At 44.4% G+C, this 144,179-nt stretch overlaps 2 protein-coding genes across 3 annotated transcripts; both read right to left on the bottom strand.

Annotated features, from left to right (window-relative positions):
• Positions 1 to 24,696: 24,696 nt before the first annotated feature.
• Positions 24,697 to 41,084, bottom strand: TMEM168 (transmembrane protein 168). Of its 2 annotated transcripts, none has more exons than XM_075600018.1 (5): positions 40,854 to 41,084; positions 34,453 to 35,701; positions 31,187 to 31,329; positions 30,126 to 30,400; positions 24,697 to 28,229 (listed from the first exon to the last, which is right to left on the bottom strand). In XM_075600018.1, exons 2-5 carry the CDS (start codon positions 35,584 to 35,586, stop codon positions 27,682 to 27,684), a joined length of 2,100 nt encoding a protein of 699 aa, XP_075456133.1. In that variant the 5' UTR covers positions 35,587 to 35,701; positions 40,854 to 41,084; the 3' UTR covers positions 24,697 to 27,681. The 2 variants fall into 2 exon arrangements, with proteins under 2 accessions (XP_075456133.1, XP_075456134.1); XM_075600019.1 differs by having other exon boundaries at positions 40,921 to 41,084.
• A 38,004-nt stretch (positions 41,085 to 79,088) lies between these two features.
• On the bottom strand, positions 79,089 to 126,423 carry SAMTOR (S-adenosylmethionine sensor upstream of mTORC1). Its single transcript, XM_075600017.1, is given in 6 exon segments — positions 79,089 to 81,006; positions 84,431 to 84,545; positions 97,364 to 97,531; positions 99,418 to 99,559; positions 126,137 to 126,300; positions 126,302 to 126,423. Coding segments are annotated over 6 exon segments (1,323 nt in total). The 5' UTR covers positions 126,409 to 126,423; the 3' UTR covers positions 79,089 to 80,379.
• Positions 126,424 to 144,179: the final 17,756 nt, after the last annotated feature.

Raw genomic sequence — 144,179 nt, 5'->3', positions numbered from 1 at the left:
CAACGCCAATATGTTCAGTGGAGAGGATCTGTGCTTTCTCCCCTTCTAATCCGCTCCTCACACGAACCCCACGTGGAGACAGCTTACAGGAGACAGCTTACAGGATACACCCTCTATCTTCAATGGCGTCGGGGATGCGTCCGTTAACAACACCTCCACCAATGTGAGACAGGAATACGTACAAGATAGTGTAGTATGAACAGACCTTTAATGCTTAAAACACTATAAAACGTGTAGGGAGGAGGAGCTTAGTCATTGAACCATCCCAGCCACTGTAGTCCTGCCGCAGGGAGAGCCTCCTAAAGCACTGACGTCACACGCCAAGTCGACAGCGTGTCTGTGTGCAGTGAACTCTCCGGTGTGGTGTTAGGAAATGCAAGCTGCGGACGGCATATTGAGCAATACGATCTGTTATTGCACCATGTGAGTGTATTTTATTACGTTTTATAGTGTTTTAAGCATTAAAGGTCTGTTCATACTACACTATCTTGTACGTATTCCTGTCTCACATTGGTGGAGGTGTTGTTAACGGACGCATCCCCGACGCCATTGAAGATAGAGGGTGTATCCTGTAAGCTGTCTCCTGTAAGCTGTCTCCACGTGGGGTTCGTGTGAGGAGCGGATTAGAAGGGGAGAAAGCACAGATCCTCTCCACTGAACATATTGGCGTTGATTATGTGAGTAGGATTCTTTCACATCTCAGATAGGGCTCTGATTGCTGTAACACACTGCGCAATCAGGTGTGTCTGCTTATCTGTTATTTCAGACGGTGTATCCATCTACATCAAGGACATCTATCCCATCTGGAGCATCTAAACCAGAGCCCAACTACCATCTTAAAGACTAGAGACTGCCTTAAAGATCACGGTATCTTGGACTTTAGCGCTGGGGACTTTATATTTGTTTGTTCATCAAGGTTTCTCTGTTCAAACTTATAATAGGAAACTAACGGTTTATTTTCTTAAAAATACACTGCTCGTCTGATTTTTGAACAGCAGTCATTTAAAAGAGGGAAGGTTAAAAGCAGCCAAGTGGTCTGGACCCCCTCCTCCAGCTTAAGGAATGTACAAAGACCACATTCCAGACATGAAAAGTTAACTAGAAGCTGAAAAGGGAAAAAAAAATGTTTAAAAGCAGCTTAGTTATAGTATGGGGAAAGAGAATGATTCTGTAATGTATTTATTTTTGGACTAAGTTTGCAGGATCAAACAGGTCTGTTTTGTTTTTTTTAATCTTTTTTTTGTAAAGTTTATTTTGCTCTGTATCAGAGAAGTATGAAATTATGCTTATTTATTGTGCTTTCTGTTTTTTGTATCTATTTTAGGATAAATACCTCATAGTTTATTGGCGTCTCCCAACAACAGTACTGGGTACGTCTGGTCTGCTGCACCAGTATGGGTTAAATTATGTCCCAAGCTGCCCTCCCCAGAATTGGCCAATACCCACTAAGCAGAAATGCTTAGATGGCATAGCCCTTATTATGGAGGAATTATTACAAGAAGGGGTTATAATCCCCACAGGCAGTAACCAAATTACCTCTACGCAGAAACCAGTAAACACATTTAAATTCTATTTGTTCTAATTAGGAGATGTTTTTTTAATTCTATTTGTTATAATTGTTTTATTAATAATACAATAATATTTAATATGTTTTTCCATATTTGAATAGTGTCAAAAGTATACTCAGTACTTCAAAGCGTACAATATAAACGAGTAAGCATAAAGTCACATATGAAATCATTTTTTCTTTAAAGTTAACTGCATATGTGAGGTATTTTTTTTATAACTTTTAACCATTACCTCTCCTTTCCCTCCAAAAGGTGTCTCAATTTGAACCCTGATCTATAGCCTCTCATTTTAAAGAATGCAACTGTAGGCAATCCAGATTTTATTTTTTAAAGCAGTAGCTATTGTCAAATTCATGATATATATATTTAAATCTCAAGCTGCGGATGTTTTAAATAGGACTGATAGAAAGAGCCCGTGATATAGTCACGAGTGCCTTCAAAAGGGTACATTTTTGGTGCACATCACACTAACAATTTTTATTTATTTTGTGAAATATATACAGTGAAAAATCAAGGTGAACCTAAATCTAAAGTGATAATAAAACATTGATAAAATAGACACGCGGTGCTATCAGCTGTTAACCACTTGTATGTACCTCTGGTAATAGTGACTTTGCAACAGTGTGAGATGTGCTAAATATCAAATAACACCACTAATATTGTCCTCCTGCTGTATACAATATAGTTGCTTGCACCACTCACAAATACTAGTTGTTGTCACTCATACAATAACGTCATAAAGCCAGTACTGAGCATGTACCAATGGAAAAAGGAATTAACGCAATCAAATAATGTTAACCAAAGGCAGCAATCCACAGATAGTGGGGTCATACACAGAATAGCCAGCATGCAGCATGAATTGAAATGGGAGGATGCACTTGAACGCAGTGGGAGTCCCTCAGCTGTTAGGCTATCATATGAACACTGTTTGCTAACAAACAGCACAGCTCCAACATCGCTGTCAACTTGTACTGGGGGTCCCTATAACTAATGATATAGCGTGTGCATAATAAACAATCAGTTGTCATCCTCCTTGCCCATGCAGAGAGTAAATCCAATAACATGTACTAAGCCTAGTAGCCAATGCTGTTGGTGCGCATACCACATACACTCGACCGGCTATCACTAGATAATGAAGTTAGGCACAATCAGATAATCATACCAAAAGGCTATTATCCACGGAGTTTAGGATCACACAACAAATAACCAGCATACAGCATGGATTGATATAGGAGGATGCATACAATGCCTTGGGAGTCCCTAAGCTGTTAGGCTATCATATAAACGCTGTTTGCTAACAAACAACACAGCTCCAACATCGCTGTCAACTTGTACTGGGGGTCCCTATCACTAGTGAAGTGAGGTTAGTATAATAAGTATCCAATTGGCATCCTCCTCGCCCATAAGAGCCAAAATCAATATCATATACTTAACTTAGTGACCGAGACTTCTTAGCCGCATACAGACATCTCTGCTCAGACCCGCAATCGCTCAACCGGCTGTGGCACCACGTCACCACGTGGTGACGTCACTAACACGTGGTGCAGCTGATTTTGCCACAGCCGGTCGAGCGATCTGTGGATTACTGCCTTTGGTTAATATTATTTGATTGCGTTAATTCCTTTTTCCATTGGTACATGCTCAGTACTGGCTTTATGACGTTATTGTATGAGTGACAACAACTAGTATTTGTGAGTGGTGCAAGCAACTATATTGTATACAGCAGGAGGACAATATTAGTGGTGTTATTTGATATTTAGCACATCTCACACTGTTGCAAAGTCACTATTACCAGAGGTACATACAAGTGGTTAACAGCTGATAGCACCGCGTGTCTATTTTATCAATGTTTTATTATCACTTTAGATTCAGGTTCACCTTGATTTTTCACTGTATATATTTCACAAAATAAATAAAAATTGTTAGTGTGATGTGCACCAAAAATGTACCCTTTTGAAGGCACTCGTGACTATATCACGGGCTCTTTCTATCAGTCCTAATTATGAGATTTTGTACATTGGTTGCACTCATTTGTGTCAATCTTTAGACATTAGTCGAAGCATTAAAAATTATAAAAAGTGAGCGGTGTGCTACGTTGTGTGTTTGGATGTTTTAAATACCATCATTCTTTATGTCGTATATTGTTCACATGTCATAGGATTTGCATATGAACAAAAGAGAGGATAATTTATATGATTTTCCATAACACACCTGTCTATATGCGGACTCTGCCTATTTTGTTCATTGCAACATTACCTTATGTGTGTTGTTTTGTTATTTATCCTTGAACATTTCTTGCCGATATGACTCCATTCATACTGTGTTGTGTTTTGGTGCTGTCTACTCATTGCTACACATAGCAACATGTTATTTCATGAATATTCATGTAGAGAGGGATATACCCCTCCTCTTTACATTTTCCAGCATAACTATTGGATAGCTTTATTTTGAGCCTGTTTGGGAACTAAGTATTAATGTGATACGCTGCTACTACGCAGTGTTGTGGTGAAGCTAATTAGCATTGTTAGTATATTATGGACACTGGCCCCTCATGTTCTGATAGGGCTTTACACTCGTGTTCATATTAGCATTTTTGTTTACCGTATACTGTCCGTTTCGTTCACATGGGGACTCTTATTTATGGTTTATTAGTTGTCATTTTATGCATTTCGTCAGTTTTTAGCTTGTAAAAAAGTTGTATACGTTTTAGTTGTGTTATAGTTAAGTTTATGTGGATATTTCCCATTTGGTCTGTAATAAATTTGATATTAGTGGTATTAGTTATTTAACTGGTACTTTATGTATATTTTACAGTTTACAATGAGTGCAAGCTTTAGGGACTTTTAGTGACAACCTCTTGTCACTTATCAGTGTTCTCTTACGATATTTCCCTATGCACCGTTGATTTCTTTCTTTTGTAGTTAGTGAACAAAGTGTTTTTGTGTTTATTTTATATGCGGATGCCAAGATAGTGGTGAAAAACAAAAAAAATTTGTGCCGATACTAAATTATAGTGGTTAAAAGCGCTCTCCTTGTGCTTTTATTAATGAAATGTTTAAGTCTCTCCAAACTTAGGTGCAGCTTATACAGTCTACCAAGGAGAATACAAAGCAGCATCATCGCAAGAAAAAAGTGCCGGCACCACCGTAAACAGCTAACAAAGACAAAGAATCATCAAGCCAGTGTTTTGACGGGGTTTTCCCTGACCACTGACCAACAGTTCATGTATCTAGGCACAATAATCCTAGAACATTTAACCACTGAGGAATTAAGACTTCAGGCAAGGCCCGGTCTTAAACTAACAATTTGTTTTTTCAGGACTCAATATAAAAAAATGTTATGCTTTAGAGTGTGTTTTTAAGATGTATGCCCAGCTAGGCAAGATCAGCCTACACCATCCAGATAAGGGATGATCAGTTTTGAAATATTTGTAATGTTTATTGTTTTGTGGTCACATAATTTTGCAGACAACCATACAATCTTGCACAATACTACACAGGTTAATGGGTCACAAGGGAATATATACAATGATTCCCTGCCATACTCTAGTGGCCCCCAATGATGTAAGAGAGAAATACATTTAATCCCTTGAGTAGGGATACCTTACACTAATGCCGAATTAAAAAAAATGAAATGTTAATTTGAATTTGTTTACAGGGAACTTTTTCTAAACTTTTAAACCGAATTCCACTGGTAAATGAGGTTCCTGTAGGTGGATTTTACACTGGGAACAACAAATCAATTTATGGGTCAGGTGTCTCCACCAACCAATGAAACTTGTATGAAAATGTATTTACAGCCCTGAACTAAAAATTTACAGGGAGGATGTGGCCTTAATTTTTCAGTTTTAATTAAGATAGTAAAAGGTGCTTGCACAAATTCTAGTTTACCAAGGGGAGTGTATTGGTTTTGTGGAAAATGGGCCTACAGAGTATTACCATGTGGTTGGACGGGGTCTTGCTATCTAGGTACAATTGTACCTGCCTTTACAATGACCCACTGGCAGGATCAGGAATAGCAGAGCAACTTCCAACGCACAGGGGTTGAAAAGTAGTCTATGGAAAGAACAATTTTGTGCTAGCTTATTTCCTAATGTAGGAGTTGGGTTGCTATATGACAGGCTCAATGTACTTACGGATGTACTGGATGATGTTCTCAATCATACAACTGCATTCATTAATTTACTTAATCAAGAACAGGTACAGATTAGATTAATGGCCCTACAGAATAGAATGGCTCTGGACTATATTTAAGCGTATGTGCACTAGTTAAAGAGCAATGTTATGTTATTTAGAGATCAAGGTGGTAAGATTAAGCATGAGGTAGAGAAGATCGCAGAGATACAGGAGAGATTAAGGAAAGGTGGAGATGAGAGGTGGGTCTCGTTAGGAATTACCAAGTTGGTTGTTTTTCTAGAAGCGAAACTGATGAATGAATTTGTCTGTGTGTTTGCAGTTCTGATTGTTTTGTATGATTGTGTCATGTGCAGTGAATCTATACTGCAAAGGTGTGTAACACCCTCTACCCAGGCCATGCCACTGATCACAGACGACACTACGGAAGATGCAATCTCAGAAGGAAAAGTCAGTCCTCCTCAATGGAATACAGATGAAGATGATGGCAGAAAGACCAACCTGGCTGATATGATAGTCAGCAGCTCTGTGAGTTTCCAGAACTATCAAAGCCATGCAAATTTGGGCCCTACAGGCCAGCGAAACGTTTCTGGAGTTTTATCTGAAATTATCCTTAAAAGACTATGTTTTAAGAATAAAAAGAGAGGACTGTGAAGATTGAGATAATGTGTGTGGCTATCATCACCTCCATTTGGTCTAACCACCATTTTGAGTGTTTGCTTATATGTATGCTTATTTGTTTCATTCGTGTGATGATCTGTGAATGTTTGATTCTGTAGAGTATCGCTTCTGGATGTAACCCACCCTTGTGTAATTCCTACAAGGCATGCAAGAATTGAAATTACATTCGTAAGAGGTTTTTCCTGCCTTAGATAATTCTGCTGACCTTATGCAAGAATTGAAATTACATTCATAAGAGGTTTTTCCTGCCTTAGATATTTCTGCTGACCTTAGGTTCTGTTATCTGACAGATACAGTAACACACAGGGCTGGACACAGTAACTCCCTTATGTCACAAGGTTAAGGGCGGCCCACATATATGGTATATAGGATAAGAATATAGCGTATGCAGCATATTTAGGTATCAATATGTCTTTTTGTATGTCATCATATATTTTTTATCTCTAAGCCAGCCCCCTTAAGGGGTGTATTACTCATTTTGAAATGTATAAAAATGTGATACTAAGCAATATGTTTTCAGAGGCTTGAGTTCTTTTTGAATTCTTGTCTCCCAATTGTGCCTTGGTACAGATAAACTCATGTTGTTACTTTTTGAACCCTTGACTCATTGATTTTATTTCTACGCTTTGACAGATGGTGCCGAATAGGGACCCCAATACTTCGGGACCAGGAGACCCCAGACGGAGCAGCTGCCTACATTACTCAAACGTGCACACTTGGAATAAGGTATGGCTTTATCCTTTTTAACAGAAAAAGCCGTTAGATTAATTGTTTGAGTAATCTGTAGACAGTTTGTTCTTTATGGGCAACCTACCTGAGTGACGGGACACCCTGTACCACGTGAGTTTATCAATATTATACTGATCAGGTATTGTTATTGTTGTTTTATATTATTGCCATAAACTCAGGTTATACCGTGTGCCGCTAAACGGCAGGGCCAAGTAAGGGCCCGGAAAGTATAATAATTAATAAGGTGTTAAGTCTCCTAGAACTTGGGGAGAGAACTATTGTTAACTCCCTTATGTCACAAGGTTAAGGGCGGCCCACATATATGGTATATAGGATAAGAATATAGCGTATGCAGCATATTTAGGTATCAATATGTCTTTTTGTATGTCATCATATATTTTTTTATCTCTAAGCCAGCCCCCTTAAGGGGTGTATTACTCATTTTGAAATGTATAAAAATGTGATACTAAGCAATATGTTTTCAGAGGCTTGAGTTCTTTTTGAATTCTTGTCTCCCAATTGTGCCTTGGTACAGATAAACTCATGTTGTTACTTTTTGAACCCTTGACTCATTGATTTTATTTCTACGCTTTGACAGAGCGACAATGTGGAGAAAGAGATGTGGCTTTGTTAAAGCACCCTGCGTGTGAAACGCGTAAGAGTATCTGCATCAGTACTTTTTTGTCCATGTTTTATCTCAATAAACCTTTTTGATTATCATATCTCCACTCTGTTTGAGACGCAGTGCACCATTTTTTCCCTATGGGATTTCCTGTATGGGATGTTTGCCTGCTAGCTTTGTTAAAGTGGCCCGAGAAACAAAGAATAATTATATGTAGCATCTTGGCAAACTGACGAGAAATAGTATAGATCAGTAGTTTTCAAACTTTTTTTTGTTAAGTAACTCAATAATTATATTGTGAAATTCTACGGAACCCCAACCATCTCTAATAGTGTGTCTGAGACCAGACGCATTGTAAGTACCCTTAACCCTCTCTAATAGCGCGTTTGGGATCATGTGCAGTGTAAGGAACCCTAACCCTCTCTAATAGCGATTCTCAGATCACATGCATTTTAAGTAATCCTAACCCTCTCTAATAATGTGTCTGAGATCAGATACATTGTAAATTCTTCTATATTGGTACAATTTTCAAATGACCTGAAATTTGCAGGAAACACTTAAGGGATGCCTGCGGAACCTAAGTGTTCTTAGCAACTCCTGTTGGAAAACACTGGTATAGATAGGGGTGCTATGCAATGTGATAACAGAGAGACAATAGGAATTGGCAAAAAAGGAAAAATCAGGTTCTGTGTTGGACATAGAGATGATTAAGGGCAATTTTAGAGGGGAGGTTGTTACGCCGATGCTCGCCACAAACCGGGACCGGACCGCGGGGCTGAGGTGGGGTTATATAATCACCGAACTTAGTCCGCGCAGACTGATCCGAAGTGCACAGTTCGTAGTCGTACATCGCAGGGTCAGGATTGGAGAAGGCAGCATCGTCGTTATTGAAGCCAAGGTCGGGGTAGGAGAAGACAGGACAATCGATGGCCATAGCAGGGTCGGGATAGAAGACATCCGGGTGGTCGTAGTCGTAGCAAGGAATCGGCAACAGGCAGACAGGAGTTCCCCGCTTCAGCTTAGGAGTGTGAGCGCGGGAGTGGCCTCTGCGTGAGGAGCGGGCTCGGCCCATGACGCCGGTCACAGCAGGGGGAGACAGCAGGCTGGCCGAAGTACACCGCAGGGCAACGTCGGGGAAACCAACGCTTCAGCACAGAAGTCCAAGGCAGGCCACTGCATGGAGATAGCAGCAGGTAGCAGGAAACTAAGGGTAACCACTGCAAGGAGTGAATGCAGCAGGTACCAGTGCTGGCTAACACGCTTCAGCACAGGAGACAGGAACAGGCCTCTGGATACTCAAGAACTAGGAAGGTAGAACACTAGGAGAGAGGCCTGGGCGGTTTGTGGCAGAGACGGTAACGTCCAAGGTAGGAGGTTATGCTCGGCACTGGTTCAGTGCCAACAACCAGGATATAAAGGGCGGAGATCCAATCACAGGAGGAGGGTGTGTGAGTATTCCTCCAATGATGGAGCACAGGGCAGAAGCTGCAATGAGAGGCAGCATATGTGCCATTGATTGCCAGAGGAAGCTTTTGCAACTGCAGAAGTCTGCAAAAGCTATAATCAAAGCCAGGAGCGGATTCCTTACAGAGGTATCCAAGAGGACAGATTGAGATTTTAGGTTTTATTTAAAGTCAAAAGAGAATATTATTACAGACAATATGATACAATGGACAAAGAGACACTGAACCTTGGATATGGCTGTCCTGATTGCCAATTGAATGAAAAATAATAAGGAAGGTGAGCAAAAATATTAAAAGTTGCAGAGAGATTGAATGATAATACAGTAAGTGATATTGATTAATGAAATTACTCAAGAAGTTAACTGGCAACGTTAGTAAATTCTATTTTAGTAAACAACTTGGAAACCATATATCTGATGACAGATGTTGGAAGTCAATTTATGTTGTATAGTAGTATTATTATTATTATTATTATTATTATTATTATTATTATCTTCATGGCAAAGCTACCATACACTGTTTAATTTTGTGCAGAAGAAACGTTTTTAAAAAATTACTTTTTTCCTGGCACCCTTAAAATGCTAACATTCTGTGTGGAAATGCAGCTGATTACATTGTGCTCCTCTAGCTCTCAAATTTCATCTCACCAGCAGTATATTTGTCATTTTTCCCCATCACATCAAGTACAGAGAATCAAAAGAGATTTGTGAAGACTTGAAAGGTTGTGTACAACCACATTTATACAGACGTCTTGTGATGGTTGAATAAAAAACAACATCACAACCTACAAATCTACACACAAAATTAAACATATGTGAAATACGAAATGTATAAATATATTTAACGCAGAATACAAAATAATTGACTGGGTTATTTGAAGCTAATGTAAGAAATTTGTTTGAGTGCTCCATGCCTACTCTAAGTCTAAGTAATGCAATCACTGGGACAGCACACAGAACGGAATTGTTGTGACTTGTAATGTGATATCATCTTTAATGTCTGTTCACTGATGTACAATAATTGTAATTAATTCCTACAATCTCATTTTAGTGAAAAACAACATTTAGGGGTCTATTTTTTAAGCTGCGAGATCACCGATAAGTACGATCTGAAGTCAATAGGGCTTCCAGGTTAGATCGCATGGATCGGCGATCTCGCTGTTTAGAGAATAACACCCGTTAATCTCTAGCAAGGACAAAATGAAAACAGCAGTTTGCTCATGTAGATCTCATCATAGTTCTTGCAATTTCTGTTTTGCTCTACTTTTCCACTATGCCACATCTGTATAAAGGTTGTTGCACCCGCTGGGGCGTTATGCTGGGATATTCTTGGATATTTTGGGATATTCTGCATTATCACTATAATTAATTAAATATAGTAACAAATTCAGTGTTATTTACGTGATATTCTGCATTATGAGCACGTGCAATAACCTTGCTACATCTGTAAATATCAAAGTACCTTTCAAACGTGTTTTCATTCTTTCAGTATTGTACACAGTTAGCAGGTATTTGTGGGCTCCAGTCACTCATGTTGTTTCTGCCTCATTTCATTATTTCAATAACATTTAGTGCATTTACAATCCATTATTCCTATGCTGTTTCTGAATGGTTGTGGGTTTGTTGGAGTTTAGTCCTTGTTTAGTAGTCAGAGAAGAACAACACTTGATATTTGATTTGTTCTGATAACATAATTAATAATATTCACGTTCTCCTTCTTATTGTAGACCTTGGAACGGAGATACATTTCCAGTTAATGATGTTGTGAGAGGAAACAACAAAGGCAATTTTGAAAGTATTGCACTTGCTATAAGTAGTATTTTACTGGAGCTTCGCCGAGGCGAAGGGTTCTGACAATATTTCCAGACAAACAAAAGACAGGGGTGCCCAATGCTACATCCAATTGACAAAACGTATAAAGTTTAAATACTTCAATAATAATAATAATAATATTTACTTGGTTATTTAGTTAAACCCTTTGGCAAAAGCGTCATAAGCCTTCATACCACGTCAAGGTATAACCAAATTAATGCAGGTCCTACACTACACTGTGAACCCTTCACTTTACCTCTGTATGAAGGGAAACAACCACAGTGAGTCCTGTCCATTCAACAAAATGCTAGAACCTCCCAAGTTAAAAAGGTGGGGAGGGGTGAGCTTTGGGAGGAGGGGCCACTTAGGCTACTAAGGTGTACTTAGTTTTTCACACATGGCTTCTCCATTTTGGCTTTATTTTTGTTAAATAAATCATGACACGGTGTAATATGTCATGTGTTGTTGTTCATCTGAGGTTGTATTTACCTAATTTTTAAACCTGCTAAGGAACAGATGATTGTTATTATGTCCTGATATGTAAAACCATAGAATTCAAAGAGGGTGTACTTTCTTTTCACACAACTGTACATATGTGTGTGTGTGTGTGTGTGTGTGTGTGTGTGTGTGTGTGTCAAAAAGAGTGCTACTGAGCGTGGCTAATGTATACAAACAAAAGACAAAATATTTCCAGACAATAAAAAAATTATGAATATCACACTTTTCAGAAGCGCATATGTTTTCCCCTAAAATATTTTTCTGCTTTTAATGGAAAGATCTGTGAAGTATTATTGCATTAACAACTTCAATATTGTATTACCACACATTTTGTCATATGTTATATTTTACCATAGAATTAAAATTCCTTTGCACAGTGGTTTTAAAGTGAATGAAAAAGGTGAAAGTTTGTTTTTATTTCTCTTTTTGCTACAGGATAACCTGGAAATGTTGCACTTGTGTCTTTTGCATTTCTCTGGATTAACATACATGTACTGTACATTTATTACGAGTACAGTACCTCACTTAGTTAAAATTTTGCAAAGTATAGAACCTAATAGATGTCATACTTCAACCTAGAGACCTATGCAAACTATATATCACTGTATCAAGGAATAGTATCCTGCCTAGTTACTGACATTCGTTTCAGGACATTAATCTACAAATCAAAGTTCTCTTTTAGACTTTTTCCCCAATCACAGTTAATGTACAATAGTTAACTATCAGGTGCCTACAATCCATAGCTAGATATTTCTTAATCTCCTTGTGGTTGATGATGGGTACTTGAAAGGACAATTACATGTAGACCCAAAATGATCCAATGGCAAAATGTTTAATGGGTTAAATCTTATTGATCAAAGTCATTTTATTATGTTTAATTATACTGTATATCATAGGTTAAAAAAAATCCTAGCGGAGATTAACACTAAAAATGAATGTAATGTATACTGTATTCTGTATCACTTGTTTGGAAAAATGCAATAAAATTTAAGTTACAAAAAAAAAAATCCTAAATAATTCTGCTGGGAATCAGTGTTTGTTAGATCAGTTTTTTTTCCTACACTTCCTCTTTTTTTTTTTTACTGCTAACAAATGATATCCATAGTGTGAATGTTCACATTTCTTCTGATATTTCATTCTTCACGGGTAAGAATTAGAATACATAAATCAGCACATTATTTGCCATAATTTAAAGAGGAAATTTCAATTGCTTTGAAATCTTCCTTGCTTTTCAAGTAAACAAAAGACAGGGGTGCCCAATGCTACATCACATTGACAAAACATATATGGTAATAAGTATAAAGTTTAAATACTTCAATAATAATAGTAATTACTTGTTTTTTTAGTTAAACTCTTTGGTCAAAGCGTCGTAAGCCTGCATACCAAGCGTCAAGGTAAACCACTCAGTAGCACTCATTTTGGCATAAATACATATTCATGATGTGGTGGGTGCAGGAGTTTGAGTTACCTGGGAATGTGTGTGTGTGTTAATCAATTGCTTTTCAAGTAATTATAAATAGATTTGAAGTTGTTTCTAAATTTTACTGAAAAATGGAGTGTGGCAGTAAAAGACAATTTGTCAAACCTGGCAGATGGCAGAACAGAAATGTCAACATATCTAGTTAGCACTGACCTGTGCACCATGAGTTAGCTACTAGGAAAGGGCTCTCAGGACCAAACAGGACCAAGTGTGACCATCACTCCTTGTCAATATGCTGACAAAGATGAATTCACTTAGTTCCTACACTAGACCACATCCAATAAGTTTTGCAGATGATGATGGTTAGATTAGAGCATGGGTTGGTTGATACACTGTATGTATGACAAAAATAGTTAAAGGAAAGTATAAAGTAGTTCCAATAGTAAATTTACAGTTTCAGAAGTATGTGAGCAACAAAGAATGGCCCTACACTGAATATATGTTTTGTTTATTGTAAAATGTATATATATTTTAAAAAAAACCTGTATTGCATCTGCATTTTCAGAAAAACATAATCCATCCCTTATTCCCAGATCTATTTACTCATCATTCTTGGCCATACTAATTCCTCTCCCCTTCATTTGCACACATTCACTTCCCCACTTAGGGACAGACATGCAGAATGTTTGAAAGGTGACTCTGCTTTTAAGATACCTGTAACATCTATGCAAACTTGATATTCTCTGGTTCAAGCTCTAACAGGACTGAGTCAGCCTTTTAAACTTCCATAGTACATACACAGCACACACAAAAAATACTACAGGTTATTAGAACATTCACATTACTTAGACAGGTCCACAAACCTGTCTTTCCCCATTATCTCATAGTATACAATGCTTCCCCAGCAGCTAGGGATTCTGGGTAATGACGTGCAAATGAGCATTTGCAGTGGTATTTTTATTTGCCGTACAGGAGGGGTTTTTGTAACTTTTTACTCACCATAACTTACTTTGTGGCTGGTTGTAAACACTAGTAACTACACATTGTATGGCCAGTAACCATACTCAAATTGATGAGACCTAAAAGGTCAAAAACAGCTGTCTGTGAGTAGGTTTACTGGCCATGCACATCTTTTTAACTCAGGCTGTGCTGAAAAAGCTGTGTCTGATGGTACATAAACCAATTGTACCTGGGGAACAGCAAAGTGTAACCTTGTATTCTTATAGTGTATCAATTAAATGTTATATACAGAAACATAATATTAATTAGAAGTAGTAGAGAATCTGTTGCTCTGCAAGGGAAAATAAGAGATCGCTGTCATTTTCATACTCTTCTCACAATCCTGTACACGGAGCACTAAATGTAATCTGCTTTTTTATGTAATAAAATGCTAAAATAATACGTATTGTGAGTTTTTACATTAAGAGGAGCACAAATTAAAAAGTTAGAGCAATTTTAAATTAACCGTGTCAGATGACATGTGGGTTGTCTGAGGGTAGGCTTTTGTTGAGAGCCTCAAAACATGTGTAACAGGGTATGTCCCATAATACCGCTCTTTCCCCCATAATGCATCTGTTATGTAAGCCCCTAGTACGTTCAGGGCAGTAACAGGTTAATCTATGGGCCAGTTACCCCCTTATGCTCCACTTGTTGTATGATGGAAGTAAGGTAGTGACTAATGGCCTGTGTAAGCCTATCAGGGATAGGTACAGTCTATGAGCCCGCCCCTTCCAGAGACTTCCAAGTGGGAGTATCAAATTTAGTTAGTCTTGCTCTGGGAGGAGGAGAGAGCACAAGGGCTATCAGTCTTCCCCATCAAGGGAAAGCATGCCCATACCAGGCTTAGGCCTGGGGAACACCAAGACTCAAGGCTCCCTACTATCAGGGTATGCACCCTCCAGAAGTCTGGGACTTTGGAGAATCTACTCTGCTGCATGAAGAGCTGCAGTGATGCACAATAAAAACCCTTGTTCGATATACCTCTGCTTGGGTGTCAGTTCCTGGGCAGGAAGGGTGAGTGGTGTTGTGGTGTGAGCTGATGTCCTGAAACCCGGGAGCCCATCACAACTGGAGGCGCTGAAGTACCAACAAGAGAACTCAGATATCACCATAAGACTGTCCTGGTCTCACAACCATCATGCAGACAGCTCAATGTCTCTTGATCCAGCAGGCAACCGCACCACACACGTTGGTAATGCAGGGAATCTCCCAGAAGGGGGGGGGGGGAACATGTGTTACACATGAAACACAAAAGAGCTTACTTTAAGCATACTAGAACAATGAAACCAAAAAGTCCCAAACAGGGCTGTGCCCTTGCCAGAAAGGACCAGTCTTTAGCCCTGTCCAGGGCTCTGCCCTCAGGGAGATATGAGGGGTCTTGCGGCCTGATTGGGAGAGTAACCCTCTATAGGGTATGCAGTCATAAACTGTCAGCAAGCCCTTGCTGGAAAAGGGGAGTTCAAATCCAGCGGTCTCATATAGCGTAAAGACAAACCATCCAAACAAACAGACCTTGTGCGTGTGACAGGGTTTTCTTATTTCCTCCATTTGAGTCCAAGTGTGTGTGTATTCCTGTTGCACATAGAACCCAGACTACTGGGAGATCCAGGCTTTTAAAGCCCTCTAATGAGCCAGATGAAACCTGGTTAATTAAGTGAGCCTGCTTTCAGGCTGAGATAAACCTGATAACTGCCGGGCTCAACAGCTATATAATAGGTTATATAGTCTTATGCATAGTTATTAGGCAGAGCATCTACTCTGTTACAGTATCCTATGCCTTATGTTTATTTTTTATTTCTGGTGTTTCTATAGTTCAATAATCCATTTCATTCTCTTTTTTTTCCCAATTACTTTTATTGAACAGTGAGAAAGATTGTAAAGCATAAATAAATACAGCATGATTACATCAGCCATATTCTGAAGACTAAAGCAATATGTGGATACATTTACTGTTTTTGTTTTAGTTTATTCTGAACACCCATGAAAGTAGAGAGAAGATGTGTGAGCTCAGTGTTGACATCATAATGCATAGAGTTAGTTAGCTTTTAATGCTGGAGCCTGCCAGGAGGAGGTATCAGTCCTTGGGTAGCATGGAGCAGAGGAGGAGGTATCAGTCATTGGGTCGCAGGGAGCAGAGGAGGAGGTATCAGCCATTGGGTAGCATGGAGCAGAGGAGGAGGTATCAGTCATTGGGTAGCATGGAGCAGAGGAGGAGGTATCAGCCATTGGGTAGCATGGAGCAGAGGATGAGGTATCAGTCATTGGGTAGCATGAAGCAGAGGAGGAGATATCAGCCATTGGGTAGCATGGAGCAGAGGAGGAGGTATCAGTCATTGGGTAGCATGGAGCAGAGGAGGATGTATCAGCCATTGGGTAGCATGGATCAGAGGAGGAATCACGCATTGGGTAGCATGGAGCAGAGGAGGAGGTATCAGTGATTGGGTGGCAAGGAGCAGAGGAGGAGGAAATATTCATTGGGTAGCATGGAGCAGAGGAGAAAGTATCAGTGATTAGGTAGCATGGAGCAGAGGAGGAGGAATCAGTCATTGGGTAGCATGGAGCAGAGTAGGAGGTATCGGTGATTAGGTCGCATGGAGAAGAGGAGGAGGTATCAGTCATTCAGTAGCATGGAGCAGAAGAGGAGGTATCAGTGATTGGGTAGCATGGAGCAGAGGAAGAGGTATCAGTGATTGGGTAGCATGGAGCAGAGGAGGTGGTAGAGAGTTTCATTGTTCTAGTATCAGCTTGGTTACCTTAATAATATCCCTGAAAATCAATACAGACCAATGGAGATAGAGAGAAGATACAAGTGCAGCTTGTTCCTAATAAGGGACAGAAAGAAAGATTAAAAGAGAGGGGAAAAGTGCTATATCACTCACAATTATGAATGTAAAATACAATATAATTTTAAAAGCTTAAGTGTTTATGTGTATACATATCAATAGATAGATAGATAGTATACTTGTGAAAAAGTGTGATATCTAGAGATACTCAAGGGAATACACTGTTCCAATATCAGAACATATATTTCCTTGATAAGAGTATATATAGCATGTAAGCAGGGCTGACGAGAGGGGGGGGCAGAAGGTAGAGGTGTTCTGGGCCCCGTGGTGGCAGGGGGTCTGGCCGATCAACTTGGGCCCGACCTCTAGCCAGACGTGGCTGCCGGTTCTCTCCTGGTTGGGCCCCATCTCTCTATCAGATGCAGGCCTCTACCCGTGTCTCACGCCGACGGGCCTCTGGGACATCAACGCGCCAGAAGTAGGCTTGGCCGAGCATCCGGTGCGTGATGGCATGGAGGGAGGCCTGGCTGCTCCTGGCCAGAGGTCGGCCCAACTTGCAGTGCCGGCCAGACAGGCCCCCTGCAGACCATCTACAAGGTAAGTCTTTTTTTTAAATATATATTGGGGGAGTGGGGGTCTTGTTTATATGTATTGGGGGAGTGGGGATCTTGTTTATATGTATTGGGGGAGTGGGGATCTCGTCTATATGTATTTGGGGGAGTAGGGGGCTTTTAAAAATGTATTAGGGCAGTGGGGGGCTTTCTAAAATGTATTTGGGGAGTGGGGAGGGGGTTTAAAATGTATTGGGGAAGTGGGGGCATTTTAAAATGTATTGGGGGAGTGGTTTTAAAAAAATGTATTGGGGGAGTGGAGGGCATTTTAAAATGTATTGGGGGAGTGGGGTTATATGTATTTTGCGGATGGGCATTGAGTGAGAGGGAGTGAGTGAGTGAGTGAGTGAGTGAGTGAGGAAAAGAGTGAGACATAGGGGAGAGAAATACATGCGAGGTGAGAGGGGGTGAGAAATACATGGGAAGAGGGAGAGAAATAGAATGGACCCATGAGGTGTGAAATAGGGGGGGGGGAGCTCGCAATACCGGCGGGGTGGGCCCGGATGTAACTCTAGTCCTTGACCCTGGGAAATCTGTCTGCGGCCCTGCATGTGAGCGCCAAAAAGAGCCATATGCATTCCAATACAATTGTAGCCCTCTTTCCCTCTAGTGTAAAGAGTCTACTGGTGCTGCCATTATCTGTTGGCTCACGAAAGTACCAAGCCTCCGCCACGGGGAGCCGGGGGGATATAACAACAATCTCAGTGCAGCGCCTCCACCTGCGAGGGATCCCAACATAGTGGGAGGAGCCCCTCACAGGAACCAAAATACTAATATACACACACACTGTATAAAATAACGATAACCTTTATAACCTCATACCATGACGGTAATGAGAATAATAATGCTACTAGTTACAGCTACGGTTTTGATTCTAATGCTAATTTATTTGTGCCACACAATGTTTCGACCTAAATAGGTCTTTCTCAAGTGACTAGGCACTTGAGAAAGACCTATTTAGGCCGAAACGTTGTGTGGCACAAATAAATTAGCATTAGAATCAAAACCGTAGAGCGTTGGATCCTTCTTTTCCTGAGTATTGCCCTGGAATTACTCTGACAGGTACTCCTTGAACCAGCAGCACCGGTAGACTGTGTGTATAATTTTTTTCATTGTTGTGTGCAGCATACTCCTTTATTTACTAGTTACAACTACCCATCAAGCCTCGCAGGGCCATAACCCACCACCGTGTAACCCACACCGTATCCCAAAGAGTCCCACATCCAACCCAATGTGTGATTCCCCCAAAGTACTGAGGGTGCCCTGAGCACCTAAACAACCAGTGTCTACAGAAGAATTCCAAAGCCAAATATGAGTTAGCTCTACCCACTAGTCTAGGTGTAAATGGTTGGTGCACTGATGTATAGGTATCGGCCGGTGCTCCAGCACCCGGGCGCGCCGGCTGATAGATATGCAGGATCGGCTGATACAACGAGGGTGGCTGCCTCCGCGATGAGTCCTTCTCCGCATGGGTGGTATCCAGCTGGAGTGTCCAACATGCAGATAGTCTCTATACACTTTCAGTGTGATCTGGTTCCAGACCACAGACAGTTAGAGCTGCGCAGTGTGCAACTGTATCCCTAATGCTTACTCAGCTAATGGGGCAGTGTCCCTGCCTAAGGGCCTGTCCCTATAGCAGCCACAAACTTGCAAGGGAGCCAGGGCCTAACTGGGGTCTATCAGGGGGGGGGGGTCTCTGGCCTAGTGCAGGGGCCACAGACGCCCTGCACATACACCCTCACCTTTCTGTGTCCCAGCTCCAACTAACGTGGTCCCTAGCACGAGCAATGTATCAATCCTGATTCAGGGAGGGTCCTGCTACGCAATTGGCTGCTTGCCTGCACCTGACTCATAGCCCAAGTGTCTTATGGGGCTTGTAGTCCTGCAGCCCTGTTCCTTTATTGGCCGCTGTTCGCGCGCTTGTCACTGCGCATACGCAACATCGTCCATGGCCGCCGCAAATTCCGGCCCTTATTGCGCATGCACGATTATGCGCAAGATAGCAGCGCCCTGCTACTGGAGCCGCCGGCGACGCAATCACCCCGCTTTTACCCCTGAAACCTCCGGCACCCGCCAGACACATCCACCGCAGCGTGGAGGTAAGAAAGAGAAAACAAAGGAACCGGGTGACCAGAGGGGACATGGTTACACAATATATATACTAAAAGGCGAACTATCAGTGCATGGTACATACTTAAATAAAGGGCCAAGTCCATGAAAAGTAGATACAAGTTCAAAGGAGGGGTTTCCCACATGAATAAGCAGCTCCACGGGATCTGTTTGCACTTCCTCTGTCAGGAAACCCCCTGTGATATGCAACTCCTTAGAGAAAATTAAAGAGAAGGCGAGCCCAGGATCCAATAGTGAAGCACATTTTAATTCACAATAAAAGCACAAACAAAGGTTAGTATCACACTCACTGCCATAAGTTGAAAATAAGCATATCAATAAAATCCTCCATTTTTAAGTGTAACCCCTCCTTACCCGGCTCAAAATGAGTTGTTGCACATGAACTTATGTAGAAGTGCAGATATTGTTGCACAGACTCTGTTTATCTGGATCTGAGGGGCTGGTGTCCGGCAGTGTGGTTGATGTAAACTTGAGATAGAATGTAGGTGATGATAAAGGGCACCAGGGACTTTTGTAGGTAGACAAACAACACAGGCTTTATTAGGACAGGACAAGCATTCTTCATCCCAGGGTTACCAACAGCGCCCCCGGGAGGTACACAAGGCTTTGTCACTGTTACAGACATCCATAGTAGTGGGAATCTGCACCCTAGTTACCTGAATGCTGTGAAGTTAGTTCCAGACCCCTACCAGAACATTTAGTTCGGTACACCTCCTTCAGGGCTCCCATGACCATCATCCTGTTCATGATTCCCCCTGGTTACTACCAATGGTGGACTGGTGTACCTTGGCGTGGACATTACGGTACAGGCATGTCCAATGGGCACCCCACCATGAGTCCCTTTTCTAAGGCTCCCAGGCCATGAGTAGACCCGCACGTTCCTTCAGTTGCAAAGGGATAGACGTGTTCCTTCCACACTGTAGTGGCCCTTCTAAGATAAAGGGGCCTATATACAGTTGTGTGAAAAAGAAAGTACACCCTGTTTGAATTCTATGGTTTTACATATCAGGACATAATAACAGTCATCTGTTCCTTAGCAGGTCTTAAAATTAGGTAAATACAACCTGAGATGAACAACAACACATGACATATTACACCGTGTCATGATTTATTTAACAAAAATAAAGCCAAAATGGAGAAGCCATGTGTGAAAAACTAAGTACACCCTTACTGCCTCCATAGGAATTAAGATGCTAAGTAGCAGACAGGTGCTGCTAATCAAATGCCCTTGATTAATTGATCATCAGCAAGTGTGACTACTTCTATAAAAGCCCACGTTTTAGCAGTTTGCTGGTCTGGAGCATTCAGGTGTGTGTTAACACAATGCCAAGGAGGAAAGACATCAGCAATGATCTTAGAGAAGCAATTTTGCTGCCCATCAATCTGGGAAGGGTTATAAGGCCATTTCCAAACAATTTAAAGTCCCTCATTCTACAGTGAGAAAGATTATTCAAAAGTGGAAAACATTCAAGACAGTTGCCAATCTTCCCAAGAGTGGACGTCCCAGCAAATTCACCCCAAGGTCAGACCGTGCAATGCTCAGAGAAATTGCAAAAAAAAAACAAGAGACTCTCAGACTCTACAGGCCTCAGTTAGCATGTTAAATGTTAAAGTTCATGACAGTACAATTAGAAAAAGACTGAACAAGTATGGTTTGTTTGGAAGAGTTGCCAGGAGAAAGCCTCTTCTCTCTAAAAAGAACATGGCAGCATGGCTTAGGTTTGCAAAGTTGCATCTGAACAAACCACAAGACTTCTGGAACAATGTCCTTTGGACAGACAAGACCAAAGTGGAGATGTTTGGCCATAATGCACAACACCACGTTTGGGGAAAACCAAACACAGCATATCAGCACAAACACCTCATATCAACTGTTAAGCATGGTGGTGGAGGTGAGATGATTTGGGCTTGTTTTGCAGCAACAGGACCTGGGAACCTTGCAGTCATTGAGTTGACCATGAACTCCTCTGTATACCAAAGTATTCTAGAGTCAAATGTGAGGCCATCTGTCCGACAGCTAAAGCTTGGCTGAAATTGGGTCATGCAACAGGACAATGATCCCAAGCACACCAGCAAATCTACAACAGAATGGCTGAAAAAGAAAATAATCAAGGTGTTGCAATGGCCCAGTCAAAGTCCAGACCTCAACCCGATTGAAATGCTGTGGTGGGACCTTAAGAGAGCTGTGCATAAACAAATGCCCGCAAACCTCAATGAACTGAAGCAACGTTGTAAAGGAGAGTGGGCCAAAATTCCTCCACAACGATGTGAGAGACTGATATATTCATACAGAAAAGGATTACTTCAAGTTATTGCTGCTAAAGGTGGTTCTACAAGCTATGGAATCATAAGGTGTACTTAGTTTTTCACACACGGCTTCTCCATTTTGGCTTTATTTTTGTTAAATAAATCATGGCACGGTGTAATATGTCATTTGTTGTTGTTCATCAGAGGTTGTATTTACCTAATTTTAGACCTGCTAAGGAACAGATGATTGTTATTATGTCCTGATATGTAAAACCATAGAATTCAAAGAGGCTGTAGCTCTGGAAAAGGATGCTGTGGCCACCACGGGTAATGTGGCAATGTGGTCCTCTTCACAATTCTTGTGATTGCTGCATCTACCTTAGGATGAGTTTCCCAGACCTTGACTTCCTTCTCTATGAAAGGATACATCTTTGTGAACTTCCTAGGGGTGAAAAACTTCTGATCTGGTTGAATCCATTCTATCTCAATCATCTCCTTTATAACAGAACGCTGGGAAAACATCTCATATTTCTCTGTGATCCTCCAAATAACTAATCTGTCCTCAGCTGATCCTCCCTTGGATCTTTAAGATCCAGGGCCTTCATGGCCTTAATTAAAGGGGCAACAAGTTGAAATCCAGATCTTCGGCGAGTGGTTCCTGCTCTGAGGAATTTCAATATTCAGATTCCTAAAAATGTTGGACGACCTTCGACTCCTCTGAGGATGTCCAGGTTATCTGTGACATCTTCTTCTGGGGTTGTTTGTACGCCTGGGCCACTGCAGCTTCAACGCTATGTGATACAGTGTTTTTCACCTACAGTATGATATTTAAAAAAAACTGGCCTGGACTGCTCATTAGGCTCCGTTGCTGCTGACTTAAGGCAGTCTTTACACAACTTCTTTCTTTAAATCACTGTTTTGTCACAGGATGCACAGCCTCTAGATTTCTTCATGACCACCTTATGGTGTAATGCTTCTATAGCCATCATTTCAAGCTGACTCACAGAGGTACTGCAGCCGCAAAAAGATACATATCTACAGGTGCGCCGACGAGTATTCTAACACTTGCCTTAAACTTGCCTTGGAAAATCTGGGGCTATAACCAAAAAGTTCAAGTTACATGCTGCAAATATTTCAGTGACATTTCTGCAGAGACTAATGGCCCATCGGATTAACACAGCAGGGGTTCCTGGCAGTCCCATTCAGTTCGAAAGGGACTGCCAGGGACCCCCGCTGTTAATCCGATGGGCCATTAGTCTGTCTGCAGAAATGTTGCAGCATATACCCAGCATGTTTTCAGCATGTACCCAGTATGTACCTGGGTCTTGTTGGTGATTGCCCCAGATTGGTTTTAGAATACTCGTCGGCACTACAGTAACAACTAGTGAGGGTTAACCCTAGCTAACACTTCTCTTGCTTCAGTTACGCTGCCCCTTGAACTCCTGCATATTCATTTACACTATTGAAGGTATTGCCCCTTTAAATGTGCCCTGGGTCCTTCTGGCGCATTCACGCTAATGACATTGCGTGTTGCCGATTTATGGCATGGTGTGAGCGTGCACGTGCTCCCAGAAGCACATGGGACAGGGAAACATGCCTGCGCATCCTCCCACAGCCAGCACACTGCAGTTCAGCACCAGTCACAGGGGGCCTTCAGCCAGCAGAGCCATGATGCCGGAGCTCAGAGAGGCTGAGAACCCTCTGAAACTAGACTATACTACTTGCAATCCAAGTGAGTCCGAATTTAAAAATAAACTGCTACTACACTGCAGCACGGGAAAATACTGTCCTGCAGGTAGAGGGAGGGCGTTAAATATTAGTACCTGCAGAAGTTTCCTGTCCACCTGCGCAGAAGGGAGGAGCTATACCCATTTGGTATCCACTGTCATGTGGGCTTCAGGAAAATTAGTTTTTTACTTCACTATTTCTGCACAATAGAAGGTAGTGGTGGATTTCTCAAATAATTATGTCAATCAGGATTAAAAAGTAAAGGCAACTATTTGTAATAAAAAAATTAAAAAAATACAAATAAATTGTCCCACATAAATGGAACCCTTCCCAAAACCAATACATATTGATATACATGCAAACATTACCAGTACAGCCAATGTTTTAACTGTTTGAAATTGGGATAGGTTTAGGCCCATAAACAAACTGTGAATTAAAGCCATCCGGTAATGTGTTTAATGATTTACTACTTCTTGCAAATATTTGCAAATAGGAAATGTATTTTAAAAGGCTCTTAGAATGTCAAGATTCCACATGTAGGAATCGGGAAACTACACCACAAAAGTTATTTAATGAATAAAAATTTGAAAATGACCTTCAACAAGGTGCCAGAAACATAGAAACCAGAACATTTGCGGGGAGCCACACCTCCCTTCATCTTATACTGTCATGTTGTCCAGTCAGTGAGGAGCGCAGATATGTGCACATATCTGCGCTCCCCACTGACTGGACAACATATCTTCTGAGGATTGGAGAAGCAATTCTGTGGAGGGTTGAAGCTGCACTTTATATAGTATTGTATATTTATTCCTACTTTTTTTTTGCACCTTTTGCACATTTGTTGCACTTATAATTGAATCAACACTGTTGCACTTAGAAATTGAATAATTATTTTAAAGGATTCACGGTCAGTTTAATGCGCTGAGCTAATAACACTGCTTTCATTTCATCTTATAATGTCAGTCAGGTTGTTTTTTTATTCACCTTGAAACAAAAATCAATAGTAGGGGATAAGTAAATAACGAAAATCACTTGTCTATCAAATACTTGCTATTTCCCATGACTTTCATTGTGTATGTTGAAGTTCTCACTTTGTTGAGTATACACATATATATTATCTAGATATTAAATAAAAAGGGAGAATCAGGAGAAATATATTGTGTGTGTAAGATGAAAAGAAGAATTTTAGGCAGCACAGTTCCATTCCACATTTGGGGAGGAAGTTGAAAACAAAGGGGAACGGGGGGGGGAAAGCAGCTTAGGAATAATTGAATACATGGTACCTATTTATTGTACATACACATACATTCAATAAGCTTTATACATAAAACGGATTGATTTGGAACAATGAATACAGAAAGCAAATTAATAACAGATGAAAAAGTGGCAACAATGTTTAGCAAACCCAACAACACATTAAATTGAAGATTTGCGTTTGAATACATGAATACATGTTATATTTTAACTCATACCTGTAAAATACTGCTTTCTTACAAATACACTGTTTTGTTTGGCAAATTACCTTAAACTCTTTACTTTAAAACCTAACAAGGTCAAATAATGTCACTGTATAGCTATCCATGTCAAACGGAAAAGGTTTGGAAATAGTTACCATCATTTTTTTTAATGTCATGGATTTCACAACCAAAGTTTTATATGGTGGGTATAACTACAGTAAAGTGTATCTTAATTTTTAGCAATGTACAAACAGGCTAAAGCTTTAGGAATATCTTTGCAAAGAAATGTGACACCTACAGACTCATTCATATAGCCACATTACGCATTGCACTTACTGTATACAAAGACCATTGCAGTGAATAGTCTTCCCCTGTTCTAGCACTAGTGAGAATTTGTGTTAAAAAAAAAAACGTAGTATTTTTATTTCCATGTGTATATTTTGCAATCTGAACTATAAAATATGTATTGGTCTTCAGACTGCATTCGTTTTTTATTCATGTATTTACTTATTTTGCCGTTCAAGTAGATGTTAAGCTTTCACTTTTCAAGAAAACAACATCCCAGTGCCATTGAACCTCACTAAAACGTGGCCATACAAATATAATAGCAAGGTACATTTAATATTCAGTCCAATTGATGTAATAAGGATTCAAATATAATAATAATGAGGATCAGGAGAGAGTGGCTATAGTAATCTAATAAATTATAAAAGGCATTTCTAAATACAAATGAAAGAGCATGTTCATTACAGAAGTGCAATAAAGCTTTAGACATACTCAGTTCATTTTCACCTCTCTGCGGCTTCAACTCCTGAGAAATTAGACATTGCAATCATGGTCATGTCACTGAAGAATTGCAAGTATGCAAATTTCTGTAATTGTGATTACAATGGCAACGGACTAGCACAAGATCGACAAATTTAAGAAACCCTATCCAAGTCTGTGTTACAAATATGTAGGAGAATCCATAAACGAGTGTGATTCATAGAAGTACTAATGGTACAAGATGCCTCATTCAAACCCTCCCTTTTCTAAGCAGAATAGTACATTTTCCCCTCAAGCTTGTTTGCAATGGCAAACATCATGGAGACCTAGGTAAGCAGCATAACTACTTTCCTCTACTCTAAAAATCAAACCATTCCATGAAGATTTTTTGTGATCACTTTGTAAGTAGAAAGGTTGATTTTGTATATCCACCACCCACCTTTGAATTTACAGGTTATTCAAATAAAATATTGTTAAATTATTGAAATTGTTGTGAAGCACGTCCATTAAGTTTACTGTTGCGGACTGTGCAATTGTTTTACTATTACTAAACGTCTGTGCATAGTCATTCTTTTTTCAGTTTTTCTCTTGTTCTTTTTTTTCTGTCATATATGGTGCAGAAGATGTTACTAAGATAAAAATTAAAAAGTCAATTCAATTCTGGTTAAATAATCAGAGACACAAAAACAAAAAGGCATCAGTGTTCAGATATAAATATATAAAGTCTTCTAATTCATCATTTCAATTATATATATTAAAAAAAGGGTACAAATGATGGCTGTATCGTCCTTGTTTCCAATAAATTGAAATGGAGTACAAAAGTAATTTCTCAACTTAACCTATGTATTAAAATATCTTTATTTACAGTTACACAAATAAAGCCTTTGTTATTAAATACACAACTTTATTTTAACTGTCAATCTTCTTTATAAAAAAAAATAAGTTGCAAGCAACTCAAGCAGTCACCACTGTGTCCTGAACATTGAGTAAGATGTTTGAAATATATAAATGTACTTATAGAAAAACACCATGGATGTGTATTTATATCTGGACTTTTGTTTTGTACGTTGCATAGATTTGACAATATGTTGTAGCTAAAAGGTTGAGAGACTCAACAAAATCAAAAATAGTGTACATACTCAAATATTGAAATAACATGTTCATCCCTGAGGTTTTTTTTGGTGCATTTCATGCTATTAGTTGACATTTATAAAAGGGAGGAATCCAAATGATAATATGCAGCAATTCACAAATATACAAAAGTTAATGGAGCATGAGCAAATTGTACCATAAAAGGTGGCTTATCAATGGCACAAACGGTGTGCATTCACTAGACACATATGAAGTGAAATACAATATGTCCTCTCTGCTTTGGGCACTAAAAGGTCTCTGAATAGCTTACATTCTGTGCACTTTTGCACCTAAATTAAGAAAACTAAATATATTTTTCTAATGCATGTATACATGGATTATTTTAATGATTCATTGCATGGCCAAGATAATACATCCTAGAAGTGACAATAAGTTTAGAAAGCAAAGAGACCTTCACTGGGAAAGTAAAAATAAAAGCGCAGAGAGATACAACTATACATTGTGTTTGAGTGTTTATTTAAATGATATAAAGTGGTCTCAATTGAGTATTATTTTAGTTGCCCATTGCTTTCTTCTATAAAGCAGTGACTTGGAAGCAAATCTGACTGATAGCTACTCTATGAGGAAGCATCCGAATGTCGCTGTGCGATCGTGGCCTTGTTTTCAGAAGGTAAAGAGCCAAAATGTGTATACCCTTTATAAAAAATGATATAGATAGAGAGATAGACAGTATACACACACACACACACACACACACCTCAGTAACAAAGTTACATTTTTAAAACACCTTTTTGAGAAGTTTTAAAATGTTGCTGTTCAAGCAGTGTGGCTACTGAAGTAGCATGATTTCTTTCAACAGAATGTGAAATCGTATATAAAAAAAATATATATACATTTTAAGAGAGTACTGCCACAATTCACATGTTCTATTCATTCAATCTCAATTAGGATTTAACAAGTTTAAAGCCTTGACCCGTGTTAAGTATTGCGGGAAGAAACCAATTCATTTTTAACCTTTTTAGGCACCTGTAACAAACTTCACACGGCCAGAATAGGTTCAGAGAACCAGACCAATTAGCAAAATGAACAAGTGGGTACGTAATGCGAGGGAAATAAATCATCCAATGCTTCGCAACATCACTTTCTGTTGGTAAATGCAGAGTATAGTCACTCCAGTGCTTTGACACTCCGTAGAGTGCTTTCACAGTTCGTCCCTTTTCAGCCCAGTTTATGTCATTGTCTGGATTACAGTTGAATTCCACCCATTCCTTAGTGAAATCACCCAGCTGGGGAGGATCTGCTTCTTCAATATCTACAACCCTCGCCAGCTCCGCTCCTTGTACAGCGATGTACTGATCTTTAACTTGTCGTACTTCCTTAACCCATGGCTTTGAACTCTCAGTGTCCAATACAATTATAAGTTGCGAGCAAAAGGCACCGTTTTTTTCTCTCCACCATTCAAGTAGAGTTTCAAACCGTAAAGTGTCACCACCTGTGGATAATTTAGACAAAAAGGGCATTACAAACATGGATAGTCACTATTTGAAGGTGCAGTCTCTCTTAACAAAAATGAACCAATAGCAGTGATAATTAATGATGTTAAATATGAGTGATTTTTTTCAATCAGGTCCTCATTAGGATTTTAAGTAATCTTCCAAATTTTGTTTGTAAACAGGGTCAACTTGAGAACTAGACTTTTTAGATACTATTATGTTTAGCAGGACCTACTATTCTCTTACACAGGAAGATTTATACAACTTCCCTCATGAGAAACTCTCCACAAAGCAAGTTATGCTTTATTACATTTGTTTACAAAAATATTTTTTTGCCATAGCACACAACCTTAAAGCTGCAGTTCAAGCTGCCGTTTTTAAAAAATATATTTTTTTTTTTCCCCATTCAATATGTGCATCAATACAATCTGCACACTGACAAGTGATTAGCTAAGCTGCAGATCGATCTGTTCTCCTGTAATCGATCGCTTGCTCGGGCTATTTAATTCAGTTCTTGCACAGCATTTTGGGCAATGTAGTTCCTGGAATATGATTGACTAGGCAGTTACTAGATACAATTGGTTCACTGCTAGAGAGAGGGCGAGTCTCAAGAGCCAGAGCCTATCAGAAGGGGAAGGGGGCCATCACTTTGGAAATGCTTCCTACATTAGAAACATTAAAAATGTCTAAAACATTTTTTTTAACATTTTTTAAATGCTACAAGTATTTTCTCATAGTACAGAATTGATGTATTTAAAAAAACACACATGTAGGATATTGCTTGAACTGCAGCTTTAAACTTGTGTGTAAAACCAAACCACCATGACTACATTTTCAAGTGACCCTTTTCAGATTTGTTTATATACGTCATCAAAACCCATATGTTCATGTATGCATTTAAACTCTTGTGCTGAGAATCCTGCAATTTGATTGATGTGCACAGACACCAAAGCAATACATAAAAGTATGCAGCATACGATAGAGTAGACATCAGAGAATGGATTACAAACGCAAGCATGCCATATATGTACATGGCAATCATTGCTTTCCCCTTTAGATCACACACAATGCAGATTTAGCAATTACAGAATCGAACACTAAGCCAAGGTATGGATATATCTGTCTCTAGAAACAGCATCTGCTTTCTTTGGCAGGCTTAATGAACAATGAATGCTAACATCTAATAACACAAATGAAGCTTTACTTTGTAAACAATCATTCCTTCTGCATTTAGGTCATGAATATAAACTCACAGGCTGTCTTACTCATTCTTTATGCATGACTAGTTAGCGGCGTCTCTCATACACTGGGTGACATTCAAGTACCCAACAATAATGACACATTGTGAAACTTGGTGTCTGCATTACATTTGTATCAATACAAATACTTTTTTCCCCTTAGAAGCACCGCTTTGCTCTACATTAAGTGAAGCCCTCAGTAGGTAGCAGCATTTTAACATGTTAGGAGAGTGTTAATGGTTTATTTTTGCTATTTTAATAGCTCTCTAGAGGTCAGAAGATGGCCCAGAATAAAAAATAAAAAAAATTACAGATAATGACAGTCTGTTCCATCTGTCACAGCATATTACTGAATTATACACTTTGGACAACTACATTAGAAAATACCCTTTAGCTTTACCATCAGTATGTAATGGCTGCTTTCAGAACATCTAAGGAAAAAAATAAAAAATAAAACTCCATGCAAATCATCCATCAACAGAAAATTTATTACGGAAATATATTATCAACATTCTGTCAAACATCTGGATGCGCCTTCATTTCGTACATAGCTGTTTGTGACCATGCATACATGTAGATTTAACACTGTTTTTCCACTCCTTCCACAAATTAGGGCACTTTTAATACATATTAAGAAAATAAATTGTAAAAGCTCACCTGCTAAGGCCCATTCTCCAGTGCTATGGGAATGACCACTGTAGTATATTATATAGGTATCATGTCTAGGTCCATCAGATGTTCTTAACTCCAGGAAAGATTTCAATTTTGTATGCAGAATATCCAAATTAAGCCCACTTGTAGAGTAGTCACATCCATAGTTTTCTATCATATGAGAAGCAAAGAATCTTTGGATAGAATTGAGCATTCCTGTTGACCGCGAATTTAACTCCTGCACGTGTTCCGGTGGAAGAAGCATTGGTTCTCCATTAGGGCTGTTGTAAGGAGAAGAAATGTTCCATTATCAATTACATCAGAAGCAAAGTCAACCTAAAATAGTTTTAATTTTGTGAACATAAACCCCTCCACCCTCCAGACAGCTTGCAACGCATTATTAGATGTGGGCAGTGAATAGTTCAAAGTATACTAGAAATAACCAACCAGTAGCAAAAATAAATGCTATAGATACCAGCAGAATATGTTTAGGAACACTAGCTTGCATGGTTCCGACCAATTTATTTATTTTTTAAACCCATTTATAGGTGGGAAGTAGGGCGCCTCCAAAAGCTGAACCGCATTAATTTCAGCTCCAGCACCCACTTCTCTCCGAGATACTTACTCGGAGGGTGCTGCAGGTAGCATCTCAGGCTGGGTGAACAACATGGGGGTGTAATCTCCCATGGCACAGGAGCCAAAAGGAATCCAAAGTCATCCGTTGTAGCATTCCTATTGGCCAGCGTGACACGGGAGATTTAAATCTCCATGAAGAACCCGCAGCACCCACTGGATGTATTTCAGGAAGCACGGGGTCCCCAGAGCTGAAATTGACATGGTTAAGCACCGAAGACCCACCTATGGGGAAAAAAATAGTTAACATGGAATGTTTAATTACTGCACTAAAAAGATACCTCCAAAAATATACATTAAAATTAAAACATGTAGGCACTCCAAAAAATATATCATCTTATTATCCTGAATAATAACAGCCCACAATTACTCAAAGAAATATGTATGTTTGGTTTGCTGTTGGTTTCGTCTGTGCACAATAAAAGTAAAAATACCTGCAGAAATTAGTGGGAATCACGAATGCATATCCAACACATGTTCCTCCCAAGCAGCTGCCAAGCTCATGGAACAGCCCATGTGTCATGGACTCCAGCGGTAGAACAATCAGGAACACACTCATGAAGATCCCATTAGATGGCTAAAATTGAAACAGATACAACAAAACAAGACAAAACTAAATCTGAATACATGGAAAATATTTCATTCATACTGATTAACAGATATATTTTTTTTTAATGCTTTAGCCGCGTTTTATATTTGTCCAAGAAAAAACAATGAATTCCATTATTGATCTAAACCAAATAATAAAAAGGGCAGTCTCTTAGTCAAATGTGGAATAATGGCAGTAGAATATTAAGTAAACTGTAATCCATACTTTAACTTTAAGTAGGAAAAAAAACAAAAAGGTGTACCCGTACTAATCCCTTATTTAATTTGACTGAAAAGCAGAAACCCTGGCGATTTTGTATTTATTTATTTTTTAAACCTTTGGGTGTCCCAGGACATAGTCAATATGGCATGCGGTCTGGCACGCCAGGGGCGTATAGTGGCTACATCATGCCATCAGTGCAACAAAGGGTAAAAAATGTCAGGAAATTCTAATTACAGTACTCTCTCTTTCCGTGCAACTTCTAATTCTGCTTATTGCCATCTTATATTCCTTGCAACCACATGCCACTTCACATACAATAACCTACCGACAAGCTGTGAAAACACACACCCAGCTTTGCACAAGCGCACACACGGCATTGAAGATTCACGCAAATCCAAATTGTCCTACGTTACAGTGTAAGTACAGCTCCACAAACTTTAGAAACGCAAGATACATACATATGGTAGAGATACAGAGTTTGGCACCTATTGTAAAATATTTGCCATGATTTACCGGCTACCCATTTTGGGACAACTCACTAGTGACATCAAAAATGATGAACAATGACATTCTCCTATTTGTACTGTTTAGAACCACTACCACACAGTCAAGAACACGACCAAATGGCCGCCAGCACTTTGCTGCAATTCACCCTGCCGCAAGCTTCCGCCACCGGCCACTTCGCCACTAAGGTAAGTGCCTTACTCTACAATCTCCTACCCAAGCCCTTATCCTAAAACCCCTTAAATTAACCCCCTACCCTTAAGGCTAAAAACCTTAAATTAACTCCCTACCTTAACTGCTAAGCCCCCCCTTAAATTAACCCCATGCCCTAAGCGCCAAAACCCCTTAAATTACCCCCCTACCCTAAACTGTAATAAAACTTAGAAGTGGCCGGCGGCAGGGATTCCAGCGGCGAATGTGGGGTGAGTCGCGGTAAAGCGCCCGCAGCCATTTGGTCATGGCGAAACGGCCGCGACTAAAATGTCCTATTCCGCCACCACACCCTACATAAATCCTCAAAAAGGCTACGGAAATTTCAGTTACATTACCCAAAAACTCTTTTTTTTTTTATTTATTTTTTAAATATGCTTAACATCAAAAACAAGATGTTCTTAAACAAAAGAACCCCATGTAATGCTGTGCATTGCCCTCCAACAGAATAACCTTCTGTAATTCTACCGCCTTCTCTTCATAATTGAAGGAAAATGCAAGAGGTATCAAGATCACAGAAGAGGGGACATATGTTCCCTGATGTGCAGTGGCCAAAGCTGCAGACGTCTTGCTGTGCTAACCAAACCCACTATTGGTCACTCTGCTCAAACTATGAAGAAATCTATGGAGGTGTTAAGTACACCATTGTTCAAGCATTACACTCGCACCAGATTTCAAGAACCAATTGACAACACACTGTACAATTAGGTAATTGGTTGTATTTATCATATAGGTTTCAATGAATTTTCCTAATTGTGTAGACGGATTCAAATGAACAAAATCTTAGGTCAGAAAAACAACAGGAAGAATCCTGGTAGACAGATGCAAATCTCAAACCTGATGGGCTATGCATTAAGCATCTGAAAGATTTGATTAAAACAGAGAAACAAAATAATAATATTATATATATATGCAGTGGTCGACAAATCACCAAAAAATCTACTCGCCCAACAAAAAAAATCTACTCGCCCAACAAAAAAAATCTACTCGCCACCTAGTACCAAACGTGTGATGCCTGGGCAAATAGGAGCTCGCCACGATGTTAAATCCACTCGCCCGGGGCGTGCAAATGTATAGGTTTGTCGAACACTGATATATATATATATATATAGCAACTGTAAATATTACTGTATGCTCATTTGCATGTCTTAGACAGGTCTGCAACCCTGTCTTTCACCATTATCACCCAGCAAACAGCACTTCCACTTCAGCAAGGGATTCTGGGAAATGGCATGCAAATGAGCACACAGTGCCACTTTTTATCTCATGCTCACATTACATGAGCAACCCTTAGCCAATGCATGCTGCTTTAAACACAGTATATATTATATATATATATATATATATATATATATATATATATATATATATATATATATATATATATATATATATATATATATGTATATATATGCACGTCAGCGTTGTGGCTGACCTAAGCAGCTGCAATACAGCTAAAATACATTCAGGTCAAGTAATACCATAGAGGTGCTTTAAGACAGGATAAATACTACTCGAATCTCTCTTCAAACAAGATTAGGATATCGTACAAATGGGCTCAGAAGATGAAATATACTGAAAACTTTTAGTTTAAAGGGGCAGTCCCACATAAAAGTTCACCAAGAAGTTAATGTAATATGCTTCTTTAAAAATATTTAGGCCACTATTTACTAAGTGCAGCTATTCCATGGAGCACGCAGTTCTGGAAGCCCCCTTACAGCGCCATTCACTGGAATAGGCCAAAAAGTTTCTTCTATGCGCTGGGGTTTTAACGAACAGCACTGTTCAGCAAATATTGGCCTAAAGTACACTTAGGTGATAACTATATTCTTTTTACCAAATGCAGCAAAAATCAATATTGGATACTTCTTGTTCTGGCCAATGGTGGTTTAATAACCACTTTTAAAAAAAGACCAAAAAAGGGCAACTTTTCTGCAGAAATATCATGAAAGAACTTTTAAAGCATATGGTTATCATGGAAATATTGCAAAATACGTGGCCTATTAAACAAGCCACGGCCGCTAGTTCAGTTTGGTCCTAAGCAGAATGGTTTGTAAAGCTGTTCAAATATTGCAGACCGTATTTTATTTATTAATTACCACATACAACAGCTATTTAAAGTTGAGTTTATTTACAATAGACACTGTATGCAATAAATATAATATTCACACTTACCTGCCACGAGACAGCACCAAGAATTGCTGTCGACAAGAGGCTGAAGAAAACCAGTCGCTCTGAAATTAAGCAGAAATGGCGCACTCCCTTTGAAGCCATAACTCTGTCCAGGCTGTTATCTTGTCTGTGGGTGTAGTAGACCTTGTGACATTCATTGAGTTTTGTGTGAAACCCCCAAAGTGTAATTAAAAATATAATATGACAGATCAACCAGAAAATGCCAAAGATGAAAAACCCAGGAATGACAAAATACCAAATACTTAAGTGACTTAGTTTTAAGGCTGCAAGCACAAAAAAGATTAATTCAATTAACCCAACCAAAACTACAGAAAACCTTCTGCAAATCCCTCTACGGTACAGATACGGTTTCCATCGTTCTGTGACAGAGAGTCCACTGAAATAGACATCAAGAAGAGGCTCACTAATAAGACAGCCAAAGAAACAAGATAATGCATATGGGTTCACAGGAATCTTCAATGATGGGAAAAATAACACAGGTGTCAGAATTCCAAATATGATCAGGTTTGGAATAGCAAGAAAGGACTTCATCCTCAAGTCAATTATTAGCATGGCCACAGCTACTACCAGCAAGATGATGCTTATAGACTTTTCTACCAGCATGGTAGTACTGGCAATAGCAAAACCAACTAGCTCCAAAAATTCTACGGAGGTCAGCAAAGAGGGTCTGTGACGGACATATCCACAAATTCTCTCCACCAACGCACACATTGTTCTTATGATTATGGAAAAAACAAGCAAGTATTTAGTAGCTTCTTCCTTCATATCATGCTGGAATGTTGAATTATCAATAAAACAGAGGAGGCCAAGTAAGAATCCAAACCAAAGATTGGAAAGGCTTAAACTGGCTGTTTCCATCGAAAAATAGTAGTACAGGATGCTTGCAATTCCAAGGATGAAGAGGCCCAAAATAAATATCACTAGTATCAATACATCTGCTGTCTGCTCCCATCTAACATACAGTCCTAGACATATGGCCACCATCAAGCTCATTCTGGCTAAGTAGCCCAGATATCTCACTGAAGAATGCATATTGACCTCCCTGTTTGCTTCTTCTACTCTAGTCATTGCTGCATACAGACAGTGACTAACACAGTAACGAAGTGATCTGCACATGTAAACTGGTAAAAAGGGATTCTCCCAAGAACTGGTAAAGAATATCGGTTATTTCATTCAGAAAGGCTCGTGAATGGCCATTCGCTTCCTATTTTTCACCATTTCTTCGACTGCCCTAAAAAAAAAAAAAAAACATTAGAATTATAGTGATTGCCTTAAGTGCATGCGCTATAAAAACAGAGTATGGTAAAAGCAATTTATAATTAAGAATTGCTTAAAACATTAACTCATCTGCCACATGAGTAAGTAAATAGAAAGATATCAATGTTCACTAAAGCAGAATTTTTTTTTTTTTTTAAACACCGAATTTAGAACTTTTTGCAGTGTCAATTTTATTCTCATTTTTTATTTTATTTTACTGCAGATAAAACACATTGCTCCTAATCTCACATTTGCCTCATTAGTTGCTATAAGGTGACTTGTACTTTTCCAATTCCAAAAAAAACAACACAGCTAACCTGCTTTATATCTTGAAACCTATATATCTAAATACAAAGTAATGTACGTGATTATGTACCCTATGACAGAAAGGGTTCAAATGGCCCAGTGTGTAAAAATGTCAATAAGAGAGATAACAGGGTAACGGTCTGATTTTTAAATCAACTTTAAAGTATGGTGTATGTTCAATGCTTGCACATGAAGAATATGAATGTGTTAAAGATATAGATCGAAAACACGTTTAGATTAAACATTGATAATTGATTATAAAAACCTGAAAGATAGACCCAATCTTTAATTACTCTTGGTGAGAGAATTTATCAATCCTCAAACCTAATTATCAGATGAGTCACTGCAGAAAAATCAATGTCTCATCTTGGGGGAAGATGCATCCACTGCTGTCACATTGCTGGCAATAGTTGCGACCACGGTTTGTTGGGGAAGCAAAACTTGTGCAATCCGGGTTTTGAGAAAAAGCTGTCATCTACATTTGCAAGCATGTCATTAGAATTAATTTCACTGATCAGAAGAAAAGCAAAATATTACAAAAGTAAAAATGTTTCTATGAGTAACTGAATCTTCCAAGAAAACCAGTCACAATAAAATGTTCATGTGCCGCTTTTACTCTTGTTTCCATTCCAGTAACAACAAGCCCCTTTCCCATGCCACTCCAGATCTTTCACATCTGTTCCCACTCATCCCCTACATGGTAATGGTGTAGTCCACGATGGAAAATGCAGTGCACAGCATGCAGGGATGAAAAAATGGAGTACAGCACATCCAAATAGATTAAAAACTCAATTCTTTCTTCCCTGCATGCTGTGCAGCACATTTTCCACCGTGGACTACACCATTACCATTTCTGGAGCCAAGAATATCAACAATTAGTGAGTACTATCTACCTTTGGAGTTATGTTTTTATGCTGCATACTGTGATCCCATATTCTTATTACACTCTAAGTAGTACCTCCTATAAGTGTGGTGGTGAACAGGCTAGAACAGTTTTACAGGCTATACCTTCCCCTAGTAACCATAAATCCCATTTGGAGTCCAGCCCCTCGTGTCATCTAATAAATTATGCACGTCTATTCAATGGATTACTGATCAAGTTTGTTTAAGAACTCATCTAACTCCTTTTAACACATCGTATTATTTGGCTTTACTAATAGGACTTGAGATACATATAAATAAATTTTAACTCTGTCTAAATACCCTGTCGCACTGATCCTGGGACTGTTTAGTCCAGCTTTTCCATCCCCGACATGGGCTTTCTTTAAACAGCATGAAGGTTGCTATATGGCAGATGGGCAGTGGGATCAGAGGAAGTTCCAGAATGGAGGATACTCTCCTCATGCCAAAACTCCTCTCCCATCTCAATAATCAGCCACAAGGCAGGGGTAGGTTTGTCTGGTCTACAAAGAACAGTTTACAGTTTGTAGTTTCCAGTACAGGCTTAACTCTGTTGAGGGGAGTTGTGGTGCCAGCCACCTGGGCTAACCCTTTTGGCACTTGGGGTTGCATGTTAAAAGTGCAAGGAAACATACAAAATGTCTAATCGCATGGCGTACAACTAAACAAATAAGGGAGCTAAGAGGCCACGGTACTGGCTTCATGAACCGACCAGACACTGATGGACTTAAGGGGGCAATTCCTTCCAAGACCAATGGAAATGAATTTAAGTGGCATGTTTAAGGGGGTCACATCGGGATCATTAATACTTTTTTTACCCAAATCTGACACTGCATAGTATTTATTCTTTACTTTTTAAAGTTAGACTTGGGAGGGTTTGATTTACTCTGGCTACTCCCTGTTGTGTGCAGCAAGTGCTTGTCCCCCCTCCCCATATCTTTAATGTTTTTTTTTCACAAGGAGAGGGTAGGATAAGATAATCACGTGATTGACAAGCACTTCCCCATTCAGAACTACCAAGTGCCTTTGGTAATAATCACTATCTCTTTGGTCCTGAGAGGGCCAAAAAGTAGATATTGTATTAATAAATTACCATGTGTGTTTATGTCCACGGAGTGCCCGTTTAGACTTTCACTATTATTATAAGTACCATTTTGGAGTTCATGATGAAGCACCCCTAGCAGTCTTCAGAGAGCGCTCTCCAAATTACTCTCTAGGTGACCTTATCACATTTCTAGAGTTCAAATATCATCTCTATGCTGATGAGACACACATTTACCTTTCTACCCCTGACCTCACACCTGCTGTACAGACCCAAATATCTGAATGTCTTTCTACTATATCAAACTGGATGGCCGTCCACTGACTCAAACTTAACATGTCCAAGACGAAGCTCCTCATACTTCCGCTCAAACCAAGCCCTACTGCCCCCTTCTACATTACGGTTGGCAGAAATATCATACACCCAGTATCACAAGCACACTGCCTAGGGGTCACATTTGACTCCTCCCTCAATGTAGCTGAAACCTGTCATTTTTACCTCCATAACATTGCAAAGATATGTCTTTCCCTCTGCCCCTCTACTGCTAAACTCTAATACAGGCCCTCATTCTCTCCCGTTTTTTATACTATTATAACCTTCTACTGTTCGGCCTTCCTGTCTCCCCTACAATTTATCCTTAACACTAGAATCACTTTACTCTCCCAAATCTGTCTCCTGCTGAAATCCCTCTCCTGGCTTCCTATCAAATCCAGTATTACTTGCAAAATTCTCCTCCTCACTTTTAAGGCTTTAGGCCGAGCTCACACTGCCTGCTACGGTCACGCGCTTCCATGTGCGCCTCCGCTGCGCGCTCCTGCGATCTGTTAGCTAGCTGGAGGAGTTGGGTCGTGGTGACTGGGGGTGTGACGAACGCGTATGGAGCTAGTTCGCCTTTATAGGCTGAACCAGCTCACGTGACGTGACTGCAGCCCTAAATTTCAATTTGGGTTCTGGCGGCAAAATGTCGCATCGTCAACGCTTTACTTTGCCGCCACAAGCAGTTTCTAGTGTGACAACTCTTACTCACTAGCCTCAAAGAGTGCAGAACGTACGAGCGCACGTACTTACGTCGCATAGCAGGCAGTGTGAGCTAGCCCTTATACGCTTCTGCCCCTCCTTACATCTCAGCCCTAATTTCTCGCTATGCACCTGCCCGACTTTTGAATTCTGCTCAAGGATGTCTTCTGTCTAGCCCTTTTGTGTCTAAAGCCCTCTCCTGCCTAAAACCTCACTCACTGCCCCACACCTCTGGAATATCCTTTCCCTCAATATCCGACTGGCATCCTCTCTGTCCACCATTAAGACCTATCTAAAAACGCACCTCTTTAATGAAGCATATGGGTAGCTGCGCTGGCGGATACTATACATCTTAGATGTACTGACCATGACCCCTTGCAGACGCACTTACCATAACACCCTCCTACTGTCTAAGTTCTCCCTAATTACAACTTAGATTGTAAGCTCTTCGGGGCAGGGACTCCAGTCTATTGTTACTATCATGTCTGAAGGCCTTATTCCCATTATATGTTATATTATTATGTCATGTTTATTACTGCTGTGAAGCACTATGTACACAAATGGCGCTATATAAATAAAAATATACATACTTACAAACTCCTGAAAATTACAAAAAAACTATTCCAAAAGTCTTCAAATAAACTTCCAAAGGGGCCAGATCAGTAACATTTTAGGAGTTGGAGGGCGATAGGAGTATAGTAAATATATAACATGTGCATCATGTATATGTATATGAACCAAGCTTAAAAGTGAGTTTCAGTGTGAACAAAAAATTGCAACCATTCAAGAAAGTATTACTTCAATCCACTTAATGTTAGCATCCACAAGTATGTACCACAGTCTAGTTGCAAAGAGAAATTATATATATTAGTTAACATAATAGCAGCTGGAGCCGCATACTCTGAGGAATATGGTGAACCTTTAGACTGTAGTGAGGTTATATACAACTAATTATAAGGTCACCATACTGTTTATTAATACACACAATTTAGATGTCTGTACTTTGACTGTGCTACGTATGTGTGAAAGTCAACATAACTTATTTGGATTAAAGTAATACATTAGAGTGTTGATCCTATTTTTTATTTTGTATAGGTGAGAAGGGTGTGTTTGCTGCTTGAGGGTGTACATGTCCAGTAAATGCGTCTGTGTGAATATCTGTGGATGTTTATGAACCGGATGTAGAAAAGTTTGAGTGTATTTGTTTAAAATAAAAAATGTAAAAGAATTTCCAATGTAATTGGGAGGGGGGGGAGGGGGGTTGTGTGTGCGCATCAACATTTTGTGGTTTTGGTGTCTTGTAAGTGTTTATGCCTCTGTAAGTGTTAGGTTACCCGTGTGTGAATATGAGTATATGAGCGGGACAAATATACAAACACTGCAAAGTGAGCAAAGAAGTGCAAAATGTATTAGAGTAAAAGAAATTGCTCAAAATGTATATGAGAGAACGAATGTATGAGCAGATCTGTGGTTATGTGTGCTTATGATTCAGTATGTTGTATATACCTGCAGGTATGAGTGTGCATGAGGGAATATGTGTCTGAATATGACCAAGTGAAAATGCACTCAAGAAGAATAACTGTCACATCTATTAACAAGTATGAACAGGTGTGTGTGTATACAGAAAGTGTGCCGGTGCAATAGTGTGTACATTAATAGTATACACACACCCGTATGTATGCCAAGTACGGATATATATATAGATATATATATATATAGATATAGATATATATATATATATATACACACACACACACACACACACACACACACACACACACACACACACACAGAGATACGTAGTGTATATGTATAACACACAGACAGAGGCACACAGACTATATGTATGAGTATGACACACTTCCTGTCTCCGGTGCTGGCTGTAGGACAGGACCCCTAGCTTGCGGTTGTCTCCCCCTGTCACTTGCCGCTGTCTCTTTGCTCGGTGTGATGGGTTCAGGTCCGGTTCGGCTCCTCTCACTGCTCAACAGAGAAACCCCAGCAAAGTTTCCGTGTTCCCACAGCTGCGGCCATGTCACCTGGTACGGAATGCAGAGCGGGACAAAACAATGAGCGTCGCAGGAGCTTCGCGGAATTGAGTCATCCAGTGGATTAGGGGAAAGGAGACATGAATAGGAGTTTAAAATGAGGAAGACAAGAATATATAACTATCTCTAGCTTCCAAGCAGCCAGGCCAGTGAGATTTGAAGCTTTTGGATCAAGACAATTACATTTTGGATTAAAACAAATACATAGTACTGAATTAATTTGATATTTCTGAGACTGGTTTAAAAGAGTGAGACTGACGTCTCCCTGAAACTGAGTGAGATTTGACAGGCAACTGAATCGCTAGAGATATGTACTCCAGATTTGCCGGTGGGGGGGGGAAGGGGGTGTGGGGTGGGGGGGGGGAAGGGGTGTGGGGTGGGGGGGGGGGAAGGGGGTGTGGGGTGGGGGGGGGGAAGGGGGTGTGGGGGGGGGAAGGGGGTGTGGGGTGGGGGGGGGGAAGGGGGTGTGGGGTGGGGGGGGGAAGGGGTGTGGGGTGGGGGGGGGGAGGGGGTGTGGGGTGGGGGGGGGGGAGGGGGTGTGGAGTGGGGGGGGGGTGGGGGGGGGGAGGGGGTGGGGGTGGGGGGGAGGGGGTGTGGGGGGGGGGGGGAGGGGGTGGGGGGGGGGAGGGGGAGTGGGGGGGGAGGGGGTGTGGGGTGGGGGGGGGAGGGGGTGTGGGGTGGGCGGGGGAAGGGGTGTGGGGGGGGAGGGGGGGAGGGTGTGTGTGAGGGTTGGGGGGTGTGTGTGAGGGTTGGGGGGGTGAGGTGAGGGTTGGGGGGTGAGGTGAGGGAAGGGGGGGGGTGAGGTGAGGGAAGGGGGGGGGGTGAGGTGAGGGAAGGGGGGGGTGAGGTGAGGGAAGGGGGGGGGTGAGGTGAGGGAAGGGGGGGGGGTGAGGTGAGGGAAGGGGGGGGGGTGAGGGAAGGGGGGGGGGGGGGTGAGGGGAGGGAAGGGGGGGGGTGAGGGGAGGGAGGGGGGGGTGAGGGGAGGGAAGGGGGGGTGAGGGGAGGGAAGGGGGGGGTGTGAGGAGAGGGAAGGGGGGGGGGGAAGGGAGGGAAGGGGGGGATGAAGGGAGGGAAGGGGGGGATGAAGGGAGGGAAGGGGGGGATGAAGGGAGGGAAGGGGGGGGTGAAGGGAGGGAAGGGGGGGGTGAAGGGAGGGAAGGGGGGGGTGAAGGGAGGGAAGGGGGGGGTGAAGGGAGGGGGGGGTGAAGGGAGGGAAGGGTGAGTTGAGGGAAGGGGGGGGGAGGTGAGGGAAGGGGGGGGGGGGTGAGGTGAGGGAAGGGGGGGGTGAGGGAAGGGGGGGGGGTGAGGGAAGGGGGGGGGTGAGGGAAGGGGGGGGTGTGAGGGGAGGGAAGGGGGGTGTGAGGGAGGGAAGGGGGGGGGGGTGAGGGGAGGGGGAGGGGGAGGGAAGGGGGGGTGAAGGGAGGGAAGGGGGGGTGTGAGGGGAGGGAAGGGGGGGTGTGAGGGGAGGGAAGGGGGGGGTGTGAGGGGAGGGAAGGGGGGGGTGTGAGGGAGGGGAAGGGGGGTGTGAGGGAAGAGGGGGGGGGTGTGAGGAAGAGGGGGGGTGTGAGGGAAGAGGGGGGTGTGAGGGAAGGGGGGGGTGAGGGAAGGGGGGTGAGGGGAGGGAAGGGGGGGTGAGGGGAGGGAAGGGGGGTGAGGGGAGGGAAGGGGGGGTGAGGGGAGGGGTGGAGAAGTGGGGCAAGTGTGAGGGAAGAGAGGGGCGAGCATGAGGGAAGAGGGGCGAGCGTGAGGGAAGAAGGGGGTGAGCATGAGAGGAGTGTGCTGGAAGGGGAAAGGGGGGAGTGTGAGGGAAGGGGGGTGCGAGGGAAGGGGGGGGGGGCGAGGGAGGCGGGGGCGAGGGAGGGGTGGCGAGGCGAGGGAAGGGGGGGCGAGGCGAGGGAAAGGGGGGGCGAGGCGAGGAAAGGGGGGGCTAGGCGAGGGAAAGGGGGGGCGAGGCGAGGGAAAGGGGGGGCGGAGGAAGGGGGGACGAGGCGAGGGAAGGGGGGACGAGGCGAGGGAAGGGGGGGGCGAGGCGAGGGAAGGGGGGGCGAGGGAAGGGGGGGCGAGGGAAGGGGGGGCGAGGCGATGGAAGGGGGGGGCGAGGCGAGGGAAGGGGGGGCGAGGCGAGGGAAGGGGGGGGGCGAGGCGAGGGAAGGGGGGGTGAGGGGAGGGAAGGGGGGGTGAGGGGAGGGAAGGGGGGGGTGAGGGGAGGGGTGGAGAATTGGGGCAAGTGTGAGGGAAGAGAGGGGCGAGCATGAGGGAAGAGGGGCGAGCGTGAGGGAAGAAGGGGGTGAGCATGAGAGGAGTGTGCTGGAAGGGGAAAGGGGGGAGTGTGAGGGAAGGGGGGTGCGAGGGAAGGGGGGGGGCGAGGGAGGCGGGGGGCGAGGGAGGGGTGGCGAGGCGAGGGAAGGGGGGGCGAGGCGAGGGAAAGGGGGGGCGAGGCGAGGGAAAGGGGGGGCGAGGCGAGGGAAAGGGGGGGCGAGGCGAGGGAAGGGGGGACGAGGCGAGGGAAGGGGGGGCGAGGCGAGGGAAGGGGGGGCGGGGGAAGGGGGGGCAAGGCGATGGAAGGGGGGGGCGAGGCGAGGGAAGGGGGGGCGAGGCGAGGGAAGGGGGGCGAGGCGAGGGAAGGGGGCGAGGCGAGGGAAGGGGGGGGCAAGGGGAGGGGAGGGGAGGTCGAGGGGAGGGGAGGGGGGCGAGGGGAGGGGGGGCGAGGGGAGGGGGAGCAAGGCGAGGGAAGGGGGGGCGAGGGAAGGGGGGGCGAGGGGAGGGGGGGCAAGGCGAGGGAAGGGGGGGCGAGGGAAGGGGGGGCGAGGGAAGGGGGGTCGAGGGAAGGGAGGCGAGTGAAGGGGGGGAGGTGGGTGAGGGGGAGGAAGGGGGGGAGTGTGAGGGAAGAGGTGGGTGTGAGGGAAGGGGGAGGAGTAAGAGGGGTTGAGGGAAGGGGGGATGAGTAAGGGGTTGAGGGAAGGGGTGGGAGAGAAGGGTGGGGAAGAGGGGTGAGGGAAGAGGGGTGAGTGTGAGGGAAGGGGGAAGTGTGAGGGAAGGGTGTGTGTGAGGGAAGGGGGAAGTGTGAGGGAAGAGGCTGTGTGAGGGAAGGGGGTGTGGGAAGGGAGGGGGGTGTAAGGGGAGGGGTTGTGAGGAAAGGGAGGGGGGGGAAAGGAAGGGGGGGAGGAAAGGGAGGGGGGAAAGGGAGGGGGGAAAGGGAGGGGGGGAAGGGGGGGGAAAGGGAGGGGGGGAAGGGGGGGGAAAGGGAGGGGGGGAAGGGGGGGAAGGGAGGAAAGGGAGGGGGGGGTGGAAAGGGAGGGGGGGAGGAGAGGGAGGCGGGGAGGAAAGGGAGGGGAGGGAGGGGGAGGAAAGGAGGGGGAGGAAAGGGAGGGGGAGGGAAGGGGAGTGAGGGAAAGGAGGGGCTGTGAGGGAAGGGTGGGAAGAGGGGGCGAGCATGAGGAAAGAGGGGGTCAAGTGTGGGGAGTGTGAGGGAAGGTGGGGAGGGGAGGGAGGGAAGGTGGGGAGGGAGGGGGTGTGAGGGAAGGTAGGGAGGGGTGTGTGAGGGAAGGAGGGGAGCGAGGGGGTGGGGAGGGAGGGGGGTGTGAGGGAGGGAGGGGGGTGTGAGGGAAGGAGGGTGTGAGAGGGAAGGGAGGGGGGTGTGAGAGGAAGGGAGGGGGTGTGAGAGGGAAGGGAGGAGGGGTGTGTGAGGGAAGGGAGGAGGGGTGTGTGAGGGAAGGGAGGAGGGGTGTGTGAGGGAAGGGAGGAGGGGTGTGTGAGGGAAGGGAGGGGTGTGTGGGGAAGGAGGGGTGTGAGGGAAGAGGGGGGGGTGTGAGGGAAGAGGGGGGGGTGTGAGGGAAGAGGGGGGTGTGAGGAAGGGGGGGTGAGGGAAGGGGGGGTGAGGGAAGGGGGGGTGAGGGAAGGGGGGGGAGGGGAGGGAAAGGGGGGGTGAGGGGAGGGAAGGGGGGGGGCGAGGCGAGGGAAGGGGGGGGGCGAGGCGAGGGAAGGGGGGGCGAGGCGAGGGAAGGGGGGGGGGCGAGGCGAGGGAAGGGGGGGCGAGGCGAGGGAAGGGGGGGCGAGGCGAGGGAAGGGGGGGGCGAGGCGAGGGAAGGGGGGGCTAGGGAAGGGGGGGCAAGGGAAGGGGGGTGCGAGTGAAGGGGGGGAGGTGGGTGAGGGGAGAGGGAAGGGGGGGCGAGGGAAGGGGGGGAGGTGGTTGAGGGGAGGGGGGTGAGGGAAGGGGGGGAGTGTGAGGGAAGAGGTGGGTGTTAGGGAAGAGGGGAGGAGTAAGAGGGGTTGAGGGAAGGGGGGATGAGTAAGGGGTTGAGGGAAGGGGTGGGAGAGAAGGGTGGGGAAGAGGTGTGAGGGAAGAGGGGTGAGTGTGAGGGAAGGGGGAAGGGTGTGTGTGAGGGAAGGGGGGTGTGTGAGGGAAGGGGTGTTAGGGGAGGGGTTGTGAGGAAAGGGAGGGGGGGGAAAGGGAGGGGGGAGGAAAGGGAGGGGCAAGGGAAGGGGGGGCGAGGCGAGGGAAGGGGGGGTGAGGCGATGGAAGGGGGGGCGAGGCGAGGGAAGGGGGGGTGAGGCGATGGAAGGGGGCGAGGCGAGGAAGGGGGGGTCGAGGGGAGGGGAGGGGGGGCGAGGGAAGGGGGGCAAGGGGAGGGGGGCAAGGCGATGGAAGGGAAGGGCAAGGCGAGGGAAGGGGGGGGTCGAGGGAAGGGGGGCGAGTGAAGGGGGGAGGTGGGTGAGGGGAGAGGGAAGGGGGGGGCGAGGGAAGGGGGGGAGGTGGGTGAGGGGAGGGAAGGGGGGAGTGTGAGGGAAGAGGTGGGTGTGAGGGAAGGGGGAGGAGTAAGAGGGGTTGAGGGAAGGGGGGATGAGTAAGGGGTTGAGGGAAGGGGTGGGAGAGAAGGGTGGGGAAGAGGGGTGAGGGAAGAGGGGTGAGTGTGAGGGAAGGGGGAAGTGTGAGGGAAGGGTGTGTGTGAGGGAAGAGGCTGTGTGAGGGAAGGGGGTGTGGGAAGGGAGGGGGTGTTAGGGGAGGGGTTGTGAGGAAAGGGAGGGGGGAAGGAAGGGGGGGAGGAAAGGGAGGGGGGAGGGAGGGGGGAAGGGAGGGGGGAGGGGGGAAAGGGAGGGGGGAAGGGGGGGGAAAGGGAGGGGGGGAGGAAAGGGAGGGGGGAGGAAAGGGAGGGGGGGTGGAAAGGGAGGGGGGTGGAGGGGGGGAGGAAAGGGAGAGGGGGAGGAAAGGGAGAGGGGGAGGAAAGGGAGGCGGGGAGGAAAGGGAGGGGGGGAAAGGGAGGGGAGGGAGGGGGGAGGAAAGGGAGGGGGAGGGAAGAGGAGTGAGGGAAAGGAGGGGCTGTGAGGGAAGGGTGGGAAGAGGGGGCGAGCGTGAGGAAAGAGGGGGTCAAGTGTGGGGAGTGTGAGGAAGGTGGGGAGGGGAGGGAAGGTGGGGAGGGGAGGGGAGGGAGGGAAGGTGGGGAGGGAGGGAGGGGGGTGTGAGGGAAGGTAGGGAGGGGAGGGAGGGGGGTGTGAGGGAAGGAGGGGAGTGAGGGGGGTAGGGAGGGAGGGGGTGTGAGGGAGGGAGGGGGGTGTGAGGGAGGGAGGGGGGTGTGAGGGAAGGAGGGGTGTGAGAGGGAAGGGAGGGGGGTGTGAGAGGAAGGAGAGGGTGTGAGAGGGAAGGGAGGAGGGGTGTGTGAGGGAAGGGAGGAGGGGTGTGTGAGGGAAGGGAGGGGTGTGTGAGGGAAGGGAGGGGGGTGTGAGGGAAGGGAAGGGGTTGTGAGGCAAGGGAGGGGGGGTGAGGCAAGGGAGGGGGGGGTGAGGCAAGGGAGGGGGGTGTGAGGGAAGGGAGGGGGGTGTGAGGGAAGGGAGGGGGGGTGTGAGGGAAGGGAGGGGGGGTGTGAGGGAAGGGGGGGGGTGTGAGGGAAGGGAGGAGGTGAGTGAGGGAGGGGGGTGCGAGGGAAGGGGGAGGGAGGGGGAGGGGGGTGCGAGGGGAGGGAGGGGGAGGGAATGGAGGGGGTGTGAGGCAGAAGGGAGGTGGGTGTGAGGGGGAAGGGAGGGGCTGTGAGGGGGAAGGGAGGGGGGTGTGAGGGGGAAGGGAGGGGGGTGTGAGGGGGAAGGGAGGGGGGTGTGAGGGGAACGGAAGGGAGGGGGATGTGAGGGGAACGGAAGGGAGGGGGGTGTGAGGGGAACGGAAGGGAGGGGGGTGTGAGGGGAACGGAAGGGAGGGGGGTGTGAGGGGAACGGAAGGGAGGGGGGTGTGAGGGGAACGGAAGGGGGTGTGAGGGGAAGAGAGGGGGGTGTGAGGGGAAGGGAGGGGGTGTGAGGGAAAGGGAGGAGGTGTGGGAAGGAGGGGGGTGTGAGAGGGAATGGAGGGGTTGTGAGGGAATGGAGGGGGGTGTGAGGTGAGGGAAGGGGGGTGTGAGGTGAGGGGAGGGGGGTGTGAGGGGAGGTGAGGGAAGGGAGGTGAGAGGGAAGGGAGGGTGGTGAGAGGGAAGTGGGGCTCGGGTGCGAGGGAAGGGAGGGGGGGTGCGAGGGAAGGGAGGGGTGAGAGGAAGGGAGGGGGGTGAGAAGGGAGGGGGGTGCGAGGGAGGGGAGGGGGGGTGCGAGGGAGGGGGGGTGCGAGGGAAGGGAGGGGGGGTGCGAGGGAAGGGAGGTGGGGTGCGAGGGAAGGGAGGTGGGGTGCGAGGGAAGGATGGGGGGTGCGAGGGAAGGGAGGTGGGGTGCGAGGGAAGGGAGGGGGGTGCGAGGGAAGGGAGGGGGGGGTGCGAGGGAAGGGAGGGGGGGTGCGAGGGAAGGGAGGGGTGGTGCGAGGGAAGGGAGGGGGTGCGAGGGAAGAGAGGGGGTGCGAGGAAAGGGAGGGGGTGCGAAGGAAGGGAGGGGGTGCGAGGGAAGGGAGGGGGGGTGTGAGGGAAGGGAGGGGGGTGCGAGGGATGGGAGGGGGGTGCGAGGGAAGGGAGGGGGTGCGAGGGAAGGGAGGGGGTGCGAGGGAAGGGAGGGGGTGCGAGGGAAGGGAGGGGTGCGAGGGAAGGGAGGGGTGCGAGGGAAGGGAGGGGTGCGAGGGAAGGGAGGGGTGTGAGGGGAGGGGTGTGAGGGGAGGGGTGTGAGGGGAGGGGGTGTGAGTGAAGGGGGGAGGAAGAGGGGTGGGAAAGGGAGGAGGAGGAGGGGTGGGAAAGGGAGGGAAGGGGGAGGGAGTGCAAGGGAAGGGGGAGGGAGTGGAAGGTAAGGGGGAGGGAGTGGAAAGGAAGGGGGGAGGAGGGAGTGTAAGGGAAGGGGGGGAGTGTAAGGGAAGGGGGGGTGTAAGGGAAGGGTGGTGTAAGGGAAGGGGGGTGTAAGGGAAGGGGGGGTGTAAGGGAAGGGGGAGTATAATGGAAGGGGAGAGTGTAAGGGAAGGGGGGATTGGGGGGAGGGGAAGGGAGGGATTGGGGGGAGAGAAGGGGGGATTGGGAGGGAGGGGAAGGGGGGATTGGGAGGGAGGGGAAGGGGGGATTGGGAGGGAGGGGAAGGGGGGATTGGGAGGGAGGGGTGGGAAGGGGGGATTGGGAGGGAGGGGAAGGGGGGATTAGGAGGGAGGGAAGGGGGGGTTGGGAGGGAGGGGAAGGGGGATTGGGAGGGAGGGGAAGGGGGGGATTGGGAGGGAGGGGAAAGGGGGGATTGGGAGGGAGGGGAAGGGGGGGATTGGGAGGGGAAGTGGGGGATTGGGAGGGAGGGGAAGTGGGGGATTGGGAGGGAAGGGAGGGGGTGCGAGGGAAGGGAGGGGGTGCGAGGGAAGGGAGGGGTTGTGAGTGAAGGGGGGAGGAGTGAGGAAAGGGGGGAGGAATGTGAGAAAGGGGGGAGGAATGTAAGGGAAGGGGGGAAGGAGTGTGAGGGAAGGGGAAGGCGTGTGAGGGAAGAGGAAGGACTGTGAGGGAAGGGTGGAGGAGTGTGAGGGAAGAAAAGGAGGTACTGTAAGGGAAGGGGAGGATAAGGAGGTTGTGTAAGGGAAGGGGAGAGTGTAAGGGAGGAAAGAGGAGGACGGGTTGGGGGATGAGGGAGTGTAAGAATAGGGGGAGGAGGAAAGGGAGGAGGGAGGGGTGGGAAATGAGGGGAGGAGGAGGGGGTGGGAGAGGAGGGATGGGGGGATTGGGAGGGAGGGGAAGGGGGGATTGGGAGGGAGGGGAGTGGGGGATTGGGGGAGGGAGGGGAGGTGGGGGGATTGGGTGGAGGGGGGTGGGGGATTGGGAGGGAGGGGTGGTGGGGGATTGGGAGGGAGGGGAGGTGGGGGATTGGGAGGGAGAGGAAGTGGGGTTTGGGTGGGAAGGGAGGGGGTGCGAGGGAGGGGAGGGGGGTGCGAGGGAAGGGAGGGGTTGTGAGTGAAGGGGGGAGGAGTGAGGAAGGGGGGAGGAATGTGAGAAAGGGGGGAGGAATGTAGGGAAGGGGGGAAGGAGTGTGAGGGAAGGGGAAGGCATGTGAGGGAAGAGGAAGGACTGTGAGGGAAGGGTGGAGGAGTGTGAGGGAAGAAAAGGAGGTACTGTAGGGAAGGGGAGGAGAAGGAGGTTGTGTAAGGGAAGGGGGGAGTGTAAGGGAGGAAAGAGGAGGATGGGTTGGGGGATGAGGGAGTGTAAGAATAGGGGGAGGAGGAAAGGGGTGGGAAAGGAGGAGGAGGAGGGATGGGAGAGGAGGGTGGAGGAGGGATGGGAGAGGAGGGGTGGGAAAGGAGGAGGAGGGTTGGGAAAGGAGGAGGGATGGGAAAGGAGGGAGGAGGAGGGATGGGAAAGGAGGGGAGGAGGAGGGATGGGAAAGGAGGGAGGAGTAGGGATGAGAAGGAGGGAGGAGGAGGAGGGGTGGGAAAGGAGGGAAGAGGAAGGGTGGGAAAGGTGGGAGGAGGTGGAGGGGTGGGAAAGGAGGGAGGAGGTGGGGTGGGAAGGGAGGGAGGGGGGGTGGAAGGAGGAGGAGAGGGGGTAGGAAAGGGAGGAGGAGAGGGGGGGTGGGAAAGGGAGGAGAGGGGGGGTGGGAAAGGGAGGAGGAGAGTGGGATGGGAAGGGAGGAGTAGGAGGAGGGGTGGGAAAGGGAGGAGGAGGAGGGGTGGGAAAGGGAGGAGGTGGGTGGGGTGGGAAGGGAGGAGGAGGAGGGGTGGGAAAGGGTGGAGGAGGAGGGGTGGGAAAGGAGGAGGAGGAGGGGTGGGAAAGGAAGGGGGGAGGTAGTGGAAGGGAAGGGGGGAGGGAGTGGAAGGGCAGGGGAGGGAGTGGAAGGGCAGGGGGAGGGAGGGAGGCTGGGGAGGAGTGGAAGGGAAGGGGGAGGGAGTTGAAGGGAAGGGGGGGAGGAATGTAAGGAAGGGGGGAAGGAGTGTGAGGAAGGGGAAGGCGTGTGAGGGAAGAGGAAGGACTGTGAGGGAAGGGTGGAGGTGTGTGAGGGAATAAAGGAGGTACTGTAAGGGAAGGGGAGGATAAGGAGGTTGTGTAAGGGAAGGGGAGAGTGTAAGGGAGGAAAGAGGAGGACGGGTTGGGGGATGGAGGGAGTGTAAGAATAGGGGGAGGAGGAAGGGAGGAGGAGGGGTGGGAAATGAGGAGGAGGAGGGATGGGGGGATTGGGAGGGAGGGGAAGGGGGGTGTGGGAGGGAGGGGAAGTGGGGGGATTGGGAGGGAGGGGAGGTGGGGGGATTGGGAGGGAGGGGGGGGTGGGGGGATTGGGAGGGAGGGGTGGTGGGGGATTGGGAGGGAGGGGAGGTGGGGGATTGGGAGGGAGAGGAAGTGGGGTTTGGGTGGGAAGGGAGGGGGTGCGAGGGAGGGAGGGGGGTGCGAGGGAAGGGAGGGGGTGCGAGGGAAGGGAGGGGTTGTGAGTGAAGGGGGGGAGGAGTGAGGAAAGGGGGGAGGAATGTGAGAAAGGGGGGAGGAATGTAAGGGAAGGGGGGAAGGAGTGTGAGGGAAGGGGAAGGCGTGTGAGGGAAGAGGAAGGACTGTGAGGGAAGGGTGGAGGAGTGTGAGGAAGAAAAGGAGGTACTGTAAGGAAGGGGAGGAGAAGGAGGTTGTGTAAGGGAAGGGGGGAGTGTAAGGGAGGAAAGAGGAGGATGGGTTGGGGATGAGGGTGTGTAAGATAGGGGGAGGAGGAAGGGGTGGGAAAGGAGGGAGGAGGAGGGATGGGAGAGGAGGGAGGAGGAGGGATGGGAGAGGAGGGGTGGGAAAGGAGGAGGAGGGTTGGAAGGAGGAGGGATGGGAAAGGGAGGGAGGAGGGATGGAAAGGAGGGAGGAGGAGGATGGGAAAGGAGGGAGGAGTAGGGATGAGAAAGGAGGGAGGAGGAGGAGGGGTGGGAAGGATGGAAGAGGAAGGGTGGGAAAGGAGGAGGAGGAGGAGGGTGGGAAAGGAGGGAGGAGGAGGGGTGGGAAAGGGAGGAGAGGGGGGTGGGAAAGGGAGGAGGAGAGGGGGTAGGAAAGGGAGGAGGAGAGGGGGGGTTGGAAAGGGAGGAGGAGAGGGGGGTGGGAAAGGGAGGAGGAGAGTGGGATGGGAAAGGGAGGAGTAGGAGGAGGGGTGGGAAAGGGGAGGAGGAGGAGGGGTGGGAAAGGGTGGAGGAGGTGGGGTGGAAGGGAGGAGGAGGAGGGGTGGGAAAGGGAGGAGGGGAGGGGTGGGAAAGGGAGGAGGAGGAGGGGTGGGAAAGGAAGGGGGGGAGGTAGTGGAAGGGAAGGGGCAGGGAGTGGAAGGGCAGGGGAGGGAGTGGAAGGGCAGGGGAGGGAGTGGAAGGGCAGGGGGGAGGGAGTGGAAGGGAAGGGGGAGGGAGTGGAAGAGAAGGGGGAGGGAGTTGAAGGGAAGGGGGGGAGGAGGGAAGGGAAGCGGGAGGGAGTGGAAGGAAGGGGGAGGAGGGAAGGGAAGGGGGGAGGGAGTTGAAGGGAAGGGGGAGGGAGTGGAAGGGAAGGGGGGAGGGAGTGGAAGGGAAGGGGGGAGGGAGTGGAAGGGAAGGGGGGAGGGAGTGGAAGGGAAGGGGGGAGGGAGTGAAGGGAAGGGGGGAGGAGGGAAGGGAGAGGGAGTGGAAGGGAAGGGGGAAGGAGTGTAGAGGAAGGAGTGGAAGGGAAAGGGGGGAAGTAGGTAGTGTAGGGGAAGGGTGGAGGGAGTGTATGGGAAGAGGGGAGGGAGTGTAAGGGAAGGGGGGGAGTGTAAGGGAAGGGGGGAGTGTAAGGGAAGGGGGGGTGTAAGGGTTGGGGGGGTGTAAGGGAAGGGTGGTGTAAGGGAAGGGGAGAGTGTAAGGGAAGGGGAGAGTGTAAGGGAAGGGGAGAGTGTAAGGAAAGGGGGGTGGGATTGGGAGGAGGGGAAGGGGGGATTGGGAGGGGAAGGGGGGATTGCGAGGGAGGGGAAGGGGGGGGATTGGAGGGAGGGGAAGGGGGGGGATTGGGAGGGAGGGGAAGGGGGGGGATTGGGTGGGAGGGGAAGGGGGGGATTGGAGGGAGGGGAAGGGGGGGATTGGGAGGGTGGGGAAGGGGGGATTGGGAGGGAGAGGAGGGGGGATTGGGTGGGAGGGGAAGGGGGGGATTGGGAGGGAGGGGGAAGGGGGGATTGGGGAGGGGAGGGGAGGTGGGGGGTTGGGAGGGAGGGAGGTGGGGGATTGGGAGGGAGGGGAGTGGGGGATTGGGAGGGAAGGAGTGGGGGTTTGGGAGGGATGGGGAAGTGGGGGATTGGGAGGGAGGGGAAGTGGGGGATTGGGAGGGAGGGGAAAGTGGGGGATTGGGAGGGAGGGGAAGTGGGGTTTGGGGGGAGGGGAAGTGGGGTTGGGAGGGAGGGGAAGTGGGGGATTGGGAGGGAGGAGAAGTGGGGGATTGGGAGGGAGGGGAGTGGGGGGTTGGTGAGGGAGGGATGGGGGGAGAGTGTAGGTCAATGGACAGGGAGGAGAAGGAAGTGTAAGGGGAGGAGGAGTGTAAGGGAGGGAGGAGAACATGGGAGGGAGGAGGGTTGTGGGTAGGGAAGGAGTGTATGGAAAGGGGAGAGGAAGGGGTGAAGGCAGGTGAAACTCTAGCCCTGGGCTCCAAAAAAGTTGTCTGCGGCCCTGACATCACCACATAGATGTTAGAAACTCTCTGTTTCACTGCCTCCTCTTCCTCAGACATCGATGTTTACAATAATTACATAATATAAATGAATATCAATTAATTCTATACATAGATATGTTATATTATATATATTTATTTCATGAGTACAACTTACTTCAAATGCTCATCACCATGATATGTAATAACAAGTGCTATTATTTATTGTTATCAGCTAATAGTGGTTCCACTTCTGGGCATTAAAGGCCATATCAGAAAGATTGGCTTTTGAATGTTCTAAAGCTTCAGTCTATAATTAGTAATACATTCAACTGGAACAATCACCACACCAGGACTGCCGATTCATCATTAGTTGCTAGGGGCAAAGCTTGATAAGCAGACGAACCAGTCCAAAGAAGTTCCAGAAGGGCCTGTAGGACCTGCTACATGGGTCTGCCCCTTTCCATTTCTTAAACATAATGTGACCTTTCACGCTGACTATGGCTTACTTCAATACTACTAAATAAAAATAACCACATGTTGTAGAAGCTTGTTGAAGAGTCATGTGTAGGAAATATTAGACCTGTTATCAGAATCTATATCCTGTATTATTTGAATACAATTGCTAACTCTTGGTATTAAATAAAAAAATTAGTAAAATAATGGAAAGTTCATTTGGTGTAATTTAGAGTTTATAATTGTTACTATGACAATCGGCCAGAAAACATTAGCAAAAGGTTGATATCTTACCTTTAATTAGAGAAAGTATGACATTTTTCAGATGTACAAGAAAATGATTGCCCTCTCATTACAGTAGCTGCTCTGGTAGAAAAGAAACTTCTGACAGAACAATAACTTGACAGCTTTTTTTGTTCTCCTCATAAACTCTGTCAAACCAACGCCAAATGTATAATGAGATAAAATATATTTTCGGCTCCTTCTTTTACTTTTGTATTAAATGAACTTTAAATTTATTCGCGAACACATACTGTGCCTAAAAAAGGACACGACCCCTGCCTTAAAGCACTCACAGTATATGTTGGAGAAGCAGTAACAATCACTTGTTCTAACTGTTCATTATATTTTATCCTAAAGAACTATACATTCTGCTATTATGGTTACGTTCCCGGCTTCTGTTTTAGTGGCTCATCACAGACATGGCTAATTGTTAAACAAACGGAAAAAAATTTGCAATGAATAAAGGATGCTGCTTGGTGAGTCCATTGTGTAAATTGGATCTTATGGGACATTTCTAGTTGTTTAATTGGGTAAAATTTCAGGAAATATAGCTCAGATGTGTGACCTATTTTAAGGATTTTACAATACAGTCTCCTCGCAATTCCAATGTCAGTTTAACTAATGCAAATAGACATCTCAAACGTTAGAGTGCCCTATGGATATCCACCAGATATCACAATGGCTGGCACGCTGATGGACCTTGTAATGTTTAGTGAATGCCAACACTTTTTTGATTGTTTTCTACAGATGAACGCGATCTGAAAGCTATAGGAAATTCCCCACTCTTCCATTTACATCATCAGGGGGTATGTCATGATCATGTTACTGTATACGCCCATATACCTGTAATGCACAATCCTAGCACTCTTAACATAATACACAGGCAAATCACAGCACAAGGTGGTGTCTGGCATTGCCACGCTTTAATAATTTACCATCCAAATTCACATATACATATTTTATATTAAAGCGAGGCCAATTAAATGTGCTACCCTCATTTGGTGGTTGGGGAGGTTTAAACAAAAATCTACTAACACACACAGGTGGTGTTGGTTTTAAGCATTGATACTATATTAAGAAGGCTGTATGGTTGCTATTTTCTCTCCCAGAATCCTCTGATTTCAAGGCTGGGCGTAAAGCTCGAGTTGACTCTATCTGCCATGTCGATCTATCAGCACATATTTTTGAAGGGATGTTATCTCAAACAACCCATGGAAGGTTATGAGGGACCTGCAGGAATGTGAAGTTATGCCTCATTAAATGGTTCTATAAGATTTAATGAAACGTACACTGTAAAAGACTCACCTTTGTGGAATACAAAAAAAAGAGATTATTAATTTCCAGTGCTATAATCCTGAGCTTCGATGCCTGTGATCATCAGAGGCTGAAGACATTTTTGTTAAAGCCTTGTACAGTTTGGCTTATCTCTGTCATGCCTGCAATTCTTTTAAGCAGCAGCCGCATATAGCAATAAAAAAAGACCTGCGTAATCACTGCAATTAGCTTTCTTAGAAAAATTCAATCACCCTTAATATGAACATTTTCTTCATTTGTTGCCTATAAAAATGAATTGGTTGTTACTTCCGCAGGATCCTGTGTAATTCTAATGTTATCAGATAATTATTGTCCTCCACATGTCCCAGTTCAAGAAATGATTACATCTTACCAAGGGACTAGTCAGGAAAGATATTAGGTAAAGGTTATAAAGTCTCTCAAAAGCATTTGGTCACCATAAAAACATTGAAAGATTTTATATATATATATATATATATATATATATATATATATATATATATATATATATATATATAGAAAAGGACTGCGCTTGGGTATGGTGTGACAACAATAATATAATAATAAATGATCAGAAAATGTATAAATGTATAAAAAACCTAAATGACAATAATAATATTAAACTGTGCAATCAATACGTTCACTAAATGCATATATAGTTATAAAAAGATGTGCTGTGGACCCAATAACAAACTTTTGTCACAAATCCTTTGAAGTCCAAATGAAGTCCAAAAAATGCAAGAAACAGAAAAGCACTGACAGGAAAAAGGCTGCTTCTTTAAAGGGCACAACGACCTCCCTCTCCACCTGCATAGAAAATAGAAGAAAAAAGCACCAAATCCTAGTGCATTACTGTGCAAACAATTGTTTAATTCCCAATAAAAGGCTCATAAAATGAACTCACAAACATAAAGGATAAAAAAGCATTGTATGAGTAATACTCATGCTCCAAAGGATCTGTAAGTGCTGCTGCTCTGCTCCTCTGCTCCGTGACACCACTGCATCCAGTACAGCCCTCGTGTATCTCTGCCAGCAGGAACTCATGTCATCAGGCTCCTCACAGTATTCTTTCCCCGGGAACACACCTCCAGATAGTTTAGGTTCCCACCGGGGACAATGTTTGCGGCGGAACGAACAGATGACGTCACGCCGTGCACGGAGATGGCAAGCAGGAGAATGTCACTTCACATAGTATAAAGTATAGGTCACTTTTCTGATACTTTGTATTCAAAGCATCAGAGCAGGTATATGCAAACACGTGGCGTTTCAGGACAGACACGTCCTCTCCTCAGACCATACACATACATATGCCATTTAATGGTATTTCTTATTATTGGAGCTCCGAAACCCGTTATCTGAGTTTGGTGAATCCCCTCTAAAGAAGGAAAAGTGACATTGGCTTTTAGGGCTCGAGGAAGCCCATAAAGTGGCTCAGAAGGAGTGTCTTAGCTAGTAAAGACACTGACTCTGTAAACAATGACACCGAGTTTGAATCAGGGGAACCTTGGGAAAGTCACTTTATCTCTCTGTGCCTCAGGCATCAAAACATATATTGTAAGATGATCTGGGCAGGGACTGTCTGTAGAGATTCCTATGGGCTGTGTACCGCACACTGTGCTGTAATTGTGAAGTGCTTTGTGTCTCATTGGGAGAAAAGCACTATATGAAATAAAATTATTATTATTATAAACTAGCTGATATACCCGGCGTTGCCCGGGATTTAAATGCGTGAAATGATATGATGTAGTTGTTCAAAAATTGTGAGGTGGGGTGGTGTAGGGGGGAGAAGAGGTGGTGTGGGGGGGAGAAGAGGTGGGGTGGTGTGGGGGGGAGAAGAGGTGGGGTGGTGTGGTGTGGGAAAGAGGTGGTGTGGGAAAGAGGTGGGGTGGTGTGGGGAGGGAAAAGAGGTGGGGTGGTGTGGGGGGGGAAGAGGTGGGGTGGGGGGGGGAAGAGGTGGGGTGGTGTGCGTGAAATGATATGATGTAGTTGTTGTTCAAAAATTGTGAGGTGGGGTGGTGTGGGGGGGAGAAGACGTGGTGTGGTGTGGGGGGGAGAAGAGGTGGGGTGGTGTGGGGGGGAGAAGAGGTGAGGTGGTGTGGGAAAGAGGTGGTGTGGGAAAGAGGTGGGGTGGTGTGGGGAGGGAAAAGAGGTGGGGTGGTGTGTGGGGGAGAAGAGGTGGGGTGGTGTGGTGTGGGAAAGAGGTGGTGTGGGATAGAGGTGGTGTGGGGAGGGAAAAGAGGTGGGGTGGTGTGGGGGGGGGGGGAAAGAGGTGGGGTGGTGTGGGGGGGGGAAGAGGTGGGGTGGTGTGCGTGAAATGATATGATGTAGTTGTTGTTCAAAAATTGTGAGGTGGGGTGGTGTGGGGGGGAGAAGAGGTGGTGTGGTGTGGGGGGGAGAAGAGGTGGGGTGGTGTGGGGGGGAGAAGAGGTGGGTGGTGTGGGAAAGAGGTGGTGTGGGAAAGAGGTGGGGTGGTGTGGGGAGGGAAAAGAGGTGGGGTGGTGTGGGGGGGGGGGGAAAGAGGTGGGGTGGTGTGGGGGGGGGGGAAGAGGTGGGTTGGTGTGGGGAGAAAAAAGGTGATATACTAGCTGATATAGAAAAGAGAAAGAGGTGATATACTAGCTGATATAGAAAAGAGAAAACTAGCTGATATACCCGGCGTTGCCCGGGATGTAAATGCGTGAAATGATATGATGTAGTTGTTCAAAAATTGTGAGGTGGGGTGGTGTAGGGGGGAGAAGAGGTGGGGTGGTGTGGGGGGGAGAAGAGGTGGGGTGGTGTGGTGTGGGAAAGAGGTGGTGTGAAATAGAGGTGGGGTGGTGTGGGGAGGGAAAAGAGGTGGGGTGGTGTGGGGGGGGGGGAAAAGAGGTGGGGTGGTGTGGGGGGGGGGAAAGAGGTGGGGTGGTGTGGGGGGGGAAGAGGTGGGGTGGTGTGCGTGAAATGATATGATGTAGTTGTTGTTCAAAAATTGTGAGGTGGGGTGGTGTGGGGGGGAGAAGAGGTGGTGTGGTGTGGGGGGGAGAAGAGGTGGGGTGGTGTGGGGGGGAGAAGAGGTGGGTGGTGTGGGAAAGAGGTGGTGTGGGAAAGAGGTGGGGTGGTGTGGGGAGGGAAAAGAGGTGGGGTGGTGTGGGGGGGGGGGGAAAGAGGTGGGGTGGTGTGGGGGGGAAAGAGGTGGGGTGGTGTGGGGGGGAAAGAGGTGGGGTGATGTGGGGGGGAAGAGGTGGGGTGGTGTGTGGGGGGGGGAAGAGGTGGGTTGGTGTGGGGGGAAAAGAGGTGGGTTGGTGTGGGGGGAAAAGAGGTGGGTTGGTGTGGGGGGAAAAGAGGTGTGGGGGGAAAAGAGAGGGGGGAGGGGGGGGAAAGGGAGGGGGGAAGAGAGGGGGGGGAAAAGAGAGGGGAGGGGGGGGAAAGAGAGGGGAGGGGGGGAAAGAGAGGGGAGGGGGGGAAAGAGGGGAGGGGGGGGAGAAAGAGAGGGGAGGGGGGAGAAAGAGAGGGGAGGGGGGGAGAAAGAGAGGGGGGGTGAAAGAGAGGGGGGGGAGAAAGAGAGGGGGGGGAGAAAGAGAGGGGGGGGAGAAAGAGAGGGGGGGGAAGAGAGGGGAGGGGGGAGAAAGAGAGGGGAGGGGGGGAGAAAGAGAGGGGAGGGGGGGAGAAAGAGAGGTGAAGGAGAAAGAGAGGGGTGGGAGAAAGAGAGGGGTGGGGGGAGAAAGAGAGGGGAGGGGGGGAGAAAGAGAGGGGAGGGGGGGAGAAAGAGAGGAGAGGGGGGGGAGAAAGAGAGGGGAGGGAGAAAGAGAGGGGAGGGGGGGAGAAAGAGAGGGGAGGGGGGGAGAAAGAGAGGGGAGGGGGGGAGAAAGAGAGGGGAGGGGGGGAGAAAGAGAGGGGGGGAGAAAGAGAGGGGGGGAGAAAGAGAGGGGGGGAGAAAGAGGGGGGGAGAAAGAAGGGGGGGAGAAAGAGAGGGGGGGGAGAAAGAGAGGGGAGGGGGGAGAAAGAGAGGGGAGGGGGGGGGAGAAAGAGAGGGGAGGGGGTGGGAGAAAGAGAGGGGAGGGAGGGGTGAGCGGGCTGTTTGTGAGGTCCCGCAGAGTGCTGGCAGGAGGGGTGGTGATAGTGTTCTGTTTCTGCTGTCTGGCGGCGGCGATGTGGGGTACGTGTGCTGATAGAGGGTGTTGTTGGGGGGGGGGGGTGCCGCATGGCTGGCCACTCCACTTCCCGCCTCGGGACCGGGCGGGCCTAACGCTCGGAGCACACAAGTGCCTGTGGCACACCAGTGGCTGTACCTCCGCCTACCGTGAGCGGCCGCCGTACCCGAAGCGGGGAACCTGACTGCTAGACCCCTTCTGGCCGCCAGACCCCTCTGCTCCCCGAAACCACCCATCCCCGCCGGCAGCGTGCTCGTTTTAGAGGACCCGCGGTGGAAAGTGCCGCGTGGGGTAAGGGCGTAGCAAAGGGGCCGTAATGGTGATAGGGGTTGGCTCTGTTGTTGCAGGCCAGCACCGGGAAGGGAGAAGGGGTGAGAGGGTGGGTGGTCAAGGGCGGCCAGCCGTTGAGGAGGGCCAGAGGGGTGACAGTTGGGGGGGGGGGCAAGTCCACAGGGGTGAGAGGGGGGGGGGGGAGAGTGTGTGTGTGTCCGTCCGTCCGTCCTTTGGCCCGTCACTCCGCCTCAGGCCAATGAGAGGTGTGCGGGGGCGGGCGGGCCAAGGGACCAATGAGATTTCCCCTAGGGACACAGGACATCCAGACAGGCATACAGTGCTTTCACGAATATAGTATAAGATAAACCATATATATGGATCATACCCAATTTAAAACACTAAGGCCCAGCGAGATCAACAAAAGGGTGCTAAACTTTAGCACGCAATTATTACTCCTATTCGTATGGGTGGGAATAAAGGTGTGCTAATGCTTAGCACCCGTCTGTGGATCTGGGCCTAAGAAAGAAAGCTTGTTGTAGATAAATGTATGGGGTAAGCATTTCTCCTTGTTGGAGCTATAAGTGCATTCATATTTTACACAATATTATACATGTGTAGCCCCGGTCTTATTTTGCCTCCAGAGACCCCCTCTGTAGCGTGCCGAGCGATCGCGGACCCGCCGGCACAACGCAAAGGTGTGGGCCGGAGCAGGGAGTGCTCCGAGTCCCCGGAGTCTCTGCGGCGTACCCGGCTAGCGGGGGCCGCCATGACAGGTTGCGTGAGCGTGCGCATTGGTCGCGCAGGCGCAGTAAGGGTAGCGCACGCGGTCCCAATGCTAAAGAGGTCCTGAGTGGACTACAATTCCCAGCAGCCTCTGGGGATTGCCCTTTCACCCACATCACGTGCAGCCAGCCAGCAAATAGGGTTTTGCAGCTTCTCCTGTGGAGAAAGGATACAATGTTGCGGGGACCACATTTGGCAGTTGAAGCTGGGAGCAGGAAGGGGAAGGAAGGGTGTAGGGAGCAAGTGGCTCCTACACCAGGTAAGGTAATTCCCCAGATCCCAGGCATGCCCCAATCTCCACCAGGGTAGTGGGTAGGTACTGAGGGACGGCCCCTAGGTTAGGGACCCTGCCCTTAGGGGTGAGTGTGCAGTCTTGTCAGTGTCACGGCTGGCAGTGCTGTGAGCACTGACAAGTAGGCACAGTGTGTGTGCAGTGCAGTGTAGCTGCAGGTACAGAGTGAGTGCAGTGGGTTGCTGCAGGTACCAGGTTGAGTGCAGTGGGTTGCTGCCGGTACGGAGTGAGTGCAGTGGGTTGCTGCAGGTTCAGTGTGAGTGCAGTGCGTTTAATGCAGAGGTTAGGGAGAAGTTAGTCACAGGGGGCCCGGGTGGTGAAGGGAGAGGTAGAGTGGGTGCAGGGGGTCAGTGACCCACCTGCATAGGCCAGGCTACCCCGTAGGCCCCTAGAAGTGTTCCCTGAAGTCACCGAAGGTTGCTGTGCTGCAGGGACGACCTATAGTAGTAGCGAGCATCACCCTTACTGAGTACCAGCTAGTGACAAAGGGACAAGCGTGCGGAGCAGGTCTGCTGGCGAGTCGTCTGGGACCAGACGGCTGGACATTGAGACCAGGAGACAGACCGCTGATTCATCTGACCCTTTGCGAAGAGGTACCGGTCACCGCCGTGACCGGCAGGTACTATAACAACAAGTGCAACCAACACCGGTCAACAGGCGCTGATCCCGCCTTCGGCTAAACTCTTTAGGAACACTGAGCAAGTGGTTAAAGAACTAAGCCTATACCAATAGTACTACACATGGACACGGTGTGTGGGGCACGCGGTGAGGGGACGGAGACGTTGCTCCTGATGAGAGTGGCCGAGCCACTAAGGTTACACGTTAAGGTTATACCGTTAGAGTATAAGTGTACATGTTGTGTTATTGCTACCGTGCATTATTATTAGTAAAACCAGTTAAAAACATATGGTGTTGTATGTTTCTTGCCCAGGGGAATCTCACATCACGGGGATCCTGGGTAAGTGGAGGCGCTGCGCTAAGTAAGTGTATGAGTGTTACCCCAGGCTACCAGCTAGCGGAGGCTCAGATCTCCTGGAGCCGCAGGTGTTGTATAGTGACCAGTAGTTCCTTTGGGAGGGTTCAGAAAAAGGGCTACACATGTCTAATATTTGCTTGTTAGTGCAATCCTCAGACTATATGTAACAGGTGTTCCCCCACCCTCTGGGAGATTTCACTGTTTCCTGGTGTTGTGCTGCTCACCTGCTAGGCTTATAGGATACTGAGTGTCCGCTGGTGTTGGTTGGGGACGAACAGGACAGGCTTTAGTGATCTTCCCAGTTCTTTATGGGTGCAGTGTCTCCATTTCCAGCAGGACCCAGCAGAGCCGGGTGCAGTTCCTGCAGGAAAACCCACTTGCACTCCCCCTGATAAACTGCAGTCTCAGGAAGGAGTATAAAACAAAGGATGGTTCTTTATTCTTCATACAGCATACCAACATGTGCACTCTTTTCTCTCTCTCTGGTCCCTGGAATCAACCCTCAGGGCTTGAAGCCGCAAAGGTCTATCTATCCCTGTCTCCCACACTCCCTGGTGAAGTAAGGGGTAGGATCCCACTCCCCCGAGGGAGGGGAAGGAAAGTAGCCAGAGCCCTGGCTCCACACTTCCAACAACCACTAAATTTGGATCTGCAGTCCCTTTTGTACCCAGGGGGAGGGTCCGAGGTCTGAGCCCCAGATAGGGCAGTACACAGGTCTTAGGCCCATCCCCCTGTCACTCAAGGGAGTTGTTTACTGCTGCAGCAGCAGCAAGGGCATATATTTAACCCTAACACTGCCTGTGCTGGTACCAGGGCTTATGTGTGAGGTAGGGCAGATTAGTAACCAAGAGGATACATGCTATACATACTGTATATAATGAGTCATGCTACACGTGCAAGTCAGGCTTCTGGGCTTAAGGTTAGTTCATGCAACAGACCACATCATCATCACAAATAAGGTCTCTCTTACCATTTACTGGTAATAATAACTGTATTTATGTTGAAACATGCAACACTCCTTTAACACTAGGCAAAATGAAATATTATTAAAACATACACACAATTTGCAAGTTTAGACGTGACAAAACAGCACATGTTTCCTCACTTTCACATTAAACGAATGAGTAGACCATTTGTGATGCTTCTCTCATATGCACACAAACCTTTTTACAGGTAGTTACAGGTAGTCTTGTAACTTACATTTACAGTGCCTGTTATCTAGGTATAATTGGGCTTGAAAGCATGTCTTAACTGGTCAGGAGATTTAGGATATTTGAATAAAATGTATTGAACAGAATAATTTGCTTAGACATTTTTCTATTAATTTCCCTCTGATTCTCCTCTACCTACATAATACATATTGACCCTTTACAATACACTGGGAAGGTGTTTTCCACATGCTAAAGTTGATGTCTGCATTTATTCATACAGCCAAAACATTGGTTCCTTCATTCATTCATTCATTTGAATGGAGCTGAACTCTTCTCCAGCACGGGGAAGACATCTTTATAGCATATTGAACAGGGGTGGGAAAAGACACATGGCATGCATTCCACAGCAATCACTGGATGCATGAGATATAGTGAACATTTTACATTTAACTAGATTGTGCTGCTGTGTTTATTGTAATCAAAGCTGGTCTGCACTACCCACATTTTTTATTAAAATGCAAAATAGGTGGCTAGTTTATTTTCCGCTCCATTACTATCTAATGTCAACCTTTCCACTTTATTTTTGTATTGTGCTCACATCCAAATAATTTGGTTAACACTAGAGATGGACAAATCTTTCACCGACAATCGCTATGAATGTGGCATTTCTTCGCAGCGGGTATTTGCGGCTCAGTCTCAAAAATGCACGTTTGCGTTTTTTTGTTTTTTTACTATCACCGGGACATTCTCACAGGAATGTGGATGTCTGCACATTCAAATTCAAATTGATTGTTTGTTTTGGCATTCGCTTTGGGAGGAGCGCAGCCTCAGCCATACAGGTGCAGCCTCAGGGCTAAGCTTTCACTTGGTGTACAGTAGGTTACTTAGTGGCTGCTGCTGTAGTGCTTGCTGTTGGTACTTAATAAAACTAGCAGCATTTAATGTGACTGGACTGACCTGTGTCTGTGTCCAATCTCTGGGCTGGGGCCGGGCCTGGGCTCTACTATACTGTCTGTGTCTGTTGTCGACTATATTATATAGCAGTACAGGCGGTCCTCGTTTTACGACGAACGGCTTATCCGACGCTTGTCAATGCATCCCTATGGCCCGTTTTACGACGCCCGAACGGCTTATCCGACGCTATTACGACGCTTTAAAAAATTGCTACAAATGAACAACCAGGCGGCTGCAGGCTAGGGAGATCATTCTGTACAGTCTGTGTGAAGGTTTGGTGGTGTATTTTAGGCCCTAAACCATGGCTGATCAAAGCAAAAAGCAAAGTGCTGTTACTCCAAAAAGGAATAGAAAATCTATAACTTTGGAGACCAAGCACAACATCATAAAGCGCTCTGAGAAAGGAGAGACGAGCACAGAAATTGGACGTTCCTTGGATATACCTCGCACAACTATTGTGACTATAATAAAAGACAAGGCAAGAATCCTGGAACAGATCAAGGGCTCAGCACCTATGCAAGGTACGACAATAAGGCAACGTGCTGGGCATATTGCTGAGGTGGAAAAAAACTCCTCATCATATGGCTGGAAGATCAATCCCAGCGTCATGTGCCCATTAGTTTAGCCTTAATTCAGGCCAAGGCTTTGAGTCTGTATGAGGACATTAAGCAACAGCATGGAGAAGGGGCCACTGAGGAAACGTTCACTGCAAGTAAGGGCTGGTTTATGCGGTTTAAAGAGAGGGCAAACTTGCATAACATTAAAGTGACTGGTGAAGCTGCTAGTGCTGATGAGGAGGCAGCTAAAACCTTCCCTGTTACATTGGCCAAAATTATAGAGGACGGTGGCTATTGCGCACGTCAAGTGTTCAATGTTGATGAGACTGGGCTCTCCTGGAAGAAAATGCCCAGTAGAAGCTACATTGCAAGAGAGGAAAAATCTAAGCCCGGGTTTAAAGTTGCAAAGGACAGGCTGACTCTTCTGCTTGGTTCAAATGCTGCAGGTGATTTCATGCAGAAAACCCTAGGGCATTCAAGGGTTATGCAAAGAACACACTTCCAGTGATTTGGAAGTCCAACCGTAAGGCATGGGTAACAGGGAGCCTTTTTGAGGACTGGTTCCAGCATCAATTTGTTCCGACTCTGCAATTATATTGCATGAACCAGAACCTCGATTTCAAAGCGTTGCTGCTCCTGGACAATGCTCCTGGCCATCCCGTGTACCTGGATGACCATCATCCAAACGTCATGGTGGTGTTCATGCCCCCCAACACCACCTCACTGATACAGCCGATGGACCAGGGGGTTATCGCTTCCTTCAAGGCATACTATCTTAGGCGAACATTTGCCCAGGCCATCAGAGCAACCGATGTGGAAGGTGGTCCAACCTTAAAAGAATTTTGGAAGGGTTACAACATTCTTCATGCAGTGAGAAACATCGGAGAGGCATGGAATGAGGTGAAACAATCCAATCTAAATGGAGTTTGGCGTAATTTGTGCCCGGATTTTGTGTCTGATGTCCAAGGCCTTACAGAGACTGTTGCAGAAGTTACAGAAACTGTTGTGCAAATGGCCAGAGATCTCAACTTGGAGGTGGAAACCGAGGATATTGAGGAGTTGCTCGCCTCACATTCTAACGAGTTGAGCAATGAAGACCTCATGCAATTAGAGGAGCAAAAAATTGCTGAAGAGGAGGCCCACCAATCTGCTGATGTGGCACAGCCACAGCCACGTAAATCTTTGTCTAGCAAAATGTTGGCTGCGGCATTCAAGCACATTGATAGCGCACTGGCCATATTTGAGGACAATGACCCTAACATTGAACGGAGTTCAACAGTCAGTCGTGGGGTGTCTAACCAAATCAGCTGCTATAGAGAGATCTACACGCAGAAAAGGAAAGGATCTGTCCAGACTTCAATGAAGAGGTTCTTCAAGAGGCCGAAACCTTCAACCGCACCTACATCACCTCCAAAAAGTCCGTTGTCTATTGAAGATTCCCGCCCCCATCATCTTCCTCCAATAATTGATGTGTTTTTTTTTTATCATGTACATTTCTGTACAGAATACAGCATAGTTTTATTTTTATAGTTTTATTTTACAGTTCTGGAATCAATAAATATAATGTTTACATCATAATCTATGTGTGTGCTGCATATCTTATTGTTTGAGTAACATTTCTGTGTATTTTAGCATTAAAAATGCCTTCAGGAACGGAACGTTTAATTTAAACTGTGTTCCTATGGGAAAATGGGTTTCGCTTTATGACGCTTCGCTATCCGACGCCATTTTGAGTAACGCATTGTGTCGGATAACCGAGGACCGCCTGTATATGAGTAATAATAATAACAACACATTCAATCCAGTTCAAGGAGTGTTAAACGTATATATACCAAAAAAATTTATACCAAATTCACCAGCAACAATAGCAGCACACCTAGGAAGGTAGGAGGAACATTGTATGAAAGCAGTGAGAGTCACATATATTATTCATATCCCTCTCTCTCCCTCTCCCTCAGGCGGGTGACTGAGTGACTGGGTGGGTGAGTGACTGGGTGGGTGACTGGGTGGGTGGGTGACTTTGGTGACTGGGGGTTCACTGGGTGACTGGGTGGGTGATTGGGTGTGTGACTGGGTGGGTGATTGGGTAGGTGACTGAGTGACTGGGTGGGTGACTGAGTGACTGGGTGGGTCAGTGGGTGATTGAGTGACTGGGTGGGTGAGCAAGTGACTGGGTGGGTGACTGAGTGACTGAGTGGGTGAGTTGGGTGGGTGACTGCCTGGGTGGGTGAGTTGGGTGAATTGGGTGACTGCCTGGGTTGGTGACTGACCTTGACCGGGTCGGTGCTGCTTCCTGCCCCGTCAGATGCTTTCCCTCTGCCCCCGATATCCTCGCGGCTCCTGCCCAGGGTGGGAGGTTGGCTCGGGGGGGCGCGGGGGACAAGGGGGCATGGGAGGTGGACAGCTGGAGGGGCCGAGACTCGCGGATTCCGCGGCTGGAGGCGGGCACGCAGGGTAAGCTGGGTTGGCGCGCGTGGAGGAAGCTGGGTTGGCAGGCCCAGGCCCGCCATGGCGCTTTCCCTCCGTCCCACATTGGGAGAGGGGGGGGAGCGGTCCCACAGGCACAGGCTGGACACCCTGCTTTCCCTCGGCTCTGTGCATGCGCACGGGGGGGGGGGTTGCCGCCATTTTTTTTATATAACGGGCACGGCCATGCATGGGGCCTGGGATGCCAACACCATCAGAACCCCCCTGTTGCCGGCCCTGCTGTTGACCACCCTCTTCCCTGACATTCTTCACTCTTGGAATCCATGGCACAGCCCTCTTAAGGTTTTCCTCCTACCTTTCTCACCGTACCTTCACGGTCTCTAGGTATACCTTAGGACTCAGTTTTAGGCCCCTTACTCTTCCCTCTATATACCCTCTTGCTGTGTGACCTCATTTAATATTTTGGATTCACCTATGTCACTATGCTTATACACAACCATACTGTATTTATCTGCACCTCACACACCTACAGTCCAGTCAAAAATGACAGTGTGTCTATCAGCTATGTCAGCCTGTCGGGCCTTTCATCGCCTCAAGCTTAAAATGGCTAATACAGAACTGCTCATATTCCTTCCCAAACCAGGTCCCATTGCCCTTCTCTATTAGGCCGTGGCCAGGGTGCAACCGAGCGCGGTGGTGCTCGAGTGCCGTGACGTCAGGTGCTCAGGCGATTCCTGGTCTACTAGTTGCGTGCATGAGGGGGCATGTCGGGAGGCGCGACTATGACTTCATGGAGCTGGTTCGCTCTCATTGGGCGAACCGCTCACGTGACGTGCCTGCGAGCGGCAAAATCAAATAGATTTGTCTCGAAAGCAGCTGAGCGCCGTGCGCTCACGAACACATGCACACACTGGTCAAACACATTGTAGCAATGTGTTTGATCGGGCTGAGCGCGCACATGCACGCGCGCTCTCAGCTTGGCGAGCCCAAACAGGCATTAACTACTATACAGCCTATTATACAGTCTCGCAAGCATGCTGCCTGGGGGTTACATTTGACTACCCCTTTCCTTCACCCCATATATAAACGTTGTTACTAAATCTTGCATCTTCCTTTGCAACATTGATAAGATTATGGCCATTCCAATGTTCCACTAACACACTAATGCAGGGGTGCACAAACTTTTTGCCCTGCGCCCCCCTGCCTGCTCTTCCCCACTGATAGCAACCCCCTTAGCTTGTATCAATCATCAAATGACAGTGCGGGGTCATGTGATGTCACGTGAACCCACAGCATAATTTGACACTGTGTTGCCATGGCGACGCAGTGTCAAATTACGCAGTGGGTCATGTGATGTCATTTGACGCCGCGTCGCCCAAAGCCATCTGAGTCAATGTAAGTGAGTTACTGAGGCCTTACACGGTCCCCCGGCATTTAATTTAAATGCTTTGTGGAAGAACACAAGGCCTCTGTGACCACCGCACCCCCCAAAAAAAAATCTTGCGCCCCCTCCAGTTTGCGCACCCCTGCAATAATGCATATCCTTTTTCTCACGTATTGATTACAGTATAATTATTTTATCTAGCCTCTCTGCCTCACACCTCTCTTCTTTGCAGTTAATTCAAAATGCTGCTGCCTGAATAATCTCCTGCTCTTCTAGGCAAGCATCTGCGTCCGACTGCCTGAACTTTCTCTGCTGGCTCCCTATTGATTTCCATAGAAACGAAAAAATTCTCCTTCTTTCTTTTAAGGCACTACACTCCTCTGCACCTCCATATAGCTCAACTCTCATCTCTTGTTACAGCCTACTCATCTCTTATGCTCAACCCAAGGTTATCTCACCTGTGCACCTTTTACGTCTAGAGCCTTCTCCCATCAAACCCTTTTCACTAATCTCTCCCTACCTTCCACTCAATATTCGTCAAGCACCATCACTTTTCACATTTAAAGCCCATATGAAAATTCACCTCTTAAAAGTTCTCATTAAAAGTTCTATGCCTCTACTAAGAACTCCAAATCCACTTGACCTGCCCTGACTGCAATTCTACCAATTCACCTTTACTCCTAACGTGTCCCAACATAACGCAGACATAAAACTGTAAGATCTTTGGGTTAGGATTCCTTTTGCCCTATGTTATCATTTATCTGTTGCACTTATTCTCAGTGTTTGTAATGTATGTACAGGTAAACCCCGTTATAGCGCGGGGTCCTCGGGGTCCACCCCGAGACCACCGCGTTAGTAACGGGGTCGCGCTAATTTTAAAAAAAATGGCCGCCGCACGCCTGTTCGGGAGGGAGTGAGGAGGGAAGGAAGGAAGAGGCCTGCACAACATGCGGCCCGTCTGGCCTCTCTGTGGGGCCCGCGATGACTCTGGCCGGGCGCCAGTTAATTAAATAAATTTTTAAAAAAAAGTTTCAAAAAATGGCGGCGATTCATCCCTTCTCCCTCCCAACCCCCTCCCCTCCCTCCCCTCCCTCCCAACCCCCTCCCTCTCAGCCCCATCCCTCTCCCTGCCCCGTCCCTCTCCCACCCTCCTCCCTTCCAGCCCCCGGCAGCCATGTGTTTTTTTTTCTTCCGGAGAGGTCAGAGCATGAGGGGACGGGGCTTAGGCTTAGTACCGGGGAGAGAGGATGTGCTGAGCTGATCTAAGGTAGTGTGTGTGTGTGTGTGTGTGTGTGTGTGTGTGTGTGTGTGTGTGTGTGTGTGTGTGTGTGTGTGTGTGTGTGTGTGTGTGTGTGTGTGTGTGTGTGTGTGTGTAAAACGGGCTGGTGGGGGGTGGGCTGCTGACATGTGAGGGGGGGGGGGGCTGCTGACATGTGAGGGGGGGTGGGCTGCTGACATGTGAGGGGGGGTGGGCTGCTGACATGTGAGGGGGGGTGGGCTGCTGACATGTGAGGGGGGGGTGGGCTGGCTGCTGACATGTGAGGGGGGGTGGGCTGCTGACGTGAGGGGGGGGGTGGGCTGCTGACATGTGAGGGGGGGGTGGGCTGCTGACATGTGAGGGGGGGGGGTGGGCTGCTGACATGTGAGGGGGGGGTTGGGCTGCTGACATGTGAGGGGGGGGTGGGCTGCTGACATGTGAGGGGGGGGTGGGCTGCTGACATGTGAGGGGGGGGTGGGCTGCTGACATGTGAGGGGGGGGTGGGCTGCTGACATGTGAGGGGGGGGGTGGGCTGCTGACATGTGAGGGGGGGTGGGCTGCTGACATGTGAGGGGGGGGGTGGGCTGCTGACATGTGAGGGGGGGTGGGCTGCTGACATGTGAGGGTGGGGTGGGCTGCTGACATGTGAGGGGGGGTGGGCTGCTGACATGTGAGGGGGGGGTGGGCTGCTGACATGTGAGGGGGGGTGGGCTGCTGACATGTGAGGGGGGGTGGGCTGCTGACATGTGAGGGGGGGGGGGTGGGCTGCTGACATGTGAGGGGGGGGGGGTGGGCTGCTGACATGTGAGGGGGTGGTGGGCTGCTGACATGTGAGGGGGTGGTGGGCTGCTGACATGTGAGGGGGGGTGGGCTGCTGACATGTGAGGGGGGTGGGCTGCTGACATGTGAGGGGGGGTGGGCTGCTGACATGTGAGGGGGGGGCTGCTGACATGTGAGGGGGGGTGGGCTGCTGACATGTGAGGGGGGTGGGCTGCTGACATGTGAGGGGGGGTGGGCTGCTGACATGTGAGGGGGGGTGGGCTGCTGACATGTGAGGGGAGGGGTGGGCTGCTGACATGTGAGTATTGTGAGAGCTGTGTGATGTGAGTGTGCTGTGAGCAGTGTGTGCAGTGAGTGTGTGTGCAGTGAGTGCTGGGAGTGTTTGGTGTGTGCAGTGTGCAGTGGGAGTGTGTGCAGTGGGAGTGGGAGTGTGCAGTGGGAGTGTGCAGTGGGAGTGTGCAGTGGGAGTGTGCAGTGGGAGTGGGAGTGTGCAGTGGGACTGGGAGTGTGCAGTGGGAGTGGGAGTGTGCAGTGGGAGTGTGCAGTGGGAGTGTGCAGTGGGAGTGTGGAGTGGGAGTGTGCAGAGGGAGTGTGTGCGTGCAGTGTAGAGTGTGTGCGTGCAGTGTAGAGTGTGTGCGTGCAGTGTAGAGTGTGTGTGTGCGTGCAGTGTAGAGTGTGTGTGTGCGTGCAGTGTAGAGTGTGTGTGTGTGCGTGCAGTGTAGTGTGTGTGTGCGTGCAGTGTAGAGTGTGTGTGTGCGTGCAGTGTAGAGTGTGTGCGTGCAGTGTAGAGTGTGTGCGTGCAGTGTAGAGTGTGTGCGTGCAGTGTAGAGTGTGTGCGTGCAGTGTAGAGTGTTGCGTGCAGTGTAGAGTGTGCGTGCAGTGTGGAGTGTGCGTGCAGTGTGGAGTGTGCGTGCAGTGTGGTGTGCGTGCAGTGTGTGTGCTGGGAGTGTGTGCAGTGTGCTCTGAGCAGTGTGTGTGCAGTGAGCAGTGTGTGTGCATTGTGCAGTGAGCAGTGTGTGCAGTGAGCAGTGTGTGCAGTGAGCAGTGTGTGCAGTGATTAGTGTGCAGTGTGTGCAGTGAACAGTGTGTGCAGTGAGTGTGTGCAGTGAGAGTGTGTGCAGTGAGAGTGTGTGCAGTGAGAGTGTGTGCAGTGAGAGTGTGTGCTGTGAGAGTGTGTGCTGTGTGAGTTTGTGCAGTGAGAGTGTGTGCTGTGTGAGTTTGTGCAGTGACCAGTGTGTGCAGTGAGTGAGCAGTGTGTGCAGTGAGAGTGTGCAGTGTGTGCAGTGTGTGTTTTTTTTTTTTTTTAAACGGGAGCCACGTGAAAACCGCGTTATAACGGGTCGCGTTATAACGGGGTTTACCTGTACCTTCTTCTTTCATAAAGAAAGAACCCAGCGCAAGTATTTAGTTCCCAAATTTTTTTAAAATGGGGGAAAAAGAGAAAGAATGTAAGGGGATTGCACAATCTCGGACCCTCCCATACCTGTGAGAACTTCCGATTAGCCTCTCAAGTGCCAGCAGACTCCACATCATTTCCAAAGTCTTCCCTATGAAACAAATATGCTGAGAACAAACAAAGAAGGAGATTCACCTGCAGCAATGAAGCAATGTCTATATTCTAGGCACGAAATGTGAGTATAATATTTATATATTTTGTGGATATCATGGATTATTCTAAAGCATACTACACTATGGGGCTTATTCTAGTTGCTTCGAATTCGTCATTGCCAAATCGCACGTTTTGGCATGTTCAGAACTCACGGTACGAAGTGTGTGAAAAAAAAATGCTATTCTCTATTGTAAATGGCATTTTCTAAACCGCATTTATAAAAAGTGACAAACCACCCGATTTTGTACTTGCTTTACAAATGAAATGATCTGAAGTTGCAATTTCCTTCCATAGCCTGAAATGCTGGTGGAGGCGGTCTCCAGATGTATATATGTCCCCTCAAACCTCCCTCCAAATCAATTAGGGAGAGATGCCTTTGCTGAAAAAGGAACATACCTGAGGTACCCTGAGAGATATGCTAATGTCTATACAAAATATATTTAAATGAGTCACACATCCTAAAATATATCCTTAAGGCCAATCAGTTTAAAGACCCTTGTGATGAAGGGAGTACTAGTGTCAGACACCACCGGATGAGAACCCACAACACTGCCATGCGGGGGGGCAGCAGCTTTAGCATTGAACTAACCCAGATGCCAGGAAATTCCACTGTCACATATTTATACAAAGTTTAACCAGGAAGTAATACATTGAGAGTTACCTCTCGTTTTCAAGTATGTCCTGGGCACAGAGTTATAAAAACACATGGTTACATTAAAAGAACAGAGGTTATACAGCCAATTCACAGAAATTTCATGAACAGATAGAATTGGAAAATTGGGTACAAGGGATAAAGGGCTGGTGAGTTTCAGATTGAAATAGAGCAGCTTTAACATCACCAAAAATCAGCGAACGGCAGCAAACGGGTCACGCTCTTTAGCTGCCCTTCGGCTGCGCCAAAGGCTGTCCACCTTTGGGGCAACGCAGATGTACACTGGGGTGGTTCAGATTCAATGCAGCATATCTCTCAGGTGTCTTAGGTGTGCTCATTGTTTTGCACAAGAAACATTGAACTGGTAACTAGAAAGTGGAAATGGTCTGTTTTTAAAGCAACAATACTACTTTCCCCCTATTTTTTCTTTTTTTATATATGTAAAGCATGTGACTGTCCAATTCTACATTCTTACCTAAGATGGCAATCGTTTGGTGCTCCTGTTATAATTCTGTAACAATCCTGATTGAGTTTAACATAATGGCCACCTTTCAGTTTAAATCAATCCTTCAGTCGGTGTAACTCAGCAGCTACAATGTATCCTTATATTACTAAGGTAACTATGTTACAGTTTACAGCTAAAACTGCTAAGAAAATTGGCAACAAATTATCACAAAAAGGAAAGTGTAGCAAAGATCTTGTACTGCTTGGGATAAACCTGCTATAGAAATCAAAAATAGTTTTAAAATTGATTTAAAAATGGCATTAAGAGTTGAATTAAAAAAAAAATAAAAAACACTTATCTAATACTACCAAAATTTTCAGTTAAAAAAAGATATAAGATTTCAGATGTTTTGCTGCTTTAAAGGAAGCTAGGGGAGGGGGCTACATTCGTGAATAGTAGAGCTCAAAAGTATGCTGTGACAAAAGCATTTCCCAGCAGCTGGATTAGTTCAATGCCTGAGCTGCTGCCCTGGATGACAGGGTTGTGGGCTTTAATCTGTTGGGTCCGACACTAGTACCCCCATCATGATGAGGGTCTTAACAATCACTGATTGGTATTCAGGATATATTTTAGGATGTGTGACTCATTTAAATATATTTTCTACAGACAGTAGCCTATATCCCATGGTGCCTCAGGTATATTCATTTTTCAGCACATGCATCTCTCCCTAATTTATTTGGAGGGAGGTTTGAGGGGACATATATACGGTACATCTGGAAATACTATTAAGTTAAGAACTCCTCTCTCTACTCACTCTTCCTCCCCACAAGTGGAGTAAAAAAAAAAAAAAAAAAGTGTGTATTTCAGCTGTGATCTGCATTATGGAGCTATGAGAATAGCAGTTGTGGGCACAAAATGCAAGCTTCACCTTCCTTCGCCCAATCAAGCACTCTCAGAGCAGGAGTGACAACACATCTAAAAAATAAAAGGGTGTGTGCCAAGCATGCAAATTTTAAGTGAAACGTTTTTGTCTTTTGTAACTGTTTTGTCACAGAAATGGTGTTTGTGGTGGTGCTGTTTTTCATTAAAAATCAAAACACAATTTCAGTGACAAAACGCAAAGAACATGCGTGCTCTGCACACACCCCATTTTAGCTATTTGCACTTCTATATTTATACTAACTGTGAATTCCTTGTGTTTGTTTGTGTCTGCATGACAGTGTGGGTGAATGACAGGGTGTGAGTGTGTGGGTGACTGACTGACCTCGATCTGGGTTGGTGGGCGACTGACTGACCTGGGTGTGACTGACCTGGTTGTGTGACTTACTGACCTGGGTGGGTCTGTCAGTCAGTCACCCATGATCAGCACCCCCCCCCCCCTTCTCTCTCTCCCACCTGGTGCAGAGAGAATCCCCCTCTCTCAGTGGCACAGTGAGTGTGAGCCGCCCGGGGCAGGGCAGACCCCTCCTCCTCCTTTCCCCTCACCCCCACAGAACAGCCAATCAACCCCCCTCTTTTGGGGGTGTGGTATGGTGTGTGTGTGTCTCCAGCGCTGCATTCCTCCTCTCCGGTGACTCCCCCTGGTGGAGGCTGGCAACAATGACGACATTTTCTGCCAGCAGTGACGTCACTTCCGTCACCAGTGACTTCCGTCTCCATCTACTACATTTACTGCCAGGCAATTTTGCTCATATGGTAGGTGTGCCCAAAGACGTTTCACTTTAAAAAAAAAAAAAAATGGCACAGGCGATTTGGACATGCGATAACGGCTTACAGTATAGCAAAACATGCAAAATTACTTGTAAAATGTACTTTAGATGTGTCAAGTCACATTTTGAAGCCCCTAAATTTAAAAAAAAAATTTTTTGGCGCTAAATCCTTGTGCTGGGTTTTTATTTTATTTTACAATCCAAATGGACTAAGAAACCGTATTTTTACTCTAGCAGCTTTATCAGAGCAGTTTACCCTGGTCAGCACTTTTATATATTGAGTGTTTTTCCAGCACTATATTTCTTGTTTTTTTGCTTCTACTTTCATGTTGTAAAGTGCTGCATACATAAAATTATACATACTGTAATATGATTTTGAAACCCAATGTGCACTTGAGCCATCTATATTCTTATCTATACCCTTACCTATATCAATATTTATATCCTTAGCTATATCATTACCTATATCTTTCAAACATGGATGCCTCCTGACTTCGATGCCTGAACCAACATGGCTGCCGATACAGAAAGCCAGCCTCTGGTTGAGATGGAAATTGCTCACACTTGTTATCTTCCTTCATAAGGGTCCCATTATCCCCTCTCCTTACCTGTGCAAGGTTATTCTTGCCTTGTTTCATGCTGGTATCCCTATTTGCTGTGTTGCCTGCCTCAGACCTCTTGCTTTTTTCCTTCCCTGACCTCCAAACTGTGACCTGTAGTAAGCCACTGCACCCTGTCCTGACCCCAGAACTGGACCCCAGGATTCTTACTCATTCAGGATCTATATCACGAGTACGGATCAGTCTCCTGGACAGTAACAAGCGATGTACGCAAACGTAACACCCATGATTGCACACTTTCGAGGTAAGCACCTCAAAAACCTTCTGGTTAACACGGACCGATACACAAGTACAGTAATCCTGTTCACCGACCAGGTTGCATTAGATGCCTTGGCGGTATCACATACTGCAGCATGATTCCAGGCCCCAAGTTTAATCATCCTCATACCAGTAAACAATACACCATATGGCGGAGATTGACATCTTCATCCACTTATGTTGTGTACTTTATCCTTTGTTCATGTGGGCTCTATTATGTGGGTACATATGTTTGGCAGATTAACATTTTTTATTCTGTGTGTGCCTGTATCACTCCTTTTCTCTATAATGTGGGTAAAACACAACAGCAATTTAAAGAATGCATTACAGTCCATAGGTCCAGTATCAGGGCTGCTCTCCGGAATGGCAAAACTGACCAACCAGTTGCTAAACATTTTCTGACGTGTAGACACCAATTAACATCAATGCATGCCCTATCCGAGGAGGCAACACGTTTCTGGGTTCACAAGTTGAATACCAGCTCTGCTAAAGGTTTAAATACCCATCATCTATCATGCTTCCTGACAACCAGACTCATAATTGAGTTTTGACTTAATACATGTAGCTATTTGCCCAATACCTTCTGTGCCTCAGTTGGACATATACTGTCTACATGTCATGAGTTACTTTGTGATTATATTTGACCCTAGCAGCTGTATTGACCAGAGACATTTACACTGCCTATGTTGGATTACAAATGTGCCATTACATGATTGTTATTCTACCTGTGGCTTAGTTTGAATCTGTGAGGCAAGATTTGTTCTGTCCTCCCTGCTCACTGTAAATATGGACCTAGTGAGTGATTGACTTTGCGACAGCAGCATAACAGGCCAACTACTTGTTATTTCTGATGGCAATTAGGCTGTGTTCCCCATAGATGTGTGTTAGTAAACCAGTCAATGTCTGTGTACATCCTATGTAGGTACCCCTGTTTCTCTATGCAGTCCCATCACCTGATGAAAGTTCCATATGGGATCTGAAATATTATTTCACTGTTCTTGGCTGTCACATTAGATGGAGAACTTTCTTATGAACTTGTGAGTAGAGCTCTACTTTGTTTCTGTCTTTGGAGATACTGCACTTTGAAGAAATTGTTCATTCCTATACCTGAACTCTACTGTGGGGAAGCTATCATGCAATACTACTCGAGCAGTGGTGCGCCAGGTTTTTCTGGGAGGGGGTGTGCATGCAGTTGCAGAGGTCCCACGCCCCTCCCCAAGGCATTTAAATGAAATGCCGGGGGATCGCGTGAGGCCCCTGCAACTTCACTTAACGGGATTCAGAGGCTTGGTGTTGACGCATCGCCATAGCAACGCCGCATGACCCCGCTGCATCATTTGACAATCGTTGCCAAGGCGACAGCATCAAATGATGCAGCAGGGTCAGATCACATGAGTGAGGCGGGCAAGAGGTAAGGGGGTGCGAGCATGGAGGGTGGCAGGAACAGTACAGCTCAAATAGTTTGCACCGCCCTGTACTTGACGCAGGTGTACTACGAAACCCTCTGAATAGTGGTATTTGCACAAGTGCAGTCCTGATCTGTCCACTGCCAACAATGGCGCACTACCAGGGGACACATTTGTAAGAAGTCTTCCTATCGAGTCCTGATCTGTTCATTGATGTTCATAGAGCACCACCGGGGGGAGGGGGACAATGAGGTGGAGGATAATGATTGTCTCAATGATCATTTTACTTCTCTGGTATTGACTGAGACTGCCAAGCCAGTTTGAACCATGTTTGTATCCCATTATGTTAGATGCGTTTGTGCTTTTATTTTACACTCTGCTGTGTTCAGCTGTAACATTCTGATCTGTGGCCATTTCTTCTTTTGCACTTTGGGCCCCTATAGTTTGTCACATCACAACTAGGACACCACCGTGGTTTCACCTGGTCTGTGTGTGCCAAATCCACTGTGTCAAAGGGTTATGTGATGGTGTGACTGGTTTGTTATATTGTGCTCGAGAAAGGCCCATGTATGGGTCGAAACATTGTGCTATTAAAGCGCAGGGGGAGGAGAAAGGAGGGGGGGAAAAAAAAGGAGAAGAGGGGGGGATGAATAAAGAACAGAAAGATCAGCACACACAGTAGGGTAAAGATCACCCTAGTTGAAAGATGTTATACAAAGTGGTTATATGGGCCAATAGGAGGAATTATATGCTGTGCAGTTATATGGGCCAATAGGAGGAATTATATACAGAGGGGTTATATGTGACAAAAGGTGTTATAAAAGGCTGCACATAATTGACAGCCCCTTCCTATATGTGAAGCACTAGACAATAAAGACAAAAAAAAAAACAACAGCGCAAAACCGCAATGGTGAAGTATATAAAAATAAGTTTAGTGCATAAAAGGTGAATATTCTGCGTACATTAGATAGGTCATAGTCATATAGTGTGTGTGTACACACACACACACACACACACACACACACACACACACACACACACACACACACACACACACACACACACACACACACACACACACACACACACACACACACACACACACACACACACACACACACACACACACACACACACACACACACCAGATCGATCGTGTGGTAACCTGTTGTGTATATACACTACAGGCAGTCCTCGCTTTACAACGAATGGCTTATCCAACGCTAGGCAATGCATACCTATGTTCATTTTACAACGCCAAAACTGCTTATCCAACGTTCTTACGACGCTTTGCAAAGTTGTTTATGTATATATGTATATGTATATATGTATATATGTATATATATATATTATAAATGATGTTATATATATATATGTTATATATAATACAGTATATGCATTATATAATTTATGTGTGTGCTGCATATCTTATTGTCTGCGTAAAATATTTTGTGTATTTTAGCATTAAAAATGCCTTCAGGAACGGAACCTCTCATTTAAACAGTGTTCCTATGGGAAAACGTGTTTCGCTTTACAACGTTTCGCTATCCAACGCCATTTTGAGTAATGCATTGTGTCGGATAACCGAGTACTGCCTGTATATGACCTAACAGGTTACCACACGATCGATCTGCAGTGTGGTCACCTGTTGTATATATATACACTATATGCCTATGACCTATCTAATGTACGCAGAATATTCACCTTTTATGCACTAAAAACGTATTTTGATATACTTCACCATTGCAGTTTTGCACTGTTGTTTTTTGTCTTTATTGTCTAGTGCTGTTGGAATGCTGAGCCACCTTGTTTGATACAGCTGCAACCGTCAAATTATACGTATTTGTAGTTTTATTGTACACAGTATTTGTTCTATTAGGGTTACAAGGGTGCTCCTTATATTTACACTAGTAATTTATAGTATTGGAGGATCATTTAGCTGTGTACAGTATTTTTTCACTATATGTGAAGCACCTGCAAGCCCATGGTGTATATCAAGTTGCCCACCACTGGCCTATTCTGTTTTGTGGCTAAATTGAACTTTCACTTAGGGGGACAATACTTTATGCCACGGAAGCATTATTGTAAATTACCATTACTGTATACCCCTCTTATCTGACAAGTTCTTGCCCATCTCCACAAAGAACATGCTATAAGAGGTCAATTACTCGTAACATTGCTACAATCAGATTCTTAGAGCCAAGCGTCGAACTAAAACAAAAACTAACTAAATTAGCAAAAACCGTGACTGCAGAGATGTTCAGAGTAATGTCGTACATGACGTCCAAGCATAAATCAATAGGGGCAGCAGGAGCTGGGGAGTAGGTTGACAGTCAAAGGAAAGCAGATTTAAGACATAAAAATAAAGCTTACTAGTACATTTTTTTTTTTTTTTAAACTTCAAACAACAATTTTTTCCAATACATTGTATTGTTTTATTTAGGAAGTCAAACAATTGTAGCATGGCCATGGATTTAAGAGAAAATGCTTTTCACATATTTCTTTAATTGCAATACTGAATTGTATATAGCAATAAGTCATAACATTTCCAAACCATGTAATGTGGAACATTTTCCAGAAATGCTCCCTTAGTTTGTATTTCACAACAACGGGTGAAAACAAGAATGGGAATGTCAAATTAAGAGTAAATTACTATAAACCGAAAAAAGGTGGAAACTGTTTGAATTAAATAGCATATTACTTGAAATAAAGTGAGTCAATAATTGTGTTTCAGTGCAAGCCTCAGTATGAGGGACCATCATGAATAAAAAGAAAATCATCTACAAACATTGAGTTTGTGAAAAATTGCTTCTTAGTGATCTAAAAACAAGTGATTTGTTTTAAGCTGTGCAAAGTGCAACATACACTTCCCAAAACCAATATAGCTGCTGATCTGTGCTAGATGCTCATTAAACTAAATACAATGAAGTTTAAATGTAACAACTATTGGAGTCTAATCTAACAAAAAAAAACCAAAAAAAACTTATGTCTAAACATTTTGGATTATATGTGTGAAAATAATGTGACATCAGAAAAAGATAAAAAAAAAAAACCATGATGCAGATTTCTGGTTATCTTCCAAAATGGCAATTATGGGCTTAATCAGGTTCTTTTAGCAACATTACTCAATTATAGGCAAGACATTGCCAGGAGACTGGAAATCCCTCCCCCCCACACACACAGTCAAGTAATACGGAAAATAGTTTGGCAGCAAATGGTACAGTAGTAATAATGGACAAAATTAGTCAAGTATACCATGCTGGACCTAGATTTTTTAACCAAAAACACATACTGCCAAAATATTCTTTGCTCAGTGAAACCAATCATAAGAATGACATCTAAGATTCTCTCCATTGCCATTAACTTGCACACATGCAGCCAAAAAAAAAAAACGAGAAAAAAAAAAGTAGTAACTACTATTCAAAAAACAATTATGCATGTCAAAATCTACTAGTTTCTGCAGAACAGATGACAATTCCAAGAAGTCTTAAACTAGACATTTTAACAATGTTATGACAAAGTATTAGTAGTCCAGTTCTCAATTAGAAAAAAAAAAAAAAAAAAAACCTTTAAAATACAGACAATATAAAATAGCAAACATTGTAAACTTTCATGTATTTTTGATGGAAGCCCAAGTCTACGCATTGAGATTGTTAGTTTGGCAATATTGTTACTTAGGCTTTAAGCAGACCATAGGCTACACTAGCTTAAAAGTAGTATGGAATCTTCAAACTCATAGAAAGGCATTGAGCTGGTTTGACTGTCTCCAGAGTCTGAGTCATAAGGAGTGTCCGGCAGCTCCATGAAAGTGTAAGCTACATGTTCATCTTCAACTTCAGATCGCACGTAGCAGGGGGTGGAATAGCACTCATCCTCCACACTGTTGAAATCTTGAGGAATATGCAGCATCTCTGGATAGTTCCTGCTAACCAAATCACTTGTAGTTTTTAGCGAGGTTTTTCTAAATGACATGAGATGCATGTGAGAAAACTTGGAGTATGTGAAACGTTTGAAGCCAAGGGACTCTATGGCAATTCTCCAGCTCTTTATCATCATTGCGTGACGATTTTGATGGGAAGAATCTGGGGTGATTATGAGCAGCAAACCATTTAGTGCTAGGAGCTCGTGGGCCTTTTTACAACAAATCCAACGTTGGTAAGGGGAAGGAAAATAAGAAAGGAGGAGAGAGAAAACAACTACATGGAAGAGTTCTGCAGGTAAAGAATCAATGGGACTTTTCAGGTGTTTGAGGAAGGCATCAATAGCGTCTGGTGCAAGTTCAAGGGGCTGCTGTAATTGCAGGTTGAGGAAGTCACATTTGTATACACTCTAAGAAAGAAATATATACATATGTTAAGGCTTTAGCATAAACAAACACTCAATGTTAATTTAATGTGCATTTTATATGAAAATGTTTGAAAATCACAGCTAAAATATATAGCCCAGCTACCACAACAATACAATGTCATCGCTAAGCCAACAAAATATTTATGTAGAATGAGCATGCAATCGCTTGAAAATGTCAGCATCTACACATACTGAACTTTTAAAACCAAGATAGTCATTTTTAGTTGACAGTAGTGAACACCATCCTACTAAAGTGGGTTTCAATTTTTTAAAACCGGTGGAACTCATGACATTGTGAATATAAAGAACCCCTTAAAAAAAAATGAGTGTGCATCTGTGGGACCCCTAAACTATATCCTATGGTTAAAAAAAATAAATATATATATATATATATATATATATATATACTATTGCTGTGGAATGACATTGTGACAAATAAATTGTTTTATTTACAAAGTGTATCATGTATGAATAATGAACTTAAGAAAAAAGGCTAAACAGAAAATAGTTGAATAGAAAATTAGCTATTTTCAAATCAGGTCTCAGTGAAAGCCTGTGGAACACCAGAGTTACATGGAACACATGTGGTTGTTTCATCCAAGCATGTTTCCACTCTGAGGAAATCAGGAACTTCTTTCTTTTCCAATGAGTCCTATCTTTAATCTGTAATCTTCTTTAGACAAACTCTGTACAAATTATATAATCTTCACACAATCAAAATTAACAAAAAAAAGGTAGGGAGTCATCCTAAAGTACCTGTCATTTATTAGTCTTTTCTACTTTTATTTAAATGGGAGGATATACAGTAGTTATCAAAGTTTGTACTGCAACAAAAGAATGAATGCACAACTTACAATTATACTAAAAATAAATAAATACAGTTTTCCTTAATAGTTAGTTTTACAATAATCCATCCCTCATTTCCACACAAGTATTTTGGAATATTTTTTGAAGCACTCCATGCTCATGACCCGCCTATTAACGTCACAAAGGGAGGAATTCTTCTTCTGTTCCAATTACTTAATGTTCAGTAATTACTCACCAATTACTTCTGTTCCAATTACTTTAATGCTCATTAAACTAAATACAATGAAGTTTAAATGCAACAACTATTGGAGTCTAATCTAACAAAAAACAAAAAACAAAACTTGTGTCTAAACATTTTGGATTATAGGTGTGAAAATAATGTGAAACTGACAAATAAGATAAACACAACCACTGGATGTCAACAAGGGCTAATAGTGAGCCGATTGAACGTATAATAATATTAAGAACAAATGAATCAGGTAAGACTCGTCTTAGGAAGCCTCCAGTGAATGGGTCTTTTATATACACCTTTAATCTTTAGTTTTCTTTAAGTTTTTTTTTTTTTAAACTATCACTATTAAGTCAACGAATACCCTTTTTACCGCATGGTGGTACAAGTGATTTAGGATCGGGACTTTTTACCAAGATTAACATACAGTACACTTTGGTCGCTAACAAAACAGAGCATGATACAGAGTAAATGCAGAGGCAAATAAGATGTTTAATTTACTCTGGTTTCTCGATAGCCCATAATTTGCTTGCCCATCACTTAATTTACTTATCTCTTTTCTAACCCTTTTAATATTAATGTTTGAAAAAATCTATTGCTTACTTTTGGCTTGGAACTCTTTTCGTATTCTATTTTGTTATTCTGATTTCCCTTTGAAACGTTTGTTAAATTCATTTGTTTTGAAGTCATACCTCCATCCATTCTTGCTTTAATTTAAATCACATGCAATGTTTCAATGTGTTGTTATTTTATATCTTTCTTACATCATGCTTTTACACAGATTACTGTAAATATCCACAATGTACTTACGACCTGCATTTATCTGTTATATTGGACTCCTTAATTGGAGGCTGTTCCTTACGCAATGTTACACATCTCTAAAATTAACGGTTTGTGTTACCAAGTAATGCGATTAGAGAAATTAATTTGAATGACACCATATTAAAACCTCTAGGAACTATTGTGATAGGATTGTATCAGTAGAATCGTGGCTTTGAGAAGATGCAGTGTAGTATAGGTCTAGTCTGTTCCTCAGGTTATTTGTGCCATAGAAATGTATTTTAGTAATTAAAAAGTAACTAGGTTTCTGCAGTTTTACTGCTAATAAACACCACTACCGTCAATGGCCGCGAGTCAAAGCACGATCCTCGCTGTTGCGGCGGTAATAACCGACATTAAAGTATAGTGCCGATTCGGCTAAGATAGTGTTGATCATTTGTTAGCATAACTGAAATCAACCCTAATTACAGTTATTCTGTCCTTTCCATTTGCACAATAAGTTTCACGATTAGTAATGTTTTGATTCCATGGCAACCCATACAGCTATTTCACTAACCCCTCCTCAAATATCTTCTTACAGTAGTATTTACATTTAAACATGACAATAGATTTACACTACCTCTTCCATTTATGCGATCCTTCTAAATTAGTGCACTCCTAGTCATGCCTTTTAGTGAACATGAGAATGCATCATGGATATAAAAGGAGTTTGGTATCTAAAGAGGTCTTGTATGGACTCACATTTGTTTAGATCACAAGCAGATACAGATTTCATACTTTCCATTTAAGTTTATAGCACTTACCTATGCATGCACACACGTGTTCAATTTCCTTAGCCAGCTATAAAATGTGCAGCCAGCTATAAAATGTGCCCAATTTTGTACAACACCAACAATAACATAAGGGTTAATAAGTATGAAAAACACCTACTCAAAAATGTTCACGTAGAACCAATTAAAATAAAGTGTATTCTTTTGCAGCATAACTGTTTTTTTCACTTGTATGAGACATCTGGATGCTTTGTACACTGATGCTACTTTCCAATATATAAATAGCATACAACGAATTACAGTGCTACAATCTACTTTGTAGGTCAGTGTAATTAATTTTAATCACCATTTTATAGGCTGTGACCATTAGCTTTCTTCTTCCTTTATGTATGTGATGATCACAATTACACAGTTAAAGAACAGTGTAGAATACATCATACTTTTGCATAGAATTACTAGTAAACTAAAATGTAAAAAAAAAAAAATCACCAACGATATTCACACCAAGAGTCACAATTGTTGGTTATTGATCTAGGTCAGAGGTAGCAAAGTACAGACTTTAAGGGCTGCTAAAAGGTCAGGTTTTGAAGGATCTCTGCTTCAGCACAGGTAGCTCAGTCGTCAACTTACTGAGCCACCTGTGCTGAAGGAGGGATATCCAGAAATCCTGACCTGTTAGCAGCCCTTGGTGAGCAAAACAATATTTCTACTGGTAATATTAAGCTTCCAGAAATGTACTCCTTGGCCTCAATGGCAGCAAAAATAGAGCATGTATGGTTAGTGAAAATTGATCTAAATCTATGCAAAACAGGACGATTACCTCCACAGCAGGGACAATGTCAATGCCAACCGTCAGGAATTCGTCAAACTTCAAAAATGGGTTAAAGCAGCTTCCAACATCCAGCAATCTAAGTTTCCCAGGAAGATGTAATGATCTTAAAAAAAAAAAAAAACACACAAGACAAACAAGTATATATTAAAAGTGTTACATACAGTTAAAAGCCCTTTCTTCACTCTTACACACAGGTTAATGTTCGTAATTTGCATAGAAAGTTGGGTGGTTGCCTCTCTGGTCTGGCCAAGGTTCGAGGAGAGGTTTGAAAACCACTGATTAAAAGCATGTTCGAGTAAGAATATTGGTTTGCGTTAATTGAAAATCAATTGTAAATCTAAAAATGTGGAGTTTTAAATTATACATGTACTGTACATTGTAAAATGTAAGGGTCAAGCGTAAAATATTATTTTCATTTATTTATATTGGTCAATGGTTTTTCTAATCAATTGCCAATCTTTAACACTACAGCTATTTCCGTCACTGGTCATTTGCAAGGGTTACAAAGTCAAAATGTACTAGCAAATACACCATTTTTTTAAAGAACCTAATTTATTGATCTTCCTTAAACATACATTGTCAAACTCACATTTAGCTTTTTTTTGGGGGGGGGGGGGGGAGGAGGGGGGAGTGAGGAAATTAAGAACACATCTTTATCCTGGCATTCGAAAGCAAGAGTGCTCGACAATCAAATGTTGCAATCAAACTCAAGATTACAATGTCTATTTAAGAGGGCTCCACGTCTTACAACGTTGAAAACCATGCACGAATAAAGTAAGTTAAAACCACGGAATTAAGAAGCTTGTGTAAAGTGTGAAGGTTGTTTCTGGAGACATTTATCTATACACATGAAGTTAATCTTTAGTCATCTCAGGGCACGGACAAATGTAGAACTGATGAATAAAACAGATTAAGAACTATGCACAAGAATGTCAAGCAAAAGTTTTGCCTGAAATGACTTGTTCCCATGGTAACTCCTAAACCAACAAAAATGTATGTAGTTCCTCCGAATATCGTCAATCTGCTGAATCTGTGCGATTGTGTGTACATTTCTAAAATCGCAGAAGAAATGGCAACTTTCCTTTACATTGCAATGAAATCAAACGCATAAGCACATACAGTGCATGAATTCTCCAACATGGTCAAGAAAAAAGGAGGACAAAATGATTACACTGCTTTAACCCCTCGTATATCAAAATGGGTCAGCAACATTGCAACACAATGCGTGGCTGTCCTCGGTGACACTGAAGGGGTTAAGACCGGGTGTATTGCGGAGAGCCTCAAAGCCAGTTAGGCGAAACGCTTAAGGTCGTTTCAAAAACACTGTATTTCTTTGCTAGTTATTATATATCAAATCAGCTTTATTGGCATTACAGAAACATTGCAGTATTGCCAAAGCATGAACAGAGCATCATTTCTACACAGTACAATGGGTAAGTTCGACACAGGGTTGTGGGGGTTAGTGGGCATCTCAGCCTGAGAAGTGCCGATATAGTGTTCAGCCAGTCCTGCTGTTTCACCTCCTTAGAGGACCACTATTTTTTTGGTTCTCTTCTATATTACTAAATTTCTGGATAAGAGCTGTGAGTTTCTCTAAGTGGGCACCAATTCAGAGTATTTTGTGCAGCAGAAAATAAGTTTGATCTTCTACCTCAACGCTATTCCACTATAAATGTATATTCATTGTACACTGCATAAAATCATTTTTACAAAGCAAGAAAAAGCATATGGCACGAAGACTGCTACAATTCATCTGTCCACTAGCTAGAGCAATTAGTCAAGCTAAAATAAGGACTCTAATTAATTTACAACTGTTTGTTAGTATGCTTTGTTCATGCATGAATAAATATGTACTGCTGCTGTAATAACATGCCAAGAGCAGAATTCAGCCATGTGGTAGTAGGTGAGAAGTTTAACTTTCGCTGGCAGAGGGTTCAAATTGAAAAGGCCCTGGAAGCCTGGCCACACTAGATGCTCTCATTTCTGGTTTTATATCTATGCCAACAAATTAACCTCTCCCCCCCCCCCCCCCCTCAAATTTCAAATTTAATTTCAAAAAAGCAAAAATGTGAGGGAGGCGGCTACAGAAAAAAGCCAAAAAGGAAATGTGAGGAATTAGAATACATAATATTATGGAAGTGGTGAGCTAATACTTCAATAATAAATCAAGGGGGCGGGTCATTTTTTTTTTTTTTTTAATTAGGGGAGGAATATTGGAAGAGAATTGGGGAAGGTGGAAGGGATGAACCCAATGGACTAGTACCCCAAACTATGAGAGATTGGGATCATGTTCTAAAGCAGAGGTTCCCAACTCAAGGACCACCAACAGTGCAGGTTTTAAGGCTATTCTCATTTGCACAAGTGACCCAATCATTTTGACTGAACCTCCAGTGCTAAAGCAGGGGTATCCTTAATGGTCCTTGATGACTGGAGTTGGGAACATCTGTTCTAAAGAATCAATGTACATTTCAAAAATCTAAGATCATATTTATTGACTAAACTATATACCCTGGACTGGTGCTATTAAGCAGAGTACAAGCTACAAAAAAGGAGAGCGGCAAACAAGAGTAGAGAATAAGGCTGTGTCCATGTTCGGGCAGACCGTGCGCACGCATGTGGAAGCGGGAGGGGACGCGCGTTTGCGCAAGAAATCAGTCCAAACTGATTACTTGGCGCGACAGGCCTGTCACGTGAGCAGGGAAAGCACCTGCACGGCTCAAATTACTATGGACGCAGCCTTAGGGAATTAAAACTGCAGCCTCATTTGTCACTGTTTATTGCAAATGCAGATTCTCAATTTACAAAACATTTTATAAAGTATATTTACAAAAACACTTTTTTTTAAGCTAAAAAATACAGGAAACCAAGTGCATATACAAAGGAAGTATAACAAGCCTTATTAAAAATAGCACACATTTCTCGCATAAGTAAGATCAACCGCTACCAAAAGGCAGCAATGCAGCTTGGAGATACAGGTAGTGCACGGTACTACGGATTCTTTGGACTGCAGTGGTTCTCCTTCTGACAAACAGACTTAAAATATATTTTATTTCTTTAAACCTATTTATTGTTAGACCTGCCAGCCTGGCACAGATCATGTTTATTTTTTTTTAAAGCCATTAAGGTTGAACGCATTGAATTCATCATTGCCACTAGTTCACACAGACTGTGTAGTTCCATTATGGAACCTATAGAGAAGCTCTGGTAATGTGACAGTGTAAATGCAGGAATTCTACACTACCATGTTAGATTTTTTTTACCAGACAACTAGGGTTATTGGAAGCACAGTTGGAGATCTGGAAGGTATATGTCCTAAAGGCACCTCAAATAAGGTTATTTTTTTACTACTCCTGTATTGGTCATGCTACGGCTCTCTGGCCATGCTAAAAATATATTTTGCCATGCTGTCTTTTTTGCTGTTTGGCACAGTGCCCCCTATACTTAATGACCTAATATGTAGTCCAATAAGAACCCAACCAGGTCAGTAAGACAGAAATTACAATTGTATATGTAAGATGACACAGATATATTTATCTGACGTTTTGATCCGAAGGGGAACCCTTCCTCAAAAGCATTGGGCAATACATCTGGGTGATCTTAAACTAGGGTTGCCACATTTGTTTTTATAATACAGTATGCTGAAATCCAGACATGAAAGTGTGGTGTCATAATGAGTTAATGACCGACCTTCACAATTGCAATGCAAAATATCTGCATAGTTTGCAGTCAGCTTCCCTTTCTTAATAAAATCCCACTGTTTAGAATAGTTGTCGATAAAAGGTACAATTTTCAGCATCAGTATTAATTGGGTAAAGAGTATTTCTGAACAAAAACAAAGCAATAGACACAGTTGAACTTTAACACTAGTCTATTTGCCCTGATAAGTGATGAAAGATTTGCAACCGCTTTAAGCTTAATGGTATCTGCAGCTTGACAGCTATATATTCTCAGGTTTTTATCATCTCGGTTCATGGTCTGGCGGGGAGAGACACTGAACTAACAAGCAGTGATGGGAGAAAAAGTAAAGCCTATAGGGGTGGGTGTCAAGGTATTAGGAATAATTTAGTAAAGTAACATCTATCGGAAAAGGTAACTTTTACACTTGAGTAAATATCCATTACGTTGTTATGACTGATTAATGCAATTTTAAGTTCAGGCATTTCATGTTCACATCATGACACTAAAATACGGGACAAGTAAGCGTCCCGACAGACCTTTCTTGGACAATAGGACCATTCAATGAAATAAAGGGACAATCCCGTATATATGGGACGTCTGGCCCATCTTATACAATACATGTTTCTTTCTCAAAGTGCTGTACATAAGGTAGTCTGTGGCAACCATGGAATCTTAAATGACTTTTGATTGTCAGCAGCATCCATAGGAAGCTTTGCGCTTTTTTTTTTTTTTTTATTTTTTTTTTTTTAGACACTTCCAACACCCCATGCAAATGTTTATTTTTTACATTTGAGCTATTCAATGGCTTATAATTTCACATATGCTTTTAGGGCTTCAGAGTTCTACAGCATATTTCAAAACCATGTGAATTTAGGCCTGACACTAATAAATATGAACAATTAAATTGATTTTTAAAAAGGAGAAATCCAAGCAATCCATTTTTGATGAGTTAATATACTGAGCATTGTTTGTATTTCTATAACTTTACACCTCCACAGCAATGCAAAATACTTGTAATCCTTTCCTGTTTGGGTTAATTTGGTGCCAATATTTCCAGCAGTTTGAGCTGTAAACTAATAGCCAATGTTACCTTAGTAATATAAGAATACATTGTTGCTGCTGAGTTACATTGACTGAACGATTGATTTGAAACTGAAAGGCAGTCATTGAACCATAGAGCCAGTGAACCCTGGGAAACAGAATCTTTGCTTATCGATCACGGGAGAACGAATCGATCTGCAGCTTAGGTAATTGGTGAAAACTAAAGAAACCAAGGTTGCATATATTTAAAAAAAAACAAAAAACCTCCACACGTGTAAGCTGCTTAGATTGCCTCCAACGAGACACGAGGTGTTAATGCAACTCTTAGTGCCAGAGGAGCCACGGCATCCGTGATCACGTGACTGCTCCGCCACTGATGACAGAACAGAAGTTGTTCTCTTCCGTTTCAATTAACGTCAGATAGCGTTCTAAACATCTCTATAAAAAACGAGGAGGGTCTGTAGCATGTAACTACTTTGTAATGGGGGCCCTTGAGTTCCAGACATGATGTAGTAGCTAGGTCCATAGGGCACCCAAGGGCTTAAACATAGCAATGTACACCTGTGGATAGACAGGTTGACTCCACTTGGAGACAATGTGTCATTTTAAATCTTTGTTCTAGCAGGAAATAAAAAAGTGCCCCATCTTCCTTCCAACAGCTTTAAAAACAAGGTTATTCAATTCCTTTGTATACAAAATAAATCACTGTTAGTGTGGCTTTCAATCAAATAGTCTTTGCTTAACTTTATATGCTGGTCTTGTTCACCTGATGGATACACACGTAATTTATTTTACTGGACCAACAAGATAATTACTTAGATAATTTAATCCTCACAGGCGCCTTCCACCTGTTTTGCAATGTTTTTAAACAAACCATTAAAAAATTGTCATATATTTGTTGTAGCACTGGGTATTTGTCTAGATATAGATATAGAGAGAGATAAAAAAAATATATTTATAAAAAAGTGGTATTTAAAGCTCTATAGCAGTTTTAGCTATTAAAAAAATAAATAATAATCTTTGTCTATTAAATTGAGTCAATTTCTAATAAATGTACACTTCTCCAGTACCAAAATAGTTATTAGGGCTTTAAAAAAAAAAAAAAAAAAAAAAAAAAAAAAGTTTAAACTACTCACTCGGTGGTCTTTTAAATATATATTATGAAATCCCTGTGTTATAGGTGTTGCTACATGCTGAACACCTGAGATCTGGGATGCACATATTGGTCACTTTCAAGCAGCAATCCCACCCGTTTTCTAAAGGTAATTTAACTGGATTTGAATGGTGCGGGAGAGTCGACTCGCAGTATTTTCAGCCCAGGGACCCCCAGAGACAGACAGACAGACCTTTAACTTATCAGTGTTGAAGCAGGGAATTTTCATAACCATCCAGCAGGAAATGGCAAAATAAATTTACATTGGCCCGCAGGACACAATATGTCAAGTCATTTTGTTCCCACTAGAGGGGCTTCAACACCGGTAAGGAGCGGAAAATAGTGCGGTTCAGACCCAGGGTGTCACCCGTTCAAAAAAACAAAAAAAAAACAAATAGGGACATGGCATTTGTTCTGCATGACTTATGAAAGTACATATTTCCTCAGTTGTGCATTGTAAATTTAGAGCACATTTATTTGAATATATGTATGAGTGCCGTTTGTTTTTATTATAGAAGTGTTAATATAGCTTTAAATCACCTTTTGACGTTTCATGACATGAGCATAATGGCTCCATATTTTACGCTTACATTATATTTTAGACTAATCAGGTGTTTTGTGCATTTACATTTTTTTTTTCAAATGTTTTTATTAGGCAATATTCAAAAATACAGACATAACAAGCAAAATCAGCCTAATACAAGAAGTTTTTTTGTCTTTTTGATGGTTAAAGGACAGAAAGAAAGCATCGCCAAGAGAGGCGAGACCTCTGGGCCACATAGTGGACCAGTGAAAGAAAGGTCAGAAAAAGAGAGGGGGGGGGAGGGAGGATGGGGAGGGTGTGGCGGGAACGGGGGTGGGAGGACCCGTCTCCAGTTGCTAGAACCCATCTACCTGAGGACTTCGCTTCACCCATGGTATCTATTTAAATGGGGTTTTTTTTTTTTTTTTATTAGGTAGGGTTAGTGGCTAAGCCAAGGTTCCCAGATTTTGTAGAATCCCTCGGTCTTACGTTTGAGAAACGCTGTTAATCAACATCAACATAACCTCGTCTATTCTTCTTTTAACCATCTGTTTGGAGGGAGGTAATACCTTTTTCCAGGAGAACGCCACCGCACACCTTGCCGCTGTTAAAATTAAGGAGATTAATTTCCATACTGGGCTGTCAATTTCCTCTATCGGCCTGCCCAGTAGGAAGGTTAGCGGATCAACGGGGACAGTGAGGTTGGTTACCTCGTTTATTTGAATTTGTATTGGAAGCCAAAATTCCTGAATTCTTGGACATGACCACCAAATGTGGGCCATGTTCCCTCTCTGTCCACAATGTACTTAAATGATTTCAAAGGAAACTGTGGCGCCCGTGCAAATCAACAGTGATATATAAATACAACAGAAATAAACATTAGATGTTACCCAACAAGATACAGGCATACCCCGCATTAACGTACGCAATGGGACCGGAGCATGTATGTAAAGCGAAAATGTACTTAAAGTGAAGCACTCCCTTTTCCCACTTATCGATGCATGTACTGTACTGCAATCGTTATATACGTGCATAACTGATGTAAATAATGCATTTGTAACAGGCTCTATAGTCTCCTCGCTTGCGCACAGCTTTGGTACAGGTAGGGAGCCGGTATTGCTGTTCAGGACGTGATGACAGGCGCATGCGTGAGCTGCCATTTGCCTATTGGGCGATATGTACTTACTCGCGAGTGTACTTAAAGTGAGTGTACTTAAAGTGGGGTATACCTGTACTTCTCAACCTCTCCAGGAAATGTACTAAGATTTCCCACGAATGCAGTCTTGGTTTGGGGTGGAAAGGGAGCGATCCAATCAGGAACACATCATGTGAATAAAAAACATAAAAAAACAATAATTGTGCAGTATGTTAATTCAGTGTGGACTAGATGCAGGTCTTGGCTCTTGAGGCTATTCTACTTACAACAGCAATTGGTATTTAAAGCTTTTGTCTGACTTAGTCAGGAGATATGAAGATGGTTGATATTCTTTTTAGGTATGTATTTTCCCCAATCGTTTCTCCTGCAGATAGGCTGTTCCAGAGATGATGATACTCAATTCCCCATGTGGTAATATGCAATAGAGAAACAGAAACGCCCAATGGTGCAGGTTGCAAAAACAGTGGCTTTTATATGACTAAGGGATAAGAGATGTACTCACAATTGGTACAAACAATATGTACATATAAAGGTATCTTTGATAACAAGGTGCTCGTGTTCGTGGCAGTGTTTTCTCCCTATCCTCCTCTGTTTGTGATTGTGACGCGCTGGGAGAAAGTCTGTGGGAGAGTTGAAGCGTCCGGCGTCTTCTCGTGAAGGCAGCTGCAACAAATGATTTAGCTCTACGTGTTCAACAGCGAAACGCGTAGAGCTAAATCATTTGCTGCAGCTGCCTTCACGAGAAGACGCCGGACGCTTCAACTCTCCCACAGACTTTCTCCCAGCGCGTCACAATCACAAACAGAGGAGGATAGGGAGAAAACACTGCCACGAACACGAGCACCTTGTTATCAAAGATACCTTTATATGTACATATTGTTTGTACCAATTGTGAGTACATCTCTTATCCCTTAGTCATATAAAAGCCACTGTTTTTGCAACCTGCACCATTGGGCGTTTCTGTTTCTCTATTGCATATTACCACATGGGGAATTGAGTATCATCATCTCTGGAACAGCCTATCTGCAGGAGAAACGATTAGGGAAAATACATACCTAAAAAGAATATCAACCATCTTCATATCTCCTGACTAAGTCAGACAAAAGCTTTAAATACCAATTGCTGTTGTAAGTAGAATAGCCTCAAGAGCCAAGACCTGCATCTAGTCCACACTGAATTAACATACTGCACAATTGTTTTTTTATGTTTTTTATTCACATGTGTTCCTGATTGGATCGCTCCCTTTCCACCCCAAACCAAGACCCCTCTCTGTCCACAACATAGATCTGATGCCAAGGGGTAGATTTGTTTGTCTAACTGGGGTAAGATACCAGTGGAACAAGATTTTGTAAATATTTTCCTTTGACGTGGTACATATGGAAGTTCCTGAGGCCGAGTCCCAAATATCTTCCCAATCCTCTTTGTCTATAACTATGTTCAATTCTGCTTCCCACTTGAGCATATAGTCATGTGCGGGGGGTGGGGGGGCGCTGATGTTTCCATTTCAGCGTATATTTTGGTTATTAGAACTTTTTGACGTGTCAACCTGGCACACCATCTCAAAGTTTGTGAGAGGGGGAAATTCAAGTTGAGGACATTTTTTGGAGGAAATGTCGAATGTGGAGATATTTGAATGCACCTAGCTCTGATGCCTCGTATTTGGTACGTAAATCCTGAAAGCTCAGCAGCCTTCCATCGCTCAATAGGTCAGCGACCACCCTGATCCCCTTCAATCTGAATTGTTCAAACTGTCCAGGTTCGCATCCCGGCGGAAACTTGGGGTTGTTTATAAAATCGGGGTGAGCTGTGACCGTGGATGTGAGTTTGAACTTAGTTTTACATTTCATCCAGACTTCAAGTGTGTCTCATCGCCCCAAGTTCAAATTTGCACGCCCGTTTATCACCTCTATCCATACCCCAAAGGCAGGCGGGCAGAGAAGGCATTTTGGCGTACTGGGATTCAATATCTATCCAACAGTATTGGTCTGGGTCTGCGTTCCACACTACGACTTGACGTAGCTGAGCCGCTTGATAGTATTTTACAATATCTGGCACTCCCATACCTCCTTTTCTTCTTGGTGACATAAGGACTGACCTTGCAACCCTGGGTCTTTTGCTCTGCCAAATAAATTTAAATAATTTATTTTGGATGTTTTTTTAGTTCAGAGCCAGGGACATGGATCGGGAGTGTCTGAAAGAAATATAACAATCTGGGGAGTATATTCATCTTCACCGAGATCATTCTCCCAATCCATGAGATCTGATACCCCTCCCACTTGTCCAGATCCTTTAATTTTTCCAAATAGGGTTGGATAGTTGTGTCGATGTAACGTTTGGTAGCTTCCTGATACATTTCCTCCCATGTATTTAATGTATGAGGAGCTCCACCTTCTGGCTCTGATAAATTTAGATTTAGGGCTTCAGATTTGTCATTGTTAATTTTATACCCTGAAATTTTGCCAAAGGCTAACAATTCTTTATGGAGATTGGGGAGGGAGGTTTGAGGGTGGGTCAGCGTCAGTATAATATCATCAGCAAATAGAGAGATTTTATAATTTCTCTCACCGATTGGTACGCCCTGAATATTTATACTGTCGCGGATTTTGGCCGCTAAGGGTTCAATTGTCAGAGCGAAGAGGAGCGGGGACAGGGGGCAACTCTGACTTGTGCCGTTTTTTTATTTCAAATTTCTTTGCTGTGCCTCCTGGGAGTTTAACCACCGCAGATGGATTGCGATAAAGTGCCCTGACCCCTTCGTGAAAAGTATCACTAAAGCCGTATTTTTGCATAGTTTTGTCAAAAATAACCAATCAATTCTGTCAAACGCCTTCTCTGCGTCTAAACTTACAAGAACTGCCTTGGTGTTTGAGAGATTAATGTGATCCACTATATTTATTATTTTGCGAGTATTGTCTGAGGCTTGACGGCCAGAGACAAACCCAACTTGGTCGATATTTATGAGTCTGGGTAGGATAGGGTTCAATCTATTTGCTAGTATTTTACTGTACAGTTTAAGGTCATTATTTAACAAAGAAATTGGGTGGTAACTCCCACACTGCATCGGGTCTCTGCCCTCCTTATGAATAATTGCTAGATTGGCTAGTGACATTGATGCTGGTATTGGGTCACCTTCCATAAAGGAATTGAACAGGTCTAACAAATGAGTAGACAAGATTGGCAGAAATCTCTTATAATAAACATTGGTGAAACCATCAGGGCCAGGGGCTTTGGAGATTTTCAATGCCTTTAAAGCGTCCGCCAACGCCTGTGTTATTTTTCCATTCAGTTTTTGGTTTTCCTCCTCTGTTAATAATGGGAGTCTAGGTAGTCCGAAATTGCCGCCGACGCTAAGGTCCTGGGGTACCCTCCTTGGGTTTTAAGATTATATAGATTGGTATAAAATTTGGTAAATTCCTTCGCAATCCTTTTATCATTATAAATTGTTGCCAGACCTATTCTTGATTGCCGTGATTTGGGATCGCTTCTGAACACCCCTTAGTTGGGCTTTTTCTACATCCTCTAATTGGATTTTTTAAATCTTGTTTCTGGCAGCGGTCAAGGTTTTATAGATTTTCCTCGATGGGTTAGCTTTATGTTGCTGCTCTAATATTATGATTTTCTCTGTCAAGTCTTTGAGTAATTTTAGCTTAGTCTTTTTTCTATGGGATGCAATCGAAATGAAATTGCCTCTGATTGCTGCCTTATGGGCCTCCCAGAGTATCGCTGGTGACGGGACAACCTGAGTTAATAGTAAAATATTCAGATAGGGCTGTTTTAATTTCTCTCTATGTCCGGGTGATTCAGTAGGGAATCGTTTAATTTCCAGATAAAGGTGCTTGACTATGAATGGGACTGAGTTAGTGTGATGGGGGTGTGATCCGACCAATATCTGAAATTGAGGAGGCTTCCAGAACATTTTTAGTAGCCAGAAAGTAATCAATGCGAGAATAGGTCTGGTGGGGTGCGGAATAGAAAGTGTAGTCCCTTTGGCCCTGATGTTGGGATCTCCAAATGTCTACCAATGAGAACTCTTCGACTATAGTTCTAAATTGTTTCCTGGTTTTCTGGGATAGTACCGTGTGTGCGGTTTAAAGAGGGTGACTTATCTTCATTCGGATTTAGAACCATATTCATATACCCTCCCACTATCATTGAGGACAGATAGGCGGGGTCGACTTTGCCTAGGACCATTTTTAGGAAATCTGTTTGGTTTTCGTTAGGCGCATATAAGTTGATCAGAGCGATCGCCGTGCCGGAGAGAGAGCCATATACCACTAGAAATCTACCCCCTGGATCTGAAACCGTTTTGACTAGATTGAATGGGGTTCCTTGGCAGATTAGGATCGCAACTCCTCTCCTCTTACTACTAAAAGACAAGTAGAAACCCATTGGGAATGCATTGCTAAATGATTTGGGCGGCTCGAGTCCTGTGAAGTGCGTCTCCTGAAGGAATATAACATCCTCGAGATCTTTTCATCTCTTGGAGAGCCAGTTTCCTTTTCCTAATATTTTGTAATCCCTTCACATTAAGGGAAACAAATTTGATTGGAGTTTGACCAGTCATGGCCGCCATGTTTGAGGGGCAATCTTAGGACCTCCCTTTTCCCACTAATTAGGTTGTGTTGTATTACTATGCGAAGTGGCCTCGGGTTACCTTTCTGAGTAGCGAGGGAGGTACCAGAGTGTGGAATTGGGTCAGCAAACTGGGTGGAGGGCAGGGGAGGGGATGATGGATAGGGGAAGAGATCTGCTGGGATTGTAGCCGGAGTTAGAAACTGCCAATCGGGCTTAAGGCCCTTAGGGGGGATCCGGAGGCAAGGGCAGGTGGGTGCGGGCCCATAAGTGCGTTGAGTATTTTCGCTTCCCGAGGATCTGGTGTTAAGGTGGGTGGGGGGGGAGTGAGCGTGGAACAGGACGGGGGGGGGGGGGGGAGATGAGGAGGGGAGGGGGTGTGAAGAAAGGGAGATTCATAGACCTGTGAGGGCGTTGTGTGAGCCATTGGGGGATAGCTATGTCTTCAGATTTAGTCCACATATCCCTGGGGTACATTACTTTGGAGCTTCAAGGAACATTTCTATCAGGCTTCTAATTTGAGGTACTGTTGCAGCACCAAGATGTGGCAACACTAAAACCAGAAGTTAGTTTGATATTGTAATTACCAGAACACACACACGCGCGGTTAAAACTTTGTAATAGGAAAAAAACAAATACAGTAACCATGTAATTAATTCATATACTGTCATTAGACAAGCAGATTTCTAAAATCAAACATGCTGTGACACACACACACACACACACACTAATACATTAAGTGTGTCTTAGGTGGATTGAACTTTAATAAAACAGAAAACCTTAAAAACACATACTTACTCTTTGTTCGGGGCTTTTACATTAGAAAAACTTGATTTGCCTAGTAGACGTTCGTCACACTTGGTAGACTGGAAATAATTTACTGCTGGGGTGACTATGCCCGCTCTTCTTTCATCTTTTTCTAATGCTTTTCTCTTTCCTCCATTAAGAAAATACTCTTGACAAACACTGTGAATGAAGAACATGGGAACACCAATCTTATTTATAAAAAACAGATTAGTATTAAAGCTGCAGTTCAAACTGCAGTTTTTTTTTAAATATATATTTTTTCCCATTCAATATGTGCATTAATACAATCTGCACATTAACAAGTGATTAGCTAAGTTGCAGATTGATCCGTTCTCCTGTAATCGATTGCTTGCGTTATTTAATTCCGTTCTTGCACAGCATTGTGGGCAATGTAGTGTGACTGGGCAGTTACCAGATACAATTGGTGCACTGCTCTAGAGAGACAGGGCAGGGCTCAAGAACCAGAGCCTATCAGAAGGGGAAGGGGCTGTCACTTTGAAAATGCTTCCTACATTAGAAACATTAAAAATGTTTTTTGAACATCGGTTTTTAAACGCTACCTTTCTCATAGTACAGACCTGATTTTTTTTTTTTTAACCCACACATGTAGGATATTGCTTGAATTGCTGCTTTAGGATGCAAACAATTTTAATTAAAAAAATTAAAATTGTTTGCATCCTAAAGCAGCAATTCAAGCAATATCCTACATGTGTGGGTTAAAAAAAAAATTTTTTTTTTTTTAAAAAATCAGGTCTGTACTATGAGAAAAGTAGCGTTTAAAAACCGATGTTCAAAAAACATTTTTAATGTTTCTAATGTAGGAAGCATTTCCAAAGTGACAGCCCCTTCCCCTTCTGATAGGCTACCCCTCAATTGGAAGATCTTTACCCTTGGACATTTTGCTATCACAGTGTGGCATGGATGGTCTCATGGACTATGGTAACTGATGTGAACTGTTAACCATTGTTGATCCCATACTAACAGTCTTTTTGGTACTGTGCCTGGTTTGCCTTGATTATACCAACTGCATTTACGGTGTATGTATATAATATATGTATTTGACATCAGCATGTATTAGGCAATCTGGTGCATGTGTTATCTATGCTTGCTGTGTGGTTTTATATTTACTAGGGGTGAGGCCGGCCTTGTAGGTTCAAGGGGTTATTGATAACCCCTTGTTCTACATATATTTTGTGCTTATAGGCTTTTTCCCCTTGCCTTGGGTATTAGGGGTCCATCAGTATCTTCATAGGGGATTTCCCCTGTCTGATACATATTCTATCACAGGAGGATGTCAGGGTTTTTTTTAAATATTTTTTGTATTTTATGTTTGATTATTTGTGCTGTTAAATAAATCATAATTTTCTTTGATATTTTTTCCGAGTATACTTGAGTGCTGAGTTGGGACACTCTTCTTTTTCTTTTCGTTGAGAAAATATATATCCCACAGCAACATTAAAAATACAATACATAAACATGAAAGGGGAGACCCTACTAAAAAGGCATGTAAACCATGCAAATAAGCAAAAGTTCTTAGCTGCCCAGAGGAATAATGTTTGCCTCTTCAAAAACAAAAACACAGGCCAACGACATTTTTGCATTTTCTAATGAATCTGTTATTTTATTAACATTTTTTGCCTTTATTTATAAACACAACAAATATTGCCTTCACTTAAGGGCACAACATATACATTTATAAAAGCATAAAATGCATGTTGGGTAAGAAGGGGGGAAAACAGGTTTTCTAGTGGTGTCCAATGGTGTAAGGAAGAGTCTGAACTACACCCAGAGAACCCAAGATCTTAGTCTTCCAATGAAATTACCAAGTGGTGAATTGCTACCAACCCATAAGTAATGTTGGCCTCGCTATTTTAAGCTTCGAAAGGGATGGCAAGCCAAAAGAGCAGTGATCCAGCCATATATTGCAGTTAGATCTCAAAAGCCATACAGGATCAAAAAAAAAAAAAAAAAAAACTTGTCCTAATAGCTGGCAAATTTGAAATAGGTGTCTCAATCCCTACTGTATATCTAAAATGATTAATTACCTGCGGCACCATTCGATGCGACCTTCCCCTTCACAGTTCTTTGCCCAGTGATTATCCGCCAAGTTCTTCATTGCAACAGCATATTCAGAAAGTGTGTCTTCATCTTTACAATGCTCCATCCATATTTTGTTGAAATCACCAGCTTAAATATAGATATCAGGAAAAATGTGAAAACTACTTTCCAAAATAGTTTATAATGCTCTGTATGGAGTCAAAAATACTACAACCCCCCCCCCCCCCAAAAAAAAACACAAGCCAACAACCACCACAAGGCAGCTCATTGCTTTGCTGAGCAAGCCCTGAAAATCCTTTTTATGTACTGCTCTGTGTTGGCAGCTTTTCTATAAAACTGACCATTGGATGGAATAATTAATTCTGCCGTCTAACTGTAGGGATTATGCCTATTAAATTGTTTCCCTAGAAAAGCAAAAACAATTCCAGGGGAGAAAGTAAAAGAAATAACCAAGGAGTTTGAGGAGATTATAAAAAGCAATGAACAAAACAAAAAGCAGCTGCAGTGTAAATAAGAAAAAGCCAAGACCGTGACATGTGGCTCAATTACCCCCCCACCCCCCTTGTTCCCATGTGGCTGTTTATCAGGGAAATATTTAGCATTGCCAGAAGTCATGCTGAATTATGTCAACATTATTAAACTCTATTACCATGAAAAATGTTATTAAGATCAGTCTCCTGTGCATTGCAGACAAAGGATTCAGACTTTTGCATTACAGAACGCAGAATGTTGTAGCTGAGGCTTTAATGCCATTAAACAAAGGGGAATCTGCTCTCTGCTATCATGATACAGACTATTTTGTAAATGACTGATAAACGAAGTCAGTCATGCTTAGATAATTTGAAAATGGCTGCCAAGTAGTTCAAATCCAGATGCTCCCCAATGAATAGGCCAAACAAAAATTTATCAACCATTTTCTTTGAATGCATTAAAAGGTACTGTTGAGCCAGAAATAATTTGCTACTTTAACGCAAAGAGTCTCTGACAAGTGCAGTTGCAATAATGTCTCATAACATATATACAATTACATTTAATTGTACTCCAATTTTAAGCCCAAAATAAAGATCTAATCAGTCTATTAAAAAAAAAAAAAAAAAAAAAAGTGCACCCCATCCAATCTCCCTAGCATTTTACAGCTTTTCCACAGCTGCAATAATACGCTGAACACCAAACAAAATGGAGGGATGCAGTACTGACATGGAGAACTGGAAGAATGAAAAATTCTTTGCTTTCCTTTTCCCCCACCATGGCAGCAAAACATGAATGGGACGTACCAGAGCAATGCCAAAAAGGCATGGGAAAGACACTCTTTTTTGTACGACTAGTAGAACCTTACAGTAAAATTCTTACTCTACTGAGGACATCCACATGGTAGAATTTAATGAATTTATGCACATATCACCATCTGCAGCATTCGAAGGATCTTCTATTGTTTCAGCTCTAAGTGCCCATGATGGTGCCACCACTCACAAATGGCAGTACTTCTACTCTTTTTTGAAGACATACCTACTTAATACATTACTGTATCTACTTGGCATCATGTCTTATTGCCAGTAGACCCTTTATTTTCCCTTCTGGGATTACAAAATTGTCTCTTGGACTTTCTGAAATCTTCCATTCAAATTTTTGTTTCATCGCTCTACCAAAACACAGATTTCGCTTTTGTTCCTGGCGGTTTGATGGACCCGAATAAGCACAGCAGCACTATATTCCAACTAAAATTAAATTGATACTACTTGGGTAGAATAACTGATTCCTTTTATATTGATGGATTCTTGTAAAATGTTTATTTCCAAGAACCTCTCCCCTTCCTTTACCAAGTACTGGCTAAAAGAACAATGACTTTGTTGAACATAACAGACCAATTTGTGAAATAGGACCAAATGTTAATTTAGTCAGACTTTTAGGACTAGATTTAGATCCCAGGATTGAACAAAATATATATGGGCCTTTTTGACTGCTTGCATCAAATAAACAAATCAAATATTTAATTGCTGCAAGAATCCAGGGCTCGTTTATGGTCAGCCTCAAGTCTGCGAACTATGCTCTTCTAGGCAAAATGGGGATGTTTGCTGTAATTTGAGCCTGCTCCCAGATTATCTTCTAGGAGCCTTGCAATCAAGGGAATTGGTGGAAAGATCTAAAGTAAGCACGATTGGAATCCCATGAAACCACCAGAGCATGTATTTCTTTTGCCCCTTTTTTACTTTTTTTTTAATAAATCCGTTCTGTAGTAAGAAAAAATATTTTTAGCATTTTCTGTTTAAAAAACAACAACCTTGAAGACCAATTTTCTTGTATTCTATTTTAACAAGCATGCTTGTTCCTATAGCAACGATTTACATTCCCCATATTTAAAGATGTCGCCAAACTTTGCCAATCAATAGACGGAGAACGAATTGACCGGCAGCTATACAGGTTTTTTTTTTTAGGTAAGTAGAGATTGCACAACTGAAACTATTGAAGTAAAAAAAAAAAAAAAAAAACAGGAGACTGAACTGCAGCTTTAATTGCAGTTCTTGCTAATCACCTGTAAATGACACCTTTCCCTCCATTAGAGAGGTTGAGAGCCAAGCTTACAGGGGCTATGAGAGTTTGTTAGTTTTACCTTCAAAAACGCTTGCCCCAAAAGATGGAGAAAAAAAAAAAAATAATCTTCATTTACAAAAAATAAAATTATTTTGTTTGTAGGTTATAATTCATAAACTGAAGGTCTGCAATATTAGAATAAATCCAGAAAAGGTACTGTATTTCTTTAAAAGGTTGAAAGAAAACCGAAATACTGAACATGTACTTTGACTTATTCTGTTTCCATTGTAAGATCAGGACAATGGAAAAAAAGCTTTAAGCTTTCAACTATGCCACCTGTGCTGAAGCAGGGATATCCTGAAAACATGAGCTGTTGGTGGCCCTTGAGGACTGAAGTTGCCCACCCCATGCCTTCCGAATTGGATTATCCGATTTTGGTAGGAAAATACTAAAATAGCATGGATCATGTTTTGTGACTTTGCATAAAATAAAATTACGTTTAATGCAAATGCAAGAAATAATGTATTTTTTTCCATTGAGGAACCACTCAAATGAAATGAGTGACCTCGCTCAAAACTCTAATACCAGTGAGTGATGTAGGTCGCGTGCTGCCAGGGATAAGACCATAGACAGAAAGGGATACGTGTGTGAAGAACACACGACAAAAGATCCCCACTAGGGCGCACCGCAGGCCTGAGTTGAATTAAATCCTGGTCCTATGGTGCGCTAGACATACAACATGAATACATTTATTTAAATCCTAATAAAATGTTAAAAAACCCAGAAGCTCTTAGTTTCTCCAGAATAACATGAAATCAAAACAAATAAGGCAGAGAGTGTCTGTGACTCTTCTTATATTCCCCTCTTGCTAGTTGTATTGCCTCTTGAGTAATGTCCTGGGTGAGGTATTAATATACCTTTATAAACACCTTATGTTAATAAGAGGCGATACATCAATGAGAATAGCTAAGTTTGTATATAAATACACCTGCTATATCACTCTGCTATAACACGAAAGTTTAGAGTGGATATGTATGGTACACCTAGCATGGGGTGGGAACTGAGATAGTATTGAATACGCTGATAATACTGTTGTGATAAGGTATGGTCATATCTAATGGTGGGATAAGTGTAAACATATATATGCCCAAATATTATTAATGTATTCTTTATAGCATATGTATACGTGTGGCATCCATATAGTGTATATCGTAAAGGCCAGTACAGGCATACCCCGCATTAACGTACGCAATGGGACCGGAGCATGTATGTAAAGCGAAAATGTACTTAAAGTGAAGCACTACTTTTTTCCCCACTTATCGATGCATGTACAGTACGGCAATCGTCATATACGCGCATAACTGATGTAAATAACACATGTGTAACAGGCTCTATAATCTCCCCGCTTACGCACAGCTTCGGTACAGGTAGGGAGCCGGTATTGCTGTTCAGGACGTGCCGACAGGCGCATGCGCGAGCTGCCTTTTGCCTATTGGGCAATATGTACTTACTCGCGAGTGTACTTAAAGTGAGTGTCCTTAAAGCGAGGTATGCCTGTATGATGGTACAGGTGTATGGACCGTGATGTCCAGACCAAAAGAAAACCCTGTTAGTGCTCGTGCTGCTAATTGTGCAGAATAGGATATACTCAGAGTTTATCCACTCACAAGTTTTCAGTTTAGTTGGATCACAGGGTACTTTCACAATAAAGTCTTTTCTAGGGTGTTCTGGCTCATTTACAGCTTACACGTATACACAGCTGAATGCAAGTGTAGAGGGTAACACTGCATCCCACACCATATATAGGGGCTATTGTCTGATATCAGTTTTGACTAGATATACACTTAGATGTAGCTATATCCAGTGCAGTCAGGATTGTACTTATGTATACTGCTAATTCCAAGTGTGTAGCATTGTGATTTAGTTGCTAGATGTAATAACTGATTTATGACAATTTAAGCAGCTGATGTCAGATAGTGGCTCAATGTATCCAAAGTGCCCATGTATTCATACACATAATTGTTATATCATTAAGGCGGTGTCTTTATTAGTACCTATAATACTTTGACTGATCAAGCAAGCATGGTAGATTAATAAAATAGTTGTATATTAAGGCGATATATCTTCTACTAATGCGTGCGATATTGATCACGTGATAACGGTCGCCGCTGGTTCCAAAACCAGTACTCGTATAGAGTCCGCACTATGCCTGAATAGTAGGGCTAGGGCGGACAGTTCTGGTATAATTCACCGGTCTGATAGTCGCTTAAACTGGCGGCATGCCAACTGTATAGACACGTGACCGTAGTCACGTGGTAGCAGCCGTCCGCAAGACCGCGCCGCTGGTATAGAGATCAGTACTCGTACATGCATCAGCGTATCGTGCCTATTTGACAGTAATAAATGATAGGAGACTAGGACAGCTTTGGGTGAAGCAACGTAACATTAAAAAACCCGACGTGACGTCCGTTTCGTCGCCTACTGCGACTTCATCTGGGGTGGGCGCAGGTCAAGGGCCAGGGAATGAATTGACAATAATGTCATCCTGATACAGACATCAGAGGTCCCTTTGTAACTTGGTGGGTATATGTATATCATATTGAGAGGTCTATTAGTCCGTATGTTAAGCTGCAGAAATCGATGGTATACACCATATCAATAGTTATACTATTATCGTGATCTTGGGATGATACTAAGAAATCATAAGGTGTATGTAGGTCCGACTGTAACATAGTATGATATCTGCTCATAGTGGTGGTCGTATAATGAGTGAGGGATACTTCAAACTTAAAGTCTACATCTGATGTTAATGATAGCTGGTGTAGACTCTATAAGAAAGGTGTATAGACAAACCCTTCATTGAGGCCCATTGGATAGTGTGTGTTGAGTAGATAAATCCATCTCGCCTCACACTTTAACAATTTATTATCCCAATTGCCTTTTCTAATGTGTGTTGCAATATGTTCAATTCCCTGGAAAGTAAGGGTATTGCTGTCTCCGTCATGTATATTGTGTACATGTCTGGAGACTGGGGTGTCTGTTGCATTGCGGATAGAGCCCAGATGTTCCAGGACTCTTGTTCTTAGCTCCCGCTTGGTTTTCCCCACATATTGCAAACCACAGGAGCAGGTGATTAGATAAATTACTCCTGTGGTTTTACAGTTGATGAAGGTTTTTATGGGATATGTCTTGCTTTTTGTGTTGGTAAAAGTAGCACCCTCTTTCATCGATTTGCAGGCCTTACACAATGATGGCATTTGAAGAAGCCTTTCATAGACAACCAGGTTTTTTCTTTTTTATTCCTAGTAAAATGGCTGTGCACCAGATGGTCTCTTAAATTCCTGGATCGTCTCCATACGACCGACGGATGTGGTTTTAGGACTTTCCTCAGGTCCTCGTCGCTGGTAAGTATTGACCAATGTTTTTGGAGTATCCGGTTAACATCTGACCACTGGCCACTATATGTGCCAATACACCGTATTTCTTTTGTATTTTCCATTTTGTCTTTGTCTACCAAAAGGTTTTCTCTTGGGGTGTTAAGGGCTCTATGATAGACCTTTTTTAGTTGATTATTGGAGTATTCCCGAGCAACAAAATTGCTTCTCATTTCTTTTGCTTGTTTCTTGAATGTTTCTATGTCTGAGCAGTTCCTTCTTATCCGTAGGTACTGTCCAGTCGGGATACCTCGGATAAGGGATTGTGGATGGTAGCTGTCGGCCTTGAGGTAGCTATTAATAGATGTTGCCTTTTTGTAATTACAGGTGGACAGATACCCGTCTTCGGTTTTCGTGATTGTAAGGTCCAAGAAAGAGATACTTGAACTACTAACTTCTGAGGTTAGTCTCAGGTTGTGGTTGTGGTTGTTAGAGTTAAGACCTAAAACAGGTATCTAATTCCTGTCGACTCCCCTTCTAGAGTAGCATGATGTCATCTATGTACCGAAGCCAGATGTCAATATGGTTTGTATATTGTTCCATGGCCTCTGAAAATATGCTTTTGTCGTGGGAACCACTCAAAGAATGTGTATACACAGCCCCCAAAGATCTTTACATTAAAACCGCAACACATCCACCATGCTGCTAGTTCTACAGAATACAGTGTCACAGGAGCAACTGTACATTAACGTACAGAAGATTTCCTGGTTCTAAATTCATGAAGCGCAGGCCATTAGTATTCAATAGACTTTAAACTTCAGCGAGTAGAACTAAAAGCAGATTAAAAAAAAAAAAAAAAAAAAAGTGTACAACTTGTCCTCTAACCCAGCGGTGCTCAAACTGGGGGGCGCGCCCCCCTGGGGGGGCAAAAGATTGTTTAGGGGGGGCGCAGGAAGCAGCAGCAATTTTGCCAGGAGCAGATAAAAAAAGCCGTCTGCAGCTGCAATTTTTCTTTTGGCCATTAGGTGGCACTGTGCTACACAGCAGCATCTCCCTGCTTCCTGCATCAGCGTGTGTGTCACGGGGAGAGGGGGTGAGTGAGACTGGCACATGGGGGAGTGAGACTGGCACATGGGGGAGTGAGACTGGCACATGGGGGAGTGAGACTGGCACATGGGGGAGTGAGACTGGCACATGGGGGAGTGAGACTGGCACATGGGGGAGTGAGACTGGCACATGGGGGAGTGAGACTGGCACATGGGGGAGTGAGACTGGCACATGGGGGAGTGAGACTGGCACATGGGGGAGTGAGACTGGCACATGGGGGAGTGAGACTGGCACATGGGGGAGTGAGACTGGCACATGGGGGAGTGAGACTGGCACATGGGGGAGTGAGACTGGCACATGGGGGAGTGAGACTGGCACATGGGGGAGTGAGACTGGCACATGGGGGAGTGAGACTGGCACATGGGGGAGTGAGACTGGCACATGGGGGAGTGAGACTGGGACATGGGGGAGTGAGACTGGGACATGGGGGAGTGAGACTGGGACATGGGGGAGTGAGACTGGGACATGGGGGAGTGAGACTGGGACATGGGGGAGTGAGACTGGGACATGGGGGAGTGAGACTGGGACATGGGGGAGTGAGACTGGGACATGGAGGGGGTGACACTAGGACATGGGGGGGTGACACTAGGACATGGGGGGTGACACTAGGACATGGGGGGTGACACTAGGACATGGGGGGTGACACTAGGACATGGGGGGTGACACTAGGACATGGGGGGTGACACTAGGACATGGGGGGTGACACTAGGACATGGGGGGTGACACTAGGACATGGGGGGGTGACACTGTGACATGGGGGGGTGAGACTGGGACGTGGCAGGCTTAGACTGGGACATGGGGAGAGGGGGGGAGTGAGACTGGGACATGGGGGAGTGAGACTGGGACATGGGGGGTGGGAGTGTGAGACTGGGACATGGGGGGTGGGAGTGTGAGACTGGGACATGGGGGGTGGGAGTGTGAGACTGGGACATGGGGGGTGGGAGTGTGAGACTGGGACATGGGGAGGGAGTGTGAGACTGGGACATGGGGAGGGAGTGTGAGACTGGGACATGGGGAGGGAGTGTGAGACTGGGACATGGGGGAGTGAGTGAGAGACTGAGACATGGGGGAGTGAGTGTGAGACTGGCATGGGGAGGGTGTGAGTGACATGAGGGGGGGTGAGAGTGAGTGTGACATGGGGAGGGAGGTGAAAGAGCTACATGGGGATGGGGATGAGAGAGACACTGGCAGGAGGGGGAGTGTGTGAGAGACACTGGGTGGAGGGAGAAACAATAGCTGGTTGGAGAGTGCAAGAAAGACACTGGGGGGAGGGAGAGGCAATGGCTGGGAGGAGAGTGAGAGACACAAGAGGGAGGGAGAAAGAGAGACACAGGGGGAGGGAAAGAGATTGGGGGGGAGACACTGAGGGGAGGGATAGAGAGGGACTGGAGGGGAGTGAGAAATACAGGGAGTTGGAGAGACTGGAAGAGGAGTGTGAAACTGGAAGAGGGGAGAGAGTGAGAGACAATGGGGGAGGGAGAAAGACACACTGGGGGGAGGGAAAGAGAGTGGGGAGGAGGGAGGGGGAGACACTGAGGGGAGGAATAGAGAGGGACTGAGAAATATAGGGAGAGGGAGAGACTGGAAGAGGGGAGAGAGGTCCTGAGAGGTTCTAATGTGGCGGGAAGAGAGATTAATAATACTGCAGAAATGGGGACGCTATTAGACAAATATCATAATAGTTATGTAATTTGTGTTATAAATACTTTTTTTGTAGATGCGTGGCGGGGGCGTTAAAAAGCTGGTTCGCCCTCAATGGCTGAACCAGCTCACGTGCACTGACGTCATGTGATTTTGATTACGTCAGGCAGGGGGGGCCCGAGAAATTTCATGGATGGAAAGGGGGGCTCGGCATAAAAAGTTTGCTCACCCCTGCTCTAACCATAGCAATCATACACACCTTTGTAGTAACACTATTTTCTACTAATATTCTGTACTACAGCATATCACTTTGCATTTTATGGATTAGCCTCAGAACACAAAAACAAAACAAAAATAAAGCGTAAACACCCAGCAGCAAACATTTCAAAACTATATTACCATAATATGTATGTATGCTAAATGTAGATTGTACGATTAAGTGCAGACTAAAATTCCTATTATTTAACATACGCAAGACTTTGTAGATCTCCCTGTACGGTCTATTCTAAATTTTGCAAAGCGCTGCATACATTGGTGAGACTATAGCAACATAATTTTTTCCATTTATCGCAGTTCTCCTTGCCTTGAAGCAGCAAGTTGAAATCCATATCTACCTACTGTATACGTATGCGGTTACCGAGCAATCCATAGTACAGTATACAAGAGATCATTGGTTGTCAGCAGCATTGAGCGGCTTCCTTACCTACAGATGTAGCAGACATCATTGTTATCGCTGTGTATGCCTGGGCATACTGCAGTACTGTGCAGCAAACAGACTATGGAACCCTTTGGAAAATATAGTACTTTGAGGCATGCCTGGGCATGTTAAGTTATCTGGGGGAACCATGAATCCCGCTACATCTATATACACCTACATTCTTTTGCTGCTACCGATCGTTTCAAGATCTAAATGATCAAATATAAATCGTCTGAAACTATTACTAACTAAATAGATATGTAAAATTCAAATATTGCCTATTTATCTTTTTATTTTTTTACTTGATTTTTATTGGGAGAGGAAATAAGTCAGGTACATAGAGGTGAAGTCCACCTTTGTAAAACAATATCAAAATCAGAAATGCATATATACATCCCCACGTTATCCACTTTGACCCTTCACTTTTTTAGATGGGTAGAAAGGAAAGGAAGGAGGGGATGGGATTTGTAACAACTCTATGGTTACAGGAATAAGACCTACAGATTATACACATTTTGCCGCACAAATACACTTTGGTTTTTATCATAGCAGTTTCTTTAAAGTGTGGTGGCTAGATTAGCTACATGGGTGGCACATGAGTACTGCAGCCAGGGGTCCAATGTTTTTTCAGATTTCAGTAGGGGAACTGCTGAAGCAGCTGTGATCTTTTTCATTGATGCTGTAGCCAAACTTTTGTTGACAGTGACAAAGGGTGGAGCTGTGTTTTTTCCAATGTTTTGCAACCGCTATAAAAATTTGTCTTCTGCCACGCTTCTATCCACCATTCCTATTGATTTGCCCAGAATGGCAACAAATTCGTGTTTTTTTTAAATTAATTTTTATTAAGGTATTTGTCAGTGACTGGCTCTATAAGAGCAAAGATTGTGCCATAGATGGGTATCCTGGGGCATGTCCACCACATATGGAGCATAGAGCCTGTTTGGCTGCAGTTCCTCCAGCATAAATGGAATGTTTGATAGATTGCGTGCAATCTTTGGAGGGTGAGGTACCAGCGGTAGAGGACTTTTATATGTATTTTCTTTACTAGTGGTGTATATGAACAAACAGGCTTTCACATCCCAGATACCAGACAAGTCCTCCCTCTCCCATTGGGCCCTGCGAATCTGTCCTTTGGCCTTCTTGTCCCGGGGAACTTGGATACAAAGATAGTTAAGGTAATTGCCTTGCTATTGGCTCCAGTCTCACATAGGTCCTTGAATTATGAGCTGGGGTTTGGAATCTTGGAGTTTATGTAGTGTTGAATCTGAAGAAAGGGTAGGAATTCCGAGCTTGGGATTCCAAACTCGTCCCAAAGAAAGCTAAACTGCTCAACCGGGCCTCGAGAAATAAAACTGTCATATCTGACTAGTCATGCAGCCCTCAAGATAGACGTTTGTGTCCCTGGCCTTTGAGGAACCTGGGGTGGCCTAAAATGGGAGTCAGCTGTGATGAGTTTTGCCAGATCAAAGGTTTTCCTGCTGACGTCCCACAGGTGGCAAGAGTGTCGCAGTATGGGGTGTTTTAAAATAGGGGATGGTCTTGGAATTTTTAGAGTCCTTGAAGGCCTGTTTCAGTTCTTCGCCAGTGATAGGTTCATCTAGAGCTAGTCTAGTTTTGTTGTGAAGTCTCGAGGTTGCTTTTTAGCAGATAAGTGCGAATCTCAGAGATTAGTTCCATTATTTTGAAATTGGGGGGAGATTGCAGTATTCTGCTGCACAGAATAATACAACAGTATTACCAAGACCTAAGGCATATATCCTGAGACAGTAAGCCACTATTGGCTACAGGCACATGGAAGTAACACTATATATACGCCCTTACCCACTATGCTATCTGATATCAGGACAGTGGCAGAGTATTTTGGTGTTACTGACCAATAGGAGGCCCCCTTTCTTAGGCCAAGTCCATAGTAGGACGCGCTAGCTTCCGCCCTCCTCCTCCCGGCATCACACTTGCAAAACAAACTTGTTTGTATTGCGAAGTGCCGCTGTCCCTGTAGTGCATGTGCACGCGCACACTATGTACAACTATATTGCCATCCTAGTGTTTGTTTTAGCGTGAACCATGTAGCTCACGCCGAATCCTGCACTATGGACACGGCCTTAATTTTATAAAAAACTTACTACACAACGTTTGTGTCTTATTTTATTAAAACCAATTAAGGATAAATAAATTCTATTATCATTTTTCTCTACATACGAGGAGTATGTAGATCTCTGGGATCTCTGCTTCTCTCGTACAGCTACCCATTTTATTACTGATATTCCCACTGTACTTTGTGCTTAATGCTCATTAGCAATTAAATGCTTTAGCAAATATATTTAACAAATAACCGTCATATTTACAGATCTTTTCAAATTGCTCAGTTATTAGCCAAGGTTGGGCAAGCTGAAATATTGGATGGTGAATAACTTGGAAAGTACCCCTAACAGATTAAGTCAAGGATTGTTTCCCTAGCACATCTCAATTTGCTGCATTCACAGCTCACAATATTCAATTATTACATTTTGTTCTAGAAAACCAAAGTCTTCACCTTCTGCAGCTGTATAATGCCAGAACGCCGGTGAATACAGTCCACACTCCTCCTCTTACACTGGGAACGCAGGCCAGTGTTTACCTGTGTACGGTCATTAAGCAGAAGAAGCGATGATTCACACCACCACAATATCTCTGCTTCTACATGGAGAAGAGGGAGAGTGGGCTTCTAGAGCGGCCAAGGCTGCAGGTGACACCCCTTAAGGATCATAAATTCTGTAGATCCTAGGAAATTTAAACGTACATTTTATGATGTCAATTATATGCAAGTTAGGACTTGCGAGTAGTGTGATCATGGGTATGATGCCTCGTCATGTAATTAATACAAATGTTTTATGCAAGATCTTCAAAACGAAATTATTTTACAGCTCAATGGACAGCTCCCAAGGACCACAGAATAGTTAAAACAAATGTATTTGTTTCCAGCAAAAAAAATAAAAAATTAGGGATAATGGACCCATTGCAATTCCCAGTAACAAATCTCAACATAAGGTTCCAGAAATCTACATGTAAGAGTTCTAATATAAATGATCAAAATGTGATCAGCCTCCAACCATAACTCAATTCTGTTGGCATCTGCACCTACGGCTTTCCTCTTACACAACTTTTATGCTACATAAGTTCAAATTAGTTTGAAAGTAATTGTAAACTTCCCTTTCAGAATTATTCCGTTTGATTTCTACTCAGCTTCAATATGTGCAAAAGCATTTCTGACCAGCAAGATACTTCATCTACATAAGGAAGTCCCTGCTGAGGGAAGCTTCCTGCTGTCTTTCGGCTAATGTATCTTAACACTGAACTATTCCTACAATACTGAGTGCATTACTGCCGAAATGCCACTTCTAAATGAAACAATGATTAGATGTAAAAAAAAAAAAAAAGTCAAGGCTTAACTAATTCTTGTGTGTATATGTATATGTATAGTCATTTAAATAAAAACACTATCATTATAAAAAAAAAAAAAAAAAAAAAAAAAAAAGAAGTGAAAGCAGTCAATTAATCACAATGTCTATGCGGTCTAGGTCGTTTGACCACAGCCCCCCCCCCCCAAAAAAAAATAATCTGGCCTTCCGCTGCCAGGACACGTCACTGCGATGTCAACACCTGTGCAGACAAGCCAGGTCTGCCGCGCCCGACTGCCCACTCCCAACAACTTCATGTTTAAATGTCCCGCGCAGGACAACATTCAGTTGTTGGAGCGAGCAGTCGGGACATGCAGTTGTTGCCGCAGACCGGGGTTAGCAAGTCAGGTGCGCAGCGAACATTGCGGCAAAGTGTCCCAGCAGTGTTTTGGTTGCGGCCAAAACGTCCCATGCATGCATCCCTTTCAGACCATTTTTTTTAAACATACTTTAAAAATATAAATAAATAAAAAAACAGCCATTTTAAAAAACATTAGTGGGCGCAAGGCTTGTTGCCAACTTGTCGTCACTTATGGTCACCTGACTGTACAACTAAAATAAATATCCCATCTCCCTTTGAGAGACCCATCATAACGTTTCCTGTAGATAGTTCAGAGCCCATTAACCATATCCAAAGACCATTTTAAAATAATCTGCCTGATCAGTCAATGTAATTTTACATGGTATTCTAGCAACGTTCAAGCACTTCGCCTTGTCCTTTTTCTTGCCTACAATATATGTATTTGTAGTAAGCCTATAGTTGTAAAAAAAAAAAAAACAATCCCTGGGACCAAAGGTCCCACCAGGTATTAGCAATAACATACATACACCTACACAACAATGGATGAATGCACCAATTCTGCATATACAGCAAGCAAAACGGGTGGAGCAAGATTTTTTTTTTTATAAACAAACACTTGTCAGCCCAAATGTTTTTGTAGGAGCACGGGGTTTAATAAATAAAGAGGGAGCGAAGGGACGGTCACATCAACCCCCCACACCCGTGTGGCCGTGTGTGCATTACAGATACACGCAAGCTCCTCCCTTACCAAATTAAGCTGCAGTGGGAGAAACGAGAGTGGATGGGCATAGTCACAGAAAGCCCCCCTTACCAAACCTCCATCCCCAGCATCTAGTTATCCCCAGGATTTCATTTTTAGGCACCCAGGCTTTTTCCATCCGTGAAAAAGGATATTATATAGTAGATAAGGTTGGGGAGAAAAATAAATAAATGGAAAAGGACGCCCATAGAGTTCAAGATCTCAAGTTTAGACAGAGGTACTCAAACTATACATTTGTATTTACTGTACAGTATATTGATTCAGAAGGGAAAAAAAAAGTTAAATATTCTATTATGTCTCATAAGGGGAAAAATACATTCCTTCCTGATCCCAGTAATAGCAACCGAATGTCTCCCTGGATCAACATCGTTCCTATGTTTACTTAGTTATATTCCTGTATACCATTACTTTCTAAAAAGATGCCATGCAGATATCTATTGTATTTGCCTTCAGTGTCTCATTGGGTAATGAATTCCCACATTGTAATGGCCGTTACTATAAAGAATGCTTCCTGTTGCTCCTGGTGAAATCTCCTTCCCTCCACAAGATGTCTTTTATTTCTAATGTCATAAGTTAGACCTGCGCTTTTCGTTCCAAAAGGTCTATTTTATGGTGTGGTGACCAAAACAATACTTCATATTCAAGGTGTGGTCTTACAGTGGGGAAAGTATGCAATCTTCCATCCATACCCCGTTTTATGCAAGATAGGATTACTTGCCTGAGCACGAAAGCCAAGTCTGCTATGTACAACCACTCCTAAATCCTTCATCAAATTGTATCAAAAAATGTAGTTTGTGGTGCAAAGCGGCAAGAAGCAGGTCGTGTGGCAATAAAAAAATGATTTATTTAAGCTGCATTAAAAACGGTAGAGAGTACAACACTCCTACACGTTCTGACAATAAGGGACCAAGCATTTGAGCTCCTACAGAAACCTATACATATTACTTCATTAAATTGATTTAATTTTGTCCCATTTAATTTGTAATTAGCCTGTTTATTTTTGCTTCCCAGATTAAACCAGGTTATTTACTTGCCCAAATTTCAATTTTACCCAAGTCCTTAAGTAGAGAAATTACATCCTGCTCTGGTTTTTACTACCTTTCATAATTTAGTGTTAACAACAAAGATGGAGACTTTGCGCTCTATTCCAACCTCAATGTCATTAATAAAGAAGTTACAGCGTTCATATTGATTGGTTTCTCCCCCCTCCCCCCACATCTCCATCTCAAATCCTTGCATTGCTTAGAGCCATGAGAATTTTAAGCCACGTGTATATATAATCATTCCTCTGTACCAAAGTTGTTAAATTTGAAAAGCAAAATCCAACACTACTCTTACCGCCTGCGGAACTATTCTGCCGGTGTGCACTCTGCTGACCATCTCCGGCCGCAGCAGAAAGGAATAGCTTGAGCATGGAAAAACTTATCCCTCATAGTCCTGTAACACTACTAATCGATTTTTGCAATGACCTATATATCCATACACAGCATCATAAAGCAAGTATGATGGAATAATGCTGTTAAATAAAAAATAAAACACAGCAACAGTTAATGTTCATAAACATGGATGCATATTAAAATGTGCATGAGATAAGTGCACCGCCAAAATCAAACTGAATAAGTCTTAAAAAAAAAAAAAAAAAAAGGAGTAAAATAAGCAAGTGTGTATGATGATGGGCATGAATTAGGTTGTAGTTTACATAAAGAAGCATCCAGAACATTAAAACACATTTTAGATTGGTATTCAACATCCAAAAGTCACAATAAACCAAAAGGTAAGAGTAACTAAAGAAACAACTGCAAGTCAAGCTGGAACAGTCGTTCTCAAACTGCTCCCCAGAGCCAGACCGTGTTTGGGACAAATCAATGTCTGCTTCATATGCAAATTAGGTGCATTCAAATATGTGCAAAAGCACAGGTTATTTGTATCCTGTGTCCAAGAGGTGGTATGAAAAACACTGCTAAAATACAATGCAGTAGTGAAGGAGGAACATCGGAGCAGATGCTCTTAAAAAACAGAATGCAAAAGCCTTACCAGCTAGACATGAACTAATTGCAACATGGCATACTGCATCACAACGAAGAAAACATCAATATTTCAGTTACACGCAATGTCGAGATTCTTACATCTCTAAGCGTTCACATTTACTACACAGCTTCATAGACAAATGTAATCATCTTTCAAGCAATCAACTTTTTTCTTCGCTAAAGAAGAATGTATCTTTCCAATGGGGACCATGGAAAGCTGAATGCATACAAGTCAAAGAGCACTTTGAATGTGGAAAGTAAATTAATATGTATTTAATATGTTGTTTATATGAGGTTTACATTGGGGTTTAAATCTTGGTGATTTGAAGACATTAGATGTACATTAGTTCAGAGTATCAAAGCCCTTCTTGTCCCATAATAATAAAATAAAATAAAAAAGTGTAGGATCTTTCCCACTTATCTCTTCCTTGTAACTGAGCCTTTTGCTGGTCTTATTTTTTTTATTTTCTTGTCTGTTTGAAGTGTGTGGCAACATTGTATTAACGGCAAGCTCCAATGTAAGAAAAAATAATAATAATCTACCTGTAAAGTTGATGTCTTGTAAAGTGTCTTCTTGCCCCTATTTTAAAGACAGTATCAAATTCACCAAAGTACATCAAGCATCAGCACACCGAACTCTCATGCAAAAGTGGAGCACTTCTGAGTTAATTTGGGCCTGTGTGTGAGAACTACTGCACCAGATTACAACTTCTATACACAAAAGCTGTAGTTTCAGTGGTAGGCATCATCTTGACTCATTGATTGTAGGAATAGTTTCCCTTAATTCAAGTTATTAATGAAATCTGGTACAATAAGATAAGTGGGAGGAACCTTTGTTTCTAGAACCACTCTGTTCAAATGCAGAGCAAAAACAGCTCAGAGCAAAATCAGGGAGAGGTGGAGGGGTGTAATGTAGTACAGTAGCTTTAATTTTACAAAGGAAAAAAGGAAAGCTAGACATCACAAGGGAAAAAACAAATTTGCTTATTCACAGTATAAGAATTGCAATCTTTGGCATGTTTAAAAAAAAAAAAAAAAAAAAAGTCAGCACTAATGTAAACCTCAGATAAAAGGTCACATTTTATTGCCAAAGTCAGTGCTGTAAAAAAATAAATAAGAACAGTGGGCCAGTATGATGCAGCTGTAACATGACCGTGGAAACATTTTAGGAGTCACATTTCACTTTGCTGCATACAGTACATTTATACTAATGAAGTGAAGGAGGCACATCTAGGGCTTTTGGAATCTCTTCCTCAAGGTTGGAGCAGCTGTTTTACAAATGGCAATGTAGAATGCAAGTAGGGAATATTCACACATACAATAAAACCAAAAAAAAAGGTCGATAACCTGGTGCAAGACTCAAGTGAAATATCTAGAATTTCATGTTTTCTATGGAGCCCTCAGTATAAAATACATGAAATTCAGTGTAATACCTATAACAAAACACTTTCAATTGTCATGAAACATTAATTGCAGACTACATTAAAAGACCTTTTGCACCTACAGATGAGAGCCACAGGTTTAATCCGAATGTCATTTTCCGGTCCTTCGAACACCAAATCAACTAAACCCATACAGGGAGTTTGTTTTAGAATTTAGATCATGATTCAGGAGTTGAGAAATCCTGGCTAGATTTCCTCCCAGGGAGACAAATATTTTATTTGGTGTATAAATATTGCACCCCTTATGAAGCACTGTATTTGTCACATTTGTTACAGAGTGGTCTCCCTATCATCGTCGAGACCATGAAAAAAAATGAAATCACCCCTCCTCCCCCCACTCGACCTAGCTACTCTGGAAAGCACCTTATTATGTCAGTCTCGTTTTCCATCCAGACACCCATCAGTGCAGCAATTTCTGTACAGTATGAATTTGGGCCACAAGTTTAGTTTTAGTATTTATAAAATTGAGCATATTTACAGACTTTTTAATTTTCTTGCCAAGTGGCTCATCAATAGTTTTTTTGGTAAATAAACCCAGTTTTAACGGAAATGCTTAATAGATGCAAATGTATTTTGCTTGTGGGCATGGTTTAAAAAAAGGAGAAATCCATGCCATTAATTTATTTTGCAAAAAGTTCTCTTTAGAGGATCTAGACCAAATTGTAAAAAAAATAAAAATGTAATCTCTTAATTAAAAAGCTATTTAAATAGCAAAATTATGTTACTTAACTCCCTTACTGAGGAGGTTGTCTTATTAAACCCCTTGCCTTAATGCACAATCAAATATTGTTCTTTGCATTAGACAGGGCAGCCAACAGGGTGGGTCTGCCGGGGTTGGCGTCCCAGGCCCGGTGACTCAGGGGGCCAGCGTCAGGAAAAAATAAATAAGGTGTCTGAAAATGTATATTAAAAAAAAAAAAAAAATAAAAAAAAAAAAAAAAAAAGAGAGCCCGCTCCGCCTGCAGTACGGGCTCGGGCCCTAACCCGCGCTCTCCCCAGCAATGCTCCTCAGCCCCCCACCGTCCTCAGGCCCCTACCGGCATCACCTCAGCTCCCCCAGCCAGGCATCCTTCCTCACCCCCTACTAGGATCCTTTCCACCCCCCTCCCTTGCCTGCAGTTGGGACCCGTGCGGCCAGGCCTTAACCCGCACACTCCATGTCCCCAGCCACGCTCCTCAGCTCCCCGTACCAAGGCCTCTACTGGCATCCCCTCGGCTTCCCCAGCCAGGCTCTACCGCCCCTCATCCATCCCAATCCCTCAGTCCCTACTAGGATTCTTTCCCCTCCCCTTCCCCTGGCATGCCCACGCGACCCGGGCCTGCGCCCAGCACCTTCCCCAGACACCCCCACAGGCTGCCGGACCCCATAGCCATCGGTTCAAATCATTCCCAAGATGGGTCTACTTCTTTATATGACAGAACAAAAAAAAATGATAAACAACACTCACAAAAATCAGTTACAGTGCAGGGTGCCAAGGACAAAAGAGGACCCAATTCCTCTAACAATAATACACACTAATCCAAAAATCGAGTACAGGACAAGTTTTTGGATTAGTGACTACTTCTTTATATGTATTGGGGGAGTGGGAGTCTTTTTATATGTATTGGGGGGGGGAGGGTGTCTATATGTATTGGGAGGGAGTGGGGGCTTCTTTGTATGTCATTGCATTTTTTTATAGGCATTGGAGGGGTTTTATATGCATTGGAGCTTTTTATATATGCATTGTTTTTTTTATATATATTGGTGGTCTTTTTTATATGTATTGGGGAGGTGGGATTTTTTTGTTATGTATTTGGGGGGTTTGTATATATTTGGGGAGATTGGGTTGTATATTTTTCGGGGCTGCTGATTTTTTGTATGTATTTGGGGATGGGAAGCTTTTTGCATTGGGGCTTTTTTTGGTATATATTTTGTGGGGGGAATTATGTGAGGGGGAGGGAATTGAGTGAGAGTGTTGTAATTGACAGAAGGGGAGAGGAAAGAGGGAGTGAGGGAGAGGGTAAGTAGGGGAGAGAAATACATGTCAGGTGGAAGTCAGAGATTGAGGGCGAGTGGGGTAATTGATGGAGGGGGGGGGGGAGAGTGAGGTGAGAAATACATGGGAAAAGGGAGAGAAATAGGGAGGGCTCGCGAGGTGCAAGATGGGGGGCGCTCACGGTGTGAATTAGGACTCGGAACACTGCCATTTAAGTAAAATGCACGGGGGGGGGGGGGGGAGGAGACCTGCTCCTTGCATTTGTCCTGGGCTCCAAGATTTCTGTTGGCGGAATGGATTACAGAGCCTGCATTTCCTCTGCGCTTCTGGCTGATGTGAATTCTACCAATAGTGTGGTTTTAAAAGCCAATGGTTTTATCATACACGTCTTGCAAAGCTTCAAATGGAGCCTCAAAGGTGGCTTTTAACACCATATCTAAATCCCACAGGAGAACCAGTGATTTGCTATAGAATTTTTTTTTTCAAATTTTATTACAATCAGTTATCCGTGAACTGGATCTAAAATGATCAAAACGCAAGAGACTCACCTCTTATGGCTCATTGTAGATATGGAATGTTATAAACCTTTGTTTTAAACTTCTCGCAAGAAATCCAAGACTTGTATGAGATGGTGAAAGCATCTATGTAATATGGATTCGCTGCTTGTATCTTGAGCTGAAAGCTCTCCACCTCATGATTCTGCCGGGGTGCCATGAGATTTAGGGCAAGAACCAACTTTTCCGTGATCAGACAAAAGATGTCTGTATTTAGCGCCTATTCTCCCAGATGGATGGCTGGTTTGCCAACGATCTGCTTTCACATTCCTTATTCCTGGACTATAAACTCCACACAGTCGTATCTGCCGTTATCAGTTGGGTCTCTGCCCATCACAAAATCACACTCAATTCTTCCTGCCAGCCTGCTGCTGTGTGTTGCACCTTGCTGGTAGTATACATACAGTATATTACTGCCACCCCATTGCCAGATTAGACCGTTACTGGTTTTCGTACCAGGAACTGCTGAACAGCACATGTTCCCCTAGGTGAGCACCCCAACTTTAGGCTAGTGTCTGTGGTGACTATCGACCATACTGAAGACCTTTATCCTTACATAAACTGCATTTTTTTTTGCCATCACCGTAACTCTGTCCTGGTATTGAGAAAAATGCATTAATCCAGGGATCTGTGAACTTTGTTCCAAAGAATGAATAACATCCTTCATGTGAAACCCTGCCCAGTGTACAGCTTATATAGTTTAGGAAATTCAACCCAAAATCGTTATGCAACTGACCGATATTGACACGGCTTCCTGACATCTTATTTGATGGACAATTTTTTTTTCCCTCTAATGGCAGCCGCACATCATTCTTGGCCATGTCAAATATAGGCATGCAACTCCCTGCCAAATAAACAAGATGGTACACAACCTATTCTTTGAGGAATCCACAACCCATGATTTCAACCAAAGTACTCTACAGATGAAGCATTGCTTCATCTAGGTAGAAGCTTTATAATATAAGAAGCATTGCACAGGAAGTCTGTGCTGTTGAGTGGAAACATCTGGAGAAGAATTCCTGGTCTCCTGTTTTGCTCCATAGATGCAAGCCAATCTTACTGTTCTTGAAATTCAAGCCAAAGCTACAGCTGGTTTGCAGACAAACAGTTGTATTGAAGACTTTTTCTTAAGGAAAGTCTCAATTGTCCTATCCATTGGTTCCCTAAACACAGAATCGTCATCTCATTGCAACGCGGCTCTTTTAGCCAATCTAGCCACTGCTGCATCCACCTGGGGATTGGTAGACTTGAATATGCTTCTCGTCCAGCGTTTCCCATTCCTTCTCTATCATACCCTCCAGGGGATAAACCTAAAAATAGTCTTTCATCTTTCATAGTCTTTCATCTGCAAGCCCATTAACATTAGGTCTTGTTTGCTCCTGGGCTGCTTGACATCTATCGCCTTAATTAGTTTTTCAATATCTGCAGCACAAAAAGTTAAAAGCTTTTTACTTCTTCAATTTAGAGGAATACTCCTCCGACAGACTCCCACATTCTTGCTCCATGCATGGTCAAATCATCTGAACTCCACTTCTTCCCACTCTAACCATTTCTCCCACACCAGCGGGAACATCACTCCCGAAGGAGAACCAATGACATCCAATGTTGAAGAGTCACAACGCAAAAATATAATCTGAAGAGTTCTAAGACACTGTCCCCATGGAGGTAGGATTAACCAAAAAAAAAAAAAGTTAAAAAACGAAGGGAAGCTGGGCAAAATCAGCTGTAAATAATACAGGAAAGTTAAAATGAGTGGCTGGTCCTAAAATGGAGGGGCTTAGAAATACATAGTTGGCAGTGCCATGTGTTCCCGACACAGTAATTTTCATTAATATTTCTCACATTTGAAAATATATGGAATCTGGAATGTCAGGATCAAAATGTAAAAAAACAAAACAAAAAAAATAAAAAATGCGGCTTTTATTAGTCAATTCCAGCTAAACAAGTCTTTGGTTTGGGTGGACGGACGGGACATACTGCTTGCACAAATGTATTAGAAACCGCTAAACCATTTCACAAAATAAATGGCAAGATCTTAGCAGATTTATATAATAAGAAAAAAAAAATGTTATATTAACTTTTCCAATGAAAACACATACGGTATTTCACAATAAACCATATCAGAATGAAAGAGGGAAGTAGGACAATATATGTAAGCATTTTTTGGAGTGGCTGATCAAAGTGAACCATTACAACCGTAAAAAAAAAATTAAAAAAAAAAAGTGATACTCTCCAGTGACAATGCCCAATGGGAACATTTTTTTTCATGTATATGCAGCACATTACAATATCCACACTTACAAGGATTTTGTAGTTAAGAGCAGAGTGAAGAGCTCACAATCAAAAGATTTTATAAACCCTGTGAAGGAGAGTACTCTAGAGAAACTGTCCCCTTATTCAATATAGAAGTATAACGTGACGTTAACGATGCAGTAACCTAGGGGTGCTCAACTCTAGTCTTCAAGCCCTCCTAACAGGTCAAGTTTTCAGGATATCCCAGCTTCAGCACAGCCTCTGATTGAGCCACTTGTGCTGAAGCTGGGATATCCCAAAATGCATAATTAACTGGGTAAACAACTTCTCAACACAAGGATATTCACTAACCTCCGTCTTAACGCATTGTGATACTGAATGAACCGCTATTCAAGTGAATGCAGAACCGCAGTGCATTAATCAGCACTGGAGATTAGTGAATCTTCCCTCATTTTGAAAAAAAGGACAATGTTTGAAGTGACAAATGCACAGAACTATAGGTCCCTTTCAAAATATCATATTCCGTAGAGGGGATGAAGCCGTTACTATTAGCGGAAAGCATATTTAAATACTTCCCTGAATATGCGGGGGCGGGGGATGATATGGACTGTGCCTTGTTGCACAAACAAGTGTTGTGGTCAGCTAAAAGGAACCAGTTTAGGTTAGATGTGTTGATCTTTGGAGTCAGTCTGGGATAGATAAGATGACCTGTAACTTGATTTGGTTTAGAAGAGGATTATCCCTTTGTGTACAAGGAATTCTGTGATGTGATGTAATTATATTCTGCCTAGTAACCTATGTTAAACAAAGGAATCTAAAATGTATTTACAGCCGGCATGGGCCCTCGCCTGGCAGACTGTCTAGTGGACAACTTTTGTGTATATGATCATACTCTATGCTGTACGAGCATGTATTAAAACTACTCATTATCAAACGAACCCTTGTTTGTGAGTTTGCAAACATCGACAGTTACTAAACAACAAAAAAAGTTGGAAGCCACGGTTATAGACAGCTGAACTGAGTAATGTAGTATAATTAGCCCTAGAAATTGAAAAGTATACTGCAGGAAAGCAGATTACAAGACAACTGTAGAATAAATTATATTGCCTATGGGAACATACAGAACTCCAGTCCCAAATACCTGATAGGTTCGGTCAAATTGATACTATAAGCCCATACAGTGCATAGACATATGATGTTTCTGCAAATCGCAGCACATACAGTTGGTGCCAGGGCCGCCGACAGAGGGTGAGGGGGGGGAAAGAGAGAATGGGGGAGGGGAAGGGGGGGGAAGAGAGAATGGGGGAGGGGAAGGGGGGGGGGAAAGAGAGTGGGAAGGGGGGGGGGGAAAGAGAGTGGGAAGGGGGGGGGGGAAAGAGAGTGGGAAGGGGGGGGGGGAAAGAGAGTGGGAAGGGGGGGGGGGGAAAGAGAGTGGGAAGGGGGGGGGGGAAAGAGAGTGGGAAGGGGGGGGGGAAAGAGAGTGGGAAGAGGGGGGGAAAGAGAGTGGGAAGAGGGGGGGAAAGAGGGGGGGAAAGAGAGTGGGAAGAGGGGGGAAAGAGGGGGGGAAAGAGAGTGGGAAGAGGGGGGGAAAGAGAGTGGGAAGAGGGGGGGAAAGAGAGTGGGAAGAGGGGGGGAAAGAGAGTGGGAAGAGGGGGGGAAAGAGAGTGGGAAGAGGGGGGGAAAGAGAGTGGGAAGAGGGGGGGAAAGAGAGTGGGAAGAGGGGGGGAAAGAGAGTGGGAAGAGGGGGGGAAAGAGAGTGGGAAGAGGGGGGGAAAGAGAGTGGGAAGAGGGGGGGAAAGAGAGTGGGAAGAGGGGGGGAAAGAGAGTGGGAAGAGGGGGGGAAAGAGAGTGGGAAGAGGGGGGGAAAGAGAGTGGGAAGAGGGGGGGAAAGAGAGTGGGAAGAGGGGGGGAAAGAGAGTGGGAAGAGGGGGGGAAAGAGAGTGGGAAGAGGGGGGGAAAGAGAGTGGGAAGAGGGGGGGAAAGAGAGTGGGAAGGGGGGAAGAGAGTGGGAAGGGGGGAAGAGAGTGGGAAGGGGGGGAAGAGAGTGGGAAGGGGGGGAAGAGAGTGGGAAGGGGGGGGGAAGAGAGTGGGAAGGGGGGGGGAAGAGAGTGGGAAGGGGGGGGGAAGAGAGTGGGAAGGGGGGGGGAAGAGAGTGGGAAGGGGGGGGAAGAGAGTGGGAAGGGGGGGGAAGAGAGTGGGAAGGGGGGGAAGAGAGTGGGAAGGGGGGGAAGAGAGTGGGAAGGGGGGGGAAGAGAGTGGGGGAAGAGAGTGGGGGAAGAGAGTGGGGGAAGAGAGTGGGGGAAGAGTGGGAAGGGTGGGAAGGGGAGGGGAAGAGTGGGATGGGGGGGGGAAGAGTGGGAAGAGTGGGAAGGGGGGGGGAAGAGCGTGGGAAGGGGGGGGGGAAGAGCGTGGGAAGGGGGGGGGGAAGAGCGTGGGAAGGGGGGGGGGGGGAAGAGCGTGGGAAGGGGGGGGGAAGAGCGTGGGAAGGGGGGGGGGGAAGAGCGTGGGAAGGGGGGGGGGGGGAAGAGCGTGGGAAGGGGGGGGGGGGGGAAGAGCGTGGGAAGGGGGGGGGGGAAGAGCGTGGGAAGGGGGGGGGAAGAGCGTGGGAAGGGGGGGGGAAGAGCGTGGGAAGGGGGGGGGGGAAGAGCGTGGGAAGGGGGGGGGGGGAAGAGCGTGGGAAGGGGGAAGAACAGCCAGGACAAGGGTCGTGAACCCGGTGGCCGGACAAAGCAGGTGGACCCGACCTATCGTGGCCACTGGGCCCCGGCTCTCCACAGCTGCGGGCCCCACCCTCACTCTGTCCCACACTTCTGGCAGCAGCGCGTCACTGGGCCTCTCATGCCGGTGCACTCCGGGGGAGGGGCCACACATATTTGGGGAGTAGTACATATTTGGGGGTGGGGATTTTTTTTGTATGTATTTGGGGGTGGGGAATTTTTTTTCGTATGTATTTGAGGGTGGGGATTTTTTTTTGTATGTATTTGGGGGTGGGGATTTTTTTTTGTATGTATTTGGGGGTGGGGATTTTTTTTTGTATGTATTTGGAGGTGGAGATTTTTTTTGTATGTATTTGGGGGTGGGGATTTTTTTTTGTATGTATTTGGGGGTGGGGATTTTTTTTTGTATGTATTTGGGGGTGGGAATTTTTTGTATGTATTTGGGGTGGGGATTTTTTTGCATTTGGATAGGTTTTTTTAGTATATATTTTGTGGGGGGAATTGTGAGAGGAGGGGGATTGAGTGAGTGGGGTAATTGACGGAGGGGCGGTAGTAAGGAAAACACAGAATAAGAGACAGGGGAGAGAAATACACGTGAGGCAGGGTGGCAGGGATTGAGTGGGGTAATTGATGGAGGAGGGGGGAGAGGGAGGCGAAATACATGGGAAGAGGGAGAGAACTAGAGGGGGCTCGCAAGGTGTTAAATGGGGCTCGTAACACCGTCAATAAAGGGGGGGGGGGGGGAGCACCCAGTAAGAACTGTAGCCCTGGGCCCCGAAAATCTGTCTGGTGCCCTGCCCTGGTTGGTGCTACGCCGATTATACATTTGTGGCTTAAGACATCATTTAAAATATATAATTTTGTATCTCATGCTGATTTTCCCTCAGCCCACTGACAAATTACAAAGTTCACATCTGCAAGTTTCAATCTATCAATTACTTTTTGGGTACAATCGTAAAGTAACGGACGGCATGAGTAAGTATAAAATCTGTATATGGTCGCTCCTATAATTTAATCAGAAATAATATATCAGTGCTCCTCTTGCACTGATTCATTTTAAAGTGGCATTTAACGAGTGAAAAATACCACTTCCATGGGGTTATGCATGTGGGTAAAGTGAGAAGGACAGATTGGCAGAGCAGTAATGGAGAAGACTCATAATCAAAGAGAAATATATAGAAGAACATAGGCAAAAAAGTAGACGTTCTAGAAATAACACAAAAAAAAGCTTTGTAGGGACAGTAATTAATTACTATGCAAGACACTGGCAGCTAAACAATTGATTTGTTTTCTAAACTGCTGCAGGTATGAACAACAACTGATTAAGGACAGGAAACAAATCTATGCAGCAGATCTCAGGTGCTGGACCTGGGCCTTGTTGTTTTTTTTATCCCTTTGCAGGCCCCTGTATGTATATTTATATACTGCACCAAGTGAGCACAGACCCTTATAGACGGCATCACAATGCAGGTTGACAATAATGCAAACGTAAAGTAGAGAACATCCTGGGAATATATACCTCTCCCCCCCCCCCCCCCCAAAAATCTTACAATACAACATCTAGCACATCTGTGCTTCTGCCCTGTTCGACACCCACAGGCTAGCAATCCTCTTGGCTTTACTGCATAAGAAAGTGTAAAGGATTGTAGTGTTGTAGTGCTGGAAGAATATGGATAACTATAAATGGCGGTGAAAGGGTCAAATTATTCCCACTGCAAAAAGACAAAACATTCACTTAATAAATGAGCTGTTGAAACCAATGACCCCCCTCCCCTCCCCTAGAGGAAGCTGCAGGACATTGCCTGGCGCTGTGTTTATATCCTGGATAAGGGGGACCTGGGGGGGGGGGGGGGGGGGCGCGGTGCGGGTGCCTCCCAGTCCCCTCCGTTACCTTCCCGGTACTTCCTGCGCAGCCGCCGGTGGACGCTCTTCACCAGCCCGGACAGCTTCTCTTGCTCCAGCTTCTGCTCCCGGGGGGGAGGGGGAGCGGCGCCTGCGTCCTCCCGGTGTCCCGGCGGAGGTGGCTTCCTTGCCTGCCCGCACCTCCGGCCCCGTCTCCATGGCTCTACCCCGGCAAGTGAACGCAGCCAGCCAACCACACACCCCCTACCCCTCCAACACTGCTAGCAACAAGCGCGTCACCGCCGGGAACGGGGCAGCCATTGGCTAAGCCGAGGGACGTTGGATGGCTGCCCTGGCCAATGGGAGCGAGGGAGTGTGAGTTAAGCGATTAGGCTGCTTTATTTTAACCGCACCAGGGCCGGAAAAGACTTGTGATTAAATGAGCCGCGAGGCGATAACGGCCAGTGAAGGGGTTAACAGCGAGGCGGCATCTTAACTGTAGAGGGAGATGGCTTAAGCAATCAGCTGAGAATGACGTACACAGGACGTGCACGTGCCTCGACTCAGCCACCCCCCCCCCCCCCTCTCATTGAATCCACATATCCACACATTCTCTTTGTTCCTGTTGCCGCGGTCACCAGCCAATCAGCGTTGAGATTTCCATTCTCTACGTTCCATCATATCAGGAGGAGATACAGCAGTGACGGAGGGGAGTGCAGAGTGCAGGATCCCTTGTTGTCTGGTGTATATTTCCTATTGTCTATCTGTAGTTTATATCCCCAACGCTGTCGCATAGTGTTGATGCGACAGGGAGAATAATCTCGCCCTCATCAACTAGATGGGAAGCCATTATTTTTATATAAGAATGAGCTACTTTTCACACACCCTTATATATTTTATGTACGTGTTTGTGGAAGTGATGGACAAAAACTTGTTTTTGCTGTATAGGGAAGAAGCACAATATTTAGTGAGAGGATAAAACTGGTTTGATTTAGCAGGGAAAAAAGCAATAGAGATGTATGAAAATAGATCCATGTGCAGTAAGGCTTCCAGCTTTTGATGGCCGACTGCATATCTTTAACGTGTTCTGGAGATTTAACAAATCAAATAAAACAGTAAAAAACAAAAAGTTGCTGTATGAGAGATTAGTTTTTATCTGTGTTACTAATAGTAATCATTATAACAGTGTTGATTAGAGTCAACACTGGTTACTCCATAATATACATTTTTTTCTAATGCTTTAACGTTGTATGTAAAATATATATTGGTAGCCTCTCCTAGAGGTTAACGGCCTTAAAGGGTTAACGATGGCCTTACACAAGACCTCTCATCACATGGTGTAGAGTGACTTGGTAGGAAAGATCCACTCCCACTTTATGCCTGGTGAACAGTGACATCACTATCGGCAGTGTTCGACAAACCTATACATTTGCTCGCCCCGGGCGAGTGGATTTAACATCGTGGCGAGCTCCTATTGGCCCAAGCAGCACACGTGTGGTACTAGGTGGCGAACAGATTTTTTTGTTGGGCGAGTAGATTTTTTGGTGATTTGTCGACCACCTGACTATCGGTATAAACTGCCTGACAGAAGGTTCAAGAACAGGCCTGCACAACTCGTAAAGTGAGAAGGGCCGAACTGCTCCAAGGAAAAAAATTTGGGCCGCACGGGTAAAATCACCATCATCATCATCATCATCATCTCCTCCTCCAAGCACCTCTCATCATATCTCCCACAGAACCCCTCACTATCAACCTTTATGATACTCCCCATCTATCTTTCATACCCTCATCTCTCCCTCTCACCCACACAATACTCCCCCTCCACATCAAACACACAATCCCCCCTCCACATCAAACACGCAATCCCCCCCTCCACATCAAACACGCAATCCCCCCCTCCCCATCAAACACACAATCCCCCCCTCACATCAAACACATCCCTCCCTGCACCTCACATCACTCTCCCCCTGCACCTCACAAGGAAAACAGAGTCGGGCCGCACGGGTAAAACAGCATTTATTATTCTAAATAACACATTTATTTACGATGTTTACTTGAAACAAAATTACATTTAAAATACTTTAATTCAAATTAACTAATTTCCTAATCATCCATGTCAGCAGCCCCCCCCCAAGTTAGCACCCCCCATGTCAGCAGCCCCCCCCCCAAGTCAGCAGCCCGCCCCCATGTCATTTCAGCAGCCCCCCATGTCATTTCAGCAGCCTCCCAGCCCATTTCATTTCAGCAGCCCCCCAGCCCATTTCATCAGCCCCCCCAGCCCATTCCATGTCAGCAGCCCCCCCAAGTCAGAAACCCATGTCAGCAGCCCCCCCCCCAAGTCAGCATCCCCCCCCAAGTCAGCAGCCCAAGTCAGCATCCCCCCGCAAGTCAGCATCCCATGTCAGCAGCCCCCCCCCCCAAGTCAGCATCCCAAGTCAGCATCCCCCCCGTCATTTCAGCAGCCCCCACAGCCCATTTCATTTCAGCAGCCCCCCAGTCCATTTCATCAGCCCCCCAACCCATTTCATTTCAGCAGCCCCCCCGCCAGCCCATTCCATGTCAGCATCCCCCCCTAAGTCAGCATCCCCCCCATGTCAGCAGCCCCCCCCCAAGTCAGCATTCCATGTCAGCAGCCCCCTCCCAAGTCAGCATCCCTCCCAAGTCAGCATCCCATGTCAGCAGCCACCCCAAGTCAGCATCCCCCCAAGTCAGCAGCCCCCCCAAGTCAGCGTCCCAAGTCAGCACCCCCCCCAAGTCAGCATCCAATGTCAGCAGCCCCCCCCCAAGTCAGCATCCCATGTCAGCAGCCCCCCCCACCCAAGTCAGCATCCCATGTCAGCAGCCCCCCCCAAGTTAGCATCCCATGTCAGCAGCCCCCCCCCAAGTCAGCAGCCCCCCCCCCAAGTCAGCATCCCAAGTCAGCACCCCCCCAAGTCAGCAGCCCCCCCCAAGTCAGCTTCCCATGTCAGCAGCCCCCCCCAAGTCAGCATCCCCCCCAAGTCAGCATCCCATGCCAGCAGCCCTCCCCAAGTCATTTCAGCAGCCCCCACAGCCCATTCCATTTCAGCAGCCCCTCGCATGAATGAACCCCCCCCCCCCAATGCCTACCTGATAATGTTGATGTCGGCGGTGGCGGCAGCAAGAGAGGTGGCGGCGGCGGAAACAGAAGCGTGGGGGAAGCGCGCTCTAGCAGCAGACCCGGAAGTTCCGGGTCGTGCTACACTGCTGGAGCATGTCCCCCTGCTAGAGCAGGCTGAGGGGGGAGGGGCGTTAGGGGGATTAGGAGAGAGCGCGCATTCACACAGATTGCTGAAGCGCTCTCCTACGCTGGAGCGCACTCTTCCTTTCCCTACCAGGGAAGAGGGGGGAGGGTTGAAGGGGGTCCGTCGTAGGCCGCACAGGGTGCCTCATGGCCCGCGGGCCGTATGTTGTGCAGGCCTGTACTAGAAGATAGGTTCCTCCGAGTGTCAGTTATGCCAGGTCCCCACTGGCTACTGCAGCGCCCGCTGTGGCGGACGCTGCAGGGACAAGAGCTTCCCCACAATGGGGCCGGGCCTGCTGTGAGGGGTGACTGCCGCTCTGCGCAGAGAGAAACTCCTGCTCAAGAAAATTGAGAGCAGGAGTCGTGACGGAGCGCTGGGCCACACCCCTGGTGGTTCAGCCTATGAGGATGAACCTGCCGGATGACGTCACGGCCGCGCCCCCGTCACGGGACATACCTTTCCCCCTGTAGCTCTCTGCAGACCGGGGGACTCTGCTGCACGCGCCGCCTGCCTCGCAGACGCACGTGCAGCGCAGGCAGCGAGGCCGCAGCCTTAGAGGGCCTCACAGTGAAGTTGTGTAAATAGGTTTCAGTGTATAGATAAGTATAATAATATTGTCCTGTACATGTTTGCTTTTTTGTAGTTAGGGAACATGCCCAATAGATAGCATAGATAGATAGCATCTGTAGTAATGGATTTAGAAAGCTCTCTAGATTCATCAAGAGGAAGCGTATGTCCCAATGGCATAGTCAGATCGGCCAGACTGGGAGGTGCCCAGCTAACTCAGATTTTGTGTGCCTAGAAGAGGTACATAGTGTTCAGCACCGGGATACTGATCCTAATGAGAAAAAGTGCAGGGCTAATCCCAGAAGGGGCCGAGTTGAAATGGAATAGAATGGACGCCATACAGGAGAGGCAATATGGCTAGAACGACAAGGAACAAGCCTAAGCACCTCCCTAGAGTAAGAAGAGTTAGGTCACGCTTATAGTTATGGCGACGGCGCACGGCGCCAAAACACATACCTTGTGCATCATGTTGACCGCGATCAGGTGGAGGCACGACGGAGCGGCAGGATCCATGCGGCCGTCGCGTGACGTCAGCGTCACGTGAAGCGGTTCAGCCAATAATGGTGAACCACTCGTATGACGTTACAGGCCATGCCTCCGCCATGCCCCCTGAGTGCAGGATTCACGCGCGGCGCAAGTGATGTCACGGTTGCGCGCATGCACTGCAGTGTACACTATAAGCTCGGCCTGAGAGTTATCTACGGAAGAAGCATTGATGTACAAACACTGTAATGTCACCAGAGAGTGCAGAGAAGAGCCACCAAATTAATAAAGGGGATGGACAATCTAACTTATGAGGAGAGGCTAGCTAAATTAGATTTTTTTACATTAGAAAAGAGGCGTCTAAGAGGGGATATGATAACTATATACAAATATATTCGGGGACAATACAAGGAGCTTTCATAATGGCGCTATATAAATAAAGACATACAATACGAAAGAACTATTCATCCCAAGGGCAGTACAAACGACTCGGGGTCATCCCTTAAGGTTGGAGGAAAGGAGATTTCACCAGCAACAAAGGCAAGGGTTCTTTACAGTAAGGGCAGTTAAAATGTGGAATTCATTACCCATAGAGACTGTGATGGCAGATACAATAGATTTGTTCAAAAATGGTTGGACATCTTTTTAGATAGGAAAGGTATACAGGGCTATACCAAATAAGTATACATGGGAAGGATGTTGATCCAGGGATTAATCCGATTGCCAATTCTTGGAGTCAGGAAGGAATTTATTTTTCCCCTTATGAGATAATTGGATAATATAACTCTGGATTTTTTTGTTTGCCCTCCTCTGGATCAACAAGTAAGTATAGATATAGGATAAAGTATCTGTTGTCTAAATTTAGCATAGGTTGAACTTGATGGACGTACGTCTTTTTTCAACCTCATCTACTATGTAACTATGTAACCAGTTTGTGTGTAACGGAAGAATGTATGTAGTCAACATCTATGTAAACTCCTTTAGAGCTTGGCAAGGAAGATGACATATGTAATGTATTTTCAAATGTAATTGAACCTGAAAACCTAAATCCAACTGCACAACAATACATAGCAACAAATATCCAATCGCGTAACAATAAATAGCACCAATTCATATTATTTCAGAAGGTATAATTATAAAATACACACACAGAAAAAGGACCCACATCAAGGAACATCATTAACTCATCTTACCCAAATTACAACACAAGTTCTCTCACTGCAGAGCAAGTTCACATAACATACCTACTCACTGGAAGAAAGTCCCACTTTGAGATGTTTCTCTTTTGATCACTAAAAGGTGGTCTTATTCATGGGAGGTAGGCAGTCGTAGTCAGTGGAAAGTAGTGACACTAATGGCAGGCATCCCACTTCATTGGTAAGAGCTTGCCCTGATGGTAAGGGCAGTAGTCTCATTATGTGCTCAACCAGAGGAGGAGAAATGTAGGAAAGATGTCACTGGAGCACTCCTGGGCTTCAAGAGTCAGTAACCACACACACACACACACACACACATTTTTAGCTTAGTTAAACTTCAAATCCAACAGAGTAGGACTGCACCAGTCTTGCCACCATAAGACATTCATGTATATCATCGTTGTAGAGGTAAAACTCATTAAGTGCATTTGTAGCAAAAAGGATCCTTGTGAAAGCGCAATATCTGCATGAAACGTGTGGGAGGACATTTTCTGTTCTGAAAACCACTTTAATATTCTAATAAAGCCTTTTCCAATTTTTCACCCCCTGGGTTCCCTATCTTTTTCTTTGTGGATCTTTTTGGGATACTGTGTGAGTGCCCTGGAATACTGCTACATTGTTTCTGCTCATTGAGGTAGAGCGTTTTGTTCGCACAGTCGCCTAAAAAGGGATCTATCACCTACCCTATTACTAGGGCTGCCTTATCAGCAGACACAAATACTGTTTCAATACTAGAAACAATACATTTTAATGCTGATCAGTATGTTTGCTACAACTGAGTTTATATTAAAAGAGACTTGTAACCAGATACACTGTACACTAGGCTAAGCAGTGGTGTTTTAAATCAATCCCTCCAGACAAACTGGGGAACTGGTACATACTGACTGCATTTACTGCTCCTAATCTAGCACACAGTACAGGGAATTAACACCCTTTTATAATTCACTGTGTTTAAGAACACATCTGGTGTTACGTATCCCGCTGTATTTATTTTAACCATGCCAAATAAAATGTAAGTTTTATCATCTGAAAATATCTAATTATTTCAGTAGTAGTGCACCACTAAGGGATTTATTTTCTCCTAGTACATATGTGTACACTTCCGTTATTTGAAAAAACTAACGCCTAATCTTGAGAATTTGTCATATCAAAATACCTTCCTTTTTAAATACAGAATTATTCCTGTCAAAAAGAACATGTAATCACCTTTTGCTCAGTACTCAAAGAATATAGTTAATGACTTTTACCCCTACAACGACGATATCATCTACACAGTGCACTGGCAATTTCCCAGCATATGTAAGATAAAATTTGCAAGCAGGTCTTGACCGTCGATCAATAAGAAGAACAGCGTACCTTCTACAATGTTTTTTTATTCATTGGCTTGCCAGCTATTATGATTATGTTGCAAAAAAATCATTTTTAGTCACAACAAGTTCAGGAAAATTTATTTTGAATATGTCATAAACCCGATGGCTCAAGATTTTAAGATTGCTCCCCTGGTTCAGTTAAGTTTGCAATAATTATGAAAAGTATACAGTATGTATGTGAAATTTTGCATGCTTTAATTTCTTAGAACTTTGATTTAGAGTTTAAATCTAACAAGAGAAGTAGTGTAGGACCTGTGAACTCCCCTGATAATCAGCTGTACGGTTTGGAGCAGATCAGGTCTGTGTAGAGCAGGGGCTGCCTGACACATTTTAGCCAAGGGGCAAGCACAACCTACTGGCCCATGCTCCAGTTGTCCCAGCTCATGCTTCAAAGTGGTTTTACATACTGCACATTTGATCATCAAAAATGATTGCAAAATAAAAGAAATGAGGGTCTATTTTAGAGAATATTTCATATTGTAAATAATACATCTTCAAAAAAATAAAGAAAATACATAATGCAATAAATAAAGCAAACTGCTATATGTATACAAACAGTCTAACAAATATACACGCTTGCACACATTTAACTTTTCCACTTTTTGGTGTATTTTCTTTGCTTGGATTAGTCAGGAACCCAACATAGCAGCATTACAAAAGTGCAGGCGTTTTCAGTTCTGTTCTGAGAACTGATGAAATAATGAGGTAGAAACTTTACTCGAAATGGTTTCAACAATGCAGCTTGTTCACATAGCTAACAAAGACCTAATGAAAGGTGAACTTTGATGAATGATTTCCAGCAGATATGAAACTGGACTCATTCCAAAAGATCTCGCTGTACTGACATGATCATAAGTGCTTCAGGCAGGTCTTGTTCCATTGTAGCTCGCAGTCGTGTCCTTATGAGTTTCAGTTTGCTGAATTCTCTCATATGTCATTGAGTAAAAGATAGGGTCAGTATGTAGTCATTTGCCACATACAGATTTTCATACGCAGCTGAATAAAGAATGAAAGCCCCAAGGGCAATTAACCAAAGGGCAACATGTGGCTGGGGATGACTCCTAATTCGTCCTGATCAGATGGGCCAAAAGGTGATTGGTTAGTGGGTAGCTGGGGTATTTGGGTGGGAAAAGGTATAGGAAGTTACTAGTTGGAGATAGGGCAGGTGTTTAAGGATTGGTTGAAGATGTGTTGCTAGGTTAAGGGGGAAGGTCAAATCATTGGCTAAGGAGTGGGTAGGCAAGGATAAGTCAAGTTTGAGAGGGAATTTCGGTGTATAAATAAAAGGCATATGCAATGGTATCTCATTCACCTGTGAAGAAAACTGGATCAAGATTCCCACCTTTCTCCACCCTACTGCTGTTAATGTGTTATGTTTATATGTTATATTTAAAATAATAATAATTAAAAAACACATGGGTTAATTTGTGGTAGCAACAGGTTGGAAACGGTTAATTTTGATCATGGTCTTAGTAATGGTTTCATTGTTGTTTTGGTTGTGATGGTAATGGGGGCTCCTGGCTAGAGGACAGAGCCATTGTTATTTCTGAACTGTTTTCCCTGGCTGGGGGTGAGGTTAACTTCATTATCTAATGGTTTAAGTTTTGTATTGTTATGATGGTTTAATCAATTGTGCTGCCGTCTTATCACCACCTTATCTTTGTCTACACACAAGTGCCCTGTACTATCCAATATATTTACGTAAATGTATTCTAGATGATATAAGCTCAGGTGCTAACCTAAAGAGTATCAACATTGTATTTGAAAACACATTATGTTTGTTATTTTTGTGTCTAGTGTAAGTTATTTCAATTAAGTTAAGTTTAGTTTTAATGGTAATGCATCATATCATTCCCATGTACTTCAGAAGTAATCTGTGACAGCAAAGAAAGCTATTTTTACATGAGTTGCACCTTGTTTTCTTCTGAATACAATCCTTTCTAACAAGAGGTGGTACACATTTATCTTCATCACCATCATCACCTTCTTTCTGGTCTTTTTGCTTCATCTTCCAGGAAGAGTCCTACTAGCTGTTGGAATAAGTTTCCAAAACTCACAAGTTCACTTTTCAGAGGATTTATCAACTTTTGAGAATTCACCAATCCTGTTTAGAGCACCTGCTTCTAGTATACTGGGAAGTATACTGGGATCTGTCCACATTTTTTCAAAGACATTTGGATCCAAGTACTACTGGAGGTATCAATAACCAGCTGCTTGTTCTATGAAAATCTTTGTCAGACTTGCTATGATCTGATCAAGAATTGGTCCGTATACATCAACTTGAAAATACTGGGTTGCATCAGTTTGCATTCATCAAATGAGGTCTCACATGCCATTTGTTTCTTTCTGGCAATCTTTCTTACTAGGAGCTCAGTCTCAATTTCCATAAAATAAATTATTTCACTATTTCAGATCAGTTCATCATTTTTATTGCAAAATTAGCTGCGTTTTCTCTGATGTGATTAAACTCTAAGATGGTCAATAGCATTTCAACCATTTTCCATGCCACTGTTAAGTCAAGACCACTTGTCTGCAGGTACTTTGAAACTGCCCCAATCGCTTCAAGAATCAGTAGGAATGCGTTTGCTGATAAAATGGCCTTAAACTCACATAGCTTTTCAAACAAAGTTGTAGCCTCTGAAGTGGCCTTTGAACCAATAGTACTTAACTGTGATACTGATAATGAAACTTTAAAGGTATTCAAATATAGTGCTTATCTCCAAATAACCACTTAAGAGCCTTTCCCTTTGCCCACCATCTTATCTATCCATTCTTCTGCAACCTCAAAGGTTTTTTTCATGTCCTCTTGCCTCTTTTTATACGTTTGTGGGAATCTCCAATGAAAGTTGCCAGGCGATTGAGCAGACCAAAAACATTTTTGGCTTCAGAGACTTTCACAACCATCGGAAATGCATATATTGAGGATGTGACTATAACACCAGATGTAGAAATCATCAGAAATCACTGTGGCAATCTGTACTCGCAATGCCATGTATGAACTCATATTTTCTGCACCATCAAATGACTGACCTGCAACCTTTTTGTTGTCAAGTCCAAGCACTTTGAAACTGGACATCAACAGTTCATTGAACCCTCGACCTGATGCATCTTTTACAGGAAGAACAGAGATGAGCCTTTCTTAAATAGCTTCACCTTTAACATACCAAATGACAAATGTTGCTCGGTCTATGATTCCTGCATCTAGTGTGAAATCAACTTTAAATAAAAATCTCTTTTCACCAAATTCTGAGACTACAGATACCGTATTTCCTCGACTCTAAAGACGCACCTTTTTTCCCATTTTCACATGTCTGAAATAGGGATGCGTCTTAGAATCGATGTTTAAAAAAAAAAAAACTGCTAGGTGGCACTGCAGAAGGAGGGTGCTGCAGCTTTCAGCGTTTTACCAAAAGGCGCGGTGGCCGGCTGCTTGAACCACGGGCCCCCCGCCTGCCCCCCGCCTGCCCCCCCCTGTGTCTCAGGGTTGATGTTACCTGCTTGCTGAGTTGAAGTGCTGGCCACCCTGCGACGCACAGATGAAATCGGTGCGGCTGCAGGCACCACGAGCCCTCCGCGACTCACAGCGGTGCGGCTGCCAGCACCATGAGCCCTCCACCCGTGCCCCCCTCTGCTACTCACAGTGTTGCGGCGGAGGCACCATGAGCCCTCCACCCACCCCCCTCTGCGACCCGCGGCTGCCTGCCCCCCTGCCCATTCTCTCCCTCCCCCTTCCCTCCATTCTCTCCCTTCCCCCCTTCCTTCCATTCTCTCCCTCCCCCTACCCTCCTTTCCCTCTTCCTTCCATTCTCTCTGTCCCCCTTTCCCCTCCATTCTCTCTCCGCTCATCCGATACTCTTGCTCCCCATTCTGTGTCTGTCTCTCCCCATTCTGTGTCTGTCTCTCTGTCCCCTCATTCTGCGTCTGCCTCTCTCTAGTTTGGATAAATGTATGCAATTGTCTGCTAGTTAAAAAAAGTTCTGCACATTTAATATAGTGGGGTTTTCACCTCAAAATGTTTTTATTAAATGAAGGGTGCGTATTAGAATCGATGGCGTCTTAGAATCGAGGAAATAGGGTACTTTAATTTGGTCAACAATTTCCATAATCACTACGTTATTCTTATGTAGCCAGGTACCCCCCTTGGAGGTTATGTCCCTACTGCGTTACCTCCGGTTGCTGCAGGAGGGTGTGGGCGGTTGCGGGGACGTGCGGATGCGCGTGCACGTGTGTCGGGAGCTCCGGTAATTGCAGGCAGAGAGCACTGCCATATTGTGAGGTTCGCACATGCGCATAGCAGCGGCAGCGGCCATTCTAGGTTGCGCATGGGCAGTGTAAAAGCGCGCGAAGAGCAACCAATCAGGTAGGACTCTTGGAAGAGACTACAACTCCCATGAGCATTAGGAGTGTCCCACCTGACGCCAGTGAACCAATAGGAGCTAAAGCTTTGCTGCAGGCAGGATAAGGAAGCATGTCACAGAGAGCACGCAGGCAGAGTGAGGTGGAGAGGTAACGGACGGAGGGTCCGTGTGGAGGGCAAGTAAGCCTCTACACTAGGCCAGAATATAACCCCTAGGCCCAAGACAGGCCCTGAGACATATTTAGTTTGTTGCGATACAGGGACAGGCCCTAGGTTAGGGACCCTGCCCCTTAATGTTGTATAGTGATAGTTAGGGATTCAGCGGACGCTGCACTCCTTAAAAACACTATCCACAGAGTGGTATCGCCTCTGACGGGTCATCATGCTGGTGAAGCCAGGACGGCACGCAGGAGATCGTCGGATCCTTTTTGAAGATATTTAAAGGCCCAGGTGCCGTCGCACTGGGCAGGTATCGTATAATATAAGTGCACCAACATACCGGTCTATACCCAGGCACTGATCACACCTATAAGGGTGGGTTCTTTGGGGACACTGTGGGACTAGTGACCAAGGGACTTCGCATACTGTGGAACTCTCAGGGACTCTGTGTGAGACACACATTTCTATGGACACGGTGGTGGTGGGCGGGGTACTTCAGGAGAGTAATCCCTGCAAGTTGTATAGTGTTCGCGTACCCATATATCTCTAATTCTTAAAGGAGAATACTCCTTCACATCATTACTATTGTGTTAGTAAAGGTTATGTTATTTTGCATTGCGTGGGTGGTTATTATTGTGTTCTGTGAGGGGCTGCTTCTACACTGCTAGGATCCTTCACAGGTGGAGGCGCTGCACCAGAGTAAGTACATACCACAGGCTCTCCGAGGCAGAGGCTCAGGCTCCTGTAGCCAACAGGTATAAGTGCAGCATTGGGTAGTTTCCTTTTCATAGGGAAACAGGGCTACACTTATATGACAGGAATGTCACTAAACCTCCCCGACCAAATGCCTGTTTTCTGCTTTTTCCTTTGTATTGTAAACATATCTTCCGTTTTTCACTCTCTTTAATCTACTTTTCAATATGATTTTTAAGTGGTACATCATAATGTGATAAGAGTAGACGCATTTCTAAACAGTCGACATGATTAATCATGCAGTTATTAAAATGATTTTACATAGATTCATTAGTTCCATGGGCACAACATGGCAACCCTTGTTTCCCAACACAGTAACTTTTTGAAGATTCATGTTTATTTACAGCTTGATACTGTATCTACTGTATGTCGAAAATGTGAACAGCCACTGATGAACAGTAAAGCTGTATTGGAACAAGCAATACATATGCTACAGTAGAATGCTTCTATTTTCCAATTCTTGACCTTAAAGGTTAGCCAAGAGTGCTTAATATGGCCTCCATTTTGGCATCTGTGATCGTAGAAATCTGTGTCTTTTAAGGGAATGGTGTCACAGTCACTTGTTGATTAAAATTGCATTATTTTCTGAAATAGAACATGCAGGAAGAAGCACAAATGGCAGTTCTGTTCCTTTTCTTATTAAATAAGTTAAAGCAGGACTCTCTTCTTCGGATGGAATACGCTCCAAGTCAGGGAGGCAACTAGTTTCTTCTGGGGAATGAATAAGCAATTCTAGTGAAAAGCTCAGCTGAGAGCTACTTTCAGAAGCAACATCCTCTTCAATGACATGGACTTCTGCTTTCACTTCCTTCTCACATAACACTTCTGGAGTTTTTGAAAGTTCACTTTGACCAGCAGAAAGCCCTTCAGAATGCCTTTCTTATGATTACATCACCAGCCTGAAATAAACATTTTGGCAATGAAGCCCTAGATCTTTTGATCATATTGCTATGAATTTTGTAGCATGCAATATCAAAATGAATGAAACATCAAAAATAAATATTCATTAGAGATTCAAAAAATGAACTCTTCACTCCAGAAAATCAATGCACTATAATAAAGTAAAAAAAACAAACAAAAAACTTCTTCACGCCCATGTATTTATGTATATCTTAATTTATATTAGCCCCCCAGCTGTACTTGGTGCTTCAGAAGAGACAATATAGTACAGGGAATTATAGTACAATAAGTGCAACAGTCAAGATCAGACAATAAAAAACTCAGTGAAATAGTGAGCTCACAAGACAGTGTGCTCAAAGAAAAATTCACTTAAATGCACATCACTGATAATTAGAATATAACTTTTAATAGGATTACTTAAAACATATATTACCGATTGTAAGTGTAACAGTAATTAAAAAATGTGAGACAAAATACCTGTAACCCCTACTAAATAAATAAACACTCAGACACAGTGTAATACTTGTCAAGTGGTAAGGAATTATAGCTCAAATTCAGCACTGATGGAATGGTGGCATGAATTTGGATTTTTTCTTAAGATTGCTAAATGGACCCTCACCTGGTGTATGTTCTGATTCATGTAATAGAGCACCCAAGTCCCTTAAATTCTCTAGGTCTAAATCTTCCACTCGTTCTAGGCCCATGTTTATGGCCATATTGATGTTCCTTTCTTTGAAGAACTTATGTAAATTAAGTTTTCTTCCAAAGAGGTTTAGGTCCTTCATCCACTCAAAACAGTCCATGTCTGTAGTTGGGGTGAAGGACAGACCTCTCGATAATACTTTAATGTGTATTTCTTGTAGTGGAAATTGAGATAGATTAATTACCTGTAGTTTTTGCGAATTATTGTCATGATGTGTAGGGAGATCAACTTCAGTTGTAATGTCAGTATCCCCTAACGTCGATAACGTCGGGGTTTCCTGCCGTACCCCCATCTTTCTCTGTCTCTGAGTGTATCTACCCTTCCCCCTACGTGTCCGCCTCTTGGTGGTCTGGCGGTATGGGTATATTCTAAAAAAGTTTGATGATTTGCCTGAAAGGGGGGGAGGGGGTGGTAGTTAGTTCTAAGGGTAGGATCTTCTTCTCCCTCAGAGGTATCCCTATCGGTTGATGACTCTTGGTTATCAGTGGGGCCTGTAGTTTTAGTCTTATTCTCCGGAAAATGGTGTCTGTATATTTTATGTTCTTGAAAATCCCTAGTGTCTCTCAGATACTTGTTATGTTTTCTCTCCTTCAGTTCTTTAGTGAACTTTTCTATATTGTTTTTGAGTTTAGTTTCTAAACTGTCAAAGTCTGGTAAAATGTTCCACTGGTTGATATTGATCAATTGTTCATCTATATCTTTATTTACTCCTTTCAGTTTCTCTGCTTGGTATTCGGAAAGTAATTTCATAAGTTCTTTGGAGCAACGTGTTAAGATTTTGTCCCAGTTCTGTATAAAAACTGGGTCTGTAATGTGGTGTGCTGGTGACAAATGGGATCTTAAACCTCTGGGTACAATATCATGTTTAATATAATTTTCCAGACTAAAGATTTCCCACCACAAACGTGCTCGTGATCTACAAGTCTTTTCTAGACCTTGGAAGTAATTGTTGATATTATTCGATGAAGTTTGACTCAGTGGAATCTGATCTGATTCATTGCCAAAGAAGCTTTCGGCTGCACTTTGCCATTCATCAAAATCTGGCTGGTTTGACAAAAAGCCTGACATAATCCTAATGGGGAAATGATTGGTATAATCGTTATCTCAGAGTAGTAGCTGTAAGCGAGCTAGAGGTAGATGCGAGTATAGAACACTCCTTTAATAATAGGTATACAGATGGGGGGAGGGGGAAGGGGACAGAAACCTCTGCTCAGCTAATAGTCAGTTTAAATGAGTGAATGAGTATTGGTGCTGTGCTGAGAATTGTTATAACGAATACACAAAAGAAAAAGGACTCAGCTGGTAGCACTCTATAACTCTAAAGTAAATATTGATGTCTTTGTGAGCCTTGTAAGGCTGAGTCCCCGCTGGCGCTGAGCTCGCTATGCGCTTGGCGCTTAGTGCGCTTACCTCTGTGAATAGGAATCCTCCCGTTCTCTCTCACACTGTGCTCGCGCGCTCATGCTCGTGCCTGCACGCTCTCCCAAGCTTTGTGCTTGAGGAGACACTGCAGAGATACTTTCAGGCTCAGAGCAGGCTGCTCTTACCAATGGGAAGAGAGAGGGCGTGTTCTAATGCCCTCTCACTACTGCAAACACAAACGTGGGATTTCTAGCCGAGAGAAGTGGAGGGGGGCAAAACGGACTGCTGGGGTGTGTGGGGGGCAAAACGGACTGCTGGGGTGTGGGGGGCAAAACGGACTGCTGGGGTGTGTGGGGGGCAAAACGGACTGCTGGGGTGTGTGGGGTTGGTTAGGGGGCAAAACGGACTGCTGGGGTGTGTGGGGGGGTGGCTAGGGAGCAAAACGGACAGCTGGGGTGTGTGTTGGGCAAAACGGACTGCTGGGGTGTGTGTGGGACAAAACGGACTGCTGTGGGTGGGGCAAACAGAGTGGTGTGGTGGGGGAAGAAGGGAGGGAGAGAGAGAGAGAGAGGGGGGGGAGAAGAGAGAGGGAGAGAGAGGGGGAGAGACAGGGCGGGAGCAGGGAGAGAGAGAGAGGGGGGGTGAGAAGAGAGAGGGGGGAGAAGGGAGAGAGGGGAAGGGTGAGAAAGAGGAGAGAGAAAGCAAGGGGGGAGAGAGGGGATGGCCGGGAGAGAGAAGGGGGCCGGGAGAGATAACAGGGGGGGGGAGAGAGTGTAGGGGGGGTCGGGGAGAGAGCACAGGGGGGGGGGAGAGAGCAATGGGGGGAGAGATAGCAATGGGGGGAGAGAGAGAGAGAGCAATGGGGGGAGAGATAGCGCAATGAGGGGAGATATATATATATATATATATATATATATATGAGAGAGAGAGAGAGAGAGAGAGATACACAGAAACACAGACAGCCCCTATACAGCCAATGACACAACCCCTCCCGTAATAGCCACCCCCCCCACCACTCCTGCTCTAAAAATGTTGCAGGACAGTGATCGCTCATGCTTGGTGAGCTGGTGACATCACCGCTCTCCAAGCATGAGCGAGCTCAGCGGCAGCGGGGCCGCAGCCTAACACAAGACCTAAAAGATTTAAGAAGGAACACAGGAATTGACAATCTTATAACAGCAGAAAGAAAAGCTGTGAAAGAACTGGCAGAGGAAAAAACTATAGTGATTAAGCCCTCCGACAAGGGGGGCAATATTGTAATTCTGGACAGTGAAGAATATGTCAAGGAGAACTTGAGGATTTTGAATAATAAAGATTGCTACCAGACCCTAACAAACAATCCAACAATTAAATACTACCAAGAACTTAAAAGTATACTAGATCAAGGGGTGGAACTTAAAGTACTCTCAAAACAAGAAAGAGGCTTTATGTTAGTAGGCACCCCAAGACTCCCCACATTCTACACTCTACCTAAGATACACAAGCACAAATTGCCTCCTCCTGGACGCTCGATGGTGTCGGGAATTAGCAATCTTACGGAGAAGGCAAGCCAATACGTGGACCAAATCCTTAGACCATTTGTCATGGCCCTGCCTTCCTATTTAAAGGATAGCAGGGACGTGCTATGGAAACTAGAGGGGGTCGTGATTGATGACAATACATTACTTGTATCATTAGATGTAGAGAGTTTATACTCTAGTATACTTCATGACAAAGGCCTATGGTCCACTGAGTACTTCCTCAATACCCGAGGAGAGTACTATCACAAACATAATGAGTTGGTATTGAAACTCCTTCAGTTCATTCTTACAAGAAATTACTTTACTTTTGACAAAAAGCTATACCACCAGACCCAGGGTACAGCGATGGGGACCACGTGTGCCCCATCATATGCCAACTTGTACCTGGGCTGGTGGGAAGCGGAAATAGTTTTTTCTGACATACTTGCCATCTTCACAGACAAGATTATCATGTGGATTAGATTTATCGATGATGTGCTACTAATATGGCACGGAGATACCACATCTTTGAAACAATTCATCGACATACTTAATGTGAATGATATAAACTTAAAGCTCACATTTGAATCTGATCCCAATAGCATTAATTTCCTGGACCTACACATTATGCGAGGTATGGAGAATGAACTTGTTACAACTATACACAGGAAGGAGACGGCGATGAACAGCCTCCTACTAGCCTCCAGCCACCACCCACAGAACCACATTAGAGGTATTCCAATGGGACAGTTCCTCAGATTGCGAAGGAACTATTCCACTGATGATCTGTTTGAACAAGAAGCCAAACTGATTAAATTAAGGTTTTTAGAGCGAGGCTATAGTAACAAAGTGATTAGACGTGCCTACAAAAGGGCAAAGTCTACGTCAAGGCATCTCCTACTCCAGGATAAATGCAAGAATCAAGAAGATCAAACGGTAATCCGGTGTATAGGCACATTTAATAACCAATGGCGGCCTATACAATCAATATTTAGGAAACACTGGCATATTCTAACTACGGATCATGATCTCCAAAAGGTCTTAAAATCCCACCCGACACTTACCAGTAGACGTCCCCAGAACCTACGAGACATACTTACCCATAGTCATTTTGAAAGACAAATTGATCCCACCTGGCTACCAGCAAGACCCCTAGGTTGCTTTAAATGTGGCCAATGTCGAGCATGTGACCATATAAAGATCACCAAAACTTTTAATAATTGGAATGACACCAACACATATTCCATTAGAAGTTTCTTTACTTGTCAGACAATGTGAGTAGTGTACCAAATTGAATGTACTTGTTCAAAAAAGTACATTGGAAAAACCAAGCGACAATTTCGCAGAAGGGTCTTTGACCATCTTGGATCCATCAGGAACCATTTGGAAACTACAGCTGCTCGACATGTACAGAGATATCACAATGGGGACCACACAGTACTGAGCTTTATGGGTATAGATCACGCCACTTTAGGATCAA

Source organism: Ascaphus truei, chromosome 5 (genome assembly GCF_040206685.1).
Source record: "Ascaphus truei isolate aAscTru1 chromosome 5, aAscTru1.hap1, whole genome shotgun sequence".
Taxonomy (NCBI): domain Eukaryota; kingdom Metazoa; phylum Chordata; class Amphibia; order Anura; family Ascaphidae; genus Ascaphus; species Ascaphus truei.
This window is presented reverse-complemented; position numbering and strand designations above follow the sequence as displayed.

Bases quoted from the DNA above. Each gene is read 5' to 3' on its own strand.
- TMEM168 (XM_075600018.1), bottom strand. From the start codon at position 35,586: ATGTGCAGATCACTTCGTTACTGTGTTAGTCACTGTCTGTATGCAGCA. The intron at 30,401-31,186 runs GTATTTTTACTT...TCCTTACAACAG, and splicing joins ATTCCCACTAATTTCTGCAG to CCCTAATGGAGAACCAATGC. The intron at 28,230-30,125 runs GTGAGCTTTTAC...AATTATCCACAG, and splicing joins TGGAGAATGGGCCTTAGCAG to GTGGTGACACTTTACGGTTT.